Source organism: Trachypithecus francoisi, unplaced genomic scaffold (genome assembly GCF_009764315.1).
Source record: "Trachypithecus francoisi isolate TF-2019V2 unplaced genomic scaffold, Tfra_2.0 Lachesis_group5, whole genome shotgun sequence".
NCBI classification, from domain to species: domain Eukaryota; kingdom Metazoa; phylum Chordata; class Mammalia; order Primates; family Cercopithecidae; genus Trachypithecus; species Trachypithecus francoisi.
Genome location: NW_022681470.1, coordinates 97,713,131 through 97,815,265, shown reverse-complemented (window position 1 = coordinate 97,815,265; position 102,135 = coordinate 97,713,131). Strand labels below are relative to the sequence as shown.

Here is a 102,135-nt window from a genome sequence, read left to right as displayed (position 1 = left end):
GAGGAAGAAAAAAAGGCAAATCCTCCCTCTAGGCCATGAAAACCCCACATCTAAAGAGGATCCCAGTCTAAGGAAGAATGCGGCCAGGAAGGATAAGCAGTGTGTCCTTTTCTATTTTCACTGAGTTTTGAAAGGCCCCTTCAGAGTCCTTCAGTCATGGCAATTGGTGGGTGCGGTACAGGGATCAACTGGTAAATAAAACGACTAAATGGATTTGCAAACTCATGCTCCATCCTCTTGCAGGCCTCCAAAAAGAAATGACTCAGGCCGGGCACGGTGGCTCACGCCTGTAATCCCAGCACTTTGGGAGACCGAGGCGGGCGAATCACTTGAGGTCAGGAGTTCGAGACCAGCCTGGCCAACACGGTGAAACCCCGTCTCTACTAAAAATACAAAAATTAGCCCAGCGTGGGGGGAGGCTGAGGCAGGTCAACCACTTGAACCTGGGAGGCGGAGGTTGCAGTGAGCAGAGATCGCGTCACTGCACTCCAGCCTGCGCGACGGACGAAACGAGACTCCGTCTCAAAAAAATAATAATAAAGAAAGAAAAGAAATGACTCAGTTCTTTGTTTCACTGTTCGCACGGACAGCTTGGCTCTGGGGTCCTTACATTCGGGCTGTAACTGGAAAAATGTGTCCATCAGGCACCAGAACCCAATTAACAAACAAAGTCAGGAACGTCCCAAACAGCTGCAGCCAAGGTTTGGGATAAGGAAGTGAGGCTTTCCCGTCAACCTAAACCTGGCTTCCCAGTACCCCGAAGAAGCAGCCAAGAGTTAAGACGCAAACTGCAGGACTGATGCACGATCCGAGTCTCCCTCAGCGGTTCTCCAGGTTCTTGGCGCCAACACGAGTCCCGGGCTCCGTTCCCTGCTGGAACTATTCAGACGCGCAAGACACGTAACCAGCAGTCCTCCGCCCCGTTAAATAGTCCTGCCTAGGATGCCTCGGTGACGCACTTTTCCACCTCAGAAGTCCCTCAGCAGATATGCGATGAGCCTCGGGGGTGCATCATCTTTCTGTTCGAATGGGAGTAGGGGTTTTCTGATCATTTTCCCTTCACAGATTCCTCCGCCAGAAATCTTACTCGCGGCGTCTTCATTTCCGGGTCCGCCATTTCGTTGCCTCTGTTTCTCCACGAGGGGGGGTTAAAGGCCCCCAAAACATGCACACATGAAAAGGGCAAAAAGTAACCGTCCTTGACAGGCAGTCTTAACTAGAGAAGGAAACGGGACTAAACTGGCGGGCTCCGTGGAAGCGCGGCCGGCAGCGTCCCGGACGAGGAGGTGAGGGGAAAGAAGAGATGTGTGGACCCCGGGGGGCGTCAGGGTTGGAAAGGAAAGTGCCGTGAGAAGTCACACCGCTTCCCAGCCCAGCCTCGGACTTCTGGGTGCGGACCGCGCGGCTCCCCGTCACCGAAGCGGGGGCAGCTGGGGGAGGGGGACGGAGAGGAAGGGGATGCTGTCGGGAGGAAGGGGAGGGGACTGGAAGGAGGTGAAGAAGAGGGTGGGTGTAAGACCTGGGGCTGGGGAGCTGGACCAAAGGAAGTCCAGGCCGCGGAGGTGACCACTAGGGGGCGGGGCGGAGCTGGAGCCGAGGCCTGTCGCCAGAGGCTGAGTTTGGCTCCCTGCCCCAAATTGGTTCCCATGTTTCAGACAGACATTGGTGTGAGGAACTGTAGGGTTTATGATAGAGAGGGAAACGGCGACCCTCATTCTCTAACCCTAATAATGACCTGAAAGATAACTAGTGAACTCGGTAATCTGAACGAGAGCAGTACGGGTCCCGCCTCTGCTTTTTTGCTTTTTTTTAAGACTGAGTCTCGCTCTGTCACCCAGGCTAGAGTGAGTGGCGCGATCTCGACTTACTGCAACCTCCAGCTCACTGCAACCTCCGCCTCCCGGGTTAAGCGATTCTCCTGCCTCAGCCTCCCGAGTAGCTGGGATTACAGACGTGTGCCACTGTGCACGGCTAATTTTTGTATATTTTTAATAGAGACGGGGTTTCACCATGTTGGCCAGGCTGGTCTCGAACCCCTCACCTTAGGTGATCCGCCCACTTGGCCTTCCAAAGTGCTGGGATTACAGGCGTGAGCCACGCTCCCGGCCTCGACTCCGCTTCTTTCACAGTTGTTTGTACAGCTGGCCGCCCAGTGGGGACTTGAGCAATACTAAAAGAAACATAGGGCCGGGCGCGGTGGCTCAAGCCTGTAATCCCAGCACTTTGGGAGGCCGAGACGGGCGGATCACGAGGTCAGGAGATCGAGACCATCCTGGCTAACACTGTGAAACCCCGTCTCTACTAAAAAATACAAAAAACTAGCCGGGTGAGGTGGCGGGCGCCTGTAGTCCCAGCTGTTCGGGAGGCTGAGGCAGGAGAATGGCGCGAACCCAGGAGGCGGAGCTTGCAGTGAGCTGAGATCCGGGCCACTGCACTCTAGCCTGGGCAACAGAGCGAGACTCCGTCTCAAAAAAAAAAAAAAGAAAGAAACATAGATTCTTCCATTGCAATTCTCCTTTCCGTTGGCTGTCTCCTGTTCTCACATACTTCCTTGAGCCAGAGGTCATCCCATTCCTCTCCCTTTTCCCGAAAGGGCTTTCTCTCTAGGGGGTCCCCCCACCCCATTGTCTTTGGAAAAGGACAATCTATGGCTTACTATCAACAATGTAACAAAATTTTGGCCATCCAGGACCATATTTTCATTTAATCACTTGGTCCACCCAATCCAGTAGAGATGTTCTTAGGCATGTATTTTCACACCTGCTTTGATGACAGTAAGAACAAAAAACTGACCCATCCAAATTCTTAAATAAACAAAAGTAATTAATTACTCTTGGATAATAGAATACTTTGTTGTCAAGAGCTCAAGCACTGCATGAATTATTAAAACACACACTTATTGAAAGGTTTTGGGCCGGGCGCGGTGGCTCACGCCTGTAATCCCAGCACTTTGGGAGGCCGAGGCGGGCGGATCACAAGGTCAGGAGATCGAGACCATCCTGGCTAAGACGGTGAAACCCCGTCTCTGCTAAAAATACAAAAAAAAAAAAAAATTAGCGGGGCGCGTTGGCAGGCGCCTGTAGTCCCAGCTACTCGGGAGGCTGAGACAGGAGAATGGCGTGAACCCGGGAGGCGGAGCTTGCAGTGAGCCGAGATCACGCCACTGCACTCCAGCCTGGGTGATGAGCAAGACTCCATCTCAACAAAAAAAAAAAAAAAGAAAGGTTTTGGCCAGGCGCAGTGGCTCACGCCTGTAATCCCAGCGTTTTGGGAAGCTGATGTGGGAGGATCCCTTGAGCCCTGGAGTTCTAGACCAGCCTGGGCAAGATAGGGAGACCCCTCCCTGTCTGTACAGAGGAAAAAAGAAAAAAAAAATTTAATCAGCTGGGCGTGGTAGTGCCCACTGGTGGTCTCAGCTACTCTGGAAGCCAAGGTGGGAGGATTGCTTGAGCCCAGGAGGTCGAGGCTGCAGTGAGCCGTGATTGCGCCACTGCACTCCAGCCTGGACCACAGAGTGAGGCCCTGTCTCTTTAAAAAACAAACAGGCCTGGCGTGGAGGCTCACGCCTGTAATCCTAGCACTTTGGGAGGCCGAGGAGGGTGGATCACCTGAGGTCAGGAGTTCGAGACCAGCCTGGCTAACATGGCGAAACCCCATTTATACTAAAAATACAAAAAATTAGCCGAGTGTGGTGGCGCACGTCTGTAATCCCAGCTTCCCAGGAGACTGAGGCAAGAGAATGGCTTGAACCCGGCGGGCGGAGGTTGCAGCCAGCCAAGATCATACCATTGTACTCCAGCTTGGGAAACAAGAGCAAAACTCCATCACAAACAAACAAACATACTTTATCCAATCCCCTATTGATATATATGGAGGTTCTTTTCAATCTTTTTATTTATTTTTAGAGACAGGGTCTTGCTCAGTACTTTATCCCATCCCCTACTGACATATATTTAGGTTCTTTTCCATCTTTTTTAATTTTTTATTTATTTTTATTTTTAGAGACAGAGTCTTGCTCAGTCACCCAGGCTGGAGTGCAGTGATCATAGCTCATCGCAGCCTCAAACTCCTGGGCTCAAGCGATCCTCCTGCCTTAGCCTCCTGAATAGCTAGGACTATAGGTGTGGGCCACCACACCCTGCTAATTATTTATTTTTGTATTTTTGTAGAGACAGAGTCCCTCTGTGTTGTCCCAGCTGGGCTCAAATTCCTGGCTTCAAGTGATCCTCCTGCTTTGGCTTCCCAAAGCACTGGGATTTATTTTATTCATTTCCAAAATCCTAGAAGGCAAGTGAGACAGATTTTGTTTCCTCAGTTTATGTATAGGGAAAGTGGAGGTACAGCCAGCAAGGGAGAATATTAGTTGTTGGTAGTCAAGGAGTCAGAAGTGCCCAGACTCTTTTCTGGTGTATCAGGCTTCATCTCTTGTCTGGTCGATGGGCCACCAGGCAAGTATTGACCACCTGCCAGAAACAGCATTGACAAGATACTGGGAGAATGGCACATAGTTCCCCTCAAAATGCTGTGGGGTTTTTTGTTTGTTTGTTTTTCGTTGTTTTGTTTTAAGTGAAAGCAAGTCGATTGAGAAAGTAAAGGAAGGCTGGGCGCAGTGGCTCACGCCTGTAATCCCAGCACTTTGGAAGGCTGAGGTGGGCAGATCACGAGGTCAGCAGTTCGAGACCAGCCTGGCCAACATGGTGAAACCTTGTCTCTACTAAAAATACAAAAATTAGCCAGGCAGTAGTGGCACGTGCCTGTAATCCCAGCTACTCGGGAGAGTGAGGCAGAAGAATTGCTTGAGCATTAGAGACAGAGGTTGTGGTGAGCCGAGATCATGCCACTGCACTCCAGTCTGGGCGACAGTGTGAGACAGTCTCAAAAAACAAAACAAGGGCCGGGTGCAGTGGCTCATGCCTGTAATTCCAGCCCTTTGGGAGGCTGCGGCGGTCAGAGGTCAGGATATTGAGACAATCCTGGCTCACAGAGTGAAACTCCATCTGTACTAAAAATATAAAAAATTGGCCAGGCATGGTGGCTCACGCCTGTAATCCCAGCACTTTGGGAGGCCCAGGAGGGTGGATCACGAGGTCAGGAGATCAAGACCATCCTGGCTAACACAGTGAAACCCCACATCTACTAAAAATACAAAACATTAGCTAGGCGTGGTGGTGGGCGCCTGTAGTCCCAGCTACTTGAGAGGCTGAGGCAGGACAATGGCGTGAACCTGGGAGGTGGGGCGTGCAGTGAGCCTGGGCAACAGAGCGAGACTCCATCTCAAAAAAAAAAAAAAAAAGCCAGGCATGAGACTGAGGCAGGAGAATTGCTACAACCTGGGAGGCAGAGGTTGCAGTGAGCTGAGATTGTGCCACTGGACCCCAGCCTAGGCAACAGAGAGAGACTTCATCTCAAAAAACACCCCCCCAAAAACACATAAAACAAAAAAAGATTGCCTTAATGAGAATGCAGCCCAGTAGGTCTCAGCCTTATTTCACCCAACTCCTATTCAGGATGGAGTTGCTCTGGTTCAAACACCTCTGACACTTCTCCCCCACTTTTATTGGAGAGCCCTTAATCCTAGGGGTTACAAATGAATAAAGATCTATCTTCTGTAACTTTTTCAGGCTGAATAGGGGCGATGATATTCCTGCCTGACTCTTAGGGTTTCTTGTATTCAAGGGTTCAGAGAGGAGCTCAGTCAGAAAGCATCAGTATGGTGAGAGCTATTCATAACTCCCAACAAAAGGTGATATCTGGAAGATTAAAAAGTGTTCAGTTTAAGACAACATTCAGGCCGGGCGCGGTGGCTCAAGCCTGTAATCCCAGCACTTTGGGAGGCCAAGACGGGCGGATCACGAAGTCAGGAGATTGAGACCATCCTGGCTAACACGGTGAAACCCCGTCTCTCTACTAAAAATACAAAAAATTAGCCGGGCGAGGTGGCGGGCGCCTGTAGTCCCAGCTACTCTGGAGGCTGAGGCAGGAGAATGGCGTAAACCCGGGAGGCGGAGCTTGCAGTGAGCTGAGATCCGGCCACTGCACTCCAGCCTGGGCGACAGAGCGAGATTCCGTCTCACAAAAAAAAAAAAAAAAAAAAAAAGACAACATTCAGTAGGCTTATCCTGCATTCCTACACAAAGAGTACAACAGCAATATACTCCACAACAGTAAAGCAAAATAAGCAAAACTGTCCCAAGTAAACTAAATAAGAAGGTTTTCCGTGAACTGGGCAACTGTTGGAACCAAGCTAATTTAGGGTTACTAGCTGATTCCAGTATTGTGCCCAGAATTAGAATATTGATCCAAATTTTTACATTATCCATCCCTTTTGTTTCTTTTGAGCAGCAGCCAGAGATCACTGGTTGGTTCACAGGAATAAGCAGGGTTAGTCTAAATTGCAGAAAAAAACTTAAAAACAATTGGTGAGACTAGAATTTTTTTTTTTTTTTTTTTTGAGACAGAGTCTTACTCTGTCACCTAGGCTGGAGTGCAGTGGCCAGTGGCACAATCTCGGTTCACTGCAAGCTCTGTCTCCTGGGTTCAAGCAATTCTCCTGCCTCAGCCTCTGGAGTAGCTGGGATTACAGTCATGCGCCACCATGTCTGGCTAATTTTTGTATTTTTACTAGAAACGGGATTTCACTGTTTTGGCCAGGATGGTCTCGAACGCCTGACTTTGGGTGATCCACCCGCCTCGGCCTCCCAAAGTGCTGGGATTACAGGTGTGAGCCACTGCGCCTGGCCAGTCTCCCATTTTTACTAAAGGCAAATCATGGTAAAATAGATTGGGTTTATTATACTTGGTCTGATTATTTGTATAAAGTGCAACAAGAATGATGATTTTTCACATAGGCTTTTTAAATTGGCTTTGAAAGAACTCTTCCATAAAAGGAATCTCACATAAAACTTACAAAGCCAATTAAAGCCCCTTGGGAAAACTGGCCTCATACCTTGTCTAAAGTCCCTGTACAGGGTTCCTGATCTGTGGTAAGTAAAGAATGTCACTTTTTGACAGGCCCAGGAGCCCCAAATTATCCTGGGACCTCAGGAGGGGAGGAATTTATCCAACTTATAGGTTTTTTTGGTTTTGTTTGTTTGTTTGTTTTTTGAGACACAGTCTCACTCTGTCACCAGGCTGGAGTGCAGTGGCACGATCTCAGCTCACTGCAGCCTCCACCTCCCAGGTTCAAGTGATTCTCCTGCCTCAGCCTCCCGAGTAGCCAGGACTACAGGCGCACACCACCACGCACAGCTAATTTTTTTATTTTTAGTGGAGACGGGATTTCACCATGTTGGCCAGAATGGTCTCTTTCTCTTGACCTTGTGATCCTCCTGCCTCAGCCACCCAAAGTGTTGGAAGTATAGGCATCAGCCACCGCACCCGGCCACTCATAGGTATTTGAGAGTATAAACCCATGGCTGGGCTGGGCTTTAAACAAAAAGAGAGGAGAGGCCAGGCGCAGTGGCTCATGCCTGTAATCCCAGCACTTTGGGAGACCGAGGCAGGTGGATCACAAGGTCAGGAGTTCAAGACCAGCCTGACCAACATGGTGAAACCCTGTCTCTACTAAAAATACAAAAATTACCTGGTCATGATGGCATATGCCCATAATCCTAGCTACTCAGGAGGCTGAGACAGGAGAATCGCTGGAACCTGGGAGGCGGAGGTTGCAGTGACCCAAGATCACACCACTGCACTCCAACCTGGGAACAGAGCGAGACTCTGTCTCAAAACATAATAATTTTCTTTAGAATAATAAAAATAAAGGCCAGGCACAGTGGCTCATGCCTGTAATCCCAGCACTTTGGGAGGGTGAGGCAGGTGGATCCCCTGAAGTCAAGAGTTCAAGACTAGCCTGGCCAACATGGTGAAACCCTGTCCCTACTAAAAATACAAAACTATCCAGGTATGGTGGCACGCGCCTGTAGTCTGAGCTACTCAGGAGGCTGAGACAGGAGAATTGCTTGAACTCCAGAGGTAGAGGCTGCAGTTAGCTGAGATCACACCACTGCACTCCAGCCTGGGTGAGACAGAGTGAGACTTCATCTCAAAAACAACAACAACAACAAAAAAGAAAAAGAAAAATACATTATACTTTTTTTGTTGTTGGTTTTCTTTGTTTGTTTGTTTGTGTGAGACAGTCTTGCTCTGTTACCCAGGCTGGAGGGCAGTGGCACAATCTTGGCTCACTGCGACCTCTGCCTCCCAGGTTCAAGTGATTCTCCTGCCTCAACCTCCTGAGTAGCTGGGATTACAGGCATGCAACACCATGCCTGGCTAATTTTTGTATTTTTAGTAGAGGCAGGGTTTCACTATGTTGGCCAGTCTGGTCTCCAACTCCTGACCTCAAGTGATCTGCCTGCGTCTGCCTCCCAAAGTGCTGGGATTACAGGCGTGAGCCACCACACCTGGCTACATTTTACTTTTTCTTAAGATGGATGCTTCAGGTTAACTCAAAAGAGTAACTGAGGATAGGAGGAGAAAAGAGCCTTGAAGAATGCATTTCTAGATCTTTCCTATATTAGGAGATAAATATAGCACCCTATTTACATTCTAATCCCAAAGTTTAATTTTATCTCTATATAGTAAGAAATAGGGGTTTCAAATCATGCCTTGTTGAAAGAATGGGATGACAGATTTGGGTTGGTTGTCATTTAGTAGTATTGATGTGTGACAGAAAGATGATTAAAGAAGAGTGATAGGCCAGGTGCAGTGGCTCACGCCTGTAATCCCAGCACTTTGGGAGGCTGAGGCTGGCGGGTTACTTGAGGTCAGGGGTTCAAGACCAGCCTGGTCAACCTGATGAAACCCTGCCTCTATTAAAAATACATAAATTAGCCAGGCATGGTAGTAGGTGCCTGTAACCCCAGCTACTCAGGAGAACGAGGCAGGAGAATCGCTTGAATCCAGGAGGCAGAGGTTGCAGTGAGTGGTGATTATGCCACTGCACTCCAGCCTGGGAAACAGAGTGAGACCCTATCTCAGTAAATAAATACATAAATACGATATGTGTAGATATGAAAGCAGACTACAATGGAAAACACTGGTCAGAAACATTTTGTGACCGGGCGCAGTGACTCACGCCTCTATCCCAGCACTTTGGGAGGCCGAGGCAGCGGATCACCTGATGTCAGGAGTTCGAGTCCGGGCTGACCAGCATGGTGAAACCCTGTCTCTACTGGGAATACAAAATTTAGCTGGGCGTGGTGATACATGCCTGTAATCCCAGCTACTCGGGAGGCTGAGGCAGGAGAATCGCTTGAACTTTGGAGACGGAGATTGCGGTGAGCTGAGATTGCACCATTGCACTCTAGTCTGCATAACAAGAGCAAAACTCTGTCACACACACACACAAAAAAAATAACAACAATCATAATAATAATAATAAAACATTGCCAGGCACAGTAGCTCATGCCTGTAATCCCAGCACTTTGGGAGGCTGAGGCGGGTGGATCACGAGGTCAGGAGTTCGAGACCAGCCTTGCCAAGATGGTGAAACCCCCCCCCCTACTAAAAATACAAAAATTAGCCGGGCGTGGTGGCACATGCCTGTATTCCCAGCTACTCAAGAGGCTGAGGTAGGAGAATCGCTTGAACTTTGGAGACGGAGATTGCAGTGACTGGGGATCTTGCCGTTGCACTCCAGCCTGCACAACAAGAGCAAACCTCTGTCTTAAAAAATAAATAGGCCGGGCGCAGTGGCTCAAGCCTGTAATCCCAGCACTTTGGGAGGCCGAGACGGGCGGATCGCGAGGTCAGGAGATCGAGACCATCCTGGCTAACACGGTGAAACCCCGTCTCTACTAAAAATACAAAAACTAGCCGGGCGAGATGGCGGGCGCCTGTAGTCCCAGCTACTCGGGAGGCTGAGGCAGGAGAATGGCGTAAACCCGGGAGGCGGAGCTTGCAGTGAGCTGAGATCCGGCCACTGCACTCCAGTCCGGGCAACAGAGCGAGACTCCGCCTCAAAAAAAAAAAAAAAATAAATAAATAAATAAATATATTTGCAAGGGTTCATGTGATGAAAACAGCAATTACAGTGGGATAAAAATTAATGTATTTAAAGGGTCTTGTTTCCAGAAATATCACCTCCCCAGAAGCAAACCAGAGTTTTTTTTTGTTTGTTTGTTTGTTTGTTTGTTTGTTTGTTTTTTGAGAGGGAGTCTCGCTCTGTTGCCCAGGCTGGAGTGCAGTGGCGCGATCTCAGCTCACTGCAAGCTCTGCCTCCTGGGTTCTCGCCATTCTCCTGCCTCTGCCTCCCGAGTAGCTGGGACTATAGGCGCCCGCCACCACAGCCGGCTAATTTTTTGTATTTTTAGTGGAGATGGGGTTTCACCATGTTAGCCAGGATGTTCTCAATCTCCTGACCTCATGATCCACCCACCTGAGCCTCCCAAAGTGCTGGGATTACAGGCGTGAGCCACCGCACCCGGCAGACTTCTTAAGCAGATACCCCAAACTTCAACTGAATTTTTTTGGTCGTCGGGTCTAGGGCTGAAATTTCATTCTTAGAATAGATAATCCTCTTTGAGCCAGCATTTCTGAACATCCTTGTGTGAGGCGTTGTTTACCTTTGTGATTTATTGTAAAGGTGTTTAAGTCTTGGTGATGTACTTTTTAAGTCTTGGTAATGTACTTTACTTTTTTTTTTTGAGACAGGGTTTTGCTCTTGTTGCCCAGGCTGGAGTGCAGTGGCGTGATCTTGGCTCACTGCAACCTCCACCTCCTGGGTTCAAGCAGTTCTCCTGCCTCAGCCTCCTTAGCAGCTGGGATTACAGGCATGTGCCACCATGCCTAACCAACGTTTTTTTTTTTTTTTTTTTTTGAGATGGAGTCTCGTTCTGTCACCCAGGCTGGAGTGCAGTGGCGTGATCTCGGCACACTGCACGCTCCGCCTCCCGGGTTCACACTATTCTCCTGCCTCAGCTTCCCAAGTAGCTGAGACTACAGGCGCTCGCCACCATGCCCGGCAAATTTTATTTTTGTATTTTTAGTAGAGACAGGGTTTCACCGTGTAGGCCAGGATGGTCTCGATCTCCTGACCTCATGATCTGCCCGCCTCGGCCTCCCAAAGTGTTGGGACGGAATCTCCCTCTGTCATCCAGGCTGGAGTGCGGTGGCAGGATCTCGGCTCACTGCAAGCTCCGCCTCCTGGGTTCACGCCATTCTGCTGCAACCTCCTGAGTAGCTATGACTACAGGCGCCCGCCACCACGACTGGCTAATTTTTTTTGTATTTTAGTGGAGACGGGGTTTCACCGTGTTAGCCAGGATGGTCTCGATCTGACCACGTGATCCGCCCATCTCAGCCTCCCAAAGTGCTGGGATTTACAGGCCTGAGCCACTGCGCCGGGCCTAATTTTGTATTTTTAATAGAGACAGGGTTTCACTATGTTGGCCAGGATGGTCTCAATCTCTTGACCTCATGATCCACCTGCCTCGGCCTCCCAAAATGTTGGGATTACAGGCATAAGCCACTGTGCCTGGCCTTATACTTTTTATATATAGTATATGTTGGAAAAATGTGAAGAGAATCATTTCTAACTAATGAATCATCTAAAATTTGTTCTTGTTTTTAAATATTAGTAGTAAAATAAATTGAAACACAGTTTTGATATTTTAAAAGGAAGATAACCATGGAGAAATGTGACATCTAATTCTATAAGTTCTATAAGAAGGGTTGGCCGGGTGCGGTGACTCACACCTGTAATCCCAGCACTTTGGGAGGCCAAGGTGGGCAGATCACCTAAGGTCAGGAGTTCAAGACAAGTCTGACCAACATGGAGAAACCCTGTCTCTACTAAAAATACAACATTAGCTGGGCATGGTGGTGCATGCCTGTAATCTCAGCTACTTAGGAGGCTGAGGCAGGAGAATCACTTCAACCCAGGAGGCGGAGGTTGCGGTGAACCGAGATCATTCCACTGCACTCCAGCCTGGGCAACAAGAGCGAAACTCTGTCTCTAAATAAATAAATAAATAAATAAAAAGAAGGATTTAGCCCAGGCGCAGTGACTCACGCCTGTAATCCCAACTCTTTGGGAGGCCGAGGCAAGCAAATCACTTGAGGTCAGGAGTTCAAGACCAGCCTGGCCAAGATGGTGAAACCCTATCTCCACTAAAAATACAAATATTAGCTGGGCATGGTGGTGTGGCACCTTTAATCCCAGCTACTCGGGGGGCTGACACAAGAATCACTTGAACCCAGGAGGTGGTGGTTGGAGGTTGCAGTGAGCCAAGATCATGCTACTGCACTCTAGCCTGGCCAACAAAGGAAGACTACATCTCAAAAAAAAAAAAAAAAGAAAAGAAAAAAGAAAGGTTTGCTATCATTTTTATCTACCATTTTCTTGTGTGGTATAAACTGACACTTGGATTAGATTATAAAAATTCACACTATGGGCTGGGCATGGTGACTCATGCCTATAATCCCAGTACTTTGGGACACCAAGGCAGGAGGATCCCTTGAGCCCAGAAATTTGAGGTTGCAGTGAGCTATGATCACTGCACTGTACTCCAGACTGGGTGACAGAGCAAGACCCCATCTCTAAAACGGGAAGATTAAAAGAAAAAAAAAAAGTTCATTAATTAACTTGGTAATAAATCCATTACATGTTAACATAAAACTTTTTTTTTTTTTGAGATGGAGTCTCGCTCTGTCGCCCAGGCTGGAGTGCAGTGGTGTAATCTCGACTCACCGCAACCTTCACCTTCCAGATTCAAGCAATTTCCCTGTCTCAGCCTCCCAAGTGGCTGGGATTACAGGTACACACCACCACGCCTGACTAATTTTTTTGTATTTTTAGTAGAGATGGAGTTTCACCATGTTGGCCAGAATGGTCTCGAACTCCTGATCTCAGGCAATCCACCTGTCTCGGCCTCCCAAAGTGCTGGGATTACAGGCATGAGCCACCACACCTGGCCAACATAAAACATTTTTATAAAAAATACATATTCAGACTGGGTGTGGTGGCTCATGCCTGTAATCCCAGCACTTTGGGAGGCTGAGGCCAGTAGATCACTTGAGGTCAGGAGATTGATACCAGCCTAGACAACGTGGTGAAACCCCCATCTCTACTAAAAATACAAAAATTAGCCGGGCATGGTGGTGCACACCTGTAATCCCAGCTACTTGGGAGGCTCAGGCACAAGAATCACTTAAACACCAGAGGCAGAGGTTGCAGTGAACCGAGATTGTGTCACTGCCCTCCAACCTGGGCAACAGAGCAGTGAGACCCTGTCTCAAAAAAACCCAAAAAACAAACAAACAAACTGTATATATATATATCTTCAAAGTTTAAAAATGGTGCAAAGAAGAGCATTGTTTTATATTTTTTTCAACTGTCTTTAACTTCTGGCTTAATAGAAGACAGCTGCATTCTCATTTTTTCTTTTTAGACGGTATCTCGCTCTATCACCCAGGCTGGAGTGCAGTGGCGTGACCTCGGCTTACTGCAACCTCTGCCTCCTGGGTTCAAGCAATTCTTCCACCTCAGCCTCCTGAGTAGCTGGGACTACAGGCATGCACCACCACGCCCAGCTAATTTTTTTGTTTGTTTTTTTTTTTTTTTTTTTTTTTTGAGACGGAGTCTCGCTCTGTCACCCAGGCTGGAGTGCTGTGGCCGGATCTCAGCTCACTGCAAGCTCCGCCTCCCGGGTTCACGCCATTCTCCTGCCTCAGCCTCCCGAGTAGCTGGGACTACAGGCGCCACCACCTCGCCCGGCTAGGTTTTTGTAGTTTTTTTTTAGTAGAGACGGGGTTTCACGGTGTTAGCCAGGATGGTCTCGATCTCCTGACCTCGTGATCCACCCGTCTCGGCCTCCCAAAATGCTGGGATTACAGGCTTGAGCCACCGCGCCTGGCCTATTTTTTTTTGTATTTTTTGTAAAGACAGAGTTTCACCATGTTGGCCAGGCTGCTCTTGAACTCCTGACCTTAGGTGATCTGCCCACCTCAGTCTCCCAAAGTGCTAGGTTTACAGGCGTGAGCCACTGCACCCAGCTGACAGCTGCATTCTTACATCTACTTCATTCTGTCTGTTACAATATGTACTTGTAGAAGGAAAGAGTATTAAATAACTTTTTCCAGTAGCAATGAGTATTCTTCTTTGATACTACACAAAAATTTGACAAGTGGTAATTTCTTTTTTCTTTTCTTTTTTTTTTGAGACGGAGTCTCACCCTGTTGCCCAGACTGGAGTGCAGTGGTGCGATATCGGCTCACCACAACCTCCGCCTCCTTGGTTCAAGTGATTCTCCTGCCTCAGCCTCCCAAGTAACTGGGGCTACAGGCATGTGCCACCATGCCCAGCTAATTTTTGTACTTTTAGTAGAGACGGGGTTTCACCATGTTGGCCAGGCTGATCTTGAACTCCTGACCTCAGATGATCCGCCCACTTTGGCCTCCCAAAGTGCTGGGATTACATGTGTAAGCCACAGCGTCCGGCTGACAAATGGTAATTTCTTTTTTTTTTTGAGATGGAGTCTCGCTCTGTTGCCCAGGCTGGATTGTGGTAGTGCGATCTGGGCTCACTTCATGCTCCGCCTGCCGAGTGCATGCGATTCTCTTGCCTCAGCCTCCCGAGTAGTTAGGACTACAGGTGTCCGCCACCACACCTGGCTAATTTTTTTCTTTCTTTCTTTTTTTTTTTTTTGTATTTTTAGTAGAGACGCAATTCCACCGTGTTAACCAGGGTGGTCTCGATCTCCTAACCTTGTGATCCGCCCACCTTGGCCTCCCAAAGTGCTGGGATTACAGGCATGAGCCACCGCGCCAGGCCAACAAGTGGTAATTTCTTAAAAGTTAGTTGCATGGGCCGGGCGCGGTGGCTCAAGCCTGTAATCCCAGCACTTTGGGAGGCCGAGACGGGCAGATCACAAGGTCAGGAGATCGAGACCATCTTGGCGAACACAGTGAAACCCCGTCTCTACTAAAAATACAAAAAACTAGCCGGGCGAGGTGGCGGGTGCCTGTAGTCCCAGCTACTTGGGAGGCTGAGGCAGGAGAATGGTGGGAACCCGGGAGGCAGAGCTTGCAGTGAGCTGAGATCCGGCCACTGCACTCCAGCCGGGGCGACAGAGCAAGACTCCGCCTCAAAAAAAAAAAAAAAAAAAAAAAAAGTTAGTTGCACGAAGGCAGGAGGATTGCTTGAGGCCAGGAGTTTGAGACCAGCCTGGGCAATGTAACAAAACAGCACCTCTACAAAAAACTAAAGAATTAGGCACGGTTGTGCGCACCTGTAGTCCTAGCTACTCAAGAGGCTGAGGACGGAAGATTGCTTGAGCCCAGGAGTTCAAGGCTGCAGTGAGCTATGATCATACCACTGCAGTCTAGCCTGGGCAACAGAAAAAGACCCTGTCTCAAAAAAAAAAAAAAAAAAAAAAAGAAAAAGTTAGTTGCAATGAGGAATTTGAAATCACATCAGTGAATTTTTGTATTCTGTGACCTTAAAACCATTGATCTTTCACTTTGAATTGTTTTACCTGTGCATGACTTTATAACATCAAACACTGGTCATTTGGGAAGTATTGGTTCGGCCGGGCACGGTAGCTCAAGCACTTTGGGAGGCCGAGACGGGTGGATCACGAGGTCAGGAGATCGAGACCATCCTGGCTAACACGGTGAAACCCCGTCTCTACTAAAAAATACAAAAAACTAGCTGGGCAAGGTGGCGGGCGCCTGTAGTCCCAGCTACTCAGGAGGCTGAGGCAGGAGAATGGCGTGAACCCAGGAGGCGGAGCTTGCAGTGAGCTGAGATCCGGCCACTGCACTCCAGCCTGGGCGACAGAGCGAGACTCCGTCTCAAAAAAAAAAAAAAAAGTATTGGTTCACCAAATTGTATAGGTCATCTAAATATTTATGCATTTTATTATACAATATCAAAAAATCACATTCATTAATATTACCACTTATTTCATCAGAAAAGTCTTTAACGTAAGTTATCAAGTTGATGGCAGTGGTTATAGATTTTCCAAAATTCTAATTTTTGCTTGAAAGCTCAAATTGTAATTGATAATTGGCAATAAATACTGTCAGTTGGCTGGGCGCGGTGGCTCCCGCCTGTAATTCCAGCACTTTGGGAGGCCGAGGCAGGCAGATCACCTGAGGTCAGGAGTTTGAGAACAGCCTGGCCAACATGGCGAAACCCCATCTCTACTAAAAGTACAGAAAAATTAGTCAGACGTGGTGGCGCATGCCTGTAATCCTGGCTACTCGGAAGGCTGAGACAGAGAGTTGCTTGAACCTGGGCGGTGGAGGTTGGCAGTGAGCCGAGATCTCGCCACTGCACTCTGGCCTGGGCAACAAGAGCGAGGCTCCATCTCAAAAAATAATAATAAAAAATAAATGAATAAAATAAAAAATGAACAAAGTGAGCTGCCACTCTCTTTGTGCCACTCACTTTTGTGGTGGCTCGCGCCTGTAATCCCAGCACTTTGGGAAGCCAAGGTGGGCAGATCACCTGAAGTCAGGAGTTCGAGACCAGCCTGGCCAGCATCTCTCTACTAAAAATACAAAAATTAGCTGGGCATGGTGGTGGGTGCCTGTAATTGTGGATACTTGGGAGGCAGAGGCAGGAGAATCACTTGTACCTGGGAGGCAGAGGTTGCAGTGAGCCGAGATCACACCATTGCACTCCAGCCTGAGTGACAAGAGCAAAACTCTATCTCAAAAATAAAATAATAATAAAATAAAATGATGTTCCATGATAAAAGCAGTTATTTATTTTATTTTATTTTATTTTTTTGAGATGGAGTCTCGCTCAGTCGCCCAGGCTGGAGTGCAGTGGCGCAATCTCGGCTCGCTGCAAGCTCCGCCTCCAGGGTTCACAGCATTCTCCTGCCTCAGCCTCCCGAGTTGCTGGGACTATAGGCGTCTGCCACCACGCCTGGCTAATTTTTTTTTTTTTTTTTTTTTTTGGATTTTCAGTAGAGACAGGGTTTCACCGTGTTAGCCAGGATGGTCTCGATCTCCTGACCTGGTGATCTGCCTGCCTGGACCTGCCAAAGTGTTGGGATTACAGGCATGAGCCACCGTGCCTGGCCAAAAGCAGTTATTTTAGCTTGCAACTTAATCATGTCGTGCTTTTTCTCAAGAAAACCATCATGTTTCAGTAAGCAGCAGAAGTAATTTAAGTCAGCTAGGCACAGTGGCTCACACCTGTAATCCCAACACTTTGGGGTTCTATTGCTATGGAAAGATCATGCAGAATGGTGGGTACAGTATAATTGTCATTTGAGCAAAAGGGTAGAGAAGAGTCCGGGTGTGATGGCTCATGCCTGTAATCCTAACACTTTGGGGTCCCAAGGTAGGTCGATCGCTTGAGCCCAGCAGTTTGAGACCAGCCTGAGTAATATTGTGAATCCCCATCTCTATAAAAAATACAAAAATTAGCTGGGCATGGTGGTGTGTGCTTGTAGTCCCAGCTACTTGGGAAGCTGAGATGGGAGGATCCCATGAGCCCAGGAGGTCAGGACTGCAGTGAGCTGTGATTGTGCCCACTGCACTCCAGCCTGGGTGACAGTGAAACCATGTCTCAAAAAAAAAAAAAAAAAAGTGCTTTATGTATACTTCCCATTTTGTAACACATAAATTATAAACACATATATTCAGGTGTTGAGATTTAATAAAATTAATAAGTTTTACTGTGTCATCCAGGACACTCCTAAGTAGAACTGGCAATTTTCCCTTGAGATTACATGGCAGTGAAGAATACAATAACCAGTAGCACAGTCTGATTCATGCTAAGGCACCAGCAGTTATAACCACTGTTTAATTTGTACCGTCAGTGCTAATGTAAACATGGAAAAAGAAAAAAGGCAAATAATGTTTTTGTATTATAATAAAAATAGTTCTGACCTCATAGATCCCTAAAAGGGTATCAGGGACCACCAGGGGTCCACAAACCATACTTTTTGAACTACTGGCCTAAGCAGATCAGTGTTTAACCAATAAAGGCTTGTTCTTAAATTTTTTCTTTTTTTTTTTTTTAAGTCAAGATCTGGCTGTATCACCCAGGCTAGAGTGCAGTGGTGCAATCTCAGCTTGCTGCAACCTCCATCTCCTGAGCTGAAGTTATCCTCCCATCTTAGCCTCCCGATTAGCTGAGATTATAGGCATGCACCACCATGCCCAGTTAATTTTTATCTTTTTAAAAATTATTATTTTATTTTTTCGAGATAGCGTCTCGCTCTGTCGCCCAGACTGGAGTGCAGTGGCGCAATCTCGGCTCATTGCAACCTCCGCCTCCCAGGTTCAAGCAATTGTCCTGCCTCAGTCTCCCAAGTAGCTGGGACTACAGACGTGTGCTACCACACCCGGCTAATTTTTGTATTTTTAGTAGAGACGGGGTTTCACTCTGTTGGCCAGGCTGGTCTCAAACTCCTGACCTCAGGTGATCTGCCTGCCTCAGCCTCCCAAAGTGCTGGGACTACAGGCTCGAGCCACCGCGCCCAGCCAATTTTTGTATTTTTTGTGAGACGGTTTCACCATTTTGCCTAGGCTGGTCTCAAACTTGTGAGCTCAAGTAATCCTTCTACCTCGACCTCCTAAAGTGCTGGGATTACAGTCCCAAGCCACTGCACCCCTCTTTGTCTCCTTAAATTTTAAGCATGATTATATCATTACTGCATCTTAACCTAGTTTTTATCTTCTGACTATGGTGTAATAGTTTGGGCTGGGTGCGGTGGCTCACGCCTGTAATCCCAACACTTTGGGAGGCTGAGGCGGGTGGATCACTTGAGGTCAGGAGTTCGAGACCAGCCTGGCCAACATGGTGAAACCCCGTCTCTACTAAAAATACAAAAATTAGCCGGGCATGGTGGCGGGTGCCTGCAATCCCAGCTACTCAGGAGGCTGAAGCAAGAGAATTGCTTGAACCCGGGAGGCGGAGGTTGCACTGAGTCGAGGTCACACCACTGCACTCCAGCCTGAGCAATACAGTGAGACTCAGTCTCAAAAAACAAAACAAAACAAAAAAAAAAGAGAGAGTGATACAGTTTTATTTGGAAACCTTGATGTGTCCTATTTCAGTGTGCCTACAAACCTCCAGAGAGAGCAGTTAGTTGCTAATAAGGGCTCTCATAATTTCCATCAAGCAGTAGTTTCACAGGTGGGCATCCATCTTGCTCCCTTCCTGGAAATCAAACTACATAATTTATTATTTTGTATTATGTTCCTTAAAATAATATTGTACCTTTCTTCATTTCAGGGGAATGAAATGGTGTTTTATCGATTCCTTAAACTAGAAAGGTCGTAGTGTGTTGCAGATATTTCCAGAGTATTTCTGGGGATTGAAAGTGATAGAACTATGTATAAGGGCTTGAAACATTCCCAACTATTTTATTGCTTGTGTTAGATGAGGTAGAAAGGAAGTGACCTACCAGTCAACTTGAGATGTATATTACATACATTCAAATATAAGAAGTCTTCTAAAAAAATGTATTGGCAGCTTTCCTTATGTTTGAGTTATAGCTACCTGAAAACTTTTGTTCCTATGCATAAAGATGTCTTTGGTGGACTTGGGAAAGAGGTTGCTAGAGGCAGCAAGAAAAGGCCAAGATGATGAAGTGAGAACATTGATGGCAAACGGCGCCCCATTCACCACAGACTGGGTAAGCTTAGAGGAAAGGTCTCTTAATTATTTCCAATGTATGCTTTACCAACCTTTTTCTTAAAGGCTAACAGACTTTATTGGTTTTTCTTCACTCCCTTTCTACCTCATATCCCTTTCAAGAGTTTTATTTTCTTTGTCTTATCTGAATATGTGGTTTTCTTTTTCTTTTAGTTTTCCAAATTGAGAGTCTCCTGTGGATATATAGGTGATAATTGTAAGGTATTATATACTTGTGATTTTCTATAATTTTTTTAGAGTATTTTCTAAAGGTTTAACTGTCTCTGGAGTGTACTTGCATTATAGACTTCTGTAATTAGGTAGAAATTAAATAAAATCAATATAATAAGAATGAATTTCTAGACTAATAAACTTCTTGTTTCCTTTTTTGTAATATGCCCTGGTTAATATGAAATTGTCTAGGCTGAGCGTGGTGGCTCACAACTGTAATCCCAGCACTTTGGGAGTCCAAGGCGGGCAGATCACCTGAGGTCAGGAGTTCGAGACTAGCCTGCTAACATGGTGAAACCCTGTTTCAACTAAAAATACAAAAAATTAGCCAGGCATGGTGGTGCATGCCTGTAATCCCAGCTATTTGGGAGGCTGAGGCAGGAGAATCGCGTGAACTCGGGAGGTGGGGGTTGCAGTGAGCTGAGATTGTGCCATTGCACTCCAGCTTGGAAACTCCGTCTCAAAAAAAAAAAAAAAAGTCATCTAGCTGTTCTGTTTCCTTTACCACTGTTAAAAAACATTAAAGGCTGGGCACAGTGGCTCACACCTGTAATCCCAGTACTTTGGGAGGACGAGGTGGGCAGATCATGAGGTCAGGAGATCGAGACCATCCTGGCTAACAGGGTGAAACCCTGTCTCTACTAAAAATACAAAAAAATTAGCCGTGCGTTGTGGCGGGTGCCTGTAGTCCCAGCTACTTGGGAGGCTGAGGCAGGAGAATGGCGTGAACCTGGGAGGCGGAGGTTGCAGTGAGCCAAGATCGCGCCACTGCACTCCAGCCTGGGAGACAGCGAGACTCCGTCTCAAAAAAAAAAAAAAAACATTAGAGAGGAAGGTGTAATTTAGCCTTAACCATCTTGGAGACCAAAGAGCTTCAGAAGAAACGGGTCCGGGTTATAATGTGGGCTTTCTTAGCAGTCACAGATTTTGTATGCATTGCCAAATTTTAACAATTTCAATGAATGAATGACCTCTATTCTGGAGTGATTGAGAGGCCAACAGATTCTTAGCACTTCACAAAAAGAAAGAAAAGGAAACCCATGATAATAGCATTTCTATAAATAGACCTGGAAAGAACAATGTGAATTAAATTCAGTCAGGCAGAGAGGCTGAAAATATGAAAAAGCAAAGAATAAACTAAACAGGCTTAAAATAAAGAGCATAACAAAAAGAAGGGAATAGATCTCTGGCCAAAGTGGATGATGATAGATAACTCTTACAAGATTTACACTGGGATGACAGACTTACTTATTGCTGTTGATACATCATTGCTAAATTTTTATTGCCTCTTCATCTCATCATCATTCGTTTTGCCCTGCTTTACTGTAGCAAAAAACTTTTCTTCCAATCAGTCAAATTTGTACCTCAAATTCCACAGGTAACTTTCTAGTCTCTACCCTTTTTCTTTTTTAAAATTTACTTTATTTATTTATTTATCACGGGATAAGGTCTCTCTATGTTGCCCAGGCTGGTCTTGATCTCTTGGGCTCAAGCAGTCCTCCTGTCTTGACCTCCCAAAGTGCTGGGATTGCAGGCATGAGCCACCACATCCACCCTGATCCCTTTTTTTTTTTTTTTTTTTAACCTTCTAAATGCTGCGTAAAGTCACGTCCTTAGGGAACCTTACTTGATAAATCCACCTGACATAAGCCATTATACTTAGCACTTAATTGGTGGTCTATTTATTTGTCCATTAGCATGTTAATTTTTTTTTTTTTTTTTTGAGATGGAGTTTCCCTCTGTCGCCCAGGCTGGAGTGCAGTGGCACAATCTCAGGTCACTGCAACCCTCTGCCTCCCAGGTTCGAAGCAATTCTCCCTGCCTCAGCCTCCTGAGTAGCTGGGGTTACAGGTGCCCACCACCATGCCTGGCTAACTTTTTTTGTATTTTTTAGTAGAGATGGGGTTTCACCATGTTGGCCAGGCGGGTCTTGAACTCCTGACCTCAGGTGATCGGCCCACCTTGGCCTCCCAAAGTGCTGGGATTACAGGTGTGAGCCAGTGCACCCAGCCCCTTGCCTTTAATTTGTAATTTTAACCATTTTTTCAGTTTTATCTGCCCAACCAGATTCTCTCTTGAAGGACAAGAACCATACTTTGTTCATTTGTATCTCTCCAGTAATGATCTAGGACTCTGCACACAGTGATTATTCAATGAGTATTATTTTTCCACAGCTTGGAACATCACCCCTCCACCTTGCAGCTCAGTATGGTCATTATTCCACAGCAGAAGTACTCCTTCGAGCAGGTGTTAGCAGGGATGCCCGGACTAAAGTAGACAGGACCCCCTTGCACATGGCTGCTGCAGATGGACATGCACACATCGTGGAACTGCTCGTTCGGGTAAAGCAAGAATAGTGGCAAGGTTATGTTGTAAAAAAGACATCCACTTTCCTGTTTTCTTAAATGGGTACTAGGAAATGACTTGGGAAGGATTAAGTTTAGGACAGTTAATAGCATTAAGTTGCATCTGCAAGAGTCTTCATGGCAGGCCAGGTGCATGTAATCCCAGCACTTTGGGAGGCTGAGACGGGTGGATCACAAGGTCAGGAGTTCGAGACTGGCCAGACCAACATGGTGAAACCCCATTGCTACTAAAAAAAAACAAAAAAATTTAGCAGGACATGGTGGCGCGTGACTGTAATTCCAGCTACTCAGGAAGCTGAGGCAAGAGAATCACTTGAACCCAGGAGGTGGAGGTGTGGTGAGCCAAGATTGCGCCACTGCACTCCAGTCTGGATGACAGAGCAAGAATCTGTCTCAAAAAAAAAAAAAAAAAAAAAAAAAGCCTTCATGTCTATGAGGAGTCTGTTTTCTTATTTATTTATTTTGTTTTGTTTTGTTTTTGAGATGGAGTCTTGCTCTTGTTGCTTAGACTGGAGTGCAGTGGCACGATCTCTGCTCACCACAACCTCTGCCTCCCGGGTTGAAGTGATTCTCCTGCCTCAGCTCCCAAGTAGCTGGGATTACAGGCGCCTGCCACTATGCCCAGCCAATTTTTCTATTTTTAGTAGAGACAGGGTTTCACCGTGTTGCCCAGGCTGGTCTCAAACTCCTGACCTCCTGACGTGAGCCACCATGCCTATTTTCTAATTTATTAAAACAATTTTTTTTTTTTTTTTTGAGATGAACTCTTGGCCAGGCACAATGGCTCACTCCTGTAATCCCAGCACTTTAGGAGGCCAAGGCAGGCGGATCATCTGAGGTCAGGAGTTCGAGACCAGCCTGGCCAACATGGTGAACCCCATCTCTACTAAAAATACAAAAATTAGCCAGGCGTGGTGGCAGGCGCCTGTAATCCCAGCTACTCAGGAGACTGAGGCAAGAGAATTGCTTGAACCCAGGAGGCGGAGGTTGCAGTGAGCCAAGATCACACCATCGCACTCCAGCCTGGGGTACAAGAGCAAGACTTCATCTCAAAAAAAACAAAAAAATTTAGCAGGACATGGTGGCGCGTGACTGTAATTCCAGCTACTCAGGAAGCTGAGGCAAGAGAATCACTTGAACCCAGGAGGTGGAGGTGTGGTGAGCCAAGATTGCGCCACTGCACTCCAGTCTGGATGACAGAGCAAGAATCTGTCTCAAAAAAAAAAAAAAAAAAAAAAGAGCCTTCATGTCTATGAGGAGTCTGTTTTCTTATTTATTTATTTTGTTTTGTTTTGTTTTTGAGATGGAGTCTTGCTCTTGTTGCTTAGACTGGAGTGCAGTGGCACGATCTCTGCTCACCACAACCTCTGCCTCCCGGTTGAAGTGATTCTCCTGCCTCAGGCTCCCAAGTAGCTGGGATTACAGGCGCCTGCCACTATGCCCAGCCAAGCCAATTTTTCTATTTTTAGTAGAGACAGGGTTTCACCGTGTTGCCCAGGCTGGTCTCAAACTCCTGACCTCCTGACGTGAGCCACCATGCTATTTTCTAATTTATTAAAACAATTTTTTTTTTTTTTTTTTGAGATGAACTCTTGGCCAGGCACAATGGCTCACTCCTGTAATCCCAGCACTTTAGGAGGCCAAGGCAGGCGGATCATCTGAGGTCAGGAGTTCGAGACCAGCCTGGCCAACATGGTGAAACCCCATCTCTACTAAAAATACAAAAATTAGCCAGGCGTGGTGGCAGGCGCCTGTAATCCCAGCTACTCAGGAGACTGAGGCAAGAGAATTGCTTGAACCCAGGAGGCGGAGGTTGCAGTGAGCCAAGATCACACCATCGCACTCCAGCCTGGGGTACAAGAGCAAGACTTCATCTCAAAAAAAACAAAAAAATTTAGCAGGACATGGTGGCGCGTGACTGTAATTCCAGCTACTCAGGAAGCTGAGGCAAGAGAATCACTTGAACCCAGGAGGTGGAGGTGTGGTGAGCCAAGATTGCGCCACTGCACTCCAGTCTGGATGACAGAGCAAGAATCTGTCTCAAAAAAAAAAAAAAAAAAAAAAGAGCCTTCATGTCTATGAGGAGTCTGTTTTCTTATTTATTTATTTTGTTTTGTTTTGTTTTTGAGATGGAGTCTGCTCTTGTTGCTTAGACTGGAGTGCAGTGGCACGATCTCTGCTCACCACAACCTCTGCCTCCCGGGTTGAAGTGATTCTCCTGCCTCAGGCTCCCAAGTAGCTGGGATTACAGGCGCCTGCCACTATGCCCAGCCAATTTTTCTATTTTTAGTAGAGACAGGGTTTCACCGTGTTGCCCAGGCTGGTCTCAAACTCCTGACCTCCTGACGTGAGCCACCATGCCTATTTTCTAATTTATTAAAACAATTTTTTTTTTTTTTTGAGATGAACTCTTGGCCAGGCACAATGGCTCACTCCTGTAATCCCAGCACTTTAGGAGGCCAAGGCAGGCGGATCATCTGAGGTCAGGAGTTCGAGACCAGCCTGGCCAACATGGTGAAACCCCATCTCTACTAAAAATACAAAAATTAGCCAGGCGTGGTGGCAGGCGCCTGTAATCCCAGCTACTCAGGAGACTGAGGCAAGAGAATTGCTTGAACCCAGGAGGCGGAGGTTGCAGTGAGCCAAGATCACACCATCGCACTCCAGCCTGGGGTACAAGAGCAAGACTTCATCTCAAAAAAAACAAAAAAAAGAGATCAAGTCTCACACTGTCACCAGGCTGGAGTGCAGTGGCGCAATCTTGGCTCATTGTAACCTCCGACTCCTGGGTTCAAGTGATTCTCCTACCTCAGCCTCCAAAGTAGCTGGGATTACAGGTGCCTGCCACCATGCTCAGATATTTTTTTTTGTATTTTTAGTAGAGATAGGGTTTCACTCTGTTGGCCAGGCTGGTCTCAAACTCCTGACCTTATGATCTGCCTGCCTCAGACTCCCAAAGTGCGGGAATTATAGGTGTGAGCCACCGTGCCTGGCCCTAAAACAATTTTTTAAATTTGAGACAGGGTTTCACTCTTTTGCACTGGCTGGAGAGCAGTGCCATTATCATGGCTCACTGCAGCTTTCAACACCTGGGTTCAAGCAATCCTACTGCCTCAGCCTCCAAAGTAGCTAGGAGGACTACAGGCATCCAGCACCACGCCCAGCTAATTTATTTTTGTTTTTATTTTTTGTAGAGAATAGGATCTCGTATTGCCCAGCCCAGGCTGGCCTTGAACTCCTGGCCTCAAACAATTCTCCTACATCAGCCTCCCAACACTGGGATTACAGGTGTGCGGTTACTGTGCTTAGCCAGTTTTTAAAAATTTTTTTTCTTTTTTTTCTTTTTTTTTTTTGAGACGGAGTCTCGCTCTGTTGCCAGGCTGGAGTGCAGTGGCGCAATACTAGCTCACTGCAGCCTCTGCCTCCCAGGTGCAAGTGATTCTCCTGCCTCAGCCTCCCGAGTAGCTGGGACTACAGGCGTGCTCCACCATGCCCAGCTAATTTTTGTTTTTGTTTTTTAGTTTTTTTTGAGACGGAGTCTCGCGCTGTCTCCCTGGCTGGAGGGCAGTGGCGCGATCTCGGCTCACTGCAAGCTCCGCCTCCCGGGTTCCCGCCATTCTCCTGCCTCAGCCTCCCGAGTAGCTGGGACTACAGGCCCCCGCAACCGCGCCCAGCTAATTTTTTGTATTTTTAGCAGAGACGGGGTTTCACCGTGGTCTGGATCTCCTGACCTTGTGATCCGCCCGCCTTGGCCTCCCAAAGTGCTGGGATTACAGGCATGAGCCACCGCGCCCGGCCAATTTTTGTATTTTTAGTAGAGATGGAGTTTCACCATGTTGGCCAGGATGGTCTCCATCCTTTGACCTTGTGATCTGCCCGCCTCGGCCTCCCAAAGTGCTGGGATTATAGGCATGAGCCACCGCACCCGACCATTTTTTAAAATCATATTAAAAAAAAAAAAAATTACAGATGAGGTCTCACTACGTTGACCAGGCTGGTCTCAGACTCCTGGCCTCAAGTGATCCTTCCATCCTCAACCTTCCAAAGTGCTGAGATTATAGGCGTGAGCCATTGCTCCCAGCCTAGTTTTCCAATTTATTATTATTATTATTATTATTAGTCTTTTTTTTTTTGGAGACAGGGGTCTCACTCTGTCACCCAGGCTGGAATGCGGTGGTATGATTTCGGCTCACTGCAGCCTCCACCGCCCAGGCTCAAGAGATCTACCCACTTCACCCTCCCCTTTAGCTGGGACTACAGGCACGTACTACCACTCCCGGCTAATGTTTTGAATTTTTTGTAGAGGCATGTTTTTTTCACCATATTCCCCAAGCTCATCTTGAACTCCTGAGTTCCAGGATTTTTTCAAGGCTAAACAGACTTACTGATTTTTCTTCTTTCCCTTTCTGAAGGTATTCTCTGCACTTATGCCTATTTATTCAGGCACTTGGCTCTCTATTAATAAATGCAACAAAAATCTGTTCCTTCCCTCTTTGTCTTCCATCTGTTTAATTTCCCAATGATGTCCTTAGAGGACCCACTCGTTGAAAGTATTATGTCTGTCAGCATTTAGGAGAATTTGAGAAATGTTTTTCCCTTTGATATTCCTTAAATGTGATCTAGATTTGAGTACATAGTATCTATGGAAATCCTCTGTATTTGATGATGGGATGTTGCACCTGTGTTCCTATAACCACTGTTGAAAAAAATGCTTTTCTGTGACAGAATGGTGCAGATGTGAATGCCAAGGACATGCTGAAGATGACAGCTTTGCACTGGGCCACAGAGCGCCACCATCGAGATGTTGTAGAGTTACTTATCAAATATGGAGCTGATGTCCATGCTTTCAGCAAATTTGATAAATCTGCCTTTGACATAGCTCTGGAGAAAAACAATGCTGAGATTTTGGTCATCCTCCAGGTGTGGTTCTTTTTATACTCTCCAGAGTATACGTCAATTGAAGTTAAGGATTTTTTTGTGGGAGTTGAATCAAAACTGAATTTTCCCTATCTTATTAAAATAGCATTTCTAATATGTCTCAATCTTGTGACTCAGTGTCACTATATATATAATATATATTATATATAGCATAAACATAACCTATATATATTATATACATTAATAGGATACTGCGCCTGGCTGTGTCCCATTAATTTCTGTTTCCCACCCCCCACTCTGAGATGGAGTCTCACTTTGTCGCCCAGGCTGGAGTGCAATGACACGATCTCGGCTCACTGCTCGGATTCAAGTGATTCTTCCTCCTCAGCCTCCCGAGTAGCTGGGATTACAGGCACCTGCCATCATGCCCAGCTGATTTTTGTATTTTTGTAGAGATGGGTTTCACCATGTTGGCCAGGCTGGTCTTGAACTCCTGACCTCAGGTGATCCGCCTGCCTCGGCCTCCCAAAGTGCTGGGATTACAGGCATGAGCAACTGTGCCCGGCCTGCCCATTAATTTCTTTTTTTTTTTTTTTTTTTTGAGACGGAGTCTTGCTCTTTCGTCCGGGCTGGAGTGCAGTGGCCGGATCTCAGCTCACTGCAAGCTCCGCCTCCCGGTTTTACGCCATTCTCCTGCCTCAGCCTCCGGAGTAGCTGGGACTACAGGCGCCCGCCACCTCGCCCGGCTAGGTTTTTTTTTTTTTTGTGTTTTTAGTAGAGACGGGGTTTCACCGTGTTAGCCAGGATGGTCTCGATCTCCTGACCTCGTGATCCGCCGTCTCGGCCTCCCAAAGTGCTGGATTACAGGCTTGAGCCACTGCGCCCGGCCCTGCCCATTAATTTCTTAAGCCAGCACTGTATATCAGGGAACAATAGGACAGGGGATATAAAAATTAACAGGACATGGGCCAGGCGTGGTTGCTCATGCCTGTAATCCCAGCACTTTGGGAGGCCGAGGCAGATGGATCACCTGAGGTCAGGAGTTCGAGACCAGCCTGGCCAATATGGCGAAACCCCGTTTCTACTAAAAATGCAAAACAAATTAGCCGGGCATGGTGGTATGTGCCTGTAATCCCAGCTACTTGGGAGGCCAAAGCAGGAGAATCGCTTGAACCTGGGAGGCAGAGGTTGCAGTGAGCCAAGATCACGCCACTGCATTCGAGCCTGGGCGACAAGCAGGATTCCATCTCAAAAAAAAAATTAATATGACATGAAGTGTTCAAAGCATGATAAAAGACAGGAAATAAAATATTATAATATTGCGTGATAGGCCGGGCGCGTTGGCTCAAGCCTGTAATCCCAGCACTTTGGGAGGCCGAGACGGGCGGATCACGAGATCAGGAGATCAAGACCATCCTGGCTAACGTGGTGAAACCCCGTCTCTACTAAAAAATACAAAAAACTAGCCGGGCGAGGTGGCGGGCGTCTGTAGTCCCAGCTACACGGGAGGCTGATGCAGGAGAATGGCGTAAACCCGGGAGGCGGAGCTTGCAGTGAGCTGAGATCCGGCCACTGCACTCCAGCCTGGGTGACAGAGCGAGACTCAGTCTCAAAAAAAAAAAAAAAAATTGCATGATAAATAGATATCTAGTAAGTGCTATGGGAGCACAAAGGAGGGAATAGTAGGTTTTAAACGGAATATTGAAGTAGGCAGAGAAGTGAGAAAACTATATTCTAGGCTAGAATAAGAGCAAATCAAAGACACAGAGGTGTGAAAGAACATGGAATGTTCAAGAAAAAGTAGTTGAGTTATGAGAGAATGGGCAAAGGAAGCAGAATTTGGGAGTGGCAGATGCTAAGCTTGAAAGTTAGGCTGGATTCCAGGCCGGGAGCGTCGGTGGCTCAAGCCTGTAATCCTAGCACTTTGGGAGGCCGAGACGGCGGATACGAGGTCAGGAGATCGAGACCATCCTGACTAACACGGTGAAACCCTGTCTCTACTAAAAACTACAAAACTAGCCGGGCGAGGTGGCGGCGCCTGTAGTCCCAAACTCGGGAGGCTGAGGCAGAGAATGGCGTGAACCCGGAGGCTAGCTTGCAGTGAGCTGAATCCGGCCACAGCACTCCAGCCTGGGGAAAGCGCGAGACTCCGTCTCAAAAAAAAAAAAAAAAAAAAAAAAAAAAAAAAAAAAAAAGAAAGTTAGGCTGGATTCTGAATGTAGGGATGCTTTACAGCATGTGAAGGAGTTTGAACTGTTATGTGAGTGATGGATTTGGATAGAAGTTTTTAAATAGAGGACTGATATGATTAAATTTGTTTTAAAAAGATGATGTGACACACAGATGAGAGAGAGACACTTAATGCTAAATAACTATATGGTGACTTTTATTAGGCCAGGCAAGGGCCAATGAGAAATTGAACCAAGGAAGTGCTACTATTTCAGCATGTAGCAGTACTACTCTTCCCTCCTGTGTGCTCCCATAGCACTTACTAGATGTCTGTTTATCATGTAATATTATAATATTTTATTTCCTATCTTTAATTTTATCATGCTGTGAGCACTTCATGTCCTAGTGGAGGATAAAGGAAAAGGGCAAATTCAAGAAGGAATTTAGGCCAGGCATGGTAGCTCACACCTGAAATCCTAGCACTTTGGGAGGCCGAGGCGGGTGAATCACCTGAGGTCAGGAGTTCAAGCCCAGTCTGGCCAACATGGTGAAACCTCACCTTTACTAAAAATACAAAAATTAGCTGGTTTGGTGGTGGGTGCCTGTAATCCCAGCTACTTGGGAGATGGAGGCAGGAGGTTGAACTTGGGAGGTGGAGGTTGTAGTGAGCTGAGATCATGCCATTGTACTCAAGCCTGGGAGACAGAGTGAGACTCTCAAAAAAAACCACGAAGGGGCCGGGCGCGGTGGCTCAAGCCTGTAATCCCAGCACTTTGGGAGGCCGAGACGGGCGGATCACTAGGTCAGGAAATTGAGACCATCCTGGCTAACAATGTGAAACCCTGTCTCTACTAAAAAATACAAAAAACTAGCCGGGCAAGGTGGCGGGCGCCTGTAGTCCCAGCTACTCGGGAGGTTGAGGCAGGAGAATGGCATAAACCCGGAAGGCGGAGCTTGCAGTGAGCTGAGATCCGGCCACTGCACTCCAGCCTGGGTGACAGAGCCAGACTCCGTCTCAAAAAAAAAAAAAAAAACAACCAAGAAGGAATCTGACAATATCCAAAGAATGGATAACCTGTTTCAATTGAAGCTCTTAGTCAAGGGGCTAATTATATATGAAAAATAGTCATTTCTGGCTGGGCATGGTGGCTCATACCTATAATCCTAACACTTTGGGAGGCCAAGGAAGGTGGATTGCCTGAGCTCAGGAGTTCAAGGCCAGCCTGGGCAACTTGATGAAACCCTGTCTCTACTAAAATACAAAAGAAATTAGCCAGGCGTGGCAATGTACGCCTGTAGTCCCAGCTACTTGGGAGGCTGAGGCAGGAACCGTGGAGGTGGAGGTTGCATCACTGCACTGCAGCCTGGGTGACAGAGCAGGACTCCGTCTCCAAAAAAAAAAAAAAAAAAGGGAAAGGGAAGAAGAAAGCAAGCAAGCCATTTCTGCTGCATTTGCAGTATTTTTTTTTTCTAACTGCAGGTGGTCTATAGACTGGTTAGCCCCTTCACCTTTCAATTCTTTGTTAAAGCCCTTTCATAACTGGACTTTTAAAAGTAGTGATTATGTTTGCAGAAAATTGCTTCTGAAAGTAATAAAATAAAGATAAGCTACTTTTCACCATAATTGAACAGATATCCCTGGAAGCAAAAGTACAGCATACGGAGCGAGACTTTAAAATCTGGCACTTATTTGCTTGTTATATATTCTCTTAGGAATTTCTTCAGTGGCAGAATGGAACAAGTGGTTGGATAAAACTCTAGAGAATATTGTTCTCTGTAGATACTCTGCGGGAATCTCTTGCTAGCACACTGACTTGTAGATAATCACAAAATATTAGTGCTGGAAATTACTTTTTATTATTTATTTTTATTTTTTTTTTTTTATTTTTGAGATTGAGTCTCACTCTGTTGCCCAGGCTGGAGTGCAGTGATGTGAGTTTTAGCCAGGATGGTCTCAATCTCCTGACCTTGTGATCCACCCACTTCGGCCTCCCAAAGTGCTGGGATTACAGGCGTGAGCCACCGCGCCCAGCTGGAAATACTTTTTAGACTATTCAGATCAACTCCTTTCTTTTTTTTTTTTTTTTTTTCTCTGAGACGGAGTCTGGCTCTGTCGCCCAGGCTGGAGTGCAGTGGCCGGATCTCAGTTCACTGCAAGCTCCGCCTCCCGGGTTCACGCCATTCTCCTGCCTCAGCCTCCCGTAGCTGGGACTACAGGCGCACGCCACCTCGCCCAGCTAGTTTTTTGTATTTTTTAGTAGAGACGGAGTTTCACAGTGTTAGCCAGGATGGTCTCGATCTCCTGACCTCGTGATGCCCGTCTCGGCCTCCAAAGTGCTAGGATTACAGGCTTGAGCCACCGCGCCCGGCTCTTTTTTTTTTTTTTTTTGAGACGGAGTCTCACTCTGTCGCCCAGGCTGGAGTGCAGTGGCCGGATCTCAGCTCACTGCAAGCTCCGCCTCCCGGGTTCACGCCATTCTCCTGCCTCAGCCTCCCTAGTAGCTGGGACTACAGGCGCCCGCCACCTCGCCCGGCTAGTTTTTTGTATTTTTTAGTAGAGACGGGGTTTCACCGTGTAGGCCAGGATGGTCTCGATCTCCTGACCTTGTGATCCGCCCGCCTCAGCCTCCCAAGGTGCTGGGATTACAGGCTTGAGCCACCGTGCCCGGCCTTTCTTTTTTCTTTTTTTGAGACGGAGTCTCACTCTGTCACCCAGGCTGGAGTATAATGACGCTATTTTGGCTCACTGCAGTCTCGGCCTCCTGGGTTCAAGCAATTCTCCTGCCTCAGCCTCCCGAGTAGCTGGGATTACAAGCACCCGCCACCACGCCCAGCTGATACTTTTGTATTTAGTAGAGACAGGGTTTCACCATGTTGGCCAGGCTGGTCTCAAACTCCTGACCTCAAGTGATCCACCCGCCTCAGCCTCCCAAAGTGGTGAGATTACAGGCATGAGCCACTGCACCTGGCCTGACTCCCTCATTTTTCAAATGAAAAAAACAAGATTCATAGAGGTTAAATGAATTGTCTAGAATTTTTTGCAAATAATACACCTTTGCTTTCCTGAAGTAGAAACAAGCTTTGGAAAGCAACCTAGGGCCGGGCGCGGTGGCTCAAGCCTGTAATCCCAGCACTTTGGGAGGCCGAGACGGGCGGATCACGAGGTCAGGAGATCGAGACCATCCTGGCTAATACGGTGAAACCCATCTTACTAAAAATACAAAAAAAAACTAGCCGGGCGACGAGGCGGGCGCCTGTATCCCAGCTACTCGGGAGGCTGAGACAGGAGAATGGCGTGAACCCAGGAGGCGGAGCTTGCAGTGAGCTGAGAGCCGGCCACTGCACTCCAGCCTGGGCGGCAGAGCAAGACTCCGTCTCAAAAAAAAAAAAAAAAGAAAGCAACCTAACAACTCTGTTGGCCTGGTCTGAAAAAAAGGTAGTCTTAATGAGAACTCTGATCTCCGGTGGGAGATTGTATATGGGAACTAGTTATGATTGATAGAGCATTAGGGTGGGAGTGGAATATGCTGTTCAGTAACTGTGTAACTAAAGCTAATAAGTATTCTTGGGCTGGGCATGGTGGCTCATGCCTGTAATCCTACCACTTTAGGAGGCCAAGGCGGGCGATTTGCCTGAGCCCAGGAGTCCTGGACCAACTTGGGCAACATGGCAAAACCCCGTATCTACTAAAAATACAAAAAATTAGCTGGGCATAGTGGCACGTGCCTGTAATCCCAGCTGCTTGGGAGGCTGAGGCATTCGAATTGCCTGAACCCAGGAAGCGGAGGTTGCAGTGAGCCGAGATCATGCCACTGCACTCCAGCCTGGTCAACAGAGTGAGGCTGTCTCAAAAAAAAAAAAAAAAAACAGGAAAGAAAGAAAGAAGAAAGAAGAAAGAAGAGAGAGAGAGAGAGAGAGAGAGAGAGAGAGAGAGAGAGAGAGAGAGAGAGAGAGAGAGAGAGAGAGAGAGAGAAGAAAGAAGAAAGAAAAAAGAAGAAAAGAAAGGAAAAAAAAAAAAGAAAGAAAGAAAGAAAGAAAGAAAAAAGAAAGAAAAGCTAATAAGTGTTCTGACTGAAATATCCTGCCTTGTTTGGTAGGAAGCAATGCAGAATCAGGTGAATGTTAATCCAGAGAGAGCCAACCCTGTGACTGACCCTGTGACTATGGCTGCTCCATTCATCTTCACATCGGGAGAGGTTGTTAACCTCGCAAGCCTTGTTTCTTCAGCCAACACCAAAACAACCTCAGGTAATGTTCTGATAACATGAAATTTATTTTAGACTCAAAAATGAACAAAACCCTAGGTTTTCCAAGAGATGAATGGATAGCCTTTCTAATACTCTATAATTAAAATATTGCCAAAGCAGAAGATTTGTAATAGATTTTAAAGCTAAGGTACTTATTCTTTCTGGGGAAGGGAAAAATCATACATAGGGTTACAAAGGAATACTTATTGTGTTAAAAGTAGAATATTCTGGCTTGGGCACAGTGGCTCATATCTGTAATCCCAATGCTTTGGGAGGCCAAGGTGGGAAGATTGCTTGAGGCCACTCTGGTCTGGGCAACATAGAGAGACCCCATCCTCTACTAAAAATAAATTAGGTGGGCATGGTGATGCATACCTGTAGTCCCAGCTACTCAGGAGGCTGACATGGGAGGATCTTGTGAGCTCAGGAGTTGGACTTACTGTGAGTTATGATTGTGCCACTGCACTCTGGCCTGGGTGACACAGCAAGACCCTGTCTCTAAAAATAAAGGAAAATATTCTATAGATTAATCTATTGAAGGGTTATGCCTAGACCAGAAATGAAAATATGAAGGTGCCTTGACATGATACTGATAAGGGAAATAAACATTAATAGTTTAAAGCAGTAACAAAGCAGAATAAACATAAGTGGCTTTTGGAGTACTGATATAAAAGAGGTAAATGTGATTATCTGAATAAAGTATAAGAGTCTGGATTTGTTCTTGAGTGCATATATAAAAAGAAAATAGCAGAGAAAACTACTTGTTGTTGATCTTTTGAAACCTGTATGTTTTTGACTCGGCATGGTGCCTCTTGCCTGTAGTCCCAGCACTTTGGGAGGCCAAGGCGGGTGGATCACCTGAGGTCAGAAGTTTAAGACCATCCTGGTCAACATGATGGAAGCCCATCTCTACTAAATATACAAAAATTAGCCGGATGTGGTGGTGGGTGCCTGTAATCCCAGCTACTTGGGAGGCTGAGGCAGGAGAATCGCTTGAACCTGGGAAGGAGGAGGTTGTGGTGAGCCAAGATCGCGCCATTGCACTCCAGCCTGGGCAACAAGAGTGAAATTTCATCTCAAAAAAACAAACAAAAAAAGAAACCTGTATGTTTTCAACAAAACCATCTATCTAAATAAGAATGAATGAGTTTATTTTCAGCATCTCCTTTTTTTTTCCTCCGAGGCAGAGTCTAGCTCTGTGTCCCAGGCTGGAGTGCAGTGGCATAATCTTGGCTTACTTCAACCTCTGCCTCTCGGGTTCAAGTGATTCTCCTGCCTCAGCCTCCTGAGTAGCTGGTCCTACAGGCGCATGCCACCACGCCCGGCTAATTTTTGTATTTTTACTAGAGACGGGGTTTCACCGTGTTAGCCAGGATAGTCTCGATCTCCTAACCTCGTGATCTACCCGCCTCAGCCTCCCAAAGTGCTGGGATTACAGGCATGAGCCACCGCCCCCAGCCTTTCAGTCAGCATCTCCTCTTACAGATATTTGTTTTACAATGAAATAACTTGTGTCCTCATTTAAATACATTTTCCAATTGGCTATTGGTTTCTTTTTCTGTTTCTTTTATTTGAAATAACAGTATCCTCAGTTAAGTTTGTATAATGTCAAAGGAAAGATCTTGACTAAGCTATTGATATTGAGAGGTAGTGTGGTTAAAAGAGAAGAAACAACGTATGTGATATACGTGGAATTTTGGAATCAGAATTGTGCTCAAATAATTATTGGTTGATTAGCTGCTTGACCCTAGGAAAACTTCGTACTTTTCTGTGCCTTGTTTACTTATCAGTAACATTGGGATATAATAATATCTACTTTATGAGGTTGTTGTGAGAGTTTGAGAATTTGTATTTGAAGGTCCATTTGATACTAGGATTTCAATAGCTATTAAATGAAAACATAATTTCTTAGCAAAGTTTGACCCCAACATGCCCACCAGGGGGCAATAGTGATCTTCATTTTATAGCCTATCAACAGTTATTTAAAATAATTTTGCATTCACCTGGATGATACAAAAACTTTACATTAAATTTATATATACATGTAATCAGAACATTCACGATCTTTTGGATTCATATTGGTTCAGTCACACTGATTAAAACAACTTTTTTTTGGAGACAGAGTCTCACTCTGTCGCCCAGGCTGGAGTGCAGTAGCCCAATCTCGGCTCACTACAACCTCCACCTCCTGGGTTCAAGCAATTCTTCTGCCTCAGCCTCCTGAGTAACTGGGACTACAGGCGCCTACCACCATACCCAGCTAATTTTTGTATTTGTAGTAGAGACGGGGTTTCACCATATTGGCCAGGCTGGTCTCGAACTCCTGACCTTGTGATCCACCTCTCTCAGCCTCACAAAGTGCTAGGATTACAGGCGTGAGCCACCGTGCCTGGCCAAAACAACTAGTTTACAGTCCAAAATTATTTTGTAGCCAATAAAGTTATATGCTCACGAACATGTGAAAAGAGCTAGAGTTGGTCTTTTTTTTTTTTTTTTTTGAGACGGAGTCTCGCTCTGTCGCCCAGGCTGTAGTGCAGTGGTGCGATCTTGACTCACTGCAACCTCCACCTCCCAGATTAAAATGATTCTCCTGCCTTAGCCTCCCGAGTAGCTAGGACGACAGGTGCCCACCACCACACCTGGTGAATTTTTGTATTTTTAGTAGAGATGAGGTTTCACCATGTTGGCCAGGCTGGTCTCAAACTCCTGACCTTGTGAACCACCCACCTCGACCACCCAAAGTGCTGGGATTACAGGCGTGAACTACTGCGCCCAGTTGAGTTGGTCTTTAGTCTAACTAATGAAATTCTCCGGACACAGATCTGGAATGATAAGCAAAGCATATTTTGGATAGAGATTCTTTGCTTTGATTCCCATGTGCCAATATCATGTTTGTCATGTAGCTTTTGGCAGACCTACTCGACTTTCTTTCCTCTTTATGTGGATAACTGCAAATTGAAATTCCTAAACTATCATATAATAGAGCTGACTGCCCCAATATCATCTTATAAAGCAGTTCTACCTAGCTATCCCTCTTTAGCTGATTAGTCTACCCAGTGCTTAATTGGTGCAGATAAAGGAAAGGAGAACATTTATAAGACAAATTCAGGTCTTATAAGTATTAGTCAACTGCTTTAAAGGATATTCTTTTCTGAAGTGGTGAGTGGGCTTCTTGTTTCCCATCATCCAATAATACTTTTAATAACTGAAGGAGCTTTCATTCTAGTGTATAGAATGCAGGCTGCCCCAATTAAAAATAAATTTTAAAGCCTTAGACTTTTTTTAAGATTTTGTTTTTTAGATTTAGATTTTTAAAAAGATTTTTTTGTTTTTGTTTGAGACAGAGTCTCACTCTGTCACCCAGACTGGAGTGCAGTGGCTCAGTCTCGGCTCACTGCAACCTCCAACCTCCACTTGCAGGGTTCAAGTGATTCTCATGCCTCAGCCTCCTGAGTAGCTGGGATTACAGGCCCATGTCCAGCTTTTTTTTTTTTTTTCTTTTTTTCTAAGATGGAGTCTTGCTGTTGCTCCCAGCTACTCGGGAAGCTGAGGCAGGCGAATTGCTTGAACCCGGGAGGTGGAGGTTGCAGTGAGCCAAGATTGCGCCATTGTGCAATGGAGTGCAATGGCCTGATCTTGGCTCACTGCAACCTCCGCCTCCCGAGTTCAAGCGATTCGCCTGCCTCCACCTCCCAAAGTGCTGGGATTGCAGGTGTGAGCCACCACGCCTGGCGTTAAAAAATCTTAATTGCTTCCTTCTCCTCAACATAAAACCCAATATTAAATGAAGTAAAATGTGCATGGATGCTGTAGATTTTGGAAAGAAAAAGGCATATCAGTGAAACGCTTGTTACTTATTCAGAAGTTTATATAAGTAAACTATTTATTTATTTTATTTTATTTTATTTTATTTTTTTATTATACTTTAAGTTCTAGGGTACATGTGCATAACGTGCAGGTTTGTTACATATGTATACTTATGCCATGTTGGTGTGCTGCACCCATCAACTCGTCAGCACCCATCAATTCATCATTTATAGCATGTATAACTCCCCAATGCAATCCCTCCCTCCTCCCCCCAAGTAAACTCTTTAGATCAGGATTTAGGAGGGTTGTGCTGGCCAGGCTGGTCTTGAACTCCTGATGTCAAGCGATCCACCCCACCTTGGCCTCCCAAAGTGCTGGGATTACAAGCATGAGCCACCACACCCGACCTATTTATATTTAATTTGGAATGCATCTCATGATTGTGCAGAAACAGGAAATTCATCTTTATAACTTTATCCTGATTAATGTTTAAATTACTCTGCCTTCCCAAATCCCTGCAGTTTGATGGTGGCACTGATGATGACTGATATCCTTAGTAATAAGTAGAAATTTTTGTTTTTTTTGAGACAGGGTCTCACTCTGTCCCCCAGGCTGCAGCGCACTGGCATGATCTTGGCTCACTGTAACCTCTACCTCCCAGACTCAAGTGATCCTCCTGCCTCAGCCTCCCAAGTAGCTGGGACTATAGGCTTGTACCACCATGCCTCGCTAAGAGACGGTTTCGTCATGTTGTGCAGGTTTGTCTTGAATTCCTGGACTCAAGCAATTGTTCTGCCTTGGCTTCCCAAAGTGCTAGGATCACAGGCATGACCCACCATGCCTGGCCATGAATGGAAAATTTGAAAACAAACTGCAATCCAGATTTTGGTATCAAAAATACCTACTAAAGGCCGGGCGCGGTGGCTCACGGCTATAATCCTAGCACTCTAGGAGGCCTAGGTGGGCAGATTGCCTGAGCTCAGGAGTTCGAGACTAGCCTGGGCAACATGGTGAAACCCTATCTTTACTAAGAATACAAAAATTAGCCGGGCATGATGGGGCATGCCACCTACTAAATACCTACTAAAATGATAATCCTATGATACTTTCAGTTAATTCTTTATATAAATATATAAAATACATAAATATGTAATACATATGTATATCTCATATAAATCTTTTTTTAAAAATCCTTTAAAAAAATCAGCTGGGCCGGGCGCGGTGGCTCAAGCCTGTAATCCCAGCACTTTGGGAGGCCGAGACAGGCGGATCACAAGGTCAGGAGATCGAGACCATCCTGGCTAACCCAGTGAAACCCCGTCTCTACTAAAGAATACAAAAAACTAGCCGGGCGACGAGGCGGGCGCCTGTAGTCCCAGCTACTTGGGAGGCGGAGGCAGGAGAATGGCGTGAACCTGGGAGGCGGAGCTTGCAGTGAGCTGAGATCCGGCCACCACACTCCAGCCTGGGCGACAGAGCCAGACTCCGTCTCAAAAAAAAAAAAAAATCAGCTGAAGTTGGGATCACCTGAAGTCAGGAGTTCAAGACCAGCCTACTAACATGGAGAAACCCCATCTCCACTAAAAAATACAGAATTAGCAGGGTGTGGTGGCACATGCCTATAATCCCAGCTACTCGGGAGGCTGAGGCAGGAGAATCGCTTGAACCCAGGAGACGGGGGTTGCAGTGAGCTGAGATCATGCCATCGCACTCCAGCCTGGGCAACAAGAGCAAAACTCCATCTCAAAAAAAAAAAAAAAAAAGTCCAGGCACACTGGCTCACGCCTGTAATCCCAGCACTTTGGGAGGCTGAGGCAGGCAGATCGCAAGGTCAAGAAATCGAGACCATCCTGGCCAACATGGTGAAACCCTGCCTCAATACAAAAATTAGGTGGGTGTGGTGGCATGCGCCTGTACACCCAGCTATTTGGGACTACTGAGGCAGGAGAATTGCTTGAACCAGGAGGCGGAGGTTGCAGTGAGCTGAGATACGCCACTGTGCTCCAGCCTGATGACAGAGCGAGACTCTGCCTCAAAAAAAAAAAAAAAAGAAAGAAAGAAAAATAAAGATTTTTGAATAATGAAGTACTCTATTTTCCTATGATTCACTAGAATAAGTCTAAGGAAACAATTTGCACTATTGGTTTTCAGTTTCAACTGTATATGTCAGAATACTCTACCTGATTTTTTTTTTTTTTCAATTGAGACGGAGTTTTGCTGTGTCATTCAGGATGGAGTGCAGTGGTGTGATCTCAGCTCACTGCAACTTCGGCTGCCCAGGTTCAAACAATTATTGTGCGTTAGCCTCCCGAGTACCTGGGACTACAGGCACGTGCCACCATGCCTGGGTAATATTTTTGAATTTTTAGTAGAGACGGAGTTTCACCATGTTGCCCAGGCCTGTCTCAAACCCCTAACCTCAGGTGATCCACCAACCTTGGCCTCCCAAAGTGCTGGGATTACAGGCATGAGCCACTGCGCCCAGCCCTAAACCTGATTTTTCATAAGTGTTCTTTCTTAATTTTGCTATTGAGGTGTAATTGGTTGAGTTGTTCTGTTTGAGTAAAAGGAAGAGCACCCTCAGATTGGAATCATCATGTGCTTATAATGCGGCTGGGTCTGGTGACTCACACCTGCAATCCCAGTACTTTGGGTGGCTGAGGCGGGTGGATCACCTGAGGTCAGAAGTTCAAGAGCAGCCTGGCTAACATGGAGAAACCCCATCTCTACTAAAAATACAAAAATTAGCCGGGCGTGCTGGCGGGCACCTGTAATCCCCACTACTCGGGAGGCTGAGGCAGGAGAATCGCTTGATCCCTGGAGGCAGAGATTGCAGTAAGCCAAGATTGAGCCACTGCACTGCAGCCTAGGTGACAGAGCAAGACTCTGTCTCAAAAAAAAAAGGATAAAATGCTTTTCTCATGAAGCAGTTCTACCTAGGTATTTACCAATTTACCATTAGCTGGGTGGCCTATCTGATGCTTGGCCTACTTGAACTTTTAATTATAGGAGCTTTGTAATTTTTTTTTTCTGTGATAAAATAAAAGCAGCCTTTTCTAAAAAAAAAAAAAAAATTTTTTTTAAATTGTGGCGGGTGTGATGGCTCACGCGGTGGATCACCTGAGGTCAGAAGTTCAAGACCAGCCTGACCAATGTGGAGAAACCCTGTCTCTACTAAAAATACAAAATTACCCAGGTATGGTGGCTCATGCCTGTAATCCCACCTACTAAGGGAGGCTGAGGCAGGAGAATTGTTTGAACCTGGGAGGTGGAGGTTGTGGTGAGCTGAGATTGCATCATTGCACTCCAGCCTGGGTAAGAAGAGTGAAACTCCATCCCAAAAAAAAAAATTGCTTGTCCTGTGTTTCATTTTAGAGGAGGATTTGTGAGGTTTTGTTTTTTTGTTGTTGTTGTTGTTGAGATGGAGTCTTGCTCTGTTGCCCAGGCTGGAGTGCAGTGGCTGCATCTTGGCTCACTGTAAGCTCCTGCTCCCGGGTTCACACCATTCTCCTGTCTCAGCCTCCAGAGTAGCTGCGACTACAGGCACCCACCAACCACGCCCAGCTCATTTTTTGTATTTTTAGTAGAGACGGGGTTTCACCATGTTAGCCAGGCTGGTCTGGAACTCCTGACCTCGTGATCCGCCTGCCTTGGCCTCCCAAAGTGCTGGGATTACAGGCGTGAGCCACTGCGCCTGGCCTGTGAGTTCTTATATCAGTATTTGGTATGAAATGTTGAGTGATGAGAAAAGCATGAACTACGAAGGAAAATTTGGGAATAGGCTAAGAAGGAACATTTTTTTTTTTTTTTTTTTTTTTTGACACGGAGTCTTGCTCTGTCGCCCGGGCTGGAGTGCAGTGGCCGGATCTCAGCTCACTGCAAGCTCCGCCTCCCGGGTTTACGCCATTCTCCTGCCTCAGCCTCCCGAGTAGCTGGGACTACAGGCGCCAGCCACCTCGCCTGGCTAGCTTTTTGTATTTTTTTAGTAGAGACGGGGTTTCACCGTGTTAGCCAGGATGGTCTCAAACTCCTGACCTCGTGATCCGCCCGTCTCGGCCTCCCAAAGTGCTGGGATTACAGGCTTGAGCCACCGCGCCCGGCCTTTTTTTTTTTTTTTTTTGAGACGGAGTCTCGCTCTGTGGCCCAGCCTGGAGTGCAGTGGCCGGATCTCAGCTCACTGCAAGCTCCGCCTCCTGGGTTTATGCCATTCTCCTGCCACAGCCTCCCGAGTAGCGGGACTACAGGCGCTCGCCACCTCGCCTGGCTATTTTTTTGTATTTTTTAGTAGAGACGGGGTTTCACTGGGTTAGCCAGGATGGTCTTGATCTCCTGACCTCGTGATCCTCCCGTCTCGGCCTCCCAAAGTGCTGGGATTACAGGCTTGAGCCACCGCACCCGGCCAAGAAGGAAAATTTGAGAATAGGCTGTAGTATAGAGTAATTTGATACACATAGGGTACTTCTGGAGGTCAAGCATGGTATACTACTTAGACCATTTGGTTCCCTGGGTATTTTATGAGAGCATTAGGATAAAATTGTTCCACTGAGTATGTGTAGAGGGAAAGAAAAAAGAATAACATTGGGATATCCTCACTAACTCCATCCCCATCCCCACTCCCATAGTAATCATCCTAAAGCTTTAATTAAAATGGTTTCTGGGCCGGGCGTGGTGGCTCACATCTGTCATCCCAGCACTTTGGGAAGCTGAGGCGGGCGGATCATGAGGTCAGGAGTTCAAGACCAGCCTGGCCAAGATGGTGAAACTCAGTCTCTACTAAAAATACAAAAATTAACCAGGCGTGGTGGCACACACTTGTAGTCCCCAGCTACTGGGGAGGCTGAGGCAGTGAACTGCTTGAACCCGGGAGGCGAAGTTTGCAGTAAGCCAAGATCACGCCATTGCACTTCAGCCTGGATGATAGAGCGAGACTTAAATAATAAAAATAACGAAAGAAAATAACAAAACAAAATAAAACAAAATCTTAAAATAACAAAAGAAAATGGTTTCTAAGGCCGGCACGGTGACTCACTCCTGTAATCCCAACACTTTGGGAGGCTGAGGCAAGTGGATCACTTAAGGTCAGGAGTTCAGGCCGGGCGCGGTGGCTCAAGCCTGTAATCCCAGCACTTTGGGAGGCCGAGACGGGCGGATCACGAGGTCAGCAGATCGAGACCATCCTGGCTAACACTGTGAAACCCCGTCTCTACTAAAAAAAAATACAAAAAACTAGCCGGGCGACGTGGCGGGCGCCTATAGTCCCAGCTACTCGGGAGGCTGAGGCAGGAGAATGGCGTAAACCCAGAAGGCGGAGCTTGCAGTGAGCTGAGATCCGGCCACTGCACTCCAGCCCGGGCGACAGAGCGAGACTCCGCCTCAAAAAAAAAAAAAAAAAAAAAAAAAGGTCAGGAGTTCGAGACCAGCCTGGCCAGTGTGACACAACCCTGTCTCTACTGAAAATATAAAAAAAATTAGCCAAGCGTGGTGGCAGAAGCCTGTAATCCCAGTTACTCAGGAGGTTGAGGCAGGAGAATCGCTTGAATCTGAGAGGCGGAAGTTGCAGTGAGCTGAGATCGCGCTACTGCACTCCAGCCTGGGCAACAGAATGAGACTGTCTTGAAAAAAAAAATGGTTTGCAGCTTGAAGATGAATTACTTACTATGCAAGTAATTTATCTTTTTAAGGAAAATCTGCTGAAGTTTAAATGCATAAACTAGTTAGATTACCAAATCACATCAGAAAGGATCCTCTGCTCTGTAGAAGGATTTTCTTTAAAGAATATTAAATAAGAACACTTGGCCACAGGGCAGGGAACATCACACACTAGGGCCTGTCGTGGGTTTGGGGGAGGGAGGAGGGATGGCATTAAGAGAAATACCTATTGTAAATGACAAGTTAATGGGTGCAGCACACCACCATGGCACATGTATATCTATGTAACAAACCTGCACATTGTGCACATGTACCCTAGAACTTAAAGTATAATAAAAAGAAAAAGAAAAAGAAAAAAAAACAAGAATGTTAAATAGGAGTTTCCTTAAGTATTTTGCAGATAACTAATTTCTTTTTTTCTTTTAATTAAAAAAATGACAATAATAGAGATGAGGTCTTGCTGTGTTGCCCAGGCTGGTCTCAAAGTACTGGGCTCAAGCAATTCTCCTACCTCGGTCTCCCAAAGTGCAGGGACTACAGTTGTGAGCCACCCTGCCTGGTCTGATAACTGACTTTTTTTTTTTTTTTTTTTTTTTAAGACAGAGTCTCACTCTGTCACCCAGGCTAGAGTGCAGTAGCACAATCTCAGCTCACTGCAACCTCTGCCTCCTGGGTTCAAGCGCTTCTCCGCCTCAGCCTCCTGAGTAGCTGGGACTACAGGTGTGCGCCACCACACCCAGCTATTTTTTTTTTGCATTTTGTAGTAGAGACAGGGTTTAACCATGTTGACCAGGCTGGTCTCAAACTCCTGACCTCAGGTGATCTGCCCGCCTTGGCCTCCCAAAGTGCTGGGATTACAGGCATGAGCCACTGCAGCTGGCCCTGACTTCTTGAAAGAAGAAAAACTGGAAATAATATTTAAGCATAGGTAATGGGAAAACAAAAATTAAGAGTAGGCTGGGCACGGTGACTCATGCCTATAATCCCAGCACTTTGGGAGACTGAGGCAGGCAGATAGCTTGAACTCACGAGTTCGAGAGCAGCCTGGGCAGCATGGTGAAAGCTGGTCTGTACAAAAAATACAAAAAAAAAAAAAAAAATTAGCCAGGCATGGTGATGCACGACTGTAGTCCCAGCTACTTGGAAGGCTGAGGTGGGAGGACAGCTTGGGCCTGGGAGGCAGAGGTTGCAGTGAGCCAAGATTGTATCACTGCACTCCAGCCTGGGCAATAATGCCAGACTTTGTCTTGAAAAAAAAAAAAAAATTAAGAGTACATTTAAAAAGAAAATATATTGCTTGGTGTGCTGGCTCACGCCTGTAATCCCAGCACTTTGGGAGGCCGAGGCGGGCAGATCACTTGAGGTCAGGAGTTCCAGACCAGCCTGGCTAACATGGTGAAACCCCATTTTACTAAAAATACAAAAATTAGCTGGGCATGGTGGCACGCATCTGTGGTCCCAGCTACTTGGGAGGCTGAGGCAGGAGAATGGCTTGAACCCGGGAGGCAGAAGTTGCAGTGAGCTGAGATCGTGCCATTGCACTCCAGTCTGGGCAACAAGAACAAAACTCTGTCTCAAAAAAAAAAAAAAAAAAAAGAATACAGGAATAGCCAATAGTGGGTGCAGCCACTTCTTCTATACTAACAAAGCTTAATGTCATGTCAGCTGACAAGAAATGTTTATAGGGTCCAGCCCCAGCATCACCAGGCAGGACAAAGAAGGGTAGATTTGGAACTGAGAGGCAATACATTTGTAACTGGCATAATAGGTATCTCTGAAATTATAGGGAAAGAAATAGGGAAATATAATTCATTTTATAATACTGTTAAGTAATACTTTTTTTTTTTTTTTTTTTGAGACGGAGTCTCGCTCTGTCGCCCAGGCTGGAGTGCAGTGGCCGGATCTCAGCTCACTGCAAGCTCCGCCTCCCGGGTTTACGCCATTCTCCTGCCTCAGCCTCCTGAGTAGCTGGGACTACAGGCGCCCGCCACCTCGCCCGGCTAGTTTTTTTGTATTTTTTAGTAGAGACGGGGTTTCACCGTGTTAGCCAGGATGGTCTCGATCTCCTGACCTTGTGATCCGCCCGTCTCGGCCTCCCAAAGTGCTGGGATTACAGGCTTGAGCCATCGCGCCCAGCCAAGTAATACTTTTTTTCCCCAACAAGGAAATATCTACAGTTAGAGTAATACTTTTGGTTCATAAAGTTAGGCATGTCTGTTGCCAGATCTAGTGCGCTTCCCTCTTACAACTTAGCTATGAGAATAGCACATAGATGTAAGAGAAGGTTATGAACAAAGTCTTTCTAAAAGTACATCTTGGCCGGACACAGTGGCTCATACCTGTAATCCCAGCACTTTGGGAGGCTGAGGCAGGCAGATCACCTGAAATCAGGAGTTCAAGACTAGCAACATGGTGAGATCCTGTCTCTACTAAAAGTACAAAAATTTAGCTGGGCGTGGTGGTGCACGCCTGTAATCCCAGCTACTCAGGAGGCTGAGATAGGAGAAGCGCTTGAATCTGGGAGTTGGAGGTTGCAATGAGCAGAGACCGTGCCACTGCACTCTAGCCTGGGACACAGAGCAAGACTCCATCTCAAAAAATAAATAAAAAATAAAAGTATATCTTGACATAACTAAAGTATTTTTAGCATGTAGTGTTTTTAGCATTAATCTATTGTACTACCCTTTGACATTCAATATATGAAACTTTATTTATTTATTTATTTATTTATTTTTTTTTTTTGAGACGGAGTCTCGCAGTCGCCCAGGCTGGAGTGCAGTGGCCGGATCTCAGCTCACTGCAAGCTCCGCCTCCCGGGTTTACGCCATTCTCCTGCCTCAGCCTCCCGAGTAGCTGGGACTACAGGCGCCCGCCAACTCGCCCGGCTAGTTTTTTTTCTATTTTTTAGTAGAGACGGGGTTTCGCCGTGTTAGCCAGGATGGTCTCGATCTCCTGACCTCGCGATCCACCCGTCTCGGCCTCCCAAAGTGCTGGGATTACAGGCTTGAGCCACCGCGCCCGGCCTATTTATTTATTTATTGAGATGGACTCTTGCTGTGTCGCCCAAGCTGAAGTGCAGTGGTGCGATCTCGGCTCACTGCAAGCTCCGCCTCCCAGGTTCATGCCATTCTCCTGCCTCAGCCTCCCAAGTGGCTGGGACTGCAGGTGCCCACCACCACGCCCAGCTAATTTTTTGTATTTTTAGTAGAGATGGAGTTTCACCGTGTTAGCCAGGATGGTCTCGATCTCCTGACCTCGTGATCCACCTGCCTTGGCCTCCCAGAGTGCTAGGATTATAGGCGTGAAGCATGCCCGGCCCTCCAAGTATACTAATTTAATCCACTTTAAAGGAAAAACTTTTTAAACCTTAAAAGAATTTTAACACTGATATAATTGGCTTATATCAGTTTGAGTTAGAGAACAAGATTGAGGACGTTAGAGTGAAGAGCTGAGGTTTTGATTTAATAAGCTGTTTTTAATTTGCCTCAAGTTTTCCTATACATTGGACTTCATTTGTCTTTCTTACTGAAATAGGTGACCCCCATACCTCAATAGTACAGTTTCCAAATTCTACCACCTCAGTGCTGGCTACCCTTGCAGCTCTTGCTGAGGCATCTGTCCCCCTCTCCAACTCACACAGAGCCACAGGTAGGTAAGGGATAGGCTGCTGGGTGAATCACCACTTTTTCTTTTGTTTTTAAGTCTCCAGCAGATTTAATTTGCATGAAATATTATTAAAGAATTGCATTTAATTAGAGGCAGCTAAGGAAAAGGGATGTAGCATCATTGAACATCAGAAAGAAAAATTGCCAGGTGATATAATCAGACAGCTGAATAATATGAGAGAATGACTAAATTACTCCTTTGTGTTTTTACAGTTTGAAGTTTGTTTTCCCTGACTCTAGTTACTTCACATTGAAATGTCTATTCTCATATTAGCAGATTTTTTTGGAGATACTCTATGTTATGTTTTGACTGATGCTATCATAGAATGATTCAAAATAGCAGCCCAGATATCTTATATTAAAGTATCAAAATACATGAGACTGGTACCTTTTTCATTGTCATATCCTTTGTACTTCATGGCTTGCTTTTATTTTCATTGGAGATGTTATTTTGGCATTTCCAAAGGAGTTGGGCAAATATAGGGTATGTATTGCCTTTCTGATATTTAAAACAAAATAGTTTTCAAGTCATTTAGCCAGAGCTAGTGGTCTGTCAGGGAAAGACTTAAGGCTTCATATAGGTAGGGGCATATAGTCACAGGTAGGGCTCAGTAGACATTTAGAAATCTTTCTAGAACCCTCTGGCCATCTGCTCCATCATATATGAAAGCAGAATGTTCTGATTTCTTTCTGCCATGACATTTGGGTGGTAAGAACATTCTTCCAATTCCAATCCTATTTTTCTGAATGGGTATAATCATAAAGATCTCTACTCAGATTTATATGAGGGAACAACATAGCAAAGGGAAAAGCAGTGTATTAAACTTGTCCTTGCTATTCTTTTGGTTTGCTCTTTGATCTTGGATAAATCGCTTCTCCAGGTTCTAGTTTCCTCATCTTTGGCATGGTACTTGGATTAGGTTATCTATCCAGGACCTTTCAACTTTAATATTTAACTGTTCTTTGTTTCTTTTTTTTTTTTTTTGAGACAGAGTCTTGCTCTGTCGCCCGGGCTGGAGTGCAGTGGCGGGATCTCAGCTCACTGCAAGCTCCGCCTCCTGGGTTCATGCCATTCTCCTGCCTCAGCCTCCCGAGTAGCTGGGACTACAGGCGCCCGCCACCTCGGCCGGCTAGTTTTTTGTATTTTTAGTAGAGACGGGGTTTCACCGTGTTAGCCAGGATGGTCTCGATCTCCTGACCTCGTGATCCGCCCGTCTCGGCCTCCCAAAGTGCTGGGATTACAGGCTTGAGCCACCGCACCCGGCCATTGTTCTTTGTTTCTAAGAGGTGGGAATCCTTTGTTTCCATTGAACTACCTAGATGTGTTTCATGTGGATGGTTGATACCCCACTTATTACTGCAAAGTTCTATCTGTGACTCACTCTTTCTTTTCTTTTCCTTCCTTCCTTTCTTCCTTCCTTCCTTCCTTTTTTTTCTTTCTTTCTTCCTTCCTTCCTTTCTTTCTTTTTTCTTTTTTGAGACGGAGTCTCGCTCTGTCACCCAGGCTGGAGTGCAGTGGCGCGATCTCTGCTCACTGCAAGCTCCGTCTCCCGGGTTCCCACCATTCTTCTGCCTCAGCCTCCCGAGTAGCTGGGACTACAGGTGCCTGCCACCTCACCCGGCTATTTTTTCCTATTTTTAGTAGAGACGGGGTTTCAGCGTATTAGCCAGGATGGTCTCGATCTCCTGACCTCGTGATCTGCCCGCCTCGGCCTCCCAAAGTGCTGGGATTACAGGCGGAGCCACCTCTTTCTTTCTTTCTTTTCTTTCTTTTCTTTTTCTTTCTTTCTTTCTTCTTTCTTTCTTTCTTTCTTTCTTTCTTTCTTTCTCTCTCTCTCTTTCTCTCTCTCTCTCTTTCTTTCTCTCTTTCTTTCTTTCACAGAGTCTCATTCTGTCACCCAGGCTGGGGTGCAGTGGCATGATCTTGGCTTACTGCAATCTCTGCCTCCGGGGTTCAAGCAATTCTCCTGCCTCAGCCTCCCAAGTAGCTGGGATTACAGGTGCCCAGGACCACGCTCAGCTAATTTGTGTATTTTTTGTAGAGACGGGGTTTTGCCATGTTGGCCAGGCTGGTCTCAAACTACTGACCTTGGTGATCTGCCCACCTCGGCCTCCGAAAGTGCTGGGATTACAAGTGTGAGCCACCACCCCTGGCTCTGTGACACTTTACATAGAGAAATTCCATAGTGGTAGGAACTGTTTCCTCTAATAGTGCTTAGTTTATTGGGATATTGACTAATCAAACTGAAAATCTCGATTCAGCATAATACACGTAACACTCATAGAATGCCTGGCACATAAGTGTTGGCTATTTTATATATATGTTTGGGGTTTCTTTTGATAGAGACAGGATCTTATTCTGTTATTCTGTCACCCAGGCTAGAGTGCAGTGGCACAATCAGAGTTCACTGCAGCTTGAACTTCTAGGTTCAAGTGATCCTCCCACGTCAGCCTCCTGAATAGCAAGGACTAAAGGTGCATGCCACCACGCTCAGTTAATTTTTCAAATTTGGTGGGAGGTGGTTTCACTGCTCAGGCTAGTCTTCAACTCACAGCCTCAAGCAATCCTCCTGCCTTGGCCTCCCAAAGTGCTGGGATTATGAGCATGAGCCACCATACCCAGCCAGCTATTATTCTTGATATCAGATGAGAAAAGCCACCTAACATTTTTGTCTATCAGACTTCAATATTTTGACTACTTCACGTATTATTCTGTTAATTCACTTTTTTTTTTTTTTTTTTTTTTTTTGAGACAGAGTCTCGCTCTGTCGCCCAAGCTGGAGTGCAGTGGCCGGATCTCAGCTCACTGAAAGCTCCGCCTCCCGGGTTCACACCATTCTCCTGCCTCAGCCTCCCGAGTAGCTGGGACTACAGGCGCCCGCCACCTCGCCCAGCTAGTTTTTTGTACTTTTTAGTAGAGACGGGGTTTCACCGTGTTAGCCAGGATGGTCTCGATCTCCTGACCTTGTGATCCGCCCGTCTCGGCCTCCCAAAGTGCTGGGATTACAGGCTTGAGCCACTGCGCCCAGCCGTTAATTCACTATTAAATATTCCCATTTACTCTGATTTATGGTTATTTTAGACTTTTTTTTTTTTGAGACGGAATCTCGCTCTTGTCACCCAGGCTGGAGTGCAATGGCACTATCTCAGTATCTTGGCTCACTGCAACCTCCACCTCCCGGGTTCAAGCAATTCTCCTGCCTCAGCCTCCCAAGTAACTGGGATTACAGGTGCCTACCACCATGCCCAGCTAATTTTTGTATTTTTAGTAGAGATAGGGTTTCACCATGTTGGCCAGGCTGGTCTCGAACCCCTGACCTCAGGTGATCTGCCTACCTCGGCTTCCCAAAGTGCTGGGATTACAGGCGTGAGCCACCATGCCCAGCCATTTTAGACTTTCAAGATACTTCCTGAAGAAAAAAAAGGGTTCCAACATCAAATATGTTGGGGAAACAGCATATCTGGTTTTTTTGTTTGTTTTTTGAGACAGAGTCTCGCTCTGTTGCCCAGGCTGGAGTGCAGTGGCTCCATCTCGGCTCACTACATCCTCCGCCTCCCAGGCTCAAGAGATTCTCGTGCCTCAGCCTCCAAAGTAGCTGGGACTACAGGCGCATGCCACCATACCTGACTAATTTTTGTACTTTTAGTAGAGACAGGGTTTTGCCATGTTGGCCAGGCTGGTCTCTAACTCCTGGCCTCAAGTGATTCGCCCATCTTGGCCTCCCAAAGTGCTGGGATTATAGGCATGAGCCACCATGCCCAGCCGAAACAGAGTATCTTATACCCTGTTGGAGAATCACACCCTGCTGGAGAATCACAATGTTTATTAGCCTACTGAAGTCTCTGATACTCCTACAAAACAAAAAGTTTAAGCATATTTAAACCAGAATTTTGAAAACATATTTATACATAGAACCCATCTTTAGTGAAAGTTACTAATACAATGAACACATTTTATAAAATACTGTTCTAATGCATTCTCTATTTTCTTTTCTCCTCTGACTTAGCATTGTTCACAAAACCTTTTGCGAACTGTTGAATCTCACTTTTTTTTTTTTTTTTTTGAAATTTTCCTCTCCCTGAATGTTGTCAGGTTCAAGGAGGTTGAAATTGCTATACGCCTATTTTTTTAAAAAGCTGAAATTTTAAATTTGCTTTTGTCATCTCTAGCCAATTCAGAGGAAATTATAGAGGGAAATTCCGTTGACTCATCAATCCAGCAAGTAATGGGGAGTGGAGGCCAGAGGGTCATCACCATAGTAACTGATGGAGTCCCTCTGGGTAATATCCAAACTTCAATCCCTACTGGAGGCATTGGCCAGCCATTTATTGTAACTATGCAAGATGGACAGCAAGGTGAGTTATTTCTTGTAGACAATTGTTTATTAAAAGATATTTTAGATACTCCATACTCACCTAAACATGAGGCATTAAAACAAATAGACTGCCAGATGCAAGTTGGGGCAAAGAAGCTCTGAAAAAGAAAAAGAAACAGAACCAGACTGGCAAAAGCTAATTGCCTAATATGTATAAACTCTGTAGTAAAAAACAGTTGATCTGGTGGAAAATATAACAAGTAGACCGGGCGTGGTGGCTCACGCCTATAATCCCAGCACTTTGGGAGGCCGAGGCAGGTGGATCGTGAGGTCAGGAGATCAAGACCATCCTGGCTAATATGGTGAAACCCTGTCTCTACTAAAAAATACAAAAAAAAAAAAATTAGCCATGTGTGACGGCGGACGCCTGTAGTCCCAGCTACTGGAGAGCCTGAGGTGGGAGAATGGCGTGAACCCAGGAGGCAGAGCTTGCAGTGAGCTGAGATCGCGCCACTGCACTCCAGCCTGGGTGACAGAGCAAGACTCCGTCTCAAAAAATAATAATAATAATAATAATAATAATAATAATATGAACCAGTAGTTCACAGAAAAAAATGTACTGATGGCTCTTAAAAATATGAAAATAGCCGGGTGAGGCGGATCACGGCTGTATGTAATCCCAGCACTTTGGGAGGCTGAGGCAAGAGGATCACTTGAGATCAGGAGTTCAAGACCAGCCTGGCCAAAATAGCAAAACTCCATCCCTACTAAAAATACAAAAATTAGCCGAGCATGGTGGCACACACCTGTAGTTCCAGCTACTCAGGAGGCTGAAGTGGGAGGATCACTTGAGCCCAGGAGGTTGAGGCTGTAGAGAGCCGTGATTGTGCCACTGCATACCAGCCTGGATAACAGAGTGAGTCTCCGTCTTAAAAAAAAAAAAAAAAGAAAGAAAGAAAGAGAAAATATATTCAACCTACTTCATTCATAACAAGAGAAGTGCAAATAAATACTGTACTGAGATACCATTATAACACTATGTTGTTAAAGGCGTAGGGAAACAAGCACTCTTATAAATCACTTGTGAGAGTGCAAATTAATGGATCCTCTAAAAAGGATATGGGTAGTATCTGTAGATACTAAAGATGTACGTAAAGATGTACCTTTGGGTTTTTTGTTTGCTTGTTTGTTTGAGATGGAGTCCCTCTCTGTTGCACAGACTGGAGTGCAGTGGCAGGATCTTGGCTCACTGCAACCTCCACCTCCCTGGTTCAAGCAATTCTTGTGCCTCAGCCTCCTGAGTAGCTGGGACTATAGACGCACACCACCACATCCAGTTACTTTTTGTGTATTTTTAGTAGAGACAGGGTTTCACCATGTTAGCCAGGCTGGTCTTGAACTCCAGACCTCAAGTGATCCTTCCACCTCAGCCTCCCAAAGTGCTAGGATTATAGACATGAGCCATCACACCCAGTCAAGATGTACCTTTTGGTTAAACAGTTCTTTTTTCTTTTGTGTGTGTGTAACTGGGTCTTGTTCTGTCACCCAGGCTTGTGTGCAGTGGTGCAATCATGGGTCACTGCAGCCTCAACCTCCTGGGCTCAAGCTATCCTCCTGCCTCAGCCTCCTGAGTAACTGGGGCTACAGTTCCACACCACCATGCCCAGCTATATTCAGACTGAGGCTATACATTAGTATACTGAGGCATAACATTAGTTGCTTTCAGGGAGGGCAACTGGGTACTAAGGATGAGTGGGAGGCTTTTCAGTGTATATGCTTTTATAGCCTTGATGTTTTTAATCATTTAATGTATCAGTTATTCAAAAAAGACATAATTAAAATTTTTTGAAAAGAGGAAGCCCATCGTTACAACTCCATACCTTAAAAATACTGGAGATTGGCCAGGCACAATGGCTCATATATGTAATCCTGTAATCCTAGCACTTTGGGAGACTAAGGCAAGAGGATTGCTTGAGGCCAAGAGTTCCAGATCAGCTGGGGCAACATAGCAAGTCCCCCCATCTCTACACAATTAAAAAAAAAAATAGCCTGGTTGATAGCACGTCCTTATAGTCCCAACTACTCAGGAGGTTTTGGCAGGAGGATCACTTGAGCCCAGGAGCTCAAGGTTGCAGTATGCTACCATGATCATGCCACTGCACTCCAGCCTGGGCATAATCATGCAACTGCACTCTAGCCTGAGCAACAGAGCAAAACATTGTCTCTAAAAAATAAAAATGTATATTGGAGGTTGAAAAGAAGGGTACTGGTATAATTTCCTTTCTTTTTTTTTTTTTTTTTTTGAGATGGAGTCTTGCTCTGTCGCCCAGGCTGGAGTGCAGTGGCTGGATCTCGGCTCACTGCAAGCTCCACCTCCCAGGTTCACGCCATTCTACTGCCTCAGCCTCCCGAGCAGCTGGGACTACAGGCACCCAACACCATGCCCGGCTAATGTTTTTTGCATTTTTTTAGTAGAGACGGGGTTTCACCGTGTTAGCCAGGATGGTCTCGATCTCCTGACCTCGTGATCCGCCCGTCTCAGCCTCCCAAAGTGCTGGGATTACAGGCTTGAGCCACCGTGCCCGGCAATTTCCTTTCTTAATGTCGCTAAAATTTTGACTTGGCTTAAATGATTGTGGGGATTTGTAATTTTTTTTTTTTTTTTTGAGACAGAATCTCACTCTGTCACCCAGGCTGGAGTGCAGTGGCACAATCTCGGCAATCTCGGCTCACTGCAACCTCCACCTGCTGGGTTCAAGCGATTCTCCTGCCTCATCCTTCTGAGTAGCTGGGATTACATGCATGTGCCACTATGCCCAGCTAATTTTTTTGTATTTTTAGCAGAGACAGGTTTCACCATGTTGGTCAGCCTGTTATTGAACTCCTGACCTCGTGATCCACCCGCCTCGGCCTCCCAAACTGCTGGAATTACAAGCGTAAGCCACCAAGCCCGGCCTATAGTTTTTGCTTGTTTGTTTGTTTTTAGATAGGATCTCCCTTTGTTGCCCAGGCTAGAGTGCAGTGGCATGGTTATGGCTCACTGCAGCCTCGACTTCCCAAGCAACCCTTTCACCTCAGCCTCCCAAGTAGCTGGGACTACAGGCATGCACCACCACGCCTGGCTAATTATTTTTTATTTTTATTTTTAGACAGGGACTCAGTCTGTCACCCAGGCTGGAGTGCAGTGGTGTGATCTCAGCTCACTGCAATCTCCGCCTTCCAGGTTCAAGCGATTCTACTGCCTCAGCCACCAGAGTAGCTGGGATTATAGTCATGTGCCACCATGCCCGGCTAATTTTTGGGGGGTTTTTTTTTTTTTTTTTTTTTGTAGAGACAGAGTTTCTCCATGTTGGCCAGGCTGGTCACGAATTCCTGAACTCAAGTGATCTGCCTGCCTTGGCCTCCCAAAGTGCTAGGATTACAGGTGTGAGCCACCATGCCTGGCCTTTTTTTATTTTTTGTACAGACTGGATCTTACTATGTTGCCCATGCTAGGATTTATAATTTTTTAATTATTTGAACTGATGGATCAGTAAGTATGGGAAGATAAGAATTAAACTTATTATAGGCCGGGCGCGGTGGCTCAAGCCTGTAATACCAACACTTTGGGAGGCCGAGACGGGCGGATCACGAGGTCAGGAGATCAAGACCATCCTGGCTAACACGGTGAAACCCCGTCTCTACTAAAAATACAAAAACTAGCCGGGCGACGTGGCGGGCGCCTGTAGTCCCAGCTACTCGGGAGGCTGAGGCAGGAGAATGGCGTAAACCTGGGAGGCGGAGCTTACAGTGAGCTGAGATCTGGCCACTGCACTCCAGCCTGGGCGACAGAGCGAGACTCCGCCTCAAAAAAAAAAAAAAAAAAAAAGAATTAAACTTATTATAATCCAAACTTTGGTATCATAAATTCTAATTTATGCATTGCTGATATTTTTGTGAACATAGTTATCATTTTAAGTTTTTAGGGCTCATTGGGTAGGTGAGAGACTCTGCTTATAATGGAACTAAATAAATGAAAACTGAGTTATTTTGGAGAAAAAGAAGAGAATTGAGGTTTTACATAAATAAACTATACTACTTTTTTATTTTTATTTTTTAAATTTATTTATTTATTTATTTATTTAGAGGTGCAATCTCAGCTCCCTGCAGCCTCAACCTCCTAGGCTCAAGCAGTCCTCCCATCTCATCATCCCAAGTAGCTAGGACCACAGGTGCAAACCACCACAGCCAGCTAATTTTTTACTTTTTCATAGAGACAAGGTCTTCCTATGAAACCCAGCCTGGCCTCAAACTCCTGGGCTCAAGCAATCCTCCTACCTTGGCTTCCTAAAGTTCTAGGATTACAGGTGTGAGCTACTGTGCTTAGCCTACACTACTTTTTACAAATATGCTTAAGGCCCAAAGAAGGAAAACAGATTTTGTGAGTTATCTGCAGAAAAATTTAAATCCCAGACTAAACTTCCATTTCTACTCAACATATATCTAAGCTGCTTTCCACTGCCATCAGTTGATGAGTTTATAAAGAAATACAGGCCGGGCACGGTGGCTCAAGCCTGTAATCCCAGCACTTTGGGAGGCCGAGACGGGCGGATCACGAGGTCAGGAGATCGAGACCATCCTGGCCTACACGGTGAAACCCCGTCTCTACTAAAAAATACAAAAAACTAGCTGGGCGAGGTGGCAGGCGCCTGTAGTCCCAGCTACTCGGGAGGCTGAGGCAGGAGAATGGCATAAACCCGGGAGGCGGAGCTTGCAGTGAACTGAGATCTGGTCACTGCACTCCAGCCTGGGCGACAGAGTGAGACTCCGTCTCAAAAAAAAAGAAAGAAAGAAATACAAACCTATTTTTAAATCTGCCAAACCAAATGATTAGGTAAATCTTGTTTTTTGTTTTTGTTTTTAAATTTTTGTCCGGACACGGTAGCTCATGCCTGTAATCCCAACACTTTGGGAGACCGAGGTGGGAGGAGCGCTTGAGGTCGGGATTTCAAGACCAGCTTGCCAACATGGTGAAACCCCGGGTCTACTAAAAAAATACAAATATTAGCCGGATGTGGAGGTCCCAGACTGGAGTGCAGTGGCATGATCATAACTCACTGCAGCCTTGACATTCAGGGCTCAAGTGATCCTCCTGCTACAGCTCCCCAAATTTTTTCTTTTCTTTTTTTTTTTGAGACGGAGTCTTGCTCTGTCACCCGGGCTAGAGTACAGTGGTGCAATGTCAGCTCACTGCAACCTCCACCTCATGGGTTCAAGCAATTATCCTGCCTCAGCCTCCTGAGTAGCTGGGATTACAGGCTCCCGCCACCACCCCGGCTAATTTTGTTTGTTTGTTTGTTTGTTTGTTTTTTGAGATGGAGTCTCCCTCTGTCACCCAGGCTGGAGTGCAGTGGCGTGATCTTGGCTCAGTGCAAGCTCTGCCTCCTGGGTTCATGCCATTCTCCTGCCTCAGCCTCCCAAGTAGCTGGGACTACAGGCGTCTGCCACCATGCCCAGCTAATTCTTTTTTGTATTTTTAGTAGAGACGGGGTTTCACCGTGGTCTCGATCTCCTGATCGTGTGATCCGCCCACCTCGGCCTCCCAAAGTGCTGGGATTACAGGCATGAGCAACCGTGCCCGGCTTTTAATTTTCATATATGAAGAGCTAACATGGTTTTTAACTGGGTGCATGCCTTGGATAATCCATTCAAAAGCGATCACTTAGTCCAGTTTAATGAAACATATATCCTTCGTGTACTGCTGGAAAGGCTGGTGGTATATATTGAGGCCATATTTCCAGATCAGACTGTGCTGGTTTTTTGTTGTTGTTGTTGTTGTTTGAGATGGAGTCTCACTCTGTCACCCAGGCTGGAGTGCAATGGTGTGGTCTCAGCTCACTGCAACCTCTGCCTCCCGGGTCAAGCAATTCTCCTGCCTCAGCCTCCCAAGTAGCTAGGATTACAGGTGTTCCCTAGCACGACCAGCTAATTTTTTGTATTTTTAGTAGAGATGGGGTTTCACCATGTTGGTCAGGCTGGTCTCGAACTCCTGACCTTGTGATCTGCCCACCTCGGCCTCCCAAAGTGCGGAGATTACTGGTGTGAGCCACCGCGCCCAGCCGACTATGCTGGTTTGAGCAGATATGACAAGAGCAAGAACCCTGGCTGAATTTTTGTGGGTGGCTCCAGTAGAGCTGCTGGTAACCCATCTTGCTCTTAAGAGTACAATGAGGTAAAAGGAAGGAGTTCCCGAATTTTTTTTGTTTTTTTTTTCTTTGAGACAGAGTCTCTCTCTGTCACCAGGCTAGAGTGCAGTGGCGTGGTCTCAGCTCACTGCAATCTCTGCCTCCCAGGTTCAAGCAATTCCTCTGCCTCAGCCTCCTGAGTAGCTGGGACCACAGGTGTGCACCACCACACCCGGCTAATTTAAAAAAAAATTTTTTTGTATTTTAGTAGAGACAGGGTTTCACCATGTTGGCCAAGATGGTCTTGATCTCTTGACCTCGTGATCCGCCCACCTCAGCCTGCCAAAGTGTTGGAATTACAGGCATGAGTCACTGTGCCCAGCCCCTGAATTATTTTTAATAGAAATGAGGTCTTGCTAAGCTTCCCAGGCTGGTCTCAGACTCCTAGACTCAAGCGATCCTCCCACTTTGGCCTCCCAAAATGCTGTGATTACAGGCATGAGCCACCGTGTCTGGCCAAATCTTCTGTTTTAAAATAATCGTAATATATCCTAAAACCTAAATATAATTTTTAACTTTTTATTTTTAGATCATTAAAGATTCAGTACAGTTCTAAGAAATAATACAGAGAAATCCCCTATTTCTGGGATTACAGGCACATGCCACCATGCCCACCTAATTTTTTGCATTTTTAGTAGAGATGGGGTTTTGCCATGTTGGCCAAGCTGTTCTCAACTGACCGTAGGTGATCTGCCCGCCCACTTTGGCCTCCCAAAGTGCTGGGATTACAGGCATGAGCCACTGCACCCATCCTCTACTTTGTCATTTCAAGAATGTTATATAAGTGGAATCATACAGTATATATGATTTTGAGACTGGCTTTTTTCCTCTCAGTGTAATTCCCTGGATACCCATCCAAGTTGTTTGAATCAGTAGTTCATTCCTTCTTATTGCTGAGTATTATTCTATGATATGGATTTACCACAGTTTGTTTAACCATTTCCCCAATGAAGGACATTTAAGTTGCTTCCACTATCAGCTATCTAAAAATAAAACTGGCTGGGCACGGTGGCTCACGCCTATAATCCCAGCACTTTGGGAGGCCTATGCCAGCAGATAGCTTAAGCCCAGGAGTTTGAAATCAGCCTGGACAACACGACAAAACCCATCTTTAAAAAAAAAATACAAAAAAAAAAAATTAGCCAGGCATGCTGGTGTGTGCCTGTGGTCCCAACTACTTTGAAGGGTCACTGGAGGCCAGGAGGTTGAGGCTGCTGTGAAACATAATTGTGCACTGCACACCAACCTGGGAAACAGAGTAAGACTCTGTCTCATTAAATAAATAAATAAATAAATAAATAAATAAATAAATAAATAAATAAATAAATAAAGCATTATGAACACCATAATTATTTACAGGTTCTTATGGGAGATAAGAAATGGGAAATAGGGTCAGGCTCAGTGGCTCACACCTGTAATCCCAGCACTTTGGGAGGTCCAAGGTGGGCGGATCACAAGGTCAAGAGATCGAGACCATCCTGGCCAATATGGTGAAACCACATCTCTACTAAAAACACAAAAATTAGCTGGACGTGGTGGCATGTGCCTATAGTCCCAGCTACTTGGGAGGCTGAGGAGAATCTCTTGAACCCGGGAGGCGGAGGTTGCAGTGAGCCAAGATCGTGCCACTGCACTCCAGCCTGGAGACACAGCGAGACTCTGTCTCAAAAAAAAAAAAAAAAGAAAAAAGAAATGGGAAATGGGCCAGGCATGGTGGCTCAAGCCTATAATCCCAGCACTTTGGGAGGCAAAGGTGGGTGAATCACTTGAAGTCAGGGGTTTGAGACCAGCCTGCCCAACATGACAAAACCCCATCTCTACTAAAAATACAAAAATTAGGTGTAGTGGCAGGCACCTGTAATCCCAGCTACTCGGGAGGCTGAGGTAGGAGAATGGCTTGAACCTGGGAGGTGGAGGTTGCAGTGAGCTGACATCATGCCACTGCACACCAATCCAGCCTGGGTGGAGCCAGACTGCATCTCAAGAAAAAAAGAGGCCGGGCGCGGTGGCTCAAGCCTGTAATCCCAGCACTTTGGGAGGCCGAGACGGGCGGATCACGAGGTCAGGAGATCGAGACCATCCTGACTAACCGGTGAAACCCCGTCTCTACTAAAAAATACAAAAAAAAACTAGCCGGGCGAGGTGGCGGGCGCCTGTAGTCCCAGCTACTCGGGAGGCTGAGGCAGGAGAATGGCGTGAACCCGGGAGGCGGAGCTTGTAGTGAGCTGAGATCCGGCCACTGCACTCCAGCCTGGGCGACAGAGCGAGACTCCGTCTCAAAAAAAAAAAAAAAAAAAAAAAAAAGAAAAAAAGAAATGGGAAATAAATTTTCTATTCTCTGGGATAAATGCCTGAGAGTACAATTGCTGGGTCATATGGTAAGTATGTGTTTTGTTTTGTTTTTTAAGAAACTGCCAAACTCGGGCAGATCACCTGAGGTTGGGAGTTCGAGACCAGCGTGACCAACATGGAGAAACCCCATCTCTACTAAAAATACAAAATTAGCTGGTTGTGGTGGTGTGTGCCTGTAATCCCAGCTACTCAGGAGGCTGAGGCAGGAGAATCGCTTGAACCGGGGGCAGAGGTTGCAGTGAGCCGAGATCGCGCCATTGCACTCCAGCCCGGACAATAAGAATGAAACTCCATCTCAAAAAAAAAAAAAAAAAAAAAAACCGAAAGAAAGAAAAGAAAGAAACTGGCAAACTATTTTCTTTTTCTTTCTTTCTTTCTTTTTTTCAAATGGAGTTTCACTCTGTCACCCAGGCTGGACTGCAGTGGCACTATCTCAGCTAACTGCAACCTCCTCATACCAGGTTCAAGCGATTCTCCTGCCTCAGCCTCCCGAGTAGCTGGAATTACAGGTCGGTGCCACCACACCCAGCTGATTTTTGTATTTTTAGTAGAGATGGGGTTTCACCATGTTGGCCAGCCAGGCTGGTCTCAAACTCCTGAACTCAGGCAATCCGCCTGCCTCGGCCCCCCAGAGTGCTGGGATTACAGGGCATGAGCCACCACTCCAAGTCGGCCAAGCTATTTTCTAGAGTGGCTTTACCATTTTACATTCCCACCAGCAATTTATGAATAATCCACTTTGTCTACATCCTCTCCAGCATTTGGTATCACTTTTTAAAAAACTTTTAGCCTGGCACGGTGGCTCACACCTGTAATCCCAGCACTTTGGGAGCCGAGACGGGTAGAATATCTGAGGTCAGGAGTTTAAGACCAGTCTGGCTAACATGGAGAAACCCTGTCTCTATTAAAAATACAAAAATTGGCCGGGCACGGTGGCTCAAGCCTGTAATCCCAGCACTTTGGAAGGCCGAGACGGGCGGATCACGAGGTCAGGAGATCGAGACCATCCTGGCTAACACGGTTATACCCCGTCTCTACTCAAAAATACAAAAAAATTAGCCGGGCGAGGTGGCGGGCGCCTGTAGTCCCAGCTACTTGGGAGGCTGAGGCAGGAGAATGGCGTGAACCCCGGAGGCGGAGCTTGCAGTGAGCTGAGATCCGGCCACTGCACTCCAGCATGGGCGACAAAGCAAGACTCCGTCTCAAAAAACAAACAAACAAACAAACAAAAATTAACTGTGTGTGATGGCATGCGCCTGTAGTCCCAGCTACTCAGGAGGCTAAGGCAGAAGAATTGCTTGGCCGGGCGCGGTGACTCAAGCCTGTAATCCCAGCACTTTGGGAGGCCGAGACGGGTGGATCGCGAGGTCAGGAGATCGAGACCATCCTGGCTAACACGGCGAAACCCCGTCTCTACTAAAAAATAGAAAAAACTAGCGGGCGAGTTGGCAGGCGCCTGTAGTCCCAGCTACTCGGGAGGCTGAGGCAGGAGAATGGCGTAAACCCGGGAGGCGGAGCTTGCAGTGAGCTGAGATCCGGCCACTGCACTCCAGCCTGGGCGACTGCGAGACTCCGTCTCAAAAAAAAAAAAAAAAAAAAAAAAAGAATTGCTTGAACCTAGGAGGTGGAGGTTGCAGTGAGCTGAGACTGTGCCACTGCACTCTAGCCTGGCCTATAGAGTGAGACTTCTTCTCAAAAAAAAAAAGAACCGGGCATGGTGGCTCACACCTGTAATCCCAGCACTTTGGGAGGCCGAGGCAGGTGGATCATGTGAGGTCAAGAGTTCAAGACCAGACTGACCAACATGGAGAAACCCCATCTCTACTAAAAATACAAAATTAGCTGGGTGTGGTGGGGCATGCCTGTAATCCCAGCTATTCGGGAGACTGAGGCAGGAGATAGCTTGAACCCAGAAAGCGGAGGTTGCAGTGAGCCGAGATCATGCCATTGTACTCCAGCCTGGGCAACAAGAGCAAAACTCTGTCTCAAAAAAACAAACAAACAAACAAACAAAAACTTTTAGCCATTCTGACAGATGTGTAGTGTGTCATGTGTGTTGTTTATGTGTTGACCCTTCTCTCACTTATCTATGAGAAGATAATTAATTTAGGTACAGATAATTGCTATTGGCTTTTATGAGAGGTCTCAAAAATATATAAAGACTTCAGGCTTTCTTTGGACAGATTATTTCTGCAGGTTTTGTTTGTTTGTTTGTTTGTTTGTTTTAAGGCAGGGTCTCACTCTGTCGCCCAGGCTGGAGTGCAGTGGCGAGTTCTTGGCTCAGTACAGCCTCAACTTCCCAGGCTCAAGTGATCCTCCCACTTCAGCCTTCCAAGTAGCTGGAATTACAGGCATACTCCACCACGCCTGGCTAATTCTTTGTATTTTTTTGCAGAGATAGTGTTTGCCATGTTGCCCAAGCTGGTCTTGAACCCCTGGGCTCAAGTGATCCTCCCACCTTAGCTTCCCCACATGCTAGAATTATAGGTGTGAGCCACCTCGCCTTGCCATTTCTGGGAAAATTAATAAGCTACTTGGCCATAGCTGACCTAGAGTCAGACACCTTCATATAAGAGCCTCAGACTTGGGACTTACTTGCATGGCTTCCAAGCCTGCAAATCTATACCCTTCTTTTTTTGAGCCTTTCTTAGTGCTCTATTAATCTTTTTTGTTTCTCCCTGAAGGGCCATGCCTTACCTGTTGATTATAAACTTCGAAGAGATATTAAAAATAATATATCAAATAATATATTTTATTTTCTCTTTCTTTCTTTTTTTTTTTTTTTGAGACAGAGTCTTGCTCTGTCGCCCAGGCTGGAGTGCAGTGGCCCGAGTAGCTGGGACTATAGGCGCCCGCCACCTCGCCCGGCTAGTTTTTCTGTATTTTTTAGTAGAGACGGGGTTTCACTGTGTTAGCCAGGATGGTCTCGATCTCCTGACCGCGTGATCCAGCCATCTTGGCCTCCCAAAGTGCTGGGATTACAGGCTTGAGCCACAGTGCCTGGCCATTTACTTTCTCTTTCTTTGCTTTTTTGTTGAGATGGGGTCTTGCTGTGTTGCCTAGGCTAGCCTTGAACTCCTGGACTCAAGACGTCCTCCAGTCAGCTGCCTGAGTAGCTAGAACCACAGGCACACACCACTGCACCCAACCTAGAATATATTTTAGTTTATTTTCTTATTAAAAGCAAGCAAAACTTCTTTGTTTTCTTATGCATTCATCACCTTCAATTGGTGTCCTTTGACTTGTAGTTCTAACTGTACCTGCTGGTCAGGTTGCAGAGGAGACTGTAATTAAAGAGGAAGAAGAAGAGAAGTTGCCACTAACAAAGAAACCAAGGATAGGAGAGATGACAAACAGTGTGGAGGAAAGCAAGGTAATGTTTTTAGGAGTGATGAAAAGAATTTAAAGCCAAATTATTAAGGCGTGAACCGTTCTTCATCTTTTTTTTTTTTTTCTTTTTGAGACACAGTCTTGCTCTGTTGCCCAGGCTGGAGTATAGTGGCATGATCTCAACTCACTGCAACCTCCGCCTCCCGGGCTCAAGTGATTCTCATGCCTCAGCTTCCTGAGTAGCTGGGATGACAGGCACCTGCCACCATGCCTGGCTAATTTTTGTATTTTTAGTAGAGACGGGGTTTCACCATGTTGGCCAAATTGGTCTCGAACTCCTGACCTCAGGTAATCTGCCCGTGTCTGCCTCCCAAAGTGCTTGAATTATAGGTGTGAGTCACTGCCTATCTTTTTGTCTACTGTCTGGATAATTTATGATCAGAAATTTACCTGGTGGTGACATGGCTTACTTTTCCAGGAAGGCAATGAAAGAGAGCTACTACAGCAACAACTCCAGGAGGCCAATCGAAGAGCCCAGGAATACCGACACCAGCTCCTAAAGAAAGAGCAGGAAGCAGAACAGTACCGTCTTAAGCTGGAGGCCATAGTCCGACAGCAGCCCAGTGGAGTTGATTTTACCATGGTTGAAGAGGTGGCTGAGGTAAATGCTGTAGTAGTCACAGAGGGGGAGCTGGAAGAGAGAGAGACACAAGTGACTGGGTCCGCAGGGACCACAGAGCCTCACACTAGAGTTTCCATGGAAACTGTTTCATCTTAATATGCAAGGGCCACAATTTGCACTGTGTTCATATTAATCCTCTTTTAAAAAAGAAAATATACAGAAGACAAACATTGCATAAAACCTAAGAGTGTCTTTAAGAAGAAAACTATAGCAGGGTGCAACGCTTGGGCTCAGGAAGGTTCTCTGTGCAATTGAAAAATTCAAAGCCATATTTAGGGAACATTTCTTCTGAGGGGCCAAAAGAATAAGGACCAAATTTCTTAGCTCACATCATTGCTTTAAGCATAGAAGTAAAAGAATATTGCATGCTGTGGGTTGATTTTTTTTTTTTAATACTAACTTTCTCACAGAAGATTTTAAGATAACATTTCTAATATATATGCACCAATATATATGCCTTTAATAATTATACCATCAAGTGACCTGAAAATGCCCCTTAGATTTATGATGCATATCTGTTGGAAAAACTAATTGGGAGGGAGGTTAGACAAGCTTTGGGGAAGAGAAAAGGAATATAGTCCATTTCCAAAGGGGCAGGAACTCCCAACCTTAAGTTAATTTCACTGAAGAGAAGTTTCTTTTTTTTTTTTTTGAGACACGGTCTGACTCTGTCACCCAGGCTAGAGTACAGTGGTACAGTCTTGGCTCACTGCAACCTCCGCCTCTAGGGTCAGCCTCCCAAGTAGCTGGGACGGAAGGCATATGCCACCACATCACTGAAAAGAAATTTTTGATTGTCTGACAGATATGTATCCATTGTGTGTCTGTAGCTCAGATGCTTGTGTAAGAAACTGAAATAAGCTGGGTGTGGTGGCTCACATCTGTAATCCCAACACTTTGGGACGTTGAAATGGGAGAACTGCTTGAGTCCAGGAGTTTGAGATGAGCCTGGGCAACATAGTGAGAAACCTGTGTCTACAAAAAATTTAAAAATTAGCCAAATATGGTGACAGGCACCTATGGTTCCAGCTACTCAGAAGACTGAGGTGGGAGGATCGCTTGGGCCTTGGAGGTCAAAACTGCAGTGAGCCGTGGTTGCACCACTGCTCTCCAGGCCTGAGTGACAGAGCAAGACTGTATCTCAAAGGAAAAAGGAAACTAGGCCAGGCGCGGTGGCTCACACCTGTAATCCCAGCACTTTGAGAGGCGGAGGTGGACGGATCACGAGATGAAGAGATCGAGATCTTCCTAGCCAACATGGTGACACCCCGTCTCTACTAAAAATACAAAAATTACCTGGGTGTAGTGGCACACACCTGTAGCCCCAGCTACTTGGGAGGCTGAGGCAGGAGAATCGCTTGAACCCAGGAGGCAGAGGTTGCAGTGAGCCGAGATCGCACCACCACGCTCCAGCCTGGTGACAGAGCGAGACTCCGTCTCAAAAAAACAAAACAAACCGAAAAAATGGCCGGGCGCGGTGGCTCAAGCCTGTAATCCCAGCACTTCGGGAGGCCGAGACGGGCGGATCACGAGGTCAGGAGATCGAGACCATCCTGGCTAACACGGTGAAACCCCGTCTCTACTAAAAAAATACAAAAAAATTAGCCGGGCGAGGTGGCGGGCGCCTGTAGTCCCAGCTGCTCGGGAGGCTGAGACAGGAGAATGGCGTAAACCCGGGAGGCGGAGCTTGCAGTGAGCTGAGATCCGGCCACAGCACCCCAGCCTGGGCGGCAGAGCGAGACTCCGTCTCAAAAAAAAAAAAAAACCGAAAAAATACAAAACATTAGCTGGCGTGGTGGCACCTGCCTGTAATCCCAGCTACTTGGGAGGCTGAGGCAGGAGAATCGCTTGAACCTGGGAGGCGGAGGTTGCAGTGAGCTGAGATCGCACCAATACCCTCCAGCCTGGGCGACAGAGCCAGACTCTGTCTCAAAAAAAAAAAAAAAAGGAAACTGAAATAGAGTTTTTAAAAACTGGCCGGGCGCGGTGGCTCAAGCCTGTAATCCCAGCACTTTGGGAGGCCGAGACGGGCGGATCACGAGGTCAGGAGATCGAGACCATCCTGGCTAACCGGTGAACCCCGTCTCTACTAAAAAAATACAAAAAAATTAGCCGGGCGAGGTGGCGGGCGCCTGTAGTCCCAGCTGCTCGGGAGGCTGAGACAGGAGAATGGCGTAAACCCGGGAGGCGAGCTTGCAGTGAGCTGAGATCCGGCCACAGCACCCCAGCCTGGGCGGCAGAGCGAGACTCCGTCTCAAAAAAAAAAAAAAAAACCGAAAAAATACAAAACATTAGCTGGGCGTGGTGGCACCTGCCTGTAATCCCAGCTACTTGGGAGGCTGAGGCAGGAGAATCGCTTGAACCTGGGAGGCGGAGGTTGCAGTGAGCTGAGATCGCACCAATACCCTCCAGCCTGGGCGACAGAGCCAGACTCTGTCTCAAAAAAAAAAAAAAAGGAAACTGAAATAGAGTTTTTAAAAACTGGGCCGGGCGCGGTGGCTCAAGCCTGTAATCCCAGCACTTTGGGAGGCCGAGGCAGGCGGATCACAAGGTCAGGAGATCGAGACCATCCTGGTTAACACGGTGAAACCCCGTCTCTACTTAAAAAATACAAAATACTAGCCGGGCGAGGTGGCGGGTGCCTGTAGTCCCAGCTACTTGGGAGGCTGAGGCAGGAGAATGGCGTGAAACCGGGAGGCGGAGCTTGCAGTGAGCTGAGATTGCGCCACTGCACTCCAGCCTGGGCGACAGAGCGAGACTCCGCCTCAAAAAAAAAAAAAAAAAAAAAAACTGAACTGGAAAGCCGAGGCCAGCAGATCACCTGAGGTCGGGAGTTCCAGACCAGCCTGACCAACATGGAGAAACCCTGTCTCTACTAAAAATACAAAATTAGGGCCAGGCCCGGTGGCTCACGCCTGTAATCCCAGCACTTTGGGAGACCGAGGCGGGTGGATCATGATGTCAGGAGTTCAAGACCAGCCTAGCACAGATGGTGAAACCCTACTAAAAATACAAAAATTCACCAGGCGAAGTGGCAGGTGCCTGTAATCCCAGCTACTAGGGAGGCTGATGCAGGAGAATCTCTTGAACCCAGGTGACAGAGGTTGCAGTGATCTAAGATCATGCCACTGCACTCCAGCCTGGGCAATAAAGTGAAACTCCATCTCAAACAAACAAACAAAACAAAACAAAATTAGCCAGGTGTGGTGGCCACATGCCTGTAATCCCAGCTACTTGGGAGGCTGAGGCAGGAGAATTGCTTGAACCCGGAGGCGGCAGTTGCAGTAAGCCAAGATGGCGCCACTGCACTCCAACCTGGGCAACAGGAGTGAAACTCCATTGAAAAAAAACAAAACACTAGAAAGGAAAGAAAACTTGTTTATGTGGGAGGAGTATATATAAAACCAAAATCCAGGCTGTGTTTCCACAGTGCTGGAAAGTGGCCAGAAAAAGGCTTATGGGGGCTTTGAAACTCTGGTCTTGAGATATAAACTTTGCTCTGACTGGATTTTATAAAATTACAGTGAGGAGGGTACTCTCTTGTCAGAACAACTTGTTTCCAAACATTTATTTATGTAATGTCAAGCTCAGTCTCTCTCTTTTTTTTTTTTTGAGACAGAGTCTTGCTTTTGTCACCCAGGCTGGAGTGCAATGGCGTGATCTCAGCTCACTGCAATCTCCGCCTCCCAGGTTCAAGCGATTCTCCTGCCTCAGCCTCCCAAGTAGCTGGGATTACAGGCATGCACCACCATGCCCAGCTAATTTTGTATTTTCCGTAGAGACAGGGTTACTCTATGTTGGTCAGGCTGGTCTGAAACTCCCGGCCTCAGGTGATCCGCGTGCCTCAGCCTCCCAAAGTGCTGAGATTACAGGCATGAGCCACCAAGCCCAGCCTAGACTCTTTAATTTTATCAAACTTTGTTGAATTTTCTAAGTGTCATTTAGGACGTATTATGCTTTTCTGTGGCGCTTATATCTTATCCTCTTATGTGCAACAAAAAGGGGGTTGCAGGTAAATGCTGATGATGTTGTTTAGTTTTATTTCCTTTTGATCTGGCATGAGTAAATTGCTGTTTCCTTAAGCTTGGTCTATTACGGAGCTTTGTGCCTTATAGGGTGCTCAGTGTGTGTTGACAAAGGGAATAAGAACTATCAGTGCCATAAAGGACCAAATATTCTGGCTACTTTGTCTTCTTCCTTTCTCTCCCACTATGCCTACACTTCCTTTGCCCACTTTTGGAAAGTGTTTAACTGCTGGGTTTTTTCTTTTCTTTTCTTTTTTTTTTAAACGGAGTTTCGCTCTTGTTGCCCAGGCTGGAGTGCAATGGCATGATCTCGGCTCACAGCAACCTCTGTCTCCTGGGTTCAAGCGATTCTCCTGTCTCAGCCTCCCGAGTAGCTGGGATTACAGGCATGCGCCACAATGTCTGGCTAATTTTGTATTTTTAGTAGAGACGAAGTTTCTCCATGTTGGTTGGGCTGGTCTTCAACTCCTGACCTCAGGTGATCCGCCCTTCTTGACCTCCCAAAGTGCAGGGATTATAGGTGTGAGCCACCGCACCCGGCCACCTGCTGGGTTTTCTTTGTATGTCAGCATGGAGTTTTTCCCAAAGAAAGGGAATATAGATGGAGAGAGAAAAGTTATGAACAGGTTACATTACAGAGGTTATTGCCTTTGAAACTGGGCCCTCATCATTCTAGACTTGCTTGCTTTGTTATAAATTAGAATAAACCAGAGGGAGATGTACCAAGTAAACATTTGAATGACTGTTTAGAATATGGTTTTCTTAATTAGCAGTCATGGGGAAAACATGCATTTTTAATTTGGAAAAAAACCTGACAGTTAACATGGTTCTGTTTACCTTGATTAGTGAAGTAATTTGCTGGAGTGTTGTCAGAGGAGCAGAATCATTTGGGTCTCAAAATAGACTGAAAACTTAACTCTCAAAACCATATTTAACAAACAGAATTGGTTATTAGAGATTTATAGGCAAAAATATCAGTTTGGAAATTAACCTTGGCTACTGGCCACCTTAGCTAGGTTTTCTCCACAGGTCTGATACTGAACACTTCCCAGATTGGAGAATATTCTGGGCTGTTGGGGATGACAGGGAAATGTGAGAGGGAGTAGCCTAGGTAAGGGTGATGATGAAATTGTTCTATCTACTGTCAAATAATCTTTTCCTGTTTGCAATGTTTTTATTTTTTCTGAGTCCCTTTGGGAACCAGGTGCTAACAAGAAGCTGTTATGTGTGGGATTTCGGAGCCTTACTTTAATGATAGAGGAACCAAGTACCATTTTAGATATCTTTTATTTATGTTCTTGGTGCATATATTGACTTTAATCCCTCTTCCCCCACACCCCGCCCATTAAGGGGGAGGAGGTTAACTCTGCAGATGATATTCAGGCCCGACTAGCTCACTCTCTGGGATAGCTACTGACGAAAGGCAGAGAATGTCCATCTAACATGCCCTTCTGAGTATACAGTCACCACTTTTTGGGGGGAATTTCTTTAGCAGATCTTATTGTTCTTTTCTGCAGAAGCTATCATTCCTACCTCCCCAACCCCCAAAATCTCTAATACAGGCCAAGTCATTTTTTATGATGGGTCTCTGAGACAGGGGAGTTTGTTAGAGGAGAAGCTGGGGTAGAGAGGGAGAGAATGGAGGTATCTGAAAAAATATAAGAAAAAGTCATTCATTTTTATTTACTCAGAACAGTCCTCTTGGCATCCCAGATAAGGGAAATAGGATTTGATCTCCAATTGTATTGCCATGGAGAGAATGGCAGGTGAGGATGCTTTGAAGTAATTAGAAATTAAATATTGAATACATTAATGGCAATACCATTTCATGATTTTGTATGTCTTTCTGGATTAGTCATAGAAGTTGGGGAAATACTGCTTAAATCTTCTGGGTTAGAGGATTCCAACTGGCTTATTGGCAAGGTTGGATTATTAAGAATCAAATAGCAGACAAAAATGGCAGGGCATGGTGGCTCACGCCTGTAATCCCAGCACTTTGGGAGGCTGAGGTGGGTAGATCACTTGAGGTCAGGAGTTCAAGACCAGCCTGGCCAACGTGGCAAAACCACGTCTCTACCAAAAATACAAAAATTAGTTGGGCATGATGACACACGCCTATAGTCCCAGCTACTCTGGAGCTGAAACAGCAGAATAGCTTGAACCCAGAAGGTGGAGTTTACAGTGAGCTGAGATTGTGCCACTGCACTCCAGCCTGGGCAATAAGCGAGACTCTGTCTAAAAAAAAAAAAGAAAAAAGAAAAGAAAAAGGAAAAGCAGAGAAATGGATCAGAGTTGGTGCTTGAGCATGAGAAACTTCAAGCTTAGGATGGTTGTCTACTTTAAAATAAAGCTGCTGGCCAAGCGTGGTGGCTCATGCCTGTAATCCCAGCACTTTGGGAGGCCAAGGCGGGTGGATCACGAGGTCAGGAGATCGAGACCATCTTGGCTAACATGGTGAAACCCCAGCTCTACTAAAAATACAAAAAATTAGCTGGGCGCAGTGGCAGGTGCCTGTAGTCCCAGCTACTTGGGAGGCTGAGGCAGGAGAATGGGGCAAACCGGGAGGCAGAGCTTGCAGTGAGCCGAGATCGCCCCACTGCAACAGATCACCTGGGCAACAGAGCAAGACTCCATCTCAAAAAAATAAATACATAAGTAGAATAAAATAAAATAAAGCTGCTGGCCGGGCACAGTGGCTCATACCTGTAATCCCAGCACTTTGGGAGGCCGAGGCGGGAGGATCACTTGAGGCCAGGCCAACATGGCAAAACCCAGTCTCTACTCAAAATACAAAAATTAGCTGGGGGTGGTGGCGCATCATCATACTGGTGAGAAAAAAAAAGAGGCTGGACGCAGTGGCTCACAAAAAAAAAAAAAAAAAAAAGACAAAAAAGAAATATCACTTTGAGAAATTATTATTATTATTATTATTTTTGGAGACAGAGTCTCTGTTGCCCAGGCTGGAGTGCAGTAGCATGATCTTGGCTTATTGCAATCTCCATGTCCCAGGTTCAAGCGATTCTTCTGCCTCAGCCTCCCGAGTAGCTGGGATTACAGGTGTGCACCACCACTTCCAGCTAATTTTTGTATTTTTAGTAGAGACAGGGTTTGACCATATTGGCCAGGCTGGTCTCGAACTCCTGACCTCATGATCTGCCCTCCTCGGCTTCCCAAAGTGCTGGGATTACAGGTGTGAGCCACCGTGCCCAGCCTCTTTTTTTTTTTTCTCACCAGTATGATGATGACCATTTTAAGAAAGCTTGTGTGGCTCTCTCCTATCATTACAGACCTCCAGAGCTGGAAAATTTGAGGCACTTACTGAACTCTTCCTGAAAGTTTAATATGGAGTGGGAATCAGTTTTTGTCCTAATTATTAGAGAAGGCTTCCTCTTCTCTACTCCTTGTGCAGACCCATCTCTGGATGGCTAGAAAAGGAGCTTCAGAATGGACTATATGTCATGACCACCTGAATGCACTCTAGGCTCTTATCTATCTCTATTTTATGTGGTGACTATTTCCCCCTTCTGAGTAGTACTCTTATTTCCTATGCCTTTTTTTTTTTTTTTTTAAGTCTCTGATGCTGCCCTTTGTAAATTTTTATTTTATTTTTTAGCCTCTTTAGTATTAGGGGGTGAGGTGACATTCCTAGACTCTACAGTAGCAGTTTGGCATGTTAGTGGCAGGAAATTGTGATTCCCTATACCCCCCTCCCCCTACCTTTTCTGCTTTCGTGATTCTATTGTTCCTCTCTCATTGAGGCTTTCCCAGGCACCCGAATTTAGTTAGTAGGTCATTTCTAATCTTTGGGGCTTGTCTTTTCTCTCTCCATTCTCCTCCTTCTCTACCACATATTTTTTGTTTATTCTGAGGTGGTTTGTTTCTGAAAGTTAATCTAGGTCCCCTTCTATATCCTGTGCTTCCTAGTTGGCTTTAGACATCTTGTTATAGCAACAATGATGGTAGCAGCTCTCTCCCTGGCTTTGCCCCACGTGCTGTCCTTCTGTCAAGGCCATTTGTGTGTGTACTGGGGCAGGTGTTTGTTGGGGGGATGTGCCCAGACTATTCTCACAATGTCCTCAGTTTTTCAGGTTGTCTGACAGCTTTATGTACAGCATATTTTTAGAAAAACTTAAATATACTTCTTTATTTAGAATAGGGTTTTATTCTGATGAGCAAGTTTGTGTGTATATGTGTGTATGAGCATTTGTATGTATATATATACTTATACAGATCTATATTATATATACAGTTTTTGTACTATCATTTAAAATAAAAATGTTTCTCAATAAAATGTCAGAGCTGACCATTTCAGGGTGCCATTGAATTTGTTCTCATCTCCTGGGCAAAAATTTGTATCTATTCTCTGATCACAAGTGAACCACAGAGCTCATTTTCCCTGTCCAACTGAGCTAATTGAAGGGGGAGGGGTATAGATCTACTAACTCATGCATGCCCACTGCCTTTTCCTTATCCACCTCTCTCAGCGTGGTATTCTTGACAGGCAGAGCAAGTTGAGGTAAGAAATGAAATGAGAATTAGGAGAGCTTTTGACTGACTTGTTAAGTGTACATTTTCCTTCTTTCTCTCATCCCCCACTCCCTTCCCTAAAAGCAAACAACTAAGGGAGGAGAAAAGTAGCTGAAGAAAATGATTATGTGCCTTGTGTGGGAGTAAAGTCAATGCTGAGATGTATGGGGAAAAACATCAGATTCAGGAGTGCTTGGAAAGAGTAGATTTACTTTGCCAGCTTCTCAGCTATTCTTGGTTAATAGGGTGCTTGCTGCTATCTTAGTCCAAAATCAGCACACATTTATATTTAAAAATAGGAGGGTCAGTCTGGTAGTAGCACAATCCCCATTGATAGCCAGGGGTGAACAAACCAATTTGACTAGCAAGATGGGTGTCCCATCTAGTGTACAGAGTTCTGAAAAGCTGTTTTGTTGGCAAGAAGGATACCTTTCTTTACAAAATTAGCTTTGAGCCTGTCCAAAGTTAAGGACATATAAGCATCTGTGTTCAGCGACTGGAATCTCCAGCAAGTTCTCAAAGTCAATATTTAGGAAATTGGTTACCTACCATGTACTAGGGTATATGCAGATAATTTCTTTTTGGTAAATACATATAGTCAGCAAATCCTGTGCACATATTCAACTAATAGAAGGTAATTCTGGCAGGCACTTAAGCAATATATATAGTCTTGGCTGTGCTGATGGAAAAAAAGGCAGGAACTTGAGGAGCCTTAAGAACCAAAGAACTAAAAATCTTGTTGAATTAAATCCTGGTGAGAGAAATTATCAAGATGGGAAAGTTGGGGGGAACTGGAGAGATAGGAACCTAGAGTTCTCTGATGGGTGATACTTTTTTTTTTTTTTTTGAGATGGAGTCTCACGCTGTTGCCCAGGCTGGAGTGCAGTGGCACAATCTCGGCTCACTGCAGCCTCTGCCTCCCAGGTTCAAGTGATTCTCCTGCCTCAACCTCCCTAGTAACTGGGATTATAGGCATGCACTACTACACCCAGCTAATTTTTGTATGTTTAGTAGAGACGGGGTTTCACCATGTTGTCCAGGCTGGTCTCAAATTCCTGACCTCAGGTGATCCACCCGCATTGGCCTCCCAAAGTGTTGGGATTACAGGCGTGAGCTACTGTGCCTGGCTGGGTGATACTCTTAAATAATGGGAAATATCATGAACTAGGGCAACTTTCCTAAGAGTTCCTTCCTCTGTGAAAAAGAACCCTCTACTCCAAGGAGATCAATAGGTAAAAAATACAGGTGAAGGCTGAAGTGGGAGCAATCTAGTGATAACTACAACTATGTAAGTCTTGTGTAAGACATCTGATAGGTAATAGAGTAAGTTAAGACTACAGGAGACTTCTGAACAAAAGTGTGGGGTTGCAGTCTGCTCCTATAACCAGTCCTAAAGTTTAAGGGTAGTGCTGTAAAGGAAAGGAAAGTTTGAGATAGGGCCCAATATTATAAATAATAACAATAGCCACCATGCTTTAAGATTTTGCTACGGGCCAGGCGCAGTGGCTCAAGCCTGTAATCCCAGCACTTTGGGAGGCCGAGATGGGTGGATCACAAGGTCAGGAGATCAAGACCATCCTGGCTAACACGGTGAAACCCCGTCTCTACTAAAAAATACAAAAAACTAGCCGGGTGAGGTGGCGGGCGCCTGTAGTCCCAGCTACTCGGGAGGTTGAGGCAGGAGAATGGCGTAAACCTGGGAGAAGGAGCTTGCAGTGAGCTGAGATCTGACCACTGCACTCCAGCCTGGGCGACAGAGCGAGACTCCGTCTCAAAAAAAAAAAAAATAGATTTTGCTACATGTATGGCAATGTGCTAAGTACTCTGCATATGCATATAAATACCCATCTTGCAAGGTGGGTATTATCCTCATCATACAGTTGTAAAAATAGGTTGACTTTGCAGAGTCACACACTTGTAAAAATTGTCCTTTTTTTTTTTTTTTTTTTTGAGATAGAGTCTCGCTCTGTCGCCCAGGCTGGAGTGCACTGGCGCAATCTCAGCTCACTGCAAGCTCTACCTCCCAGGTTCACGCCATTCTCCTGCCTCAGCCTCCCAAATAGCTGGGACTACAGGCGCCCAACACCACACCTGGCTAATTTTTTGTATTTTTAGTACAGACCGGGTTTCACTGTGTTAGCCAGGATGGTCTTGATCACCTGACCTCGTGATCCGCCTGTCTTGGCCTCCCAAAGTGCTGGGATTACAGGCGTGAGCCACCGCACCCGGCATTTTTTTTTCTTTTTAAAGACAGGGTCTCACTCTATTGCCCAGGCTGGAGTGCAATGGCATGATCTTTTTTTTTTTTTTTTTGAGGTGGAGTCTCGCTCTGTCGCCGGACTGGAGTGTAGTGGCCGGATCTCAGCTCACTGCAAGCTCCGCCTCCCGGGTTCGCGCCATTCTCCTGCCTCAGCCTCCCGAGTAGCTGGGACTACAGGCGCCCGCCACCTCGCCCAGCTAGTTTTTGTATTTTTAGTAGAGACGGGGTTTCACTGTGTTAGCCAGGATGGTCTCGATCTCCTGACCTCGTGATCCGCCCGTCTCGGCCTCCCAAAGTGCTGGGATTACAGGCTTGAGCCACGGCGCCCGGCCAACAATGGCATGATCTTGACTCACTGCAGCCTCGACCTTCGACCTCCAGGGCTCAAGCAATACTCCTGCCTCAGCCTCCCGAGAAGCTGGGACTACAGGTGCGCACCACCATGCCCGGCTAATTTTTGTATTTTTGGTAGAGATAGGGTTTTGTCATGTTGTCCAGACTGGTCTTGAACTCCTGAGCTCAAGGGACCCACCTGCCTTACCTTCCCAAACTGTTGGGATTACAGGCGTGAGCCATGGCACCCCGGGCTAAAATTGTTCCTTCTAAAATTACAATTTCTGCATTGAGTTAATTAGTATACTTTCCTCTGTGGTTTCCCTTTTGTCAGAATGCTATTTTATTCACTAGCCTTGGGCAGCTTAATTCATCTCAGATTTGCATTTAAGAAACTGAGGGCTAGGCACAGTGGCTCACACCTGTAATCCCAGCACTTTGGGAGGCCGAGGCAGGCAGATCACGAGGTCAGGAGATTGAGACCATCCTGGCTAACATGGTGAAAACCCATCTCTACTAAAAATATAAAAATTAACCGGGCATGGTGGCAGGCGCCTGTAGTCCCAGCTACTCAAGAGGCTGAGGCAGGAGGCAGAGCTTGCAGTGAGCCAAGATTGCGCCACTGCACTCCAGCCTGGGTGACCGAGCGAGACTCCGTCTCAAAAAAAAAAAAAGCTGGCCGGGCGCGGTGGCTCAAGCCTGTAATCCCAGCACTTTGGGAGGCCGAGACGGGCGGATCACGAGGTCAGGAGATCGAGACCATCCTGGCTAACATGGTGAAACCCCGTCTCTACTAAAATACAAAAACTAGCCGGGCGAGGTGGCGGGCGCCTGTAGTCCCAGCTACTCGGAGGCTGAGGCAGGAGAATGGCATAAACCCGGGAGGCGGAGCTTGCAGTGAGCTGAGATCCGGCCACTGCACTCCAGTCTGGGCGACAGAGCGAGACTCCGCCTCAAAAAAAAAAAAAAAAAAAAAAAAAAAAGCTGCCAAACTGGGGCAGATCACCTGTGGTTGGGAGTTCGAAACCAGCCTGGCCAACATAGTGAAACCTCGTCTCTACTGAAAATACAAAAATTAGCCGGGCATGGTGGCACATCCCTGTAATCCCAGCTACTCGGGAGGCTGAGGCGGGAGAATCGCTTGAACCCGGGAGGTGGAGATGGCGCCACTGCACTCCAGCCTGGGCAACAGAGCAAGACTCCGTCTCAAAAAAAAAAATAATAATGAAAGAAACTGAGAAGAAAAATATGATCCAAGCAGCATTTCCTATAAGCTCCCCATAGTAAATTTTGCTCCAAAACTAATTTGGGGGTATCTGCATAGAGTTTCTGGCCAGCAATACTTGAGCAAGAAGAGTAAAAAATAATCTCTCTTGTGGGGAATGAATAGGGTCTTCATCTCTAGGTATGCTGGATGTTTTCTTTCTTTCCTTCCAGATTACACTCCTGTATTCTGTAGCCTGTTCTCTGTCCTAGGAGACTGACCTATATGAACATCAATGGGCTTCCTGTGCTTTGGCATCCAGTTGGATTCAGCCAATAGGGAGCCCTGACAGGAGACTGGGGGAAGAGAAAAGACTGAAGTCAATGTACTGACATCTGCCAGGTGCAGTGGTTCACTCCTGTAATCTCAGCTACTCAGGAAGCGGAGGCACGAAAATCACTTGAACCTGGGAGGCAGAAGTTTTGGTGAGCTGAGATCACACCACTGCACTCCAGCGTGTGACTGTATCTCAAAAAAAAAAAAAGTCACTGCTTCTCTCAAGGCACTATCCCCCTCCAGGACCTAGAAACCAATAACTCCTTTTATCCTTTTAGGCCTAATAGAGTTATTAGCCTCCAGTTACTGACCTATCTATCTTTTGCCCATACCTTTAAAAATAGCCCTTCATTATTTTGAGAATGTTGTTTCCTGTTGAGACCCTGTCCGATACACCTGGTAAAGGTAGGTGATCTTTTAGATTTATAGGCTTCATATTTTATCCATGTACTTGAACCTTACTCTCATACATATAACCTTATATTCTTATGAGCCAACAGTTCTGAAGGGTCAACTGCTGGATTAAGTAGCAGAGAGTGACACATACCTGTGTGGTTCTCATGGATGGGACAGTGACATCAAGGAGTTAAAAACCTGAGAGACAGTAATAGCTCAGGCCCTTGTGACTTAGCCCCCAAAGAACCCAAGATGCTGAACAGATTTTCAAGCTCTGTGGCTGTGGAACTTTCTGTGTTTCAAGTCCCCAAAGCCTTACACAAACTGATGGAATCTGACTGCTGGGGCCCTGGTTTCTCCATAACCTCCCAGGATGCCTCTGAGAAATCAGCTTAGAAATCCCTGAGGATGATGATTCTATCCTCCTGTTGGCACATTCTGGTTTCCTAAAGACAAAAACTGAGCTAACAGTATGATTAAAAAAAAAAAAAGTATTAGATTTATTGAGGTCATATTTATCCTTCTATGGTCAGGGATCATTTATTTGAATTCATCCTCCTAATTTATTATTCACTACTCTCTATCAGGGAGAGGTATCTGTATTAATGAACTGCATATTTGGAGTTCTCACAAAGCACTTAATTTAAATATATATATTCATATGGCACTTTACAAATCCCTGTTGCCATATGTTCTTTCCATTCCTTACCAAAAAAACAGCCTCAAAGAGGTTGGTTGAATTGCCAAGGTCACATAGAAAACAAGCGGTAGAGACCCAGGACTGTTGCTCTCACTGCAACATAGTTACTTCTGTTAGCTCTGAGAGTTCAGTTTAGATACTCTTTGGCTAAAGAAGTCACCATAGTGATAAATACTAATAAATGAACATACTTTATAATTAAACTACAACCAGGACTTTAACCTATAAATTACTGCTGCCTGCAAAGAATTACAAGATTAAATTTCCATTGTATGTATCTCTCTTTTAGGTCTATATGTAAACCTTAGGATCATTTACCCTTTTTGTTTGTGACCACCTTCAAGGCAAGAACTATATTTGAGTTTTGTCCCTCAGAGGACTGTGAAAGACTGCAGCCTTGAAATTTTTCCTTGTCCTTGCTTTAAAATCTCGGTTTGAGGCCGGGCGCGGTGGCTCAAGCCTGTAATCCCAGCACTTTGGGAGGCCGAGACGGGCGGATCACGAGGTCAGGAGATCGAGACCATCCTGGCTAACACTGTGAAACCCCGTCTCTACTAAAAAATAGAAAAAAATAGCCGGGCGAGGTGGCGGGCGCCTGTAGTCCCAGCTACTCGGGAGGCTGAGGCAGGAGAATGGCGGTAAACCCGGGAGGCGGAGCTTGCAGTGAGCTGAGATCCGGCCACTGCACTCCAGGCCGGGCGACAGAGCGAGACTCCGTCTCAAAAAAAAAAAAAATAAAAAAAAAATAAAATCTCGGTTTGAAGAGGATAATGAAGTCAAGTGACTGAATTCTCTACTCCTTCCTTGCTTGCTTTCCTCCAGTATCTAGGAAACTAGCACTGGCCCCGAGGCACCTTGGTTTAAGTAAGGCACCCCATACGGGAAAAACTGAGACCTAAAGGACCACTTCAACCTGGTGAAACAAGCGCCAAGCAAAAAGAGGTCAGACTCTGGAGGACAACCAAATTTGGCCAGACAAGCTTAACTGAAATGGGAGTAATGTTCAGAGAGCATAAAAAAAAAAAAAAAAAAAAAAAAAAAAAACCTGAGGGTAAAATCTATAGATGAAAAGCATAAGGATACAAAGGGAAAGAGATTGCCTAGTGAAAACAGATCGCAAAGTTAGGAATAGGAATAGCTTATGCGCTAGTCTGAAGAAATTACTATCTCACAAGATACCACCATGCCTTTGCCTTTAGAAAGCGTTTTCACATTCTAGTACTTGAGCTTCTCAAACCCATTTTTCAGATGAACAAATGGAGGCTCCGGGCGAAGTTTTGACCAGTCATGATCACAAATAATAAAGCGCGGAACTAGAAACAACTTCATGTTTCTTCCATCAAATTGTTCTCAGCAGTTTCCCGCCAAGGACATTTAGGTGGTAAACGGGAAGGGGACTGGTGAGGCTTCCTTAGCAGCAAGGGTTGGCTCGGCCCCCAGGCGGCGCCAGCGGGAGAATGTGGGGCTCGAACTGGGCGGACATTGCAGCCAATGAGGGTGAAAAACCCCATTTGTAAATTCGCATCAGCTTGGCCGGGCACTTTGGCTCACGCCTGTAATCCCATCACTTTGGGAGGCCGAGGCGGGCGGATCACGAGGTCTAGGAGTTCAAGACCAGCCTGACCAACATTATGAAACCCCGTTTCTACTAAAAATACAAAAATTACCGGACGTGGTGATGCATGTCTGAAATCTCTGCTACTTGGGAGGCTGAGGCACGAGAAATGCTTGAGCCTGGGAGACGGAGGTTGCAGTGAGCCGAGATCAGGCCTCTGCACTCCAGCCTGGGTGACAGAACAAGACCCTGTCTCCAAAAAAAAAAAAAATTCGCACCAGCTGCCTCCTGTGTTAGGGCTTAAGCGTCGTTAGCGCGAGGGTGGTGGGCGGTGCAGGTGGTCCTGTCCTGTTCGTCCCTCTCATTGGTGTCGGGGATAATGGACAGATATCCGCAGCCAGTCCCAACCGGAGCAAAGGGAGCATCACGACAGCCACACGCTACCTGGTCCTGAGCGCGCGGAGCTCGAGCGCGGCAGCGGCTTCTTTGGGGGTGGCTAAGTGTGCGTGTGACGCCGCGCGCGCTCTCGTCCCCGGTCCAGCTCTCCGCGGGGGCCTCGCCTTAGGGAAGAGCTGGGGGCAGACCCTTGCCTCTGACAGGGCCGAATCCTTTGCTGTTTTTTTGCAGCCTACCCCTCATGCGACCCAAAATCTTCCAGCCAAATTCTCCTCAGGACAAGATTTTCTGATATGGAACTTCAAGTAACGTACGCTGTAGCTTCATTTTATTTCTCAAAAAATTCCCTCCGCCTCCCCATCCCATAGACTAGGCCTTTAAGAAAGTTCCTCTTACCTCGATCCGGAAATGAGCTCCGAGGGCCTTCCCCAGCCCCAACTAAACTTTACGGGGTCTCCTGGGCCCTGGCTCACCTCGACACCATTAGTTCGCTCGTCTCCTTTAGGAAACCTTTCCAGACTCCCCCCGCGGCGAGACCGCAGCCATCCCCTTACCCGGGAGAGCCCAGGGCCCAGATAAAGGCAGAGGGCGAGGGCGCCCAGAGCGAGCCGACCGACTGCCGCCCTCCCCTGCCCGAGTAAAGTCAGGCAGCGGCTGCGGACACGGCTGTATTGGGAAGCGGAGGCTCCTACACAGTAGGAGAGGCACGTCCCAGACCCGGGAGGCCCGAGGACTCTGGACACAGCGCGCGCGGCCCGCCCGGGGCCCAGTCTGTGCGGGAGCCCCGAGGGGCGAGTTAAGGCAGCTTGGCTGGAAGGGAGCGGGGAGTGGGAGTCCGCCAGCTCCCCCCGAAATGCTGGCTCACTGAGGGGACGGGCTTCTCACCTCCCACTCCTCTCTCGAGGACAGGGGGAAAGACAGTCAATAAATAAACCCGAGGCGAAAAGGGGCCTCGGGAGACTCTTCGAGTCGGGAAGGCTGGAGGTGCGGGGCGAGGGGGCGGTGAGACGTCCTGAAGAGCGTCCAGCTCGCGGCCGAAAGGACTCGGGCGCCCCCCACGCTGGAGGCTGTGGGCTGCTCCCTTTAAAAGTTGAAACGGCCGCCGTTCGGGACGGCCTGGCGGGAGGAGGGCCCGACGAAGGGAGGCTTCGGGGACAACTGGGGCTTCTCGATGTCCACCCTCTTCAGGGCGCGGCCCCGGTAGCCCTCCGGCCGGCCCGGGTACAAGAGGTGCCTCCCGGGACCCCCGGAGTACCTGGAGGGACCTCCCGAGGGGACTCGAGTGAGCAGGGCAGGGGGGGCCCGGTGGCCGGAGAAAGGTAACCTCCGGCCTCCGCCGACGCCCAGCCGGGGAGCGGGGGCGGAGAGCGCGGGCCGGGCGGGGGCAGAGGCGCACCTGCCCTCGGGGGGCACGTCCAGCCTCAGCGGCGGGGCGCACTCGTGGGACCTGGGGCTGGGGCAGCCCAAGAGGGAGGGGGCGGGCTCTGGCGGAAGCATCCGCGAGGTTAAAGGGGCGGGGGGCTCGGCCCCCTTTCTGGGAGGCTGCGGGCCGTGCAGGTAGCGCAGCAGTTCCTCCAGAGTGGTGACTTCCACGGCCTGCCCGGGACAGCCGGGCGGCGGCGGCCTCACCAGCACGCGGGGCGCAGGCCCGCCCGCCGCGTGCCCGCCCCGTGAGCGGCCCGGGCCCTCCTTGGCGTTGTTCCTGTTCTGGTTCCACTCCCAGGGGTCCCCGGCGGCCCGGAGGTGCTTGACCGGCAGCTCCGGCGTGGACTCGGGGGTGGGCAGGCAGGCCAGCTCCGGCGGGGGCACGCCCTCCGGAGGCGGCAGGAAGGTGGTGTAGAGCTGCGGCGTCTGCACCGCGTCCCCGTCCTTGGACGGCGGCGGGGGCTCTGGGCCCCCACCGTGGAGCCGGGCCAAACTGCGGAGGGAGAGAGGGCGCGGGAGCCCCGGAGTCTCGATGTCCTTGCCCCGACGTCGGTGGGCGCGGCGACAAGCACAGGAGACCAGGAAGCCAGAGACTGAGGCGCCCAGGGCAAAAGCTGCGGCCACACTGGCCAGGAGGAGTGGGATGGGGACGGAGCGGGAGGCCGAGGCTGGGGGCAGGTCCCGGCGCACGCCTGCCGACCGAGAGGGAGGAGGGAGGCTCAGCCAAGGGGAGGCGGTGCGGGGCACCTAGGCCCAGAGGCGCCGGCAGTTCCCAGGCCTGACATCATCATCCCTCCCGCTGCTACTCAGCCTCACTCCCACAGCCTTCACCATCCTCAGGATTCACCTCCCCTGACCCCTCAGCATACAGCCCACGCACTACCCCTCACACTCAGGCCAGAGCTCGGGCCTAGGGATTCCCCATCCCACTTCTGGCCTCTGTAGCCATGCCAAGAGCAACTGCCAAAAACTGCTCGTGCAGGAGGACTTGGGGCTGGGATGCCCAGTTCTGGGGAGGGGAGGCTCCAAACAGGCGTTAGTGAGCACCAAACACCAGTCAGTGAGGGGCTTAGAACGCTCCGAGAATCAGCAGCCCCACACTTCACTCCTGTCCCTCCCAAGTAGCCCTCTTACCCCGAGTGTGAGCTCCAAGAGTGGAAGACTGGGGCCGGGGGTGGGCATCACTGGGGGGACTGGGGGTCCCAGGGGAAGGGCCAGGACCCGGAAGCACTGGTGGCAAAGACCAGGTCAGAGCCAGTGAGGCTCCTAATCTCTACCCCTGACACCCTTCCAGGGGTCCTTCCTCCCTCCTGTGGAACGCCAGCCTCTAGTTTCTTCTGGGCCTGGGGGAGGGCTCAATCATGCAGGACATTGATTTATTTGTTCAAAAAGTACCCTATTGTGTGCCAAGTACTGAGCTACATGCTGGGTATCTGGAGGATGCCGACCTTCTTCCCATACTCCCAGGGTATTCAGAATGCTGCTCTGCTGCTACCACAGGACATACACTCAGGTATGTGGGCTGAGCAAGGGAAGGTGAAGTTGGGACAAGAGGACTCACCATAAGCAGAATCCCCAGGGCCAGACTGACTTCCAGTAGCTCCGTCTATGAAGAAGGGAGAGGGTGAAGATGTGGGGAAGGAGAAGCTTCATGAAGAACTGATGGGGTGACTGTGCCACAGAAGGAAAGAAGGACAAAAGCCCAAGCCTGGGATGGTGTCTGTGGCCATTGTGGCCATGTGCAGCTTTGGCGGCAACCACAGCCGCCTCTTCTGTTTACCTTGGCAGTCACCATGCTCCATGGATTCCTGGTTGCCAGCCTGATCCACATCAGTCCTAGGAGGAAAACGAAGTGGCTCTAGAATTCTGCACCTTGTCCCACTCTGGCCCTCAGCTCTTAGTGGTGGGGAATTTTATGCTCGGGAAGCCCAAGGACCTGTCACTTACCTACCAGGTCCCCTGATATCCACACAGCCCCTGGAGCTATGCCATCCACAGTATGGGTCCTGAGAAGCCAAACAGCTCCTAGGGAAAACAGGTGTGTGAGGCTGTATCCCCTTCTACTCCAGTCATTTTCCATTCTGCTGCCTCTTTCCACCCTGGCTTACAGGAGTCTCCCAGCCTCATTCTCTCCAGTCCACCTCAGTCTCTCCACACCCTGGTTGCTGCCCACCTTCAGAATGCTTGAGGTACCTACGCACCCCGCAGCCATCCCCTGTGTTTCCCTGCCACCCCAAAGACCTTCGTTTCTGTGCTCTTGCTGGCCCGGGGAGCTTGCCCACACAGGGCCTGGCCTCAGGCCCCTCTCACCTCTGACAGGCCCCATGCCGGGCACACCGGCTGAGAGGGAGGTAGACAATACAGCCAGAAAAAGCCACAAAGAGCCTGTGACCCTCAGTGTCCAGCTCCAGCCCTATGATCCGTCGTGCTGTTTGGGCTGCCCGCTTCCCACTGCACCTAGGGTGAGGCCAAAAGGAACCAGAGATGGACAGATGAGGCTACCTTTTCCCTGCATGAGTGGAAGAACAGAAAGTGGGGAGGCGCACAAGCAACTGAGCATAACCCATGGAACTGCCCTGCCCTACCACACTGTCCAGTCTTCTCGCCAAGCCTCTCTAACCCAGAGCTCCCACCCTGCAAAAGCCAATGTTTTTGATGTTTCCAACCTATTCCCACATCTGCCGCTGCTACCTCCCATCCCATCCCTGCTCTGCAGGGAGCCTCCCCTCCAAAGGCCTCACCGGGCAGGGCTGTAGGCATCAATCTCTTCCAGGAGGATGGGCTCAGGTCCCCCGGATCGCCCACCTGGGGGCAGCACCTTCAGCACTGTCCCATCGTTGGAGCCAAGGAACATGACTGTGATGTTACTGTGAGGACCAGCCATGCCATCCACAGCTACTTGGGTCAGTAGGGCCCTGGAGGAAAGGGCCTCAGGTCAGGGAACCTGTCTAGTGGAAGCCTGAGCATTTCAAGGAGAGCCCAGCTGTCCTGGTAGCTGTGCCTGTGCCCTTCCCCCAGGCCCCAGGATTCCCTTCTTAGCTCTCCCTTCTACTTTCACAAGTTCTTCCTCTCGCCAATGTGGTTTACCTTATTGGGTCAAAGAAAGAGGAGGGTGGCTGAGAATGGGGGCAGTGGTCAGTGTTTTTCAGCACCATACCTGCTAGTGAGAGTGAGTAGAGGCTGATGGGTGGCAGGTGGTACAGCGGGGTCCAGCAGCGGGTGAGCCTTGATGAAGGTCAGGACATCATCAGGGAGGTCTCGAGAAGAGGAGAACAAGGCAGCTCCCCCTACTCCTGCACAGGATCCTGGCCTGGTGGGTGAATGGGAAGGGGCTACCTTGGGACTGGGAGCTGGAGCTCAGTTAACCTCTGTGCCCCCTACTGCTCCCAAACCTGACTGGAAAGCCTTGCTCCCCCTCCACACAGACACTCACAGCACTGCTCCCCTTCCCTGCCGCAGCTCTTTGGCCCCGCTGCCACCCCGCTATAGCTTCTCACCTTGAGGCCTTAGACATCTCACTCACTCCTCACAATCCCATCTTGGGGGCAGATGCTGCTTGCTTATGCCCCCACAAAAGCCATTTTCCATCCTGGGTACCTGGGTGAGGGGACCCTGTCCTCAGACACAGGAGTCCAGGCCCCATCCAGACTCCTCTGCTCCTTGAACTTGCCCTCAAATCCACGCTCAATCTCATCCAGGTAGAAGGCGCAGACGGCAGAGCCAGGGATGCTGGAGGAGCCAGAAAAGATGCAGGATAGGTGTTGAAAGGAACTGCACAACTTCCCCCAGGAAGAAGTGGTGGCACCCTTCACACCACGTTAGGAGGTAGAGACTGAGGCAGTGAGGCAGCCACTGGGTGCCACACTAGGAGAAAAAATGGTGGGCGACACAGCAAAGTGGCTTTGCTCCGAGGTTCCCTTAACTGCCCCCATCAGTAGGCTGTGAAAGGGGAGTTTGGAGGCTGGTGAGGCAGGGGACAGATTGGGTCACACTAGTCAGCCTAGTACCAACCTATTGGTCTGGGTGGTGAAGACCCCAAAGAGAGCAGAGCGGCCATGCAGGTTCACAGGCCCAGTCAAGGCCTGTAAAACGTCAAAATAGAAAGTAGAGTCCCCAGGGACAGAGCAGTTGAGCCGCAGCTTCAGGAAGGATGTCCAGTGGCGGTCCAAGGCCCGAGGCGAGCCACCCATGTCACGTTTACATACTCGGGCTACGCGGGAGAACTGCACCTAGGGGAGGAGAGTGGAGTAGACAATGGTGAGACAGACCCACAGGGCCAGCTGCGTGCAAGGAGTGTAGTGAGTTAAGAGCACCAAGGGGCCGGGCGTGGTGGCTCACGCCTGTAATCCCAACACTTTGGGAGACTGAGGTGGGTGGATCACGAGGTCAGGAGATCGAGACCATCCTGGCTAACACAGTGAAACCCCATCTCTACTCAAAATACAAAAAAATTAGCCGGGCATGGTGGCGGGCACCTGTAGTCCCAGCTACTCGGGAGACTGAGGCAGGAGAATGGCGTGAACCCAGGAGGCGGAGCTTGCAGTAAGCCCAGATCATGCCACTGCACTCCAGCCTGGGTGACAGAGCAGGACTCTGTCTCAAAAAAAAAAAAAGCACCAAGGGAGCAATGTGAGGGGCACAGTGAATGAAGGGTGTGGCATGGTAGGACAATTTGGGTCAAGGGTGAGGGATAAGCAGGATGTGGGGGCAGACGGCTCAGGGCTATTCCAAGTTGAGGGGTGAGAGTCCAGAGAATTGCTTTGTGGAGATTATGGTCAGGAGCTCTCTTCCCACTCAGACTGGCTTCTCAGGATCCAGTAGAACCCTCCAGCTACCCACCCTGATGCCCACCTCCTTACCCTCCCCAGCCGAGCATCCTCCACAGAGACCTCGCGGAAGAAGAAGTAGACATGGTCTCCATGCTCCAAGGCATGGACAAAGTGTGGCTCTAAGATGGGGAATGACAGGAAAGGGTATAGAAGAGTATCTGTACCTGCTCAGAAGCTCCTGGCCCCACATCACTCTCCCCATTGCATACGTACACATTACCACACCATCTGCCTGCTCCCCACCACAGTCCTCCCCGCCAGGAACAGTCTCCTTTCCCCAGGCCCGCCCTGACCTCGGAGCCACTTGGAGTCGTACTTGGCGGAGCGGAGTGGGGGCTGGGGCCCAAGGCTTCTGTAAACTACAGCATCACTGGCCTGGAAATCCGCAGCTGTGGCTGAGTATAGGCTGCCCTCTGGAGGGATGGATGGAGTGGGGTCAGGGGAGGGCTTAGGGATCTGTATCCTGCCTCTTCTAGGGCCTCCCGCACCCCTACCTAGGCCTGGCCCTGGCCCCTACCTCAACCCTCCACTCAGGGGAATGGGGAAAAGACCCACTGGGAGAGGAGCTAAGGCAGGAGTTCCCTCCAGCCACATGCTTTCTTCTCACATGCCCGGCTGCCCACCTGCAAAGACGGCCACGTTGGACTGGGTGGCATCAAAGGGGCATCGAGCCTGCCCACTCAGTTCCTCACCCTCCTGCTGCAGCGAAGTTATCTGGGGACAGAGGGAGCAGATGCCTAGAATCTTCAGGGTCTTGGAGTCTGGCTCCACAGCCTATTCCCTCCTGTCCTGTTGCCTCCTCCCCAGCCCCTCTGGACCCTTGAATTCTGGGCACTCCCATTCCCCTACCCCAGTTCCTGGTCCTTTCCCATCAAACCAATTGCCCATCTTGGGGTTCCCCCAACTCCCATCCTAACCCCCACCCTGTCTGTTGTACCCCATAGCTGCGGCACACAGGACTGAATGAGTTCGTTCCACAGGCAAGGAGCGTCTGGGAGTCCCAGGGAACAAGAACACGAATATAGTTGTAGCACTCGTCCTAGAGAACCCAAAATTCTAGGTCAGTGACAGAGGGTCCTGGGACTGAGACCAGGAGGTAATAGAAAGGTGGGCTTACAGGGCGGGCGTGGTGGCTCACGCCTGTAATCCTAGCACTTTGGGAGGCCAAGGTGGGCAGATTGCCTGAGCTTAGGAGTTCAAGACCAGCCTGGGCAACACGGTGAAACCCCGTTTCTACTAAAATACAAAAAATTAGCCAGGCGTGGCAATGTGCGCCTGTAATCCCAGCTACTTGGGAGGCTGAGGCAGGAGAATCACTTGAACCACAGAGGCGGAGGTTGCAGTGAGACAAGATCCTGCCATTGCACTCCAGCCTGGGCGGCAGACTGAGACTCCGTCTCAAAAAAAAAAAAAAGAAAGAAAGGTGGGCTACTCCTCTTGAGCACAACAGAGCAATGTGAGATAAAGTCCCAAGTAAGCTGTTTGCTGGCCCTCTGGCCTTAGGCAAATCCTTTGGCCTCTCTGAGCCTCACTTTTCTTTTCTGTGAGGCATGAAAGATAAACTGAAAATCGGGAATTCTCTTTCCTTCCTATTTTCCCCTGTGGCCTGGTATAGAAAAAGTGTGAAGGAAATTTGGCATAGTAGAGGACCAGTTGGACAGGGACTAGGGGCAGAGTAATCCTCTCCTTCCCTCCACATTCTTGTCTCACTCCTTACCGTCAGCTTTCCCCGTACAGCACAGTTCTCCACATCTTGGCTTCTCCATGTTAGATACTAAAGGGAGACGTTGAAGAGGGAAAATCATGGGGCAACTGGGTTCCCTCCTGACATTATGGCTCCTTTTGGATTCTTCTTCCCACCCACCTGACCCCCATTAGACCTTTCCCAGCCTCATCTCCATGTCTGCACCTCTTCCCACACAGCCCCTCACCTTATTGGGCACCAGCCCTTCCCCTTCTTCTTGGGCTTGAAGATCGAAGGAGAAAACGTGATCCCTGAAGGGGTAGGTAAGTAGGGATCAAAGCCTAGTCAAGGCACCCCAGCTGAGCTCCTTAGCCCCCACCTTACCCACAGTCAGCTGTTCAGGGACAAACAGTGCAGACCTTCTGCCCCTCCCCTCCCCACTTCCTCCATGCCTTGGCATTTGTGCTCTGGGTCCAAGCATGTCCACGCCCCGTGGCTTGTGCACCTGCATGTGTCCCCTGCAAGATGCTGCAGTGGCCATGCAGGTCCCATGTCTGCCCAGGAGCATGCATGTCTGCCCCACAACTGTGCCACGGCCAGTTTACCGGGCAGCCACTAGCAAGGTCCGGTTCAAGGTCAGGAATCTCTGAAAGTCCAGCCCAAGTTCTGCAGCCACAGCATCATCCTCCAGGCCCCGAAACCAGGATAATGGGGAAAAACCTAGAGGACACAGAGAGGTAGGGTGCTGAGGGCCAGCCAGGATACCACAAATTCCCCAACACCCTCTCCAACCAGATGAAACCCAGCAGCGGACACAGTGGATGTGTGAGGTTAGAGTGCCCAAAAGCTATTCTTAATACCAATAACACTGAGTACTTAATCTCTGCCAAATACAGTGTTAGCACTTCACATGCATTGTCTCATTTAACACATGGTCTATGAGGTAGCTTTGGCCCCATTTTACAGATGAGGAGCCTGAGGCTAAAAGTCATTTAGGAATTTGCTCATTTAGCTCGGAAGTGGCAGATATCAGGATTCAGATCCAGGTCTGTCTGCCTCCAGAGTTGAGCCTAGTCCCTTCTTGGAACTGCCTTACGGCTAGCAATTTCCTTTCACTCCCACTTTGTGCACTGTCCCACTGGAGCATTTATTCATTCCGTTTTCCCAGCCCTCTGCACCCTCCCCTCAAGGCTCTTCACAGGCCACCTCTGCCCTCCAAGGTTTCTGCCTCCTCTGACCACCTCACCTCCAGCATCCATCTCGCCTGATCATGGTGGAAATCACAGTCATCAGTGGTCAAAGGATAGCCAGAGTTCAGGGATAAATGATTTAACATTTACAATGTGCTTGGCCGGGCGCGGTGGCTCACACCTGTAATCCCAGCATTTTGGGAGGTCAAGGCGGGTGGATCACAAGGTCAGGAGATCGAGACCATCCTGGCTAACACGGTAAAACCCCGTCTCTACTAAAAGTACAAAAAATAGCCGGGCATGGTGGCGGGTGCCTATAGTCCTAGCTACTCGGCAGGCTGAGGGAGGAGAATGGCATGAACCCAGGAGGCGGAGCTTGCAGGGAGCCGAGATCGCACCACTGCACTCCAGCCTGGGCAACAGTGCAAGACTCCGTCTCAAAAAAAAAAAAAAAAAATTTATAATGTGCTTGGAGTTGCTTCTAGCACATAGGAGTGTTTGCTATTCTTTTTTTTTTTTTTTTTTTTTTTTTTTTGAGACGGAGTCTTGCTCTGTCACCCAGGCTGGAGTGCAGTGGCCGGATCTCAGCTCACTGCAAGCTCCGCCTCCCGGATTCATGCCATTCTCCTGCCTCAGCCTCCCGAGTAGCTGGGACTACAGGCGCCCGCCACCTCGCCCGGCTAGTTTTTTGTATTTTTTAGTAGAGACGGGGTTTCACCATGTTAGCCAGGATGGTCTCGATCTCCTGACCTCGTGATCCGCCCGTCTCGGCCTCCCAAAGTGCTGGGATTACAGGCTTGAGCCACCGCGCCCGGCCTTGCTATTCTTATATATCCCTCAACAATTACTCCCAGTAACCCAACTGCAATTCCTCCGTCCTTAAAATTACTCTAAATCCTACAAATATAACAGGAACTGCAAATAGATAAAGGTTCTTCTCAGAAAAAGTGGGTTTATGCTTTCTATCATGGTGGGCTTATTGGTGGTACCAGTGGTAGACAGGTGGGTAAGAGGTGCTGGGAACCACTGAACTAGTATTAGGCCTTCTCTATGTAGCTAAGAATAACAGCAAACACATATAAAGCATTTATTTGTGCCATACCGTGTTCTCAGCACTTTACATGTATAACCTCATTTAATCCCTAAATAATTCCATGAGGTAGAAGACTGTTTTGTTTTTTGTTTTTTGAGATGGAGCTTCACTCTCGTTGCCCAAACTGGAGTGCCATGGTGCAATCTCGGCTCACTGCAACCTCCACCTCCTGGGTTCAAGCTATTCTCCCACCTTAGCCTCCCGAGTAGCTGGGGTTACAGGCGCACGCTACCAAGCCCGGCTAATTTTTTGTATTTTTAGTAGAAACGGGGTTCCACCATGTTAGTCAGCCAGGTCTCCGACTCCTGACCTCAGGTGATCCACCCGTCTTGGCCTCCCAAAGTGCTGGGATTACAGGCGTGAGCCACCGTGCCTGGCGACTTTTTTTTTTTTTTATCTGCCTTTTTTTTTTTTTTTTAAAGAGATGGGGTGGGGGTTAGGGGGTGGGAGGACTCTGGTTGTGTTGCTCAGGCTGGACTGCAGTGGCTAATCACAGGCACCATCACAGAGCACTACATCCTGGGCTTAAGTGATCTTCCTGCCTCAGCCTCCTGAGTACCCACCACTGGCTCAGAATGCTATTATATTCATTTTACAGCTGAGGAGACTGAGACAAAGAAAGGTTAAGTAACTTAATCAAGGTCATACAGCTAGTGAGCAGCTTAGCAGGGATTCAGACCTGCTAAGGTTTGGTCTAGCTGAGAGTCCACGCTCTTAACGTCCACACGATGCTGCCTGTAAGTGAAGAAACCAGGCCCAGGAATGAGAAGCAGCTGGCAGGAGGTGTCAGCTCACTCTACCTGTTTGCTTCCTTTTGCTGGTCTGGCTGTCAGCTTCCTTGAGGCTGGGAGCCTGCTTGCATCTTGCCTCCCACACAGGGGGGGTCTCAGTCTCTAACTGTTCACAGAGATGGGGCAAGGTAGGTACTGGGCACTCACCTTGAAGGTCAGAGATCAACAGAGGGAGGGGGTCCTGGGGAAAGGCAGCCTGAGTATGGGGAAGTGAGAGCAGCAGCAGCAGCAGCAGCAAGGGCATGAAGTGGGGGGCACGGGGCATCCTGTGTGGGGCAGCTCAGGCCCCAGGGGGTGCCCCCTCACCCATATGCCGGCCCTGAAAGGGGAGACAGGGAAAAGTGGGGGAGGAGCCAAGTTCCCTCTCCCCTGACACAAGCCAGCAGGCTCCTCTGCTGGTCTATCCCCAGAAGACCCTGTGGGGTGGGGGAAAAGAACCCTCTCTCCAGCACTGCCCCAGTCCCAGCCAGCTGTCATTGTCACTCAAGGTCCTTCCCTCTCCAACTGGCCCAAACTGGCTGCTGTGAGGCCTGCATGCATGACCCCAGGTAAGGACAGGACACACCCGCCCCTGCCCCTCAGCCTTCTCACTCAGCTTTTCCTCTTCTCTCCTGACTGGGTCTGGGACATTCAGTAGGTGACACCTCCTGGCCCCCCTCTTGCTAACCCCTTCTCAGCTATAATTAGAGACTGAAGCCTTAAAATTATAAATAGTGACTCCTTGGCACTGGGAGGAGGAAGAGAGCACCATGTCTGACTCCCCCTCCCTCCCAGACACCCCACGGCACTCTGGGAGCAATGCAGGCACTGCGCCTAGGCGGGGGCAGCTGTGTGGCTGCCACTGTCCTTTCGAGAGTTGAGGAAGATAAGAGTTGGGGGAAGCAGCCTAGAGGTCACTGTCCTGGTCTAAGCTCAAGCTCCGGGGGCCCTTTTCACTGCTAGGGAAGAAACTGAGTAGGGAGGAGAGTTGGTGGGGGGGACCGTCTTCACCAAAAATGAATGTGCATCAAAGCCAGATCAGAGGCTAAATTTAGCTCTGGCTGCAGCTGTCTGCCCGACCACTGTGCCACCCCCTCCAGGCTCTCTAGCCCCCTGCTCCTTCCCTGGCTTCTAAGAACCAGTGCATGTACTTGAGTGGGGAAAAGCAGACCCACCCCCTGTGAGAAACCAGGGGTACAAGGGACTAGTGAAGCAAAATGGCTAAACGTGCTCCTCTTTCCCTTCCTTCCCTCATCCGCTGCCTCTGAAATTAAAATATAAATAATTCAGTGATAGGCAGGTAATTGTAGCCCAAAGTCCAGGAAAAGATGGATATGGTGGAAGAGATGGTGAGACAGGTCTTCCACCCATCAGCCTCCCTCAGCCAAATGACCCTGTCTGGGGCCCACAGTAGGAGGTACATACCAGCTTCCTGCTTTCCCCTAAAATTGAAGTGAGGGGCTTGGTTGGCTCCAAAAATCAGGTCAAGAAGGGTGAGAATCCTCTCTTTTGTGAACAGATAACTTTCCTTTACCAATCCTTAGTTGCCCATCCCACCGTGTCCCCTAAAACAGACCCTAAGCTTCCATGCCAAGCCCCCTTCCATCTCCCCAGTAATTCTACACTTGGAGCCAGGACCCAAGTGTCCCCCCACCCCCAATCCAGCATCACTGGTGGGGAGGCTGACGTCAGGTGGGGTCCCAAGAGAGCTGGAGGAGGAAAGAGAGTAGGAACACCTAATGATGACCCCCCCCTTCCCCAGGGGCAGAGTAGCAGCTAGCTAACGACCCTCTGGTGTTGAAAGGCTGGGCCTTCCTCCCTCCCCTGACAGGTTTCCGGATACTGTTGTTCCCAGGGGAAGAGAAAGGAAGAGAAAGGGACATAGCTTGTCTCTGTCCTCCCCAACCTGCTCTTCCCACCACCCCCCTGCCTCCAAGTTGCCCTGAGCAACTGGTATCTTCACCCTGGAAACAACTTTGGTCTCTGGCAAGTGGGGAGGAGAGCCAGCCCCTCTTCTTGCTCCCTGCTCATGCCTGCTTCCACCCTGTGCCCTCAGGAGTTGCTGCCCTTTCCTTACCTGGGGTGGTGACTCCTTTGGGGGCTTGAGTGGGATAGGAAACCTCTGACCTGATGGAAGACAGGACAAAGGAGGGAAGAGACTGTGTTACACTCCCCTTACCACATCCCTTACAAGTAAATGTAAAAATTCAAGAAAAGTCTGCTGAGGCTTGGGTAGGGGAGATGCTGCCTTGAAAATGGGAGGAAGCTGATGACACTTCTTAATAGTTTGGTTACAAAGGTGCTGGTAGCTTCATGCCCAGAGATGTAGGGGAAGGGGATGGCCCCTTTCTAGAAACTCCTAGAACTACCTTGGCAAAGGGGGTCACTGGGAGAGTTTGTGGGGCATGGCGACCACTCCCATGTTAAAGCCCTCAGAATCCAACAGCCTTCTTAGCAAAAGCGCCTTAGCTAGGGACAATAGAGGCTAATTTGCATCTCATTTACATGCTCTTCATTTCCAGGCAAAATGATCTGATAGCAAGCACCCTCGGCCCTTTCCTTCCTCCCTGAGAGAGCAGGCTGTGCCTCCCTTCCACCCACTCTATACACACACACACACACACACACACACTCACACCCCACTTTAGGCTGGATTAGTCCAGCCTCTAAAAACGCTTGGCTGGCCTTTGCCTTGGTCCTCTAGACTCAACTATGATACATCTTTAAGAGGGCTTCTTGTAGCTGTTTTTGGGGAGCAGCATCTGGTCGGCTCCTCAACTCCTGGCCTGCAGAAAAGATCACTCTGCCCTGGAAGAATCCGAGCTGCTTCACACCCCCCATCTGAAGCACATGGGAGAGACCTGGCTGACTCCCCTTTCCAGATCCTCCCCTTGCTGGGAAGAGGAAACAGCCCTTCTCTCTCCTGGCCCCGAAGCCACCTCTGGGGAGTGATTGGGGTCATAGCCAGAGTCTACCAGAGCTGTGGAAGGGATGGAGAAGGGGAGACTGGGCTGGGGACAATAGCAGGAAGCCTTTGGGCTGGTCGCCCGCCCCAGTCCACCTTCCTCAGAGGGAGCAGGGTCGCGCCAAGGAGCCTGTGGAACCAGAGCCTTCCTTTCTCCAAGCCATTTCCCCCACTCTTAGCCCTTAGCCCCACACTCAGCACCTACCCTCCTTCCCACCCAACCCCCAACCAGGACAATCCAGGTGTCTAGAGCCTCCAAAGAGGTGGGCCTAGGGCCAGGGGCTCGACGTGTCTCCCCCTCACTGGATCCGGGGCTCCGAGGAGGGGCCGGTAGCAGAGTCTGGGCCGGGACCGGGTCCCAGAGCCACGTTAGCGGGAGGAGGGGCTGGAGGGGCCTGCAGGCGCAGACGGAGAGGGGATGGGAGCGGGGGTTGGGGAGCGGAGGCGGGTCTCCCAGGCCAGGGAAACAGGGCCAGAGGCTGAGAACCGACGAGGGCGGGCCTGAGGCCGGCGCTGAGTGGGGTCCGTGGGCTTAGGAGGCAGTTGCCAGCTCAGATATCCTCCTTGGGAGACCTCAGTCTAACAAAGCCCCCGGCCGAGCGGGCTGAAGGAAGGAGATAGGCGCTGGGACCGAGGTTGCTCGGGGACCCCATTCGCCGCCTCTTTGCACGAGCCAACCCTTCAGAGGGTGCTCAGATTCCGGCTTGCACAAGGACAGAGGAGCACCCGTGACACAAAGTCCAGAACGATGCGTCCCTCTTCCCATCCCTTCAGGGACGTCAGGAGGGTCTAGTTCTCCGCGGGTCTCGGATCTCTAGTTTCCCTGCCGGGAAAGCAAGGGGCCAGGTTTTCCACCCTCTCTACGGTGCGCGCCTCAAATAATCCCTTTTCGCGCTTCCCAATCCAGCTGTATGCGACTTGAAGAAAGCCCAGTTGAATGAGGTGCCCAGACTCTGCTCCCACCAGTACAGTTACGGGACTCGGCTACCGTGCCTCCTTCTTCCCTGCACCCCAATTTCGTTGACCCTCTCCGTCAGCCAGGCACACTGGGCGCCGACACCCTCCCTGGTCCCCTGGCGCTTCAGAAGCTTGGCCCCGGCCGACCGCGCCCTCCTGCTCCCTCCCCGCCTCTCCGCAGCCCCTTCCCTGCCCCGGGTACTTGCTCCAGGATTCGGGTCAGCGTGATGGAGATCGCCGCGGACGGCCAGCGGCCACGCGCTGCGCTGAGTTCGCAGTCCGTGGTTGCACTCAGGCGAGATGCGATGAGGGTCCGAATTGGATGGCGCTCGAATTTGGGGTCCAGGGCGCTGTGGGGAGAGCCCTGGGTCCGAGTCCAGCCGCGGATCCGCGGAAGAAAACAATGCGACCGCCCGGGGCTCTGGGCTCGGCCCCAGTGGCCCCGCCCGCCTCCCAGCCGGGCCCACCTCCTGCCCGCCTTTGGGTCGCCGCGACTAATCCTGCCCTTGGAGGGCGGCTAGACACCGCCTTCTCGTCACCTCTCCGCCAATAGTGCCGCCCGGGGAGGGGCGCCAGGAGCACCGTCCACCAAGAGGGCCAGGCCGGGAGGCTGAACTGGAGACCAGAGACAGACGCGAGATGGAGAGACCCACGGACAGTCACTGACGCCGGGCAGAGGAAGAAATACATACAGAAGCAGAGATCGGCTAGCACAGGAGAAGCTCTGGGGAGAAATTTCACAAGAGAGGAAGAGGAGCTGGGAGAAGAAAGAGACAGGAAACCTTGGAGCCTTGGTGGGGCTGGGCTGGGTTGTCAGAGCCTGCGCGATCCGTCCTCCCTTCCCCTCCTATACGGTTAGGGCGACCCTGCTTCCGAGGGAGCCTCCTGCATCTCCCTGACTCTGCCCCCAACTCTCCGTTGCTCCTCTCAATGCTTTTTCCCTCTGTCTCCTTATTTCTCCCCGTAGGCCTCCTCTGGTTCGTCCTGACCCCGATAAGGAGGCCTAGCAAGCGCGTGGGGGCTGGAGGCCTGGGAAAGGAAAGGAAGGTATCAGCAGGAGGTTTCCCTTGTTTCCATGATCTCCTCCCCTCCCACCTCTACAAAGCAGCATGAGTTTGGGCCACTATGGCAAGAACTAGCTAGCAGTCAGGCTGTTGGGTAATGGAAGAGGGCAGGTGAGAGAGGCTGAAGGCAAAACAGATGTGGAAATCAAGACTAATTGACTCAGAGAAAGACACAGAGTAGCAAATCTAAGACCTGAGAAAGCCTTACTGAGAAAGCAAATCTAAGACCCACACAGCCTTACTGCCCCCAGATATATGTCCCACCTTTCTCAGAGGACCCTGACATCCCTCCAAACAGCAGAACTGCCCCTTCTCCCTCCCCACCCTTCATAAAGCCCCTGGGAATGTCAGTGAGGAGGAAGAATAAAGCTACTACAGACAGGATTGCTTGGTACCTTGCTTGGTATTGCCTGGTAGGATTCTTCTCTATGTGGGGCTGGGACAAAAGACATTCTCAAAATTCTCCAGGAAAGTGGGTGGCCTGGGAGACACTGGCATTCTCAGATAGTTTTATCTGACTGAACACTTCTACCCACATCTTGGACTCTGGACTAGAGGAAAGGAGGGGAAAAGGGTTTGCCACTTTTAGGCCAGCCTTAACTGGACTGTGATCAGGGAGGGGAGCATCGACAACTAGGCTAAGCCCCACAATGAGTACACAAGAGACCTAAAAAGAGACCTAAACATACACACACATGTGCACACACATATATACACACACACAGAGAGAGAAAGAGAAGACAGAGACAGAGACAGAGATTTAAAGCCAGGTGAAACAGTAGGATGAACAGTAACTCAGTAAAGTCAGATCTAAAACAATAGAAGAAGATAAACCGGGACAATATCTACACAGGATTAACTGTGGAGAGATCGTGGGCCCAAGGCAATTCAGCAAACTGTCAGACAGTTGGGGTTGTTTTAAAGGCTGGAAAGAAATTTTGAGAGAAAGACATCTCAAAATATAGAGGCACTGAGAGGTTAAAAGAAATCTCCCCAGCTCCTAGCACAGGGTTTAGGTACTCAGATACATGCTTATTGAATAGATTAGTGGGTGGGGATTAGGGTGTAATTCATTTAAAGTTTTGGGACCCAGCTCAAATCTCAGTTCAGTAAGTATTAAACACTTACTTGAGACACAATCTACTGCACAATCCACTGCACAATCTACTGGGTTGTGGTCCCAGACTTTAAGAAAATGATAATATATTTGAATTAAAATAAGATTTACATGTACTAAACTATTAAAAAGCAACACCAAGTCTCAAAAGAAAAGCTACATTGAACATAAATTTCCAAATGTGCAAAGAAGACAATAAATTTTCTCCAAAGATTGCAAAGAAAGACGTTGGATACATTTTATCATGGAGGACAGGAAAACTTTGGTGGGAGTTGGCTTGGTGCAAAAGAAGAAAATGTTACCGAGGGACACAGCTTCAGCAAAAGCTTTTACTTGATGAACAAGGAGCCTGCAGCATGGATAACAAAAAGGTCCTGTGAGGCTGGTATGTGGGAAAGGCACTAGTTAGGAGCAAGGAGAGGGAAAAGGGGAAGACAAATTACAGAAGGCCTGGAATGCCTCAGTGAACTGGTTAAAATCATCTGACAGGAGTAGGACGTCATTTTGAATTCTTGAAAAAGGGTGCCACTTGTCTTTTTCTTTTCTTTTTTTTTTTTTTAAGCAAGAAGACAGAGACCTACTAGCAAGAAAATAGGTCTAGGCCGGGCGCGGTGGCTCAAGCCTGTAATCCCAGCACTTTGGGAGGCCGAGACGGGCGGATCACGAGGTCAGGAGATCGAGACCATCCTGACTAACACAGTGAAACCCCGTCTCTACTAAAAAATACAAAAAAAACTAGCCGGGCGAGGTGGCGGGCGCCTGTAGTCCCAGCTACTCGGGAGGCTGAGGCAGGAGAATGGCGTGAACCCGGGAGGCGGAGCTTGCAGTGAGCTGAGATCCGGCCACTGCACTCCAGCCTGGGCGACAGAGCGAGACTCCGTCTCAAAAAAAAAAAAAAAAAAAAAAAAAAAAGAAAATAGGTCTAAAGCTGAGGGGAGAGGGACAATCAGACAAAGGTGATGGGAACAGGTTTAGAAAGAAATAAATGAATCTGAGAGCTATTTCGAGGGACAAATCAAAATGACTCTCTTGGCTGGGCGAGGTGGCTCACCCCTGTAATCCCAGCACTTTGGGAGGCCAAGGTAGGCAGGTCACCTGAGGTCAGGAGTTTTGAGACCAGCCTGGTCAACATGGAGAAACTCCAGCTCTGCTAAAAATACAAAAAAATTAGCTGGGCATGGTGATGGGCATCTGCAATCCCAGCTACTCAGGAGGCTGAGGCAGGGGAATTGCTCGAACCCGGGAGACGGGAGATTGCAGTGAGCCGAGATGGTGCCACTGCACTCCAGCCTGGGTGGCACAGAGAGAAACTCTGTTAAAACAAAACAAAACAAAACCCTCTCTTCCTACTCCCTTAGTGTTTTGAAGAAAATCACACAGTCCTGGCCGGGTGCAGTGACTCACGCCTGTAATCCTAGCACTTTAGGAGACCGAGGCGGGTGGATTGCCTGAGCTCAGGAGTTTGAGACCAGCCTGGGCAACGACGGTGAAACCCTGTCTCTACTAAAATACAAAAAATTAGCCAGGCATGGCGGCATGCGCCTGTAGTCCCACCTACTTGGGAGGCTGAGGCAGGAGAATCGCTTGAACCCAGGAGGCCGAGGTTGCAGTAAGCCGAGATTGCACCACTGCACTCCAACCTGGGCAACAGAGTGAGACTCTGTCTCAAAAAAAGAAAATCACATGTCCCACAGATTGGATTGGAAAAGCACTCTCTTCTAGTCCCCAGGGAGCTATTTCAAACTTCCTCCTTTTTTTGCAAGTTCCTTTCCTTACCATTTCCTTGTTCATCTCAGGAAAACCCTTTTCCATCTTCAGAGAAAATAGAGATAATAAAGTGAGGATTCCACCAACTTTTTGCTCCCTACAGGTATACTTAGCTGCATCATCATGCCTCTCTCATCCTAGCGAATGCCATCTGTATCTCCTGTTGAAGGTTCACCTATGACTTTACTAGAAGTTCTATGCAGTCCCTGGTTCTCTATCTTGCTCAACACTGTATCCTTTCCTTGTAGCATAGTGCCTGCACACAGAAGGTATTAACTTTAAAAAAAAAAAAAAAAAAAAAAAAGAGGCAGGGTCTCATTGTGTTGCCCAGGCTGGTCTTGAACTCCTAGGCTCAAGGGATCCTCCCGTCTCAGCCTCCCAAACTGCTAGGATTACCGACGTCAGCCACCATCCTTAACCTGTCCTTTTCTACTGATATTTTCCCCTTAGCATATACACATGCTCAAGTAATTCCCATGATTAAAAGGAAAACGTTCCAAACTTTCTCTTGATCCTTGTCTGCACTCAGTCATCACTCAATTTCTCTCTTCTCTTCATAGCTAAGCTTCTAGAGTTACCTATACTTGCTATATCCATTTTCATGATTCTCATTCTCAATCATTTTAGTTTTTGCCCCCATCAGTACACCGAGATTGCTCTCATTAAGGCCACCAGTTACCTCCTGGTCACATTCGATGAACAACTCTTCAGTCTTTATCCTTTTGCCCTCTCTGTGCCATTTGACCCTGTTGACTCCCCGTTCCTTGAAATGTTTTCTTCTTTTGGCTCCTGAGGTCCTTCTTTCTCTTGACAGAGACTAGGGACTTAATAAATATACACTTTTAACGAATGGATAGTTTCACTTCTATTAATATGTCTTTTTTTTTTTTTTGAGACAGTCTCACTCTGACGCCCCAGGCTGGAGTACAGTGGCAAAATCTTGGCTCACTGACTGCAACCTCAGACCCCTGGGTTCAAGCCCTTCTCTGTCTCAGCCTCCGGAGTAGCTGGAATTACAGGCAACCACCACCACGCCCAGCTAATTTTTATATTTTTAGTAGAGACAGGGTTTTGCCATGTTGGCCAGGATGGTCTCAAACTCCTGACCTCAAGCGATCTGCCCATCTCAGCCTCCAAAGTGTTGGGATTACAGGTGTGAGCCACCACATCCAGCCTAATATAACCTTTCTTAGCCTTCTCTGAACTCTCTTTAAATGCTAGTGTTCCCTACGGTCATGTCCTTAGCCACCTCTTTCTGCTCTACACATTCTCATTGGTCAAGATAATCCAACAATAAGAACAGTTACAAAACCAGCACTTACAATAAACTGTTTTGTTTTTGTTTTTGTTTTGAGATGGAGTCTTGCTCTGTCACCTAGGCTGGAGTGTAGTGGCTCACTTGGCTCACTGCAAGACTGTAAGCTCCGCCTCCTGGGTTCATGCATTCTCCTGCCTCAGCCTCCTGAGTAGCTGGGACTACAGGCACCTGCCACCACACCCGGCTAAATTTTTTTTTTTTTTTCATTTTTAGTAGAGATGGGGTTTCACCATGTTAGCCAGGATGGTCTCGATCTCCTGACCTCATGATCCGCCCACCTCGGCCTCCCAAAATGCTGGGATTACAGGCATGAGCCACCGCACCCTGCCACAATAAACTGTTTATATGCTGCTTACCATAAAATCTAGGTGTTCAACTCAGGTCTTTCTCCTGAGTTCTCATGTATACAATTGCTTATTGGATACTTCATTAGGATTTTTCATGTTTACCACTTACTCTAAAGACAGGAAGTGGCCAGTTGCAGGGGCTCACACATGTAATCCCAGCACTTTGGGAGGCCGAGGTGGGCAGATCACCTAAGGTTGGGAGTTCAAGACCAGCCTGACCAACATGGAGAAACCCCATCTCTACTAAAAATACAAAATAAGCGGGGCATGGTGGCAGGCACCTGTAGTCCCAGCTACTCAGGAGGCTGAGACAGGAGAATCGCTTGAACCCGGGAGGTGGAGGTTGCGGTGAGGCAAGATCGCACCATTGCACTCCAGCCTGGGCAACAAGAGCAAAACTCCATCTTTAAAAAAGAAAAAAAAAAAAAAAACCAGGAAGCTTGTCTTTTATCTTTCTATCTCCAGCACTTATCATAATGCCTGGCATACAGTAAGTAGAGGAAGAAATAAATGCATCAAAGATTAAAAACAAACAAACATCCTGTGGCTCAGAGGAAAAACAACAACAACAACAAAAAAAAACAAGCTGGGTACGGTGGCTCACTTCTGTAATCCCAGCACTTTGGGAGGCCAAGGCAGGCGGATGATGAGGTCAGGAGATCAAGACAGTCCTGGCTAACATGGTGAAAGCCCATCTCACGCCTGGGCGCGGTGGCTCAAGCCTGTAATCCCAGCACTTTGGGAGGCCGAGACGGGCGGATCACGAGGTCAGGAGATCGAGACCATCCTGGCTAAGGTGAAACCCCCGTCTCTACTAAAAACTACAAAAAAAAAAAAACTAGCCGGGGGAGGTGGCGGTGCCTGTAGTCCCAGCTACCCGGGAGGCTGAGGCAGGAGAATGGCGTGAAACCGGGAGGCGGAGCTTGCAGTGAGCTGAGATTCGGCTACAGCACTCCAGCCTGGGTGACAGAGCGAGACTCCGTCTCAAAAAAAAAAAAAAAAAAAAGAAACCCCATCTGGATTAAAAATACAAAAAATTAGCTGGGAGTGGTAGCACGCACCTGTAATCCCAGCTACTCAGAAGGCTGAGGCAGGAGAATCGCTTGAACCTGGGAGGCAGAGGTTGCAATGAGCCGAGATCGTGCCACTGCACTCCAGCCTGGGTGACAGAGTGAGACCCCATCTCAAAAAAAAAATAAATAAAAATAGGATGGGCGCAGTGGCTCACGCCTGTAATCCCAGCACTTTGGGAGGCCAAGCCGGGCGAATCATGAGGTCAGGAGTTCAAGACCAGCCTGGCCAACATAGTGAAACCCAGTCTCTACTAAAAATACAAAAATTAGCCGGGCGTGCGGGCACGCACCTGTAATCCCAGCTACTCGGGAGGCTGAGGCAGGAGAATCACTTGAACCGGGGAGGCAGAGGTTGCAGTAAGCGGAGATCACACCACTGCACCTCAGCCTGGGCGACAGTGCGAGACTCCGTCTCATAAGTAAATAAATAAATAAATACCCAAAACAAAAAAAGAGTAAAAGCTGTGAACTATCTCCAGCTATGTCAGGCTGACTTACTTGACTGCTTTAAATCACACTAAACTTACTCTTTCTGAACTGATAGGAGAGTACTGATCTTAACCATGGTAAAACCTCAACTAAAACAAACATAGGACTGTACCATCCTGAATACTTTTCCAAATAACTGAAGTTTATCCAATTAAGTGCAAAATATCTTCATTTTGCTTCAAAGTAGAAATTGCTCAAAAAAGTACTATTCATTTCCTGTAGATTATACAGTGGAAAGAGCACCATTGAAAGTCAGTGAGACTTAGCTAGATTCATCTCTGGAGTATGGCTTTGGATAAACTACTTATCTCTAAGTCTGACTCTGTCTTCTGTAAGTGGACATACTACCTTCCTGCCTACTTCTTAGGATCCAATAAGATACTGTAGGTGAAATGTTTTGCAAATTCAAAAGTGTTTTGCACATTTAAGATACCATTGTTTGGCCAGGGTGCACAGTGACTTACTCCTGTAATCTCAGCACTTTGGGAGATTGAGGCAGGAGGTCTGTTTGAGTCCACAAGTTTGAGTCTGCAGTGAGCAATGACTGAGCCACTGTTCTCCAGCCTGGGCAAGATAGCAAGACCCTGTCTTTAAAAAAAATTTGTGGCCGGGCGCAGTGGCTCATGCCTGTAATCCCAGCACTTTGGAAGGTCGAGGTGGGTGGATCACAGTTCGAGACCAGCCTGGCCAATATGGTGAAACTCCGTCTCTACCAAAAATACAAAAATATTAGCCAGGCGTGGTGGCACATGCCTGTAATCCCAGCTACTCGGGAGGCTGAGTCAGAAGAATT

General features: G+C 47.9%; 2 protein-coding genes across 15 annotated transcripts; one reads left to right on the top strand and one right to left on the bottom strand.

The window, feature by feature from the left end:
* Positions 1 to 477: 477 nt before the first annotated feature.
* GABPB2 (GA binding protein transcription factor subunit beta 2) lies at positions 478 to 77,080 on the top strand. 10 transcript variants are annotated; one of them, XM_033195209.1, is made up of 10 exons: positions 478 to 1,286; positions 19,500 to 19,607; positions 19,781 to 19,828; positions 22,012 to 22,179; positions 26,929 to 27,123; positions 33,348 to 33,498; positions 50,789 to 50,974; positions 62,759 to 62,883; positions 63,319 to 63,501; positions 76,105 to 77,080. In XM_033195209.1, the coding sequence occupies exons 2-10, from the start codon at positions 19,500 to 19,502 to the stop codon at positions 76,141 to 76,143; spliced, it is 1,203 nt and encodes a 400-aa protein (XP_033051100.1). In that variant the 5' UTR covers positions 478 to 1,286; the 3' UTR covers positions 76,144 to 77,080. The 10 variants fall into 10 exon arrangements, with proteins under 10 accessions (XP_033051100.1, XP_033051103.1, XP_033051094.1 ...); XM_033195212.1 differs by lacking the exon at positions 76,105 to 77,080 and adding an exon at positions 46,488 to 46,601 and having other exon boundaries at positions 63,319 to 63,991; XM_033195203.1 differs by lacking the exon at positions 76,105 to 77,080 and having other exon boundaries at positions 63,319 to 63,991.
* Positions 77,081 to 79,561: 2,481 nt separating this feature from the next.
* Positions 79,562 to 94,995, bottom strand: SEMA6C (semaphorin 6C). Of its 5 annotated transcripts, none has more exons than XM_033197093.1 (20): positions 94,370 to 94,993; positions 92,323 to 92,372; positions 90,414 to 90,585; positions 87,798 to 87,912; positions 87,440 to 87,503; positions 87,226 to 87,282; positions 86,446 to 86,547; positions 86,132 to 86,222; positions 85,802 to 85,921; positions 85,539 to 85,627; positions 84,691 to 84,908; positions 84,277 to 84,408; positions 83,837 to 83,989; positions 83,421 to 83,594; positions 82,990 to 83,136; positions 82,627 to 82,704; positions 82,460 to 82,515; positions 82,241 to 82,285; positions 81,814 to 81,909; positions 79,562 to 81,371 (listed from the first exon to the last, which is right to left on the bottom strand). In XM_033197093.1, the coding sequence occupies exons 3-20, from the start codon at positions 90,529 to 90,531 to the stop codon at positions 80,338 to 80,340; spliced, it is 2,889 nt and encodes a 962-aa protein (XP_033052984.1). In that variant the 5' UTR covers positions 90,532 to 90,585; positions 92,323 to 92,372; positions 94,370 to 94,993; the 3' UTR covers positions 79,562 to 80,337. The 5 variants fall into 5 exon arrangements, with proteins under 5 accessions (XP_033052984.1, XP_033052983.1, XP_033052986.1 ...); XM_033197092.1 differs by having other exon boundaries at positions 94,374 to 94,993; XM_033197095.1 differs by lacking the exon at positions 85,802 to 85,921 and having other exon boundaries at positions 94,374 to 94,995.
* Between the last annotated feature and the right edge of the window lie 7,140 nt (positions 94,996 to 102,135).

Bases quoted from the DNA above. Each gene is read 5' to 3' on its own strand.
- GABPB2 (XM_033195212.1), top strand. From the start codon at position 19,500: ATGTCTTTGGTGGACTTGGGAAAGAGGTTGCTAGAGGCAGCAAGAAAA. The intron at 22,180-26,928 runs GTAAAGCAAGAA...TTTCTGTGACAG, and splicing joins TCGTGGAACTGCTCGTTCGG to AATGGTGCAGATGTGAATGC. The intron at 33,499-46,487 runs GTAATGTTCTGA...TTACTGAAATAG, and splicing joins CAACACCAAAACAACCTCAG to GTGACCCCCATACCTCAATA.
- SEMA6C (XM_033197093.1), bottom strand. From the start codon at position 90,531: ATGCCCCGTGCCCCCCACTTCATGCCCTTGCTGCTGCTGCTGCTGCTG. The intron at 82,705-82,989 runs GTGAGAGGGGCC...TGTTTTCCCTAG, and splicing joins CGGCATGGGGCCTGTCAGAG to GAGCTGTTTGGCTTCTCAGG. The intron at 81,372-81,813 runs GTAAGAGGGCTA...CTCGGTCGGCAG, and splicing joins TCTTGGAGCTCACACTCGGG to GCGTGCGCCGGGACCTGCCC.